A 144179-nucleotide genomic window follows, 5' to 3' on the forward strand; every position below is an offset into this window, starting at 1 on the left:
CTCATATTCCCATTTTTTGGCATATTCCACACTACTAACGTTAGTAGTGTGTATGTGCAAAATTTGGGCGTTATAGCTATTAAAGGGTTAAATCGCGGAAAAAATTGGCGTGGGCTCCCGCACAATTTTCTCCGCCAGAGTAGTAAAGCCAGTGACTGAGGGCAGATATTAATAGCCTGGAGAGGGTCCATGGTTTTTGCCCCCCCCCCCCCAGCTAAAAACATCTGCCCCCAGCCACCCCAGAAAAGGCACATCTGGAAGATGCGCCTATTCTGGCACTTGGCCACTCTTCCCATTCCTGTGTAAGCAGTGGGATTTGGGGTAATGAAGGGTTAATGTCACCTTGCTATTGTAAGGTGACATCAAGCCAGATTAATAATGGAGAGGCGTCAATTATGACACCTATCCCATTATTAATCCAATAGTCTTTTTTTTTTTTTTTTTTTTAACCATTTCAAACATTAAAAAGTCTTTTAATGAAATAAAAACACAGGTTGTTTTAATATTTTATTATTCTGGTAATCCACCTGAAGACCCTCGCTCAGTGACAAAGAAAAAAATAAACCAACAATATCCATACCTTCCGAGGATCTGTCACGTCCCACGATGTAAATCCATCTGAAGGGGTTAATTTTTTTTTACAGCCAGGAGCTCTGCTATAATGTAACTATGCTCCTGACTGTAAAACCCCAGCGAATGAATGGAAACTAGGTCAATGACCTGTAGTTACCTTCATTCGCGGTGAGGCGCCCTCTGCTGGATGTCCGAGCGTGGGGGGAAAAAAAAACAAAACAAAAAAAAAAAAAACAGAAAAGTTCCCAGGCTCGAGTTCATATGAGGACAACCAGCAGAGGGCGCATCACCGCGAATGAAGGCAACTACAGGTCATTGACCTAGTTTCCATTCATTCGCTGGGGTTTTACAGTCAGGAGCATAGCTACATTATAGCAGAGCTCCTGGCTGTAAAAAAAAATTAACCCCTTCAGATGGATTTACATCGTGGGACGTGACAGATCCTCGGAAGGTATGGATATTGTTGGTTTATTATTTTTTCTTTGTCACTGAGCGAGGGTCTTCAGGTGGATTACCAGAATAATAAAATATTAAAACAACCTGTGTTTTTATTTCATTAAAAGACTTTTTAATAATGTGTTTGTTTTTTTTTAACCATTTCAGACTATTGGATTAATAATGGATAGGTGCCATAATTGACGCCTCTCCATTAATAATCTGGCTTAATGTCACTGTACAATAGCAAGGTGACATTAACCCTTCATTACCCCATATCCCACCGCTACACGGGAATGGGAAGAGAGTGGCTAAGTGCCAGAATAGGCGCATCTTCCAGATGTGCCTTTTCTGTGGTGGCTGGGGGCAGATGTTTTTAGCCGGGGGGGGGGGGGCGCAATAACCATGGACCCTCTCCAGGATATTAATATCTGCCCTCAGTCACTGGCTTTACTACTCTGGCGGAGAAAATTGCGCGGGAGCCCATGCCAATTTTTTCCGCCATTTAACCCTTTAATTTAATAGCTAGAACGCCCAAATTTTGCACATACACACTACTGACATTATTAGTGTGGAATATGCAAAAAAAAAAAAAAAAAGAGAATATGAGATGGTTTACTGTATGTATGCCAGGTCTCATATCATGTCGGGTTTTGGAAGGAGATAGCTTTAAAGCCAGTAATTCAATTGCCGGCTTTTGCCATCTAGCGCTATATGTATAATATATATATATATATATATATATATATATATTAATATTTCATACATTTGTCTCACTGATATATATATATATATATATATATATATATATACCTATTCTATGTGTACACATTTATTCTACCTATTCTATTGTAAGCTGTCAGTGTGATTTTCCTGTACACCGCACTGAATTGCCGACTTTTCTCTCTAACACCGCTGCGTATTTCTCGCAAGTCACACTGCTGGTCCGTGTGTAATCCGTATTTTTCTGGCTTCCATAGACTTTCATTGGCGATTTTTTTGCGCAATACGGTGACAAACGCAGCATGCTGCGATTTTTTACGGCCGTAGAAAGCCGTATAATACTGATCAGTAAAATACGGCAGATAGGAACAGGGGCATAGAAAATAATTGGGACGTGTGTAGTGCGTGTTTTACGGACGTATTTTATGCGCTCATACGTCCGTAAAACTCGTTAGTGTGATGCCGGCCTTAGAGTGATTACACATTTTATTGTAACATTTGAATTAGAGCAACGCATTTCAGTTCTCCCCTTAATTATCCTTTCCTACAATCCCTATTGAATTATTTACATCTATCTTTCCTCCCTTTCCCTTGTTATATTTGTTAATATTTAAAAATGTAACATTTTTGAAACACAAATACCAAGGTAAAATAGTGACTGAGTGAACTTGGCCTAATCATATTGTGGCAGCTGCGTATATTCACCTATTGCTCTAACTTCCACATTACATTTCACCGCTCTTCGCTGGTCCTGTCGGGGCATACAGGATCCGGACGTATGCGCTGCACAGTGACCGTGCGCCCGGCCGTTCATTCTTTTCAGGAGTGTATACCTACTGGAGGCAGATGTAGCTATGGCTGTGTGCACGCAGTGCGTTTGTGTGCAGAATTGGACTCTAAACGCTAGGGAACCTTTATACCAGCAAAGTCAGTGGGAATCCCGAAGTGCTGTGCACATGAGCAGTTTTTTTCCTTTCAGGATTTGCTATGCATTTAAATCCGCAGCATGTCAACCCTTTGTGTGTTTTTGACCTATTAAATGCACAGGGAAAATAATGCATGCAAAAAATTTAGTCCTTTTATTTTGCTGCTAAGAGATGCGAAACCTTGTAGAAATTTCTGCATGCAAAATACTAAACTTGTGCACATTCACCAAGTGTCCGCCTCCTGTAGATCAGCCACTTTGTCGACAACTGGAAATAATAAAATAACCACAAACAGGAGGAGAATGGTGCAACATAGAAAAATCAAGTCATTTGTTAATGTGCTAATTTTAGTCTGCCTATTCCCAATGTTATTTCCATGCTAAGCACACCCATTTGTCAGATAAGGTGCAGACAGGAGCTAAAACACAATTATGTTGCAGGTTTTGGAAGATTTTATTGGCATACATACATTGAGAAGTCCCCCCATTTTGCATAGTGCAGTTCCAGGTCAGGATTTCCTATAAAATACCTCCCAAGTGCGTCTCTTTAGGAGGTACAGTCCACTATTTGGATCCCACGGCCAATGTTTGACCTGAAAATTGCAACAACTGTTAGAACTTTAGTAATGCCTCACCTCTGCAGCCACGGATTCAGCACAGATGTCAGTGGCTACTAGTGCCAGGTGTGTGACCTGTGGACCCCATCATATGCCCTTTTACTGGCATTGCTGCACTAATGTAGGAGGCACAGGGTCACTAGTGCACATGGCATCAAGTCACAGGTGGCTGGCATAGGCCTGGCTGCTTGTAAAGATTACCAACATGACACCATTTATAAATGCAACATAGCTAATGTAACCCTATGGACATATTTAGTAAGAGAGGATTTCTAACTTTGCCACAAGTGACATGTTGTGAAAGGAACCTAGTCAAAAAACAAATGTGGGACTGACCACTCTTACATACAAAAAAAAATAGCAGCCCCAGATTGACAATAGGTACTCTAGTTTTTATATCATGAAGTCTGACAGATCAATATCCATACACATTTTAGAATTTATTCTTTTCCAAACATTTAAAGTGAGATTTAGGTTTTTTTTGTTAGTACACACACACACTACACCCACCAGATGCCAGCAATCACTTTGCCAAAGGTGGCACAAATGAGAAATGACCAGACACACACACACTACAACCACCAGATGCCAGCAATCACTTTGGTCATTTCTCATTTGTGCCACCTTTGGCAAAGTGATTGCTGGCATCTGGTGGGTGTGTGTGTGTGTGTGTGTGTGTGTGTGTGTGTGTGTGTGTGTGTGTGTGTGTGTGTGTGTGTGTGTGTGTGTGTGTGTGTGTGTGTGTGTGTGTGTGTGTGTGTGTGTGTGTGTGTGTGGTCATTTCTCATTTGTGCCACCTTTGGCAGACACACACACACACACACACACTACAACCACCAGATGCCAGCAATCACTTTGGTCATTTCTCATTTGTGCCAACTTTGGCAGACACACACACACACACACACTACAACCACCAGATGCCAGCAATCACTTTGCCAAAGGTGGCACAAATGAGAAATGACCAGACACACACATACACACACACTACAACCACCAGATGCCAGCAATCACTTTGCCAAAGGTGGCACAAATGAGAAATGACCAGATACACTGACATTTTACCTAGATTAAGGCTAGTGTCTTAATACAATTGTTTTTATACAATAAATATTTTAAGCATTCTTTGCACACCTGTCTTATTGCATCACAATCCAAAATACAGTAATCCCACAGCTCATTCAAGTAAAATTTAATTTTTTATTCCAATGTTTGTACTTTATAATTGTGGCACCCAGACAGGAGACCGTTAACATGATCCACAAAAGAGTAGATGTCAGTAAAGATTTAAAAAAAAAAAAATCATATATATCATAAGCAATATCACATGACAAAGTAAATACAATAAATATTTGCCAACTTCGAAAACAATGAAAATTGAATTTCCTCTTGTCCACGGCACTGGCACGTGAGAAGGGCAAGAGTTTTGGTCTGCCGGGTAGGAACCACCGTTCACCATAAACCCGCTTAAAGGCTGAAACAAATAGAATCAAATGAAACTTCCATGCCGCCTCAATACAGGTTCCAGCTATTAACCCAATACATGCTCACCATTTTCTCTCAATGAACACTTTGAATGCAAAAACGTTTGAGAATACTTTTGTGGCAAATAACTGTATTGTACAGAAATTCACATTGAGACAAGATACAAATAATTGGATTCCACGAGATGTACGAATTTCATTCTTACAGTAGTCGCTGAGCGTTCAAGTTTGGATAACCGAAGCCACCATACCATTCCCCTAATTCAAAGTTACAAAAAGGGAAAAAAAAACATAAAAAACCCTCACCCATGTCAGTGTACTAAGCCACTGATTTTAACTCCTGCAGAGACAAGCAAATTCCAGCAGGTTTGGTTCTGGTCGCAGTAGTCAAGTAATACCGTACTTCTCTGGCACAGCACTGTCAGCATGTGAGTATGCTGTAAGAAAAGATTTGGCTCCAGGTCTCAATCCTAGTCTCATGGCGGAGCTGCAAGGAACACGTATTGGTTTGCTTGTATACAGATTCCTTTGTCACTGGGCACGTTAGTGAGGTCGGCTGCTGCTGGACTCTGAGGAATGCCTGCTCCGATGGCTGATGTAACCGTTCGTATAACCATTGCTCTGACGCTTTGTTAAGCCACCATTCAAAATATCCTGGATGTGCTGAACAATCAAGTTGATTGCAACTGTAACAAAATAAAAGCAAAATCGTAAAAAAGTAATTAGGGTCTTTATTAAATACAGTTCATATCTATATATTTTATAAACAATTCGGCAAGGCACAGCACGCTACAAGGAGTTTGTTGTTGCCTGGTGGCAAAGGTTCTAACAAGAAGTGTCCAAAGAAAAGACAAGAAACAAAACATTAAACAGAGGGAGGTTCAGAAATTCTTTGCATTTCAGCAGATTCCATGATGCAGGCTGGCATCATCCCCACAGTGGTTTTATCACAGGCCGATCCTTCAAGACCAGGCTCCATTATCACGTCACAAGAATCAATGAGATGGGAAATTATTGAAATCTCATGGTATGTGGGCTGTAAACAGGCCACACTGAAGGACCCGGCCTGTCCATGCTTTACATGGTTGGCCAAATGTGCTAGTACCAGATGTGGCATCCCCCATGTGATAGCTGTTCACCATGCCAGCAGCATCAGTGGACAACTATTAAAAAGGATCATGGATTTAAAAAAAAAAAAGAAAGAAAGTCAGCACCTTTGGAGACATTCTCCCGTCTCTTAACCCCTTTCTGACATCGGACGTACTATCCCGTCGAGGTGGGGTGGGCCCCTATGACCACGGACGGGGGGGAGCGCGGTCAATCGCGGCCGGGTGTCAGCTGCCTATCGCAGCTGACATCCGGCACTATGCGCCAGGAGCGGTCACGGACCGCCCCCGGCACATTAACCCCTGGCACACCGCGATCAAAGATGATCGCGATGTGCCGGCGGTATAGGGAAGCTTCCCGCAGAGAGGGGGCTCCCTGCGGGCTTCCCTGAGCTCCCCACAGCAACGCGAGGTGATCGCGTTGCTGCGAGGGTCTTACCTCCCTCCCTGCTTGCTCAAGGCCCAGATCCAAGATGGCCGCGGATCCAGGTCCTGCAGGGAGGGAGGTGGCTTCACAGAGCCTGCCCAGAGCAAGCACTGTGAAGGCTGCAGCGCTGCATGTCAGATCAGTGATCTGACAGAGTGCTATGCAAACTGTCAGATCATTGATCTGTGATGTCCCCCCCTGGGACAAATTAAAAAAAAAAATATTCCTAAATAATGAAAAAAAAAAAAAATATTCCCATAAATACATTTCTTTATCTAAATAAATACAAACAATAAAAGTACATATATTTAGTATCGCCGCGTCCGTAACGGCCCGACCTATAAAACTGGCCCACTAGTTAACCCCTTCAGTAAACACCGTAAGAAAAAAAAGGCAAAAAACAACGCTGTATTATACCGCCGAACAAAAAGTGGAATAACACGCGATCAAAAGGACAGATATAAATAACCATGGCACCGCTAAAAGCGTCATCTTGTCCCGCAAAAAAACGAGCCGCCATACAGCATCATCAGCAAAAAAATAAAAAAGTTATAGTCCTGAGAATAAAGCGATGCAAAAATAATTATTTTTTCTATAAAATAGTTTTTATCGTATAAAAGCACCAAAACATAAAAAAATGATATAAATGAGGTATCGCTGTAATCGTACTGACCCGAAGAATAAAACTGCTTTATCAATTTTACCAAACGCAGAATGGTATAAACGCCTCCCCCAAAAGAAATTCATGAATAGCTGGTTTTTGGTCATTCTGCCTCACAAAAATCGGAATAAAAAGCGATCAAAAAATGTCACGTGCCCAAAAATGTTACCAATAAAAACGTCAACTCGTCCCGCAAAAAACAAGACCTCACATGACTCTGTGGACCAAAATATGGAAAAATTATAGCTCTCAAAATGTGGCAACGCAAAAAATATTTTTTGCAATAAAAAGCGTCTTTCAGTGTGTGACGGCTGCCAATCATAAAAATCCGCTAAAAAACCCATTATAAGAGTAAATCAAACCCCCTTAGTTAGGGAAAAATTAAAAAAATGTATTTATTTCCATTTTCCCATTAGGGCTAGGGTTAGGGCTAGGGTTACAGTTTGGGTTGGGGCTAAAGTTACAGTTAGGGTTTAGATTACATTTACATTTGGGAATAGGGTTGGGATTAGGGTAAGGGGTGTGTCAGGGTTAGCGGTGTGGTTAGGGTTACCGTTGGAATTAGGGTTTCAGTTATAATTGGGGGGTTTCCACTGTTTAGGCACATCAGGGGCTCTCCAAACGCGACATGGCGTCCGATCTCAATTCCAGCCAATTCTGCGTTGAAAAAGTAAAACAGTGCTTCTTCCCTTCCGAGCTCTCCCATGTGCCCAAACAGGGGTTTACCCCAACATATGGGGTATCAGCGTACTCAGGACAAATAGGACAACAACTGTCGGGGTCCAATTTCTCCTGTTACCCTTGGGAAAATACAAAACTGGGGGCTAAAAAATAATTTTTGTGGGAAAAAAATTTTTGTTTTATTTTTACGGCTCTCCATTATAAACTTCTGTGAAGCCCTTGGTGGGTCAAAGCGCTCACCACACATCTAGATAAGTTCCTTAGGGGGTCTACTTTCCAAAATGCTGTCACTTGTGAGGGGTTTCTACTATTTAGGTACATTAGGGGCTCTGCAAACGCAACATGGCGTCTCATCTCAATTCCTGTCAATTTTGCATTGAAAAGTCAAACGGCGCTCCTTCCTTTCCGAGCTCTCCCATCCGCCCAAACAGTGGTTTACCCCCACATATGGGGTATCAGCGTACTCAGGACAAATTGTACAACTACTTTTGGGGTCCAATTTCTTCTCTTACCCTTGGGAAAATAAAAAGTTGGGGGCGAAAAGATAATTTTTGTGAAAAAATATGATTAATTATTTTTACGGTTCTACATTATAAACTTCTGTGAAGCACTTGGTGGGTCAAAGTGCTCACCACACCTCTAGATAAGTTCCTTAGGGGGTCTACTTTCCAAAATGGTGTCACTTGTGGGGGGTTTCAATGTTTAGGCACATCAGGGGCTCTCCAAACGAAACATGGCGTCCCATCTCAATTCCAGTCAATTTTGCATTGAAAAGTCAAATGGCACTCCTTCGCTTCCGAGCTGTGCCATGCGCCCAAACAGTGGTTTACCCCCACATGTGGGGTATTGGCGTACTCAGGACAAATTGTACAACAATGTTTGGGGTCCATTTTCTCCTGTTACCCTTGGTAAAATAAAACAAATTGGAGCTGAATTAAATTTTTTGTGAAAAAAAGTTAAGGCTACGTTCAGACTAGCGTTGTGCGCCGCTGCGTCGGCGATGCAACGCACGCAAAAACGCGGCAAAACACATGCAAAAACGTTGCGTTTTGCGACGCGTGCATCGTTTTTTGCCGAAAATCGGACGCAAGAAAAATGCAACTTGTTGCGTTTTCTTGGTCCGACGCTTGCGGCAAAAAAGACGCACGCGTCGCAAAACGCAACAAGCAAAAACGCATGCATCCCCCATGTTAAACATAGGGGCGCATGACGCGTGCGTCGCCGCAGCGTCGCCCGACGCTAACCCGACGCACACTAGCACAACGCTAGTGTGAACGTTGCCTAAGTGTTCATTTTTATTTAAATATTCAAAAAATTCCTGTGAAGCACCAGAAGGGTTAATAAACTTCTTGAATATGGTTTTGAGCACCTTGAGGGGTGCAGTTTTTAGAATGGTGTCACACTTGGGTATTTTCTATCATATAGACCCCTCAAAATGACTTCAAATGAGATGTGGTCCCTAAAAAAAATGGTGTTGTAGAAATGAGAAATTGCTGGTCAACTTTTAACCCTTATAACTCCCTAACAAAAAAAAATGTTGGTTCCAAAATTGTGCTGATGTAAAGTAGACATGTGGGAAATGTTACTTATTAAGTATTTTGTGTGACATATCTCTGATTTAATTGCATAAAAATTCAAAGTTGGAAAATTGCGAAATTTTCATAATTTTCGCCAAATTTCCGTTTTTTTCACAAATAAACGCAGGTACTATCAAAGAATTTTTACCATTGTCATGAAGTACAATATGTCACGAGAAAACAATGTCAGATTCACTGGGATCCGTTGAAGGGTTCCAGAGTTATAACCTCATAAAGGGACAGTGGTCAGAATTGTAAAAATTGGCCCGGTCATTAACGTGCAAACCACCCTTGGGGGTAAAGGGGTTAAAGAGGTTATCCAGTGTAAACTGATAAAGTCTGTGTGACTGCAGATATGTGGCTCTTTCAGACTGCACTGCGAGGATCCACAATTTTTTGAGCCGGGACCAGGGGATGTGTATGTGTTATACTCTCAGCCAGTGGGCGCAGCCGCTCTCCATACACTTGTATTGAGCAAGGCCGCACTCACTAGACAGGCTCTGGCCAGGAGCATGCATAACTAGTACATCACCGCCATTCCCAGCTGCTGATGGCTGTGTATTAGGCCGGCGTCACACTCGGAGTATAAAAATACGGTCCGTATTTTACGTCCGTAATACGCAGAAAAGTCACCAAAATAGTGGTCCGTAGCTCCTCCGTAGGCAGGGTGTGTCAGCTTATTTTGCGCATGGCATCCTCCGTATGTAATCCGCATGGCATCCGTACTGCGAGATTATAGATAGATAGATAGATTTATATCATATATATGATATAAAATTTTATTAATATATCATACAGCACTAGATAGCTTAAAAGCCGGTAATTCAATTACCGGCTTTTCCTATCTCCTTCTCAAACCAGACATGATATGAGACATGGTTAACATACAGTAAACCATCTCATATCCCTTTTTTTGCAGATTCCACACTACTAATGTTAGTAAGTGTGTATGTGCAAAATTTGGGCGCTCTAGCTATTAATTTAAAGGGTTAAATCGCGGAGAAAAAAATGGCGTGGGCTCCCGCACAATTTTCTCTGCCAGAATGGTAAAGCCAGTGACTGAGGGCAGATATTAATAGCCTGGAGAGGGTCCATGGTTACTGGCCCCCCCCCTGGCTAAAAACATCTGCCCCCAGCCACCCCAGAAAAGGCACATCTGGAAGATGCGCCTATTCTGGCACTTGGCCACTCTTCCCATTCCCGTGTAGCGGTGGGATATGGGGTAATGAAGGGTTAATGTCACCTTACTATTGTAAGGCGACATTAAGCCAGATTAATAATGGAGGCGTCAATTAGGACACCTATCCATTATTAATCAAATAGTAGGAAATGGGTAATAAAAAAAAACACATTACAAAGTCTTTTAATGAAATAAATACACAGGTTGTTGGAATAGTTTATTATACTGGTAATCCACCTGAAGACCCTCGCTCTGTAAAAAAGGTAAAATAAAAAAAACAACAATATCCCATACCTCGAGCCTGGGAAAATATTCTGAAAAGTTCCCACGCTCGAGTTCATATGAGGACATCCAGCAGAGGGCGCCTGAAGGTACAGTAACTACAGGTCATTGACCTACATTCCATTCATTACTGGGGTTTTACTGGCATGAGCACAGCTGCATTAGCAGAGCTCCTGCTTGTAAAATTAGTTAACCCCTTCAGATGGATTTACATTGTGGGACGTGACAGATCGGAAGGTATGGGATATTGTTGTTTTTTTATTTTACCTTTTTTACAGAGCGAGGGTCTTCAGGTTGATTACCAGTATAATAAACTATTCCAACAACCTGTGTATTTATTTCATTAAAAGACTTTGTAATAATGTGTGTGTTTTTTTTTACTATTTCATACTATTGGATTAATAATGGATAGGTGTCATAATTGACGCCTCTCCATTATTTATCTGGCTTAATGTCACCTTACAATAGCAAGGTGACATTAACCCTTCATTACCCCAAATCCCACCGCTACACGGGAATGGGAAGAGTGGCCAAGTACCAGAATAGGCACATCTTCCAGATGTGCCTTTTCTGGGGTGGCTGGGGCCAGATGTTTTTAGCCAGAGGGGCCAATAACCATGGACCCTCTCCAGGCTATTAATATCTGCCCTCAGTCACTGGCTTTACCATTCTGGCGGAGAAAATTGCAAGGGAGCCCACGCCAATTTTTTCCGCGATTTAAAGCTTTAAATTAATAGCTAGGAGCGCCCAAATTTTGCACATACACACTACTAACATTAGTAGTGTGGAATCTGAAAAAAAAAAAAAAAAAAAAAAGGGATATGAGATAGTTTACTGTATGTAAACCATGTCTCATATCATGTCGGGTTTGGGAAGGAGATGGCAAAAGCCGGCAATTGAATTACCGGCTTTTAAGCCATCTAGCGCTGTATGAAATATTAATCTACTATATAAGTGTCCAAGGGGTACTTCCGTCTGTCCTTCTGTCTGTCTGTCATGGATATTCATTGGTCGCGACCTCTGTCTATCATGGAAATCTAAGTCGCTGATTGGTCGCCGCAAAACAGCCACGACCAATCAGCGACGGGTACAGTCCAGAAGAAAATGGCTGCTCCATTCTCCCCGCAGTCAGTGTCCCCGGCGCTCCGCTCCATACTCCCCTCCAGTCACCGCTAACACAGGGTTAATGTCGGCGGTAACGGACCGCGTTATGCCGCGGGTAACGCATTCCGTTACCGCTGCTATTAACCCTGTGTGTCCCCAACCTTTTACTATTGATGCTGCCTATGCAGCATCAATAGTTTAAAAAAAAAAAAAAAAAAAAAAAAACACACACAAAACCTGCTATACTCACCCTCCGTTGTCCGCTGAGGTGCTCGCGCCTGCCGCCATCTTCCTTTCCCAGGGATGCTTTGCGAAATTTCCCAGAAGACCTAGCGGTCTCGTGAGACCGCTAAGTCATATAGGTAATTTCACAACGCATCCTAGGATCCCAGGAGGCGGAGAGACGGGACGCTGAGGAGCAGCGACAAGAATGGGGAGTATGTTAAACTACAAGGGGCCCTCGGATCGTTAGGTGAGTATTTTTATTTTTTGAATCTGTGACATACGTGGCTGGGCAATATACTACGTGGACATGCATACTCTAGAATACCCGATGCGTGTGTAAAAAAAAAAAAAAAAAAAAAAAAAATTATATATATATATATATATATATATATATATATATATATATATATATACACACACACCTATACACACACACCTATACTATGTATAGACATTTATTTTTTTATTTTAACTAGTCTTTTGTAACCTGTCAGTGTGATTTTACTGTACACCGCACTGAATTGCCGGCTGTTCTATAGAACACAGCTGCGTACTTCTCGCAAGTCACACTGCTGGTCCGTGTGTATTCTGTATTTTTCTCGCCCCCATAGACTTTCATTGGCGTATTTTTTGCGCAATACGGTGACAAACGCAGCATGCTGCGATTTTCTACAGCCGTAGAAGACCGTATAATACAGATCAGTAAAATACAGCTGATAGGAGCAGGGGCATAGAGAATAATTGTACCGTATGCAATCCGTATTTTTAGCACCTCTTACGTCCGTAAGACACGGTAGCGTGACGCCGGCCTTACAGTGAGGCCCTGCCACTAATAGCAGGTGCAGCGGAGCTCCGTCCATCATTGTTAACCCATTACTTGCCAAATTAGCAATTTTTTTTGTAATGACAGATTTTTAATGATTATGTTTCTGATTCATTAGGACCCAAATTTGCAAAAAAATTTCAAGTACAGATTTTTCAGAAAAGGGCGTCCCAATATTCAATTAAAAATGACAGACATGATTTCCTATTTTGAAAACATTCATTTTACAAACAAAAAATTGGACCTAATTATAAAAGTTATAAAATATTAGTTGCTAGAAGCTAAAGATTAGGCGTTCAAAAAAAAGGACATTGGTAGATAATGGGTTAACCTGTTAAATGCCACTCACTCAGTCTCTGAAGCTAGTTTCACACTAGCGTTTTGCTGGTCTGTGGAGGACTGCGGACTTCCTCCGTGAAGCCCCGCCCTCGGCCGCATCTCCACCGCTAGCTCCGCCTACTTCTGCATGCGGCCTGCATACCTATCTTTAACATTAGGTACACAGGTCGTGCGGCTGTATGCGGATGCTTCCGCATGCGTCATTTTGACAATGAGGCGAAAAAAAAAAAAATTGCTACAAGCTGCGTCCTACGCTGGTCGCATTGTCAAAACGACGCATGCGGAAGCATCTGCATATAGTTGCACGACCTGCGTACCTAATGTTAAAGATAGGTACGCAGGCCGCATGCAGAAGTAGGCGGAGCTAGCGGCGGAGGTTCGGCCGAGGGCGGGGCTTCACGGAGGAAGTCCGCAGCCCTCCGCAGATCAGCAAAACGCGAATGTGAAACCGGCCTGACAGCAGCATTTAACTCACTCCAATGCGGGTGAGTATCCTTACTTGCGCCATTTGGTGAGCGCTTGACGTGATTGCAGGGTGCTGATGGGTTGCCATGACAGCTGGGGGTCAGCTGATGACCTCAGTTACTGTCATTTCTGCCTGCGTGCATCAATGCTCTGAAGCATTGCTGCACATAGCACAAGCAATTGGACTATCACATAAAAAAAAAAAGGGTTTGAAATCACCACCCTTTCACCCCCAGTGAAAATAATGATACACATATTTGGTATTGCACAGTGAATCCGATCAGTAAACACCGTGAACAAAAAAATTCAAGAGCCCTAAAAGTAAAGTATTTGGTCGCCACAACTTCACAAACAAAAATAAAAAATGCTGGAACAAGCGATCAAGAAATCACATCTATTCTACACTGTACTACTAAGAACGTCATCTCGTCCTGCCAAAAATCAGCCATCATACAGCTCCACCTCATGAAAAATAAAAGTGAAAATGGTGACAACGCCCACTTTTTTTTTTTTTGCAAACAAGATTTTTTTTTTCTTCACCATTAAAACAAAAAAACTGCACGTTTAACATTGCCGTAACCATATTGAGAAGAATCATCATATTGCATGGTCATTTTTACCACAAAGTGTACACTAAAAACAGAGGGGCTCTGATTCTAGCTCCTCCCACTACATAGAAGGCGACAGCTGCTACTGATTCTATACAGAAGGGGAGGGGCTCTGATCCTAGCCCCTCCCCATTACATAGGTGACAGCTGCTACTGATTCTATAGAGGGGAGGGGCTCTGATTCTAGCTCCTCCCACTACATAGAAGGCGACAGCTGCTACTGATTCTATACAGAAGGGGAGGGGCTCTGATCCTAGCCCCTCCCCATTACATAGGTGACAGCTGCTACTGATTCTATAGAGGGGAAGGGCTCTGATTCTAGCTCCTCCCACTACATAGAAGGCGACAGCTGCTACTGATTCTATACAGAAGGGGAGGGGCTCTGATCCTAGCCCCTCCCCATTACATAGGTGACAGCTGCTACTGATTCTATAGAGGGGAGGGGCTCTGATTCTAGCTCCTCCCTCCCACTACATAGAAGGCGACAGCTGCTACTGATTCTATACAGAGGGGAAGGGCTCTGATTCTAGCTCCTCCCACTACATAGAAGGCGACAGCTGCTACTGATTCTATACAGAGGGGAAGGGCTCTGATTCTAGCTCCTCCCACTACATAGAAGACGACAGCTGCTACTGATTCTATACAGAGGGGAAGGGCTCTGATTCTAGCTCCTCCCACTACATAGAAGGCGACAGCTGCTACTGATTCTATACAGAGGGGAGGAGCTCTGATTCTAGCTCCTCCCTCCCCACTACATAGAAGGCGACAGCTGCTACTGATTCTATACAGAGGGGAAGGGCTCTGATTCTAGCTCCTCCCACTGCATAGAAGGCGACAGCTGCTACTGATTCTATACAGAAGGGGAGGGGCTCTGATCCTAGCCCCTCCCCATTACATAGGTGACAGCTGCTACTGATTCTATAGAGGGGAGGGGCTCTGATTCTAGCTCCTCCCACTACATAGAAGGCGACAGCTGCTACTGATTCTATACAGAAGGGGAGGGGCTCTGATCCTAGCCCCTCCCCATTACATAGGTGACAGCTGCTACTGATTCTATACAGAGGGGAAGGGCTCTGATTCTAGCTCCTCCCACTACATAGAAGACGACAGCTGCTACTGATGCTATACAGAGGGGAGGAGCTCTGATTCTAGCTCCTCCCTCCCCACTACATAGGTGACAGCTGCTCCCGATTCTAGTGGGGAGGGGCTCTGATTCTAGCCCCTCCTCATTACATAGGTGAGTTTCTGATTCTATACAGAGGGGAGGGGCTCTGATTATAGCCCCTCCCCACTACATAGAAGGCGACAGCTGCTGTTAAGATTCATCCTCAATGTAAAATCTGTCTTCATTGACTACAGATTTTACCTTACAATTGAAAGTTTGGAAAATGAATTATCAGTCCAAGAGGGGAAATGAGTAGATCTGAGATATCATACAAAGTTGACTATTTTATTGATTTATGGAATTTCAGTATACATCCAGGAGAACCTTGCATCCTCTCCTGCCATTCACCAGACAGAGGCAGGTGTGGCCTGCAAACCATTTGTTTTAGGGCCCCTTTCCACTTGTGAGAAAAACGGACGAGTGCAATCCGATAAAAAAAAAAAAAAAAAAATCGGATTGCACTCGGACCAATGTTTTTCAATAGGTGACATTCCATTTGCGATTTTTTTTCCCAGCCGAAATCGGACTGAGAAAAATCTGTGTCTGCTGAGAAAAAAAAAAAAAAAAAAAAAAAAAAATCGCAGCATGCTGCGTATTGCTGAGATTCTCGGATGAGACTCGCCAATGCAAGTCAATGGGTGCGAGAAAAAAAACGCACAGCACTCGCACCATGCGAGTGCTGTCCGATTTTTACGCACCCGTGTCCTTAGAAAAGCCGGCAATTCAGCGCAGAGTACAGTAAAATCACACTGACAGGTTAGATGAGAGTAGATATATACACATAGAATAGGTATATAGGTATATATATATATATATATATATATATATATATATATATATATATATATATATATATATATATATATATATATATATATATATATATATATATACACACATACATACATACATACATACATACATACATATATAATGCAGCGCGAGACAGCTTAAAAGCTGGTAATTCAATTACCGGCTTTTGCTTTCTCCTTCACAAACCCGACATGATCTGAAACCTGGTTTACATACAGTAAACCATCTCATATCACCATTTTTTTTGCATATTCCACACTACTAATGTCAGTAGAGTGTATCTGCAAAATTTGGCCGTTCTAGCTCTTAAAATAAAGGGTTAAATGGCGGAAAAAATTGGCGTGGGCTCCCGCGCAATTTTCTCCGCCAGAGTAGTAAAGCCAGTGACTGAGGGCAGATATTAATAGCCTGGAGAGGGTCCACGGTTATTGGCCCCCCCTGGCTAAAAACATCTGCCCCCAGCCACCCCAGAAAAGGCACATCTGGAAGATGCGCCTTTTCTGGGGTGGCTGGGGGCAGATATTTTTAGCCAGGGGGGGGCCAATAACCATGGACCCTCTCCAGGCTATTAATATCTGCCCTCAGTCACTGGCTTTACTACTCTGGCGGAGAAAATTGCGCGGGAGCCCACGCCAATTTTTTCCGCCATTTAACCCTTTATTTTAAGAGCTAGAACGGCCAAATTTTGCAGATACACTCTACTGACATTAGTAGTGTGGAATATGCAAAAAAAAATGGTGATATGAGATGGTTTACTGTATGTAAACCAGGTTTCAGATCATGTCGGGTTTGTGAAGGAGAAAGCAAAAGCCGGTAATTGAATTACCAGCTTTTAAGCTGTCTCGCGCTGCATTATATATATATATATATATATATATATATATGTGTGTGTGTGTGTGTGTGTGTGTGTGTGTGTGTGTGTGTGTGTGTGTGTGTGTGTGTGTGTGTGTGTGTGTGTGTGTGTGTGTGTGTGTGTGTGTGTGTGTGTGTGTGTGTGTGTGTGTGTGTGTGTGTGTGTATATATATATATATATATATGTCTCCCTGACATATATATATATATATGTATATATACCTATTCTATGTGTATATATCTACTCTAATCTAACCTGTCACTGTGATTTTACTGTACTCTGCGCTGAATTACCGGCTTTTCAAAGGAGACCCGTGCGTAAAAAAATCGGACAGCAATACGGATGTCATACGGATGTTGCGATTTAAAATAAAAAAAAAAAAAAAAAAAAAAAAAAAAAAAAATCGCATGACACTCGCATGGCACTCGCAGACGTTACATCAGTTTTTTCGGTCCGTAAATCGGACCGTTTTTTTTCTCACACAAGTGGAAAGGGGCCCTTACCTGTAGGAAAGCATAGCCGACAGCCTACCTATGGCAAAGAAGGTGAACATGCAGTATACGGAGTTGCCACAGGCAGGGGCATGCCTCCTACAGAAGACAGTGTGCACTCTGCCCATCAGCTGATTTATAACCAGGGAACACAAATTTACATCTGCAGGAAAACAAAACGTGATCTCAATAGCTGCATTTAAGGAAAGAAAAAAAAAAAAAAAAAAAAAAAAAAAAAAAAGGGGGGACAACCCCTTTAACACTCCTACATCCCTAATTGACTACTTGGCGGCTTAGATTTAACTCCTGCTACTTACCCAGGTTGTCAGCGCCTCTGGGAATGATCACATCAGCATATTTCTTGGTCTGCAATAAGGCAGAAAGTGATTATTAAAATGCATTAAGAGCCCTCATGCAGCAATTCACTCAAATCTAAATGTTGGCTCTGTGGACGCCCTCTGACCTGTCATCTGGCAGTGTCCGTCTTTAGAATTGCATAAAAGTGCTGTCGACCGCAGTTTTGTGCACTTCTGAAAAAAAGGACACCGCTGAACAGAGGCCAGATGGAGTCCAGAGTAACTCTGCTGCCTCATTATAGTGCATGGATCCATCGAGGATTTCATCTGAATCAGATGGAAACCCCAGAGTAAGTGAACAGTGTAGAGTGCCGGAGAAATGTGATCCCAAACGTTATGTAAAATCTACAAAAAAAAACAAGACCCCACTCAGATCTGTCATCTTTTAACGGAAATATAGGGGGCTTCCATGTTACTGGTAGCACAAAGCCTCTGGAAACGCTAAATGGCTCCTCACCCCCAAAAGAAATTCAGCAAATTCTCAGCTCCCAAATCCAAATGTTCCCTCCCTTCTGAGCCCCAGTGTGCCGAAACAACAACATTTAGCGCCCACATGTTTGGCATTTCTGTAGTGATGACAGCCTGCCTAATTTACAAGTGCGTGTCTCCAGAAGCACGGGCTGGGCAGAACGTACTGGTGACTGCAATGTGCTGGTTACTACAGCGGCAGTTTGCAATTTTCATTCAGCAACATCCACTGCTGCCTGCTTCTGGAATACGCACATGGAGTGAAAATCATCACTACATCTGTAGATAAATTCTCAAAGAGTTACAAGTTCCAAAATGGGGTCACTCGACGGAGGGATTCTGCTCTTCTAGCACTTAGTGGTTCTGTATGAAGTCAACAAACTCCTCTAGGAAAATCTGCGTTCCACGAAACAATAACGCTCTGTCAAATTCTGCACTGTACTATGACGCTACTTCCCTTCGGAGCTTTGCACTGTGCCTCAAAAGTAGTTTACGACCACATATGGGGCATCGGTGAAATCAGGAGAAATTGCACAACAAATTTTGGGGTCCATTTTCTCCTGTAACCCTTGTGAAAATACAAAATTTGGAGCTAAAAAATATTTTTGAAGGAAAAATGATTTTTATTTTCACGGCTCTACGTTATAAACTTCTGTGAAGCACCTGTGGGTTCAAGGTGCTCACCACACATCTAGATAAGTTCCCAAAGGGGGTCTATTTTCCTAAATGGTGTCACTTGTTGGGGTTTCCACTGTTTAGACATCAGGGTTCTCCAAACGCGACATGGTGTCTGCTAATTATTCCAGCAAACTTTACATTCAAAAAGTGAAATGGCGCTCCATCCCTTCCAAGCCCTGCAGTGTGTGCAAGCCGTAGATTTCCCCACATATGGGGTATCGGCATACTCAGTGGACCACACTTTATTGTGCAAGTTCTCCTATCTCCTATTACCCTTGCGAAAGTTAAAAAAAAAAATTAAATAAAATGAGGGCTAAAGGAAAATTTTTGTGAAAGGAAAGTAAATGTTTATTTTTTCCTTCCAGTTTTTAGAATGGTGTCACACTTGGGTATTTTCTGTCATATAATCCCCTCAAAGTCACTTCAAATGTGATGTGGTCGCAAAAAAAAAAAAAAAAAAAAAAAAAAAGTTTTGCAAATTTTGTTGTAAAAATGAGGAATCGCTGGTCCACTTTCAACCCTTATAACTTCCTAACAAAAAAAAAAAAATATATAGGTTTCAAAAATTGTGCTAATGTAAAGTAGACATGTGGGAAATGTATTAACTATTTTGTGCAATATGACTCTGATTTAAGGGCATAAAAAGTAAAAAAGTTTGAAAATTGCTTCTTTTTAAAAGTTTTTGCCTTTTTTTTTCCACAAACAAGTCATAAGAAATTTTACCACCAATTTTCGCCTCAACAAGAAGTAGCACATCAGCAAGACGGCGCTCGTCGAGCGCAGGGATCGGCACACAGCACCCTTCCTTTATCACACTATACCGTGGCAATCAGCAATATTCATTCCAGGTAATACTCATTAAACAGCGTTTTTTCCCCCCCTTTTCTTTTGTTGTGTGCACTTATGGGGTATGTGCACGTGTTGCGGTATTTCCTGCGGATCCGCAGCAAATTTGACGCTGCGGATTCGCAGCAGTTTTCCATGAGTTTACAGTACCATGTAAACCTATGGAAAACCAAATCCGCAGTGCACATGCTGCGGAAAAAACACGCACGGAAACGCAGCGTTGTTTATTCCACAGCACGTCAATTCTTTGTGAGGATTTCGCAGCGGTTACACCTGTTCCATTATAGGAATACGCACAAAAACCGCAGCGCGGATTTCATGCGGAATTACCAAAATCAGTGCGGAAAAATCCACACAAGATTCCTCAACGTGTGCACATACCCATACAATTTTCTAGGGTCTGGCCGCAGTTTGAGTTATTCCGAATACTCAATTATTGAGACCCCTCTCACATTGGGTCCCCTCAAACATTGGAGGATTTAATTTTAGTAAATTCCATTGTTATTAGCAGACTATATTGATGCTATTTTGTTTTGGTCATTTGGTCTTTAGTGCAAAAAACGTTTCATCCTCATGTGGTGACTTGCTGTGCCTTTTCCCTGAACTTATCTTGGAGGTCCCTTCCTTTCCCCTATCTTTTTATAGTATTTGAATTTTATCGTTGTTATGTAATAAAGAACTGATTTTATTTCACCCAATTTTATTCTTCATTCTTTCAATCACTTTGCACGGTCATGATTTTCCCTCATGCAGTTTGTGTATTATTCACCATCATGAAGTACAAGGCGTCATGAGAAAACAGAATCAGTAGGATACAGTGAAGCGTTTCAGGGTTTTGACCTCAAATTGACAGTGATCAGAATTGTAAAAATTGACCTGGTCAGCAAGATGCAAACAGGCTACAGGGTGAAGGGGTTAAGCATTTATGGCAAAACTAGCAACTGTGTCAGGGTTGTGGACAACCTCTTTAATGGTTTTCTGTATTTGATAAGATTATGAGGTTGTACAGTTTAGATCTGGCTTTTTTTTTTCTTTTTTTAAACAAGTTAATAAAGTGGAAAAAAATAAGGATCTAATAAACTAAGTTGCTCTCCCACGGTCAAACCCCTCAATAGTCAGTAGGTGCAGCATCTGTAGAATTAAAGTGCTTGGATCAGGGATAGTTCCAGTCCCAGCAGATGTAGCGCGGATCATTTACATGTCCTGACGTGGGAACTCACGGTCTTCAGAATGTATGAATACTTACTGGTAGACAGAATTCTTCAAAGGCTGGCTTCACAAATTTTATATATTGCGAAAGGACCTGTTCTAAATCCCGGCCTCGTTCATTGATGTCTCTTAGCACTGAAAAAAAGCAAATCACTTAAATCACATACAGTACAGACCAAAAGTTTGGACACCTTCTCATTTAAAGATTTTTCTGTATTTTCATGACAAAATTGTACATTCACACTGAAGGCATCAAAACTATGAATTAACACATGTGGAATTATATACTTATATACTTAACAAAAAAGTGTGAAACAACTGAAATTATGTCTTATATTCTAGGTTCTTCAAAGTAGCCACCTCTTGGCATTCTCTTGATGAGCTTCAAGAGGTAGTCACCGGGAATGGTCTTCCAACAATCTTGAAGGAGTTCACAGAGAGTTTCACACTTTTTTGTTAAGTATATAATTCCATCATAGTTTTGATGCCTTCAGTGTGAATGTACAATTTTCATAGTCCTGAAAATACAAAAAAAAAAAATCTTTAAATGAGAAGGTGTGTCCAAACTTTTGGTCTGTACTGTATGCAGTACAATAAAACAGTTTTTTTGTATTTTCTTTTTTTCCCCTCCAATATGGGTTACTCCCAGGAAGGAACTTGAACATATGGCAGTTCTCCCATGAGACTCCGCCACCGGTAAGATCTGGTAAGCTATGGTGCATGGGAATAACCAAATTGGTCTGGCTGCATGGGGCCAATAGGCTAATGTTGGGTGGGCTACCAACACCCTCAGTTCTCAGTAACACAAGGGTTTGAACATTGTTCACATAGATTAAAATGATCTAGAAGTATTGCTCAGCTTTTATATTGCCCAAGCACCATTGTGTTCTGTATTAATTGCATACTCCATGACTATCCTGGAGATGCACGGGGATAGTGACTAGGATCTAACAAGGAACAAAGATCAGACAAGATATCTATTACACACACACACACACACACACACGTAACAAACAAACAAAAAAAAAAAAACATTCAGTGTGATAGATCCAATGTTCAACCATTTTTTTATCTGAACCCCTCTCCCCCGTGTGTAATCAATTTGCAACCTTATCTTACCAACTGAACAGTAAAAAACAACAGCACTCCGATGATAATGTTATCCATTATTTTTTCCTTGAACCCCTTTAGTTAAATTTGCACATTTGATACATCAAACTTCTTTTTAATTTTTTGGGAGGGATTGTGGGGGAGGACTAATCAGCTATGCCTCCATAAACAATACTGCAACATGAACAGCACCATAGGCTTAGAGTGGGTGTGTGTTCTCCACATGAAAAGTGAAGATATGCCAAGCACAAAGACGTGTAAAAGGCACCTAAAGCCATGTTCACACTGCATTTTAGGCTATGCTCAGTGACAGAGCTCACATTTGAAGGATTTGGAGCGTTGCGCTGCTGGGACCACAGACTTTAATGATGCAGATGGACATCATCATCTGCAGCATTCAGTTTGAAGAGAGCACCAAGAATTGGCCAACTGCGCTTTGGCGCCTGCTGAAAAGGATGTTCGCTAGAGAATACTGTGACTAGCCTGCATCGTTAAAGTCAATGGCGGCAAAAACTTCCCAATCCAGTTTTCCATAGCTTGAGACATGAACCCCAATGGAGCCATTGAATGTAATCGAATACGGAAAGGAAGTTTGTTGAATATCTTATCAGACGCACCTCTTCTTGACAGCCTTGTGTCTGCATCTGTGTCCACGAACAACTTCATCTGGAACATGTCCCTGATGTCTTGCACATAAAATGCCAGAATGCCCTCAAAAAGTATAACGTCCGCTGGATACACAGTGACAGATTCCTCTTTCCTTAGGGAGAAAAGTTAAAGGAAGCAGGGGAGGAAAAAAAAGGGGATTATGCGACAATGCATTATAAGCAATATCCAGGCCAAGGGGTAGGGTGCCTCACATTAAGTTGAAGTCTGTTTTGTGAGTAACTTCATACTCAGCCATATTGGCCATTATGGTCAACCTGGTCAGACATACATATCGTCTATCACAATAGACCAGAAGATATTTTGGGGATTTTATTTATTTATTTATTTTTTTAATATATAAAAAGAAAGAATATTTATATATAGATTACAAATGAACTCCATGTGACAGTCATCGGTTAGCAAAACGGCTATTCCCTTACTACCCGATGAACGTTTATTATGGCTGAAATCGGCCATTTAAATCAAGGTCGTTGGCGTGCATGGGCACCGTTGCCTCAGAACTGCTCTCTTCAGAGCATGTATGTTAGTAGCTCACAGCATCACAACACTCCCTATGAGCAGGTCTAATCCTGCAACGAAAAACTGCAAGAGGCTGCAGTGAGGATAGAGGAGCGGCGACCATGAGGGCTAGCGCACAGATATATCATGTAGTGCCACCTCTGAAAACGTTACTAATGATTTGCTATTAATCAGTGTAACGACTTTTATAGTTTTTGGTACATCGGCTTCAGAGGCTCATCAGTGACACACTGGAATACAATGTATTGCAATGCACTGTGCGTGCCAGCGCTATACTGACAGAATGTATATGGCAGACCTGGAGGCTTCTGTTACACCCCTGCTGGCTTGTCAGCCCATCAATCCTCACTAAGCAGACAGCGCTCTGTAATCCAGACCCTCATCTGTGATGTAGGCACAGCCTCCGTGGCATGGCAGCACAGTAGTACTGGGGAGTGAGCAGCTGGTGGTGGCGTGCTACTCTTTAGCAAGATGGATCCTCTAGACTTAGGGTTTTCTTCCATTTTATTCTTCATTGGCGCTAGATAATTTTCTCCAGCAGTAGGTCACGTCTCACGTGGCCGCCCTGAAGAGGGTAATATTACAGGCTGCACCTGTATGTGGAGGTCGCATTGTATAAGTATGCCATCATGTACTGGGAGGGGGCAGGGGATCCGGATGAGCCTCGCCTTATAATCCTCCTAGCGGTGCACGGGCGCTTGTCAGATCTAACATGATACCCCAAACTCCGGGAGTGGGCTTCTCAGATATTAGCAGACTGCTCAGAGGGCCAGATCTCTGGTCTCCATCACAATATGCAGGTTATATGGCTCAGACATTGCATTTAAAATGTAATTACAGAAGGGCAAGGCCCCCCCCCTCCATCATCTGTGACCATGCTGCTGATGGGAGGATAGGAAGCGGATTGTGTCACACTTCCCTGGCATTTACTACACCCACACATTGCTGGATTCCAAGACTTGTGGGTGGGACACGCTGCAAGATCCAGACAAACTAGCCATGACCCATGATGGAGGAATATTTATGTATAGGGTCATTTCAGAAATTGGTTACTTTAATCATCCGGTCCACCCAATAATGACTGTATAACTTCCCTGCAGCGTACCCCAATCAGTGGTAATCAGCAGTGAACTGCAGACCACCTTCATGATGGGGCATGGGAGGGGGTGTAGATGGCGGTCATAGGGAGGCATTCTAATGGTTAGCACATTCTGCTATAGGTGGAGATCCAAAGCACATAATCTAATGAACGTATATGACAAATGACATTTTAGATTGAGTGAAATCCTGATGATAACGTGTATCGGCATTGCAGTAGTTTATTTCTCTCATATGAAGACATAACAGGGCTATGTTTTGATAAGAATCACACTAATTGTAGAGTAGTGGCAATAACAACAAATATTTTGTCATCCAATCGGGTAGCATAATGTAGGGACGGAGATCTCGATTCCAGCGATGTGTCACTAACTGGGCTGCTTGGTGTAGTTTTGATAAAGTCACAGTTTTAATCAGCAAAAGGTGATCAATAGAGGACTATTAAATGTTCAGCCACATAATCCTCCATATTCATGAGCTGTGTATAACTCTGTCCCCACGACTGATTGGCAGCTTACGGCCTATGCAGTGTACACCAGGGGTGTCAAACTGCATTCCTCGAGGGCCGCAAACCATGTGTGTTTTCAAGATTTCCTTAGTTTTGCACAAGGTGCTGTAATCATTATGTGTGTAGGTGATTAAATTATCACCTGTGCAGTACAAGGAAATCCCTAAAACATGACCTGTTTGCAGGTGTCAGTCAGTGGTGTGTGAGGAGCTATACACACAGCTCAGCATTAGAAAACTGCTAGATCTGCTGCAGACAACAGTTCAATTCTACCAAAACTACAGCAAGCAGCCTAGTGGCACATTGCTGGAATCAGGGGCTATGCCTCTACCAAGCTGCTCTCAGGAGAAAAATCTTGGTGAAAGATTACTTTAAAAGTAATTTTACTGGAATGCACTAATACATATCAATGCAAAATGTAAGTGGTATATTTCAGTGAATCTGTCAAACAAGACAATAATATGCAGAGACATTTACAAAGGTTTCTCTGCATGAGGAGGGCATTTAATGAATGCCATTGCCCCCCACCAATGCATGCCTATTGGTGGTCCCACTATCAAGGAGTCAAAGATACATTTTTCAATATCAAAAACAGTTTTCTCCGCATTGACAACCCACGTTTAGTATGTATTCATATTACACTACAAGCACCTCCGCCGATTACCTGGAGTGGGTAACAAAGTCATACACTGGGATCTGGACCGTCTTTCCCTCCATTAGCTCTTGGAGAGTCTTCAAGATAAGTTCATTGTCAAAGGCATCTGTGGAAAAAAATAATTATAAGGAGGCAAGTGCTACAAGGAAAAGGCCCTGGTTATGGAGAACTACAAGCTCAACTCAAGAGTATATGTATACCACACGCTCAAGTCAAGAGTATATGTATACCACACGCTCAAGTCAAGAGTATATGTATACCACACGCTCAAGTCAAGAGTATATGTATACTCAGTCATTTCTACCTCCCATTCACGCTCTATCAAAACCTTCCGTAACCTCTCTAACCTTATACCCATTCACCCAGCCCCTGCTTCCCCAGTCCCACAAAGGCTTCTTTCACACTAGCGTCAAGCTCGGCCCGTCGCAGTGCGTCGGGCCGAGGTTACCGACGCTAGCGTTGTAAGCGCCACACAACGGGTGCAGCGGATGCATTGTGGAGGTGCAAGGAGGTGGGGGAGGAGTTCCGGCCGCACATGCGCGGTCGGAAAAAGCGGTCCGTCGGCAGCAAAAAACGTTACATGTAGCGTTTTTTGCTCCCGACGGTCCGCCAAAGCACGACGCATCTGTCACACGACGGATGCGACGTGTGGCAATTCGTTGCAATGCGTCGTCAATACAAGTCTATGGGGAAAAAACGCATCCTGCAAGCACTTTTGCAGGATGCGTTTTTTCTGCAAAACGACGCATTGTGACGGATTGCAGTTAACGCTAGTGTGAAAGTAGCCTAACAGGAGCTCTGTGGAACGCTCGCTCTGTCTGCAAGAAGCTTTCCTACATCCATGATCTTTTTGTTACTACCAAACTTTCCTTCCTCGTCATCACCGAAACCTGGCTCACCCCTTCTGACACAGCCTCTCCTGCTGCACTTTCGTATGGTGGCTTCCACCTTTCTCACACACCCCGCCTCAGCAGCAAACATGGCGGAGGAGTGGTTTTTCTCCTGTCAGATACCTGCTCCTTCACCCCAATCCCACTGCCAATCTCTGTTACCCTCCCTTCCTTTGAGGTGCACTCTGTGTGCATCTACTTCTGCTCCAACTGGCTGTCATCTACCGCCCCCAGGGCCAGCCACCACCTTCTTTGACCTCTTCACCACCTGGCTGCTTCATTTCCTTTCTGCGGACATCCCTACCATCATCATGGGCGACTTCAACATCCCTATTGACACTTCCCTCTCAGCTACCACTAAACTTCTATCTCTCACTTCCTCCTTTGGCCTCACTCAATGGTCTTCTACAGCCACCCACAAAGATGGTCACACACTGGACCTCATCTTCACCCGCCTATCTAACCTCTCTAACTCACCTCTTCCTCTCTCTGACCACAACCTTCTCACATTCTCTTCCCTCTCCACTCCATGTCTACGATGACGCTGCCGCTCTATATAATACCACAATAGCTGCAGCTTTGGAATCTCTTGCCCCTCTCACACATACCAAAGCTCGCAAAATCAACAGACAGCCCTGGCACACCAGCCTGACCAAAGAACTGAGGCAAGCTTCCAGGGCTGCTGAGCGCAGATGGAAAAGATCCCACTCCAACGAGCACTTCATCACATTCAAACAGTCCCTCACTACTTTCAAAACCACGCTCGCCACAGAAAAACAAACCTACTTCTCATCTCTCATATCCTCCCTGTCTCACAACCCCAAACAGTTATTCAACACCTTCAATTCTCTCCTCCGCCCCCCAGCACCTCCTCTCTCCCCACTCATCTCAGCTGAAGACTTTGCCTCATTTTTCAAGCAGAAGATTGAGAACATCAGAGACAGTTTTAGTAAACAACCCCCAGAACCCTTCCTCCCAACTACCCAGCCCTCCACCTCCAAAACCAACTTTTCCACTATTACAGAAGATCGACTCTTCACTCTACTCTCAAGATCGCATCTCACCACCTGTGCACTTGACCCGATCCCATCCCACTTCATCCAAAACCTCACCACAGTCTTCATCCCAACTCTAACCCATCTCTTCAACCTATCACTAACAACTGGCGTTTTCCCCTCAAGCTTTAAACATGCCTCAATCACATCTATCCTCAAAAAGCCCCCTCTTGACCCATCCTCTGTATCTAGCCATCACCCTACATCACTTCTGCCCTATGCCTCCAAGCTACTGGAACAACATGTCTACCTTGAACTGTCCTCCCATCTCTCTTCTTGCTCCCTCTTTGACCGCTTACAATCTGGCTTCCGGTCAGACCACTCCACTGAAACTGCCCTTACTATGGTCACCAATGACCTCTTAACCGCCAAGACAAGCGACACTACTCTGTCCTCCTCCTCCTGGACCTGTCGGCTGCCTTTGACACAGTGGACCATTCCCGATTATTAAAGACCCTCTCATCCCTTGGCATCACAGACTTGGCCATATCCTGGATCTCATCATACCTAACAGACTGGACATTCAGCGTCTCCCACTCACACACCACCTCCTCACCTCGCCCCCTATCTGTCGGAGTCCCACAAGGTTCAGTCCTAGGGCCCCTGCTCTTCTCCATTTACACCTTTGGCCTGGGACAGCTCATAGAATCTCATGGCTTTCAGTATCATCTCTATGCTGATGACACACAGATCTACATCTCTGGACCAGATATCACCTCCCTACTAACCAGAATCCCTCAATGTCTATCCGCTATTTCATCCTTCTTCTCCGCTAGATTTCTGAAACTTAACATGGACAAAACAGAATTCATTGTCTTCCCCCACTCCCCATCTCACGTGACCCCCCCAACGAACCTATCCATTACAGTAAATGGCTGCCCACTCTCCCCAGTCCCACAAGCTCGCTGCCTCAGGGTAATCCTTGACACTGATCTCTCCTTCAAACCACATATCCAAGCCATTTCCACTTCCTGCCGACTTCAACTCAAAAATATTTCACGAATCCATACATTCCTCAACCAAGAATCTGCAAAAACCCTAGTCCATGCCCTCATCTCTCACCTTGACTACTGCAACCTCCTGCTCTGTGGCCTCCCCTCAAACACTCTTGCACCCCTCCAATCTATTCTAAACTCTGCTGCCTGACTAATCCACCTGTCCCCCCACTATTCCCCGGCCTCTTCCCTCTGTCAATCCCTTCACTGGCTCCCCATTGCCCAGAGACTCCAGTAAAAAACCCTAACCATGACGTACAAAGCCATCCACAACCTGTCTCCTCCATACATCTGTGACCTCGTCTCCCGATACTTACCTACACGCAACCTCCGATCCTCACAAGATCTCCTTCTCTACTCCTATAACCTGCAGTAACCACCGATTGACCAAACCGCTGCATCACCAGCTCTACCCTCGCCTACTGTATTCTCACCCTTCCATTGTAGATTGTCAGCCTTCGCGGGCAGGGTCCTCTCTCCTCCTGTACCAGTTATGACTTGTATTGTTTAACCTTCGTCAGGCTGCATAATTTTACAACGTTAAAAGGCTGCAGAGGTACAATTGTACCTTCATATATATTTTATTGAAATTTGGCCAATATATTCTGGACCAAAACTGCAGAGATGTCACGAAATTTCAGCCCTCTACGGCTTTTTGAAAAAAAAAAAGTTATTGCAATTTTAAAACGGAATAGTTACAATTGTACCTACTCAGCTGGACGAAGGTTAAGATTATTGTACTTGTTTTTATTATGTATACCCCTCCTTACATGTAAAGCGCCATGGAATAAATGGCGCTAAAACAATAAATAATAATCTACACGCGCAACGCAAGAGTATAAGTATACTACAAGCTCAGTTCAAGAGTATATGTATAACCGCTCTTCCTACAACTATCAGCTGAACGTCAGACTCTAGCATGAAGCAAGTCAAGGAGCACTTCAGAAAAGAAACTTCAGAAGTGCACTGGGTGATGCTAGGAGATGGGTCACTGCCAGGGGAGTCTAGCCCCTCCATGGCAGGTAATGTACATGTCCTGAAACCAATAGGAAGTCTGACTGTAAAAATGTCTCTCTGCCTCATAAATGCTGGGATATATAGATTATATCCCAGCATTTCCAAAATTCATGCTTTACACTGAGGAGGGGGAAACACCCAAAACAAATGACATTATGAGCCAATGATTATGTGGGAAACTAAAATATGGCAGATTTATCCTTTGTACCACCTATATTCGAGGGGTCACATACTAGAACACCCTTGCATAGGACAGCTGCATCCCTTGCGCCAGTATGTCATGGCTGAGAACCAATTTCATTTGATGCATAGTTATACAATTAAATAATTTGCAAGTCTTCTGTGTGTAAATTATATGGGCCTTTTCTTTTTTTTTTTTTTATTATTCTACAACTGGATGGTTTATTGCTCTGGGGGTTAAAAATCCACTTTCTACTAGAGACTGGGGAAATTGGCGCCATGTAATATGCCTCATCACTTAGAGCATGAGAAAACCTGGGTGACAAAGGGAAGACAACGTTAGCATTGAACGGTTTAACATGGATGAAAAAAAAAAAAAAACCCTCCTGACAGTAGATGTTTTCTGCTTACAAGAGACTCGTTTAACAGGAAGCCCGTTCTGGCCTCAAGGAGGGGGAAAAAAAAAAAAAAGAAATGTGCAGCATGGAAGCTTCACTCTGAACGGCAACAAGTCGTTAAGTGTATCTACATAGGATGTGTACAGTGACAGCAGACTGATGTTCTTAAAGGGGTGGTCCAAAACTAACATTCTAATCATGAATGTTTTTTATCTATTTAATATCATCTAATGTCTTTTCTAATATACGTAAAAAGTCCCCATTGTTCAACCACTACTCAGATTTTTTTTTTAACGTACTCCTTTTTGATGAAGTTTCATTTGAGAATCCCCAGTGCATGCTGGGATATTTAAATGAGCAGTCATCAGGGAGCAGAGGCTGAGATCATTGCCAAAACCTCTGCCCACTCCTGGAGATGAAGAGTCATCCGTGATATCCGTCTCGTTTCAGGGACTGGGCTAATCTCCGCTCTACGGAGCATGCTCAGAAGCAGGGCTATGGCGTAGGTAAACCAAACCTTCGACTCAGACTCCTCAGTTTCCCCTAGTCCAACCCACACAGCACTGGTCACTACTGAGCATGTACATAAAGTGCAGCACAGATTCATCTCACCTCCGACCCCACAGCACTGGTCACTACTGAGCATGTGCATAAAGTGCAGCACAGATTCATCTCACCTCCGACCCCACAGCACTGGTCACTACTGAGCATGTACATAAAGTGCAGCACAGATTCATCTCACCTCCGACCCCACAGCACTGGTCACTACTGAGCATGTACATAAAGTGCAGCACAGAGTCATCTCATCTACAACCCCACAGCACTGGTCACTACTGAGCATGTACATAAAGTGCAGCACAGATTCATCTTACCTCCGACCCCACAGCACTGGTCACTACTGAGCATGTACATAAAGTGCAGCACAGATTCATCTCACCTCCGACCCCACAGCACTGGTCACTACTGAGCATGTACATAAAGTGCAGCACAGAGTCATCTCATCTACAACCCCACAGCACTGGTCACTACTGAGCATGTACATAAAGTGCAGCACAGATTCATCTTACCTCCGACCCCACAGCACTGGTCACTACTGAGCATGTACATAAAGTGCAGCACAGATTCATCTCACCTCCGACCCCACAGCACTGGTCACTACTGAGCATGTACATAAAGTGCAGCACAGATTCATCTCACCTCCGACTCATTTCAACTAAAAGTCGAGATCCTTAGTTCGGGAACAGAACAAACATTTCATAACTTTCCCAAATTCTTATGAAAAATATCTTACAGCACATCCTACATTGTACTACTGTACCCAATTTATTATTTTAGGAGTCAGTCCATTTTATACAGACAAACTGCAGCAAAATAGACACCGACGTCACAGCCCTGCTCAGAATTATCTTGTCATTGTGCAATATGCATAGTGACAGTGCGCTCCCTCACTTGGAGGGTCGAGGCTGGTCTCTGCTTCTCTTGCACTCCAGATAATCTCTTTACAAAGTACAACGACAGTGCTCTATTGCCGACTCATCACTCCTCATTAGAACGGGTAAGGGAACGCACTGTCACTGTGTACTACAGAATGTGGCAGTGACAGGCTCCTACTGAGCATATGTGAGAACTGACAACTGATGAATGCTCAGTACAGAAGGGATGATAGTGTCACTGATGACACTTCGTTTCAGGGTGGAGACAGAGGCTGCAGCAGTGACTGCAAGCTCTGTCCCCAGATGATGGCTTGTGCAAGTATCCCAGCATGCAATGGGGGTTCTCATGTGAAGCATCAAACAAAAAGTAGATAAAGTAGTCCGAGGAGTGAGGGAACGACAGGGACTTTTTAGTTAAAAAGTATAATAGAAGAGAGATTAGATTACTACATTAAATAGACATTTAAGATTAAATTAAATTCTAGTTTCAGACCACCCCTTTAAAATCACCAAAACATCCTAACAAAGCAAGTATAGACTCCCCTAGAATATCACAGATCATCTTCAGCTTCCAATACTGAACATAAGGAGCCTTGTAATTTATCTAGAATTTATTTAACACCCACGTGTCAGAGTTTGACAATATGGTCAGGACACAGGAGGTTTTACCTGGGTGATCAAAGTTGAATTGGCCTTTGAGAGCTTTACTCTTCTGCTCCGGCGTCAGTATGCAGTAGAAGCTGTCCTGACTTATCATAACCACCTGCTTCTGGTGATGATCCACCTCATTCTGGCCCAGGAGCTGCACGATCTTGGAACACACAGATGACTGTACAAGAAGAGGAAAAAAAAGACATTACCATGATGTATGAAGTGCTTTACCTTACAGACGACACCTTCACAGAACCTGAAGGACCCTGTTAGGAGTCAATGGGGTCTGTAGGGCGCCATTGGTATAAGCCATCCGGGTCATTCTCTCTAGCACAGTGGCAGTTTTAATTTTTTATGGGCAGGAAAACACTGCAATATAAAGCACAGTTCACATTGTGTTGTACATTTAGCCTGCATGTCAGGCAAGTTTCCCACGAAGCGGCCAGCTGTGTTTATCCATTGGGCACTAGCAGCCTAACGAAGGCCAAAAATCAGAAGTAGCTATACGTAAAGTCACGAGTGCGGGCAGTACACCACGAGACTGAAAATACTAAGAAGAAGTTCCTGAAATGTAGCCTGCACAGTCCTTGAGAAATAGACCAAGTCATTACCGACCAAGCCTGATTTCAGGAACTTCTCTTCAGTGAAAGACACTGTACAACACAAACAGATGAGTTATTAGGAAACGTGCGTTTCATACTCCTGGATGTTACATGGTGCTAAAACTAGGCCCGAGTCATCTCCTGCAGAATATCGGCCATCACTGGAGGAGCTTAGATTTGGTATGGAAACCATTGTGCCCTCTGGGTGGAGAGATCCTCCTGGCAATATATGACGCCAGGCCTATGTGCGGATACGGACATTTAGCATGGAGCCTGTACACTGGAGGGACCACCTGTGCTGCTCCCCCTCTATACACATGAAGACGTCTACCTACATAATTGTCACCTACACACAATTTCCTGTGTGAAGGGAGCTGTGCAGTCTCACACTGAACAGTTGTGGTGGGTTTGCAGTTAGCACAGTAGTACTGGGCTCGCTCCAATAGTTACAGCTCCCACAGCGCCATGGCTGGGGCAGAGGAATTACCCTATAACGAAGCTCCACAACCTCCTAGAAGAGATGTAGTGGCGGCCATATTGGTTATATGGCTATCCTGAACCCATACACATGATTAACTGTTAGGTTTAACTTTGATCCCAGGTGTCAGATCCCCTGGTGTATATTAACCATTCGGCCTACATTTGGGGGTGAAGGTCCTTAAGGTAGGCAAGTCACCCCAGGGATGTCTAGCAGCCGCTCGTTCGCCTCACCCCATGAAGAGCACATGCATGCTTGGCCCACCTAATGTGCATATTTATACAATGGCCAGGAGAACGCCCGTCAGCAGTAAGTGGTCGGCTGACAGCTACCGATGACGTATTACCCAGATATAAAAGAAAAAGAGGGAATAAAGTTCAAGAAGGAGGCTTCCCATGGCTGGTCTGGGTAAGTCTTAGCACTCCAGCAGGCAGCGCTGCAGACGTCTATGGCTCCCATAGCAATGCTCTATACATGGAGCTCACTCAGCTGTAATTCAGCCATGAGATATAGAAGCTAGGCAGGAGCACGCCTCATACCGGGATGGTTACAACATAAACAGCCCAAGAAAAAAAAACTTGTAGAGCTTCTCTGTTGGAATGTCTCCCCCTTACCTGCCTCAGGTGAAATATATTGAGGCCAGCGACTCAGACACAACATCAAAGCCACTGACAGGTGAACAGCATTGATCATCTCCTGGCCCCTAGCCAAGGATGGGATCATTTAGACAGCAACTGAACCGGCACCTCTTCAGGTAGGCGTGGTTAACCCCTTTACCCCCAAGAGTGGTTTGCACCGGGCCAATTTTTACCATTCTGACCAGTGTCCCTTTAGGAGGTTATAACTCTGGAACGCTCAACAGATCCCGGTGATTCTGACATTGTTTTCTCGTGACATATTGTACTTCATGATAGTGGTAAAAATTCTTTGATAGTACCTGCGTTTATTTGTGAAAAAACGGAAATTTGGCGAAAATTATGAAAATTTCGCAGTTTTCCAACTTTGAATTTTTATGCAATTAAATCACAGAGATATGTCACACAAAATACTTAATAAGTAACATATCTCACATGTCTACTTTACATCAGCACAATTTTGGAACCAAAATTTTTTTTTGTTAGGGAGTTAAGGGTTAAAAGTTGACCAGCAATTTCTCATTTCTACAACACCATTTTTTTTTTTTTTTAGGGACCACATCTCATTTGAAGTCATTTTGAGGGGTCTATATGACAGAAAATACCCAAGTGTGACACCATTCTAAAAACTGCACCCCTCATGGTGCTCAAAACCATATTCAAGAAGTTTATTAACCCTTCTGGTGCTTCACAGGAATTTTTGGAATGTTTAAATAAAAATGAACATTTAACTTTTTTTACACAAAAAATTTACTTCAGCTCCAATTTGTTTTATTTTACCAAGGGTAACAGGAGAAAATGGACCTCAAAAGTTGTTGTACAATTTGTCCTGAGTATACCGATACCCCATATGTGGGGGTATACCACTGTTTGGGCGCATGACAGAGCTCGGAAGCGAAGGAGCGCCATTTGACTTTGCAATGCAAAATTGACTGGAATCGAGATGGGACACCATGTTGTGTTTGGAGAGCCCCTGATGTGCCTAAACATTGAAACCCCCCACAAGTGACACCATTTTGGAAAGTAGACCCCCTAAGGAACTTATCTAGAGGTGTGGTGAGCACTTTGACCCACCAAGGGCTTCACAGAAGTTTATAATGCAGAGCCGTAAAAATAAATTTTTTCCCACAAAATTTTTTTTAGCCCCCCGTTTTGTATTTTCCCGAGGGTAAGAGGAGAAATTCGACCCCAAAAGTTGTTGTCCAATTTGTCCTGAGTACACTGATACCCCATATGTGGGGGGTAACCACCGTTTGGGCGCATGGGAGGGCTCGGAAGGGAAGGAGTGCCATTTGGAATGCAGACTTAGATGGAATGGTCTGCAGGCGTCACATTGCGTTTGCAGAACCCCTAATGTACCTAAACAGTAGAAACCCCCCACAAGTGACCCCATATTGGAAACTAGACCCCCCAGGGAACTCATCTAGATGTGTTGTGAGAACTTTGAACCCCCAAGTATTTCACTACAGTTTATAACGCAGAGCCGTGAAAATAAAAAAATCTTTCCCCCCCCACAAAAATTATGTTTTAGCCCCCAGTTTTGTATTTTCCCAAGGGTAACAGGAGAAATTGGACCCCAAAAGTTGTTGTCCTATTTGTCCTGAGTATGCCGATACCCCATTTGTTGGGGTAAACTCCTGTTTGGGCACACGGGAGAGGTCGGAAGGGAAGGAGCACTGTTTTACTTTTTCAACGCAGAATTGGCTGGAATTGAGATCGGACGCCATGTCGTGTTTGGAGAGCCCCTGATGTGCCTAAACAGTGGAAACCCCCCCAATTATAACTGAAACCCTAATCCAAACACACCCCTAACCCTAATTCCAACGGTAACCCTAACCACACCCCTAACCCTGACACACCCCTAATTCTAATCCCAACCCTATTCCCAACTGTACATGTAATCTAAACCCTAACCCTAACTTTAGCCCCAATCCTAACCCTTACCCCAACGGGAAAATGGAAATAAATACATTTTTTTACATTTTTTAATTTTTCCCTAAGGGGGTGATGAAGGGGGGTTTAATTTACTTTTATAGCGAGTTTTTTTTTAGCGGATTTTTATGATTGGCAGCCGTCACACACTGAAAGACGCTTTTTATTGCAAAAAATATTTTTTGCGTTACCACATTGAGAGCTATAATTTTTCCATATTTTGGTCCACAGAGTCATGTGAGGTCTTGTTTTTTGCGGGACGAGTGGACGTTTTTATTAGTAACATTTTTGGGCACGTGACATTTTTTGATCGCTTTTTATTCCGCTTTTTGTGAGGAAGAATGACCAAAAACCAGCTATTCATGAATTTCTTTTGGGGGAGGTGTTTATACCGTTCCGCATTTGGTAAAATTGATAAAGCAGTTTTATTCTTCAGGTCAGTACGATTACAGCGACACCTCATTTATATTTTTTTTTTATGTTTTGGCGCTTTTATACGATAAAAACTATTTTACAGAAAAAAATTATTTTGGCATCGCTTTATTCTGAGGATTATAAGTTTTTTATTTTTTTGGTGATAATGCTGTGTGGCGGCTCGTTTTTTGCGGGACAAGATGACGTTTTCAGCGGTACCATGGTTATTTATGTCTTTTTGATCGCGTGTTATTCCACTTTTTGTTTGGCAGTATGATAAAGCGTTGTTTTTTTGCCTCGTTTTTTTTTTTTTGAAGAAATGTATTTATGGGAATTTTTTTTTTTTTTACACATTTGGAAAATTTTTTTTTTTTTTTACTTTTTTATTTTGTCATGGGGGGGGGGGGGGGGGAGGACATCACAGATCTGACATGCAGCACTGCAGGCTTCACAGTGCCTGCTCTGAGCAGGCTCTGTGAAGCCACCTCCCTCCCTGCAGGACCTGGATGCCATGGCCATATTGGATCCGGGCCTGGAACAGGGAGGGAGGTACGGAGACCCTCGCAGTAACGCGATCACATCGCGTTGCTGCTGGGGTGCTCAGGGAAGCCCGCAGGGAGCCCCCTCCCTGCGCGATGCTTCCCTGCACCGCCGGCACATCGCGATCATCTTTGATCGCGGTGTGCCGGGGGTTAATGTGCCGGGGGCGGTCCGTGACTGCTCCTGGCACATAGTGCCGGATGTCAGCTGTGATAGGCAGCTGACACCCGGCCGCGATCGGCGGCGCTCCCCCCGTGAGCGCTGCCGATCGCATATTACGTACTATCCCGTCGGTGGTCATAGGGGCCCACCCCACCTCGACGGGATAGTACGTCTAATGTCAGAAAGGGGTTAAAGCTGAAAAATGGATGAGCATAACAACAGCCAGCCATTTTTGCCAGATTGTCGGGTCAATGCATCTCAAATAGCCATTCTTGTGACTAGCCCGTCCAGACTAGCTATGAAGGCACAAATTGCTGGGAATGATAGAAAGGTGTCAGAACACGCAAAGCAATATAGGTTGTGAAATATGGGGCCCGACTGCTGTTTATTATCAAAAGGTGCCTACAATGGCCAAGTGAGTATTGAAAAAAACCACAAAACAATGAGGGGGCAAATACTGAAACCATGATGTGTTGGGGGCCGTGAGGACAGGGTTTGGAAACCACTGGCCTATATAGAGTAGATGCCAGGTATGTGTGTCACTTGGAAAAAGATATGGGACCAGGATACACTACAGGAAGAGGGCACCATGTTTTTCTTGGGAAACCTTGGGTCCTCCATTAAAGGGAACCTGCCACCCCCAAAATCGAAGGCAAGCTAAGCCCACCGGCATCAGGGGCTTATCTACAGCATTCTGTAATGCTGTAGAGAAGCCCCCGATGTATCCTGAAAGATGCGAAAAAGAGGTTAGATTATATTCACCCAGGGGCGGTCCAATCTGTTGAGGGCAGAGCAAAGTACTGCAGTGCTGTCATTCCCTCTTTGATAAAGCCTACGCAAAACGTGCGTCTAGGGGGCAGACCGGGGTCCCAGGCTTCAAGTCACGTCTTCATCATGGGTAAGCAACTTTGCTATTAAGGTAACTTTATTCTTTTCTTCTGAGGGCGGTATACTGTCACCAAGGCAGCTCAGGAAATCTATTATGTACCGTGCAGTTTCGTTGTATGGTGACTAATGTCATGGGATTATACGGAATTTTTGTACTTTTCTATAATGTGCAATAAATGTGCTCTGACCTTTCCCGGGCCCTGCACACTGCAGTACTTTGCTCTGCCCTCAACAGGGCAAACAAAGTACGCCTGCGCAGGAGCCGCGACAGGAAGAAAAGAGGACGTCATCCTATGAAGATGGGAGGCCCCGGACCGCGACGCCCATCGGACCGCTGCGGGACCGCCCCTGGGTGAGTATAATCTAACCTCTTTCTCATCTTTCAGGATACATCTGGGGCTTATCTACAGCATTACAGAATGTTGTAGATAAGCCCCTGATGCCGGTGGGCTTAGCTTGCCTTTGATTTTGGGGGTGATGGGTTCCCTTTAATGTAAATGCTACTTCCTACCTAAACATAGTTACAGAGCCACTACTCCCCCCATCCCTCAATTGTTTAGGAATGGGAGCACTCCCACCCACCCCTAAGGACAGTGTTTTTTTTTAGGTTGCTGGGTATACATTCACACCCTGCAGTCTTTCAGTCTCAGAGTAAAGTGTTTACATGAAGCTAATCTTCAAGAACCATCAAATAGTTTCAAATTTAGCACATCACACCCAAGAAGGGAAATTCCATATATCAAGAGCTGCCAAAATGTCAATGTTAGTAAGCCCAGAGTGGAGGAGGCAAGCGAGAGACCCTATACATACTGTCTTGACCTGCACCGCTAGTGTATCGTGTCGCCAGCTGGTCCTTTGCCATCAAAGGACCTAAAGAAGACGTCTGCAGCCAAGCAATGGCCAACCAATGCTGCAGAGTCATGTGATGCTAGAGAGTAGGCAGGTGACACCGTGCAGAGGCTGTGTATGAGGAGAGTACAGGGGGCAGCCGTATATACAGCAGTGCAGTATGCTTCAAAGGGCTTGTTTATGCCATAAAAATCACACTGCTTTTTGGGGGATGGGAGGGAGGTGTGAAAGGGCACAAGAAAAAGTTAAAATAAAAAAAGTGGTGGCATTCAATTTGTAGATTGAACCACCTTGGTCTTCAGGAGAGTAGCGCTCCTGTAAATATTCACAATTCACACCAACGACAGTCTAAACTGTGCGTTCTCCCAAGTAAAGGAGAAGTGCAAGTGGGGCTGAAGCTGACCGAGTCCTGAAAATCTGCCTGGATTCAGAGCAGAGTCGCAAGCGCTAAAGCATACACTCCTTGCCTAGGAAGCCGACCAGCTCTGATCAACTGCCAAGGTGGCAGGTAGTCTAGTCCAGAGGTCCCCAACTCCAGTCCTCAAGGCCCACCAACATGTCATGTTTTCAGGATTTCCTCAGTCTTGCCCAGGTAATAATTGCATCACCTGTGCAATGCAAAGGAAATCCTGAAAACATGACCTCTTGGTGGGCCTTGAGGACTGGAGTTGGGGACCTCTGGTCTAGTCAATGAGCTGTGCACGATACAAATAAAAATCCCTCTGTTCTTCGTGACATATTGGGCTTCATGTTAGTGGTAAATTTAGGTCAATAATTCTTGCGCTTATTTGTGAAAAAAAATGGAAATTTGGCTAAAATTTTGAAAATTTCGCAATTTTCATATTTTGAATTTTTATTCTGTTAAACGAGAGAGTTATGTGACACAAAATGGTTAATAAATAACATTACCCACATGTCTACTCTACATCAGCACACTTTTGGAATTGCTAGGAAGTTATAAGGGCTAAGATTTGACCAGCAATTTCTCATTTTTACAGCACCATTTTTTTTTTTTTTTTAAGGACCACCTCGCATTTGAAGTCAGTTTGAGGGGTCTATATGGCTGAAAATACCCAAAAGTGACACCATTCTAAAAACTGCACCCCTCAAGGTACTCAAAACCACATTCAAGAAGTTTATTATTAACCCTTCAGGTGCTTCACAGCAGCAGAAGCAACATGGAAGGAAAAAAAAAAAATGAACATTTAACTTTTTAGTCACAAAAATTATATTTTGCAACATTTTTTTTTGTTTTCCCAAGGGTAAAAGAAGAAACTGGACCCCAAAAGTTATTGTACAATTTGTCCTGAATATGCCGATACCCCATATGTGGGGGGGGGGGGGGGGGGGGGGGGAACCACTGTTTGGGCGCATGACAGGGCTCAGAAGGGAAGGAGCGCCATTTGACTTTTTCAATGAAATATTGGCTCCAATCTTTAGCAGACACTATGTCATGTTTGGAGAGCCCCTGTGTACCTAAAGATTAGAGCTCCCCCACAAGTGACCCCATTTTGGAAACTAAACCCCCCCGTCCCCCCCCCCCCCCCAAGGAGCGTATCTAGATGCATAGTGAGCACTTTGAACCCCCAGGTGCTTCACAAATCAATCCATAAAAATGAAACAGTACTTAATTTTTTTTGTGAAAAAAATAAAATATATAAAAATTGTAGCCTCAATTTGTTAATCTCCACATGGGCAACGGGATAAAATGGATCCTAAAATGTATTGGGCAATTTCTCCTGAGTACACCGATACCTCACATGTGGGGGTAAACCACTGTTTGGGCACACGGCAGGGCGCGCCATTTGACTTTTTGAATGAAAAATTAGCTCCAATTGTTAGCAGACACCATGTCGCTTTGGAGAGCCCTTGTGTGCCTAAGCATTGGAGCTCCCCCACAAGTGACCCCATTTTGGAAACTAGACCTCCCATGGAACTTATCTAGATGTGCGGTGACCACTTTAAACCCCCAAATGCTTCACAGAAGTTTATAACGCAGAGCCGTGAAAATAAAAAATCATTTTTCTTTCCTCAAAAATTATTTAGCCCGTAATTTTTTATTTTTCACAAGAGTAACAGGAGAAATTGGGACCCCAAAAGTTGTTGTGCAGTTTGTCCTGAGTACGCCGATACCCCATATGTGGGGGGGGAACCATTGTTTGGGCGCACGTCAGGGCTCGGAAGAGAAGTAGTGACGTTTTGGAATGCAGACTTTGATGGAATGGTCTGCGGGCATCATGTTACGTTTGTAGAACCCCTGATGTGCCTAAACAGTAGAAACCCCCACAAGTGACCCCATTTTGTTTTGGAAAGTAGACCTCCCCCAAGGAACTTATCTAGATGTGTGGTGAGCACTGAACCCCCAAGTGCTTCACAGAATTTTATAACGCAAAGCCGTGAAAACAAAAAAATCTTCCCCCCCCCCACAAAAATATTTAGCCCCCATTTTTTTATTTTCCCAAGGGCAACAGGAGAAAATAGACCCCCAAAGTTGTTGTACAATTTTTCCTGAGTACGCTGACACCCCATATGTTTGGGTAAACCACTGTTTGGGTGCACGTCGGGGCTCGGAAGGGAGGGAGCACAATTTGACTTTTTGAACACAAGATTGGCTGGAATCAATGGTGGCGCCATGTTGTGTTTGGAGACCCCTGATGTGCCTAAACAGTGGAAACCCCTCAATTCTAACTCCAACACTAACCCCAACACACCCCTAACCCTAATCCCAACACACCCCTAACCACAAGCCTAATCTTAACCCCATTTCCAACCCTAACCCTAAGGCTATGTGCCCACATTGCGAATTCGTGAGATTTTTCCACACCATTTTTGAAAAATCCGCAGGTAAAAGGCACTGCGTTTCACCTGCAGATTTACCGCGGATTTCCAGTGTTTTTTGTGCGGATTTCACCTGCGGATTCCTATTGAGGAACAGGTGTAAAACGCTGCGGAATCCACACAAAGAATTGACATGCTGCGGAAAATACAACGCAGCGTTTCTGCGCGGTATTTTCCGCACCATGGGCACAGCAGATTTGATTTTCAATAGGTTTACATGGTACTGTAAACCTGATGGAAAACTGCTACGAATCCGCAGCCAAATCTGCACATAGCCTAATTCTAACCCCAACTCTAGCCCTAACCCAAACCCTAGTGGAAAAATAAAAGTAAAATATATTTTCTTTATTTTACTATTGTCCCTACTATGGGGGAGGGATAAAGGGAGGGGTTCATTTACTAAATTTTTTTTGTTTTGATCGCTGTGATAGGTTGTATCACAGCGATCAAAATGTACCTGGAAGGAATCTGCCGGCCGATTCGGCGGGCGTACTGCGCATGCGCCCGCCATTTTGTAAGATGGCGGCGCCCATGGAGAAGACAGACGGACACCGGAGGTCGGTAAGTATGCGGGGTGAGATCTGACTGCGGGGGGGGGGGGGGGGAGCGGACAGGAGGAGCAGACAGGAGGGGAGCACATTACAGGACAGGACGGAGGACTGGGGAGGAGATCGGTGGCGATGGCGGGGGCAGATCAGGGTTTCCAGCCATGGCCAATGATCTTGCAGCATCGGCCATGGCTGGATTGTAATATTTCACCACGTTTCATAGGCGAAATATTACAAATTGCTCCGATTGGCTGTTTCTCTTTCAATAGCCAATCAGAGCGATCGTAGCCACGGGGTGGCGAAGCCACCCCCTGGGCTGAAGTACCACTCCCCCTGTTCCTGTAGGTCGGGTGAAATTACGGTCAACCCTTTCACCCGACCTGCAGGGACGCGATCATTCTGTGACACAGCATATGCGCCACAGGTCGGATTGGCACAGACTTTCATGACGCGTACGCTGTGTCACAGGTCTGGAAGGGGTTAATTCAGCATGCTATGATTTTATAATGTGCAATTACTGCTTTCTTACCACATTTTTCTCCAATATCAGATAGCAACATGTCATTACATGTGGAGCAAAGAGCGCGACACTGGAACTCCGCCATCCCAATTCGCCTTCATTGCAGACTTTAAGCAGAGACCACTTTGTATTCAGCTGTAGTTTTAGGCTATGTGCACACGTTCAGGAATTCACGCAGAAAATTCCTGTGAAAATCCGGACATTTCTGGCAGATTTCCGCATGAAATCCACATGCGGTTTTTTGCGCGGTATTTGCCAGACATTTCCCAATGCATTAGACAGTGGGAAAACCACGAAAAAAAACGCAAAATTAACGAGTAGGTTCATTATTTTTCCGCAATGCGTTTTTCATGCGGAAAAACGCACATCATGTGCACAGAAATTGCGGATTTCATTAAAAATGATAGGATGTTTAATGTATGCAGATTTGCAGTTTTTTTATAGCGCAAAAACGCTAGAAAACCGCAAATAATCTGTAACATGTGCGCATAGCCTTATACTCCGGGATGGAAAGTACAAACAGCAGCTGCACAAATCCTCCTTTTGTCTCCAATTTCCACACAATCAGCTGAGAGCTACAGGTGGATCTTTTCACTTCCACCATCATGACCATGTTCTAATTGCATTGACTGTGACAAATTAGGTCAGACCTGGACAAAGCACGGCCCACATCCAGCCAGCAGACCGAGAGGCAGGGCCGACTATGCAGCCGCCCTCCCCGCGGTGACTAATAATCCAGGAGGGAGCCGTTGGCTACTTCTTCCAGCATTCAGCATGTGCAACTGAGACAGCAGCCGCCATAACGTCACTACACTGTATCTGATGTCCAGAGTGGACTCACGGGGAAACGGGAGCAAGGCAACTGTGCCCCTAGGTGGGGCTCACACTGTATATAGAGGCATGTCACTATACTTTATTCTGCTCAACATTAAACGATTACAATCAGGGTCGGACTGGAGCATCGGGACACAGGGCGATTATCCGATGGGCCTGGCTCCTCAGTGGACCCCCGAGGAGATGTATGAGGCCCGCTAGTTTCAACTGAGTGTGAGTCAGAATTCGCACATTCAGTTGAAATGTAAGAAAGTCTGCACCACAACAGTTAACATGGCCGCCAGCAACCTATCAGAGGTGGGCAGCTGACGTCAGTGCGCTTGTCGCAGGCGGCACATGAAAGGTACCTCAACGGGTGCAGACATCAGCAACCGACCTCTGATAGGTCTGCGGCCATGTTAACACGACATCATCGGATCTGAAGGGAGAAGACGCCAGGAGCGCAGGCAGGAAATAATTTTTTCCCCTTCTGTGGATGCAACATGGGACCGAAGATGGAGGGCGTTATTGACTAAGTTGAGGGACTTAATTAAAACCTACATTATTAGGTTTATGGTCACAAGTGGATGGACACAATTACTAGAGGGGGCATTTAGGGAACATCACTGCTGAAATATAATTTACAGATTACCGTTTTCCAGGGAGATGGATGGGGACAAAAAGGGGATGGGGGGAGCGATACTGTGCAGGGTGGCACTATGTCAACCTTTCTTCTTCATGTGGCAAAGAGTATAAGTGGGGAATAATTGGAGAATGTGTTCTAAAAGCTTTCAGCAATTGTTAATTTATTTTCTGCAGAGACGAGTCCTGGCTGGCTGAAGCCATGGCGGTCTGCGCCAGATGAAGGACTTCAAATAGAAACGTCACTGGTAAGTCAGTGTGTTACCTGTACACTATATGCAGAGCTCCTGTGTATAATGTCATTGGTGAGCACTACTACCTGTACACAGTCACTATATGCAGAGCTCCTCTGTATAATGTCACCGGTGGTAATAGTTCATATTGTGGTTTTTATTCATGATCAGTATTGTAATATTTGGTCACCGTGTTGTAATATGTAGTCCGGTCACGGTGTGGCAGCATTTATCCCTCTATGTGGTATTATTCGGTCACTATGTGGTCTGGTCATGGTGTGGTGGCATTTCTCCCTTATATGTGGTATTATCGGTCTTGGAATAGTGGATTATGATGTGTATGGTGGTCAATTGTTCTCTCTATTAACCCCTTTCCCACCTTGGTCGTATCTATACGTCCCTGGGACCCGAGTCTTATTGACTTGGGATGTATGGATACATCCCGGCGATTTTGTATGGGCCGTGCGCAAGCGATCACCGTCGGGTGCCAGTTGATTCTGACAGCTGACATCTGGCACTCAGTGCAAGGAGCGGTCCCGCACCGCTCCTGGCACTTTAACCCCCTAAATGCTATGATCTAACTCAATTGCAGCATTTTGGGAGCAGGCAGAGGGAAGACAGTACCCTCTGCCCTTGGATCGAAAAGCATGAGACATTGCGGGGTCCCGATTGTTGCCACTGTGTCCCAATGTCGTTATGACGACATCTAGGTCACTTGAGCTAGCAAAGTTGCAATATCATGCTCAGAGCATGATCAGCAACTTTGCCAGTGCAGAGCTGGCAGTTTGCTTAGCATAGGGATGCTGCTGCATTCCCATGCTATACAAGCTATCAGCCTTTAAAAAGTGATAGTTCTATAGTGGGACATAGTTAAGAAAAAAAAAGGTTTTAAAAGAATTGGAAAAAAAAAATCCTAAATATATTGTACCGATAAATAGTTTTATGAAACAATAAAAAAATAAATAAGTACACATTTAGTATCGCCGCGTCCGGAATGTCCCGATCTATAAAACTGTCCCACTAGTTAACCCCCTTTAGTTAACACCATAAAAAAAAAAAAAAAAAAAAAAACAAACAAAAAATGCTTTATAAAATCATACCGCTGAACAAAACACGATAAAAAAAATACAAAGGGTACTGCTGAAAAGGTCATCTTGTCCAGCAAGAGAAAAAAAACAGAACCACCACAAGCCGCCATACAGCATTATCAGCAGAAAAAGAAATGTTATAGCTCTGAGAATAAAGCGATGCAAAAATATTTTCTTCCATAAAATAGTTATAACTGTGGTATCGCTGTAATCCTACTGACCCAAAGAATAAACATGCCTTATCAATTTTATAACATGCAGAAGGACAAAAAAAAAAATTCCGAAGTGCTGGTTTTTGTTCATTCTGCCTCCCAAAAATCAGTATAGAAAGCGATAAAAAAAAAAAAGAAAAAGTTATGTCCTGAAAATGGAACCAATAAGAACGTCAACTCGTCCCGCAAAAAACGAGCCCTCAGAGGACTGTGGGACTAAATATGGAAAAAATTATAGCTCAAAATATGGCAATGCAAAAAAAAAAAAAAAAAAAACACTTTTTTATTCCTACAAAACAAATCCTTCAGATCCAAATTTTTTATTTTTTTTTCCTAATAAGGGTAACAGGAAATTGGACCCAAAAAGTTATTGTGCAATTTGTCCTGAGTACGCTGATACCCCATATGTGTAAACCCGTTTGGGCGCATGGCAGAGCTCAGAAGGGAAGGCGCGCCGTTTCACTTTTCAATGCAAAATTGGCTGAAATTGAGATTGGACGTCATGTTGCGTTTGGAGAGCCCCTGATGTGCCTAAACGATGGACCCCTCCCCCCCCCCCCCCAATTCTAACTCCAACCCTAACCCCAAAACACCCATAACCCTAATCTCAACCGTAACCCTAATGGGAAAATAAAAATATTTTTTTTATTGTATTATTTTTCCCTAACTAAGGGGGGTTTGATTTACTATTTATAGTGGGTTTTTATGATTGGCAGCTGTCACACACTAAAAGACACTTTTTATTCCAAAAAATAGTTTTTGCATCACATTTTGAGAGCTATAATTTTTCCATGTGAGGTCTTGTTGACGTTTTTATTGGTACTATTTTCGGACACATGACTTATGTTATCACTCTATTCCGATTTTTGTGAGGTAGAATGACCAAAAACCAGCAATTCATGAATTTCTTTAGGGGAGGGAGTTTATACCGTTCCACGGGTGGTAAAATTGATAAAGCAGTTTTTTTCTTCGGGTCAGTACGATTACAGCGATACCTCATTTATATCATTTTTTTATATTTTGGCGCTTTTACACACAAAAACTATTTTATCTAAAAAAAAAATTTTTTCTCATCGCTTTATTCTGACAGCTATAACTTTTTTATTTTTCTGCTGATGGAGCTGTATGGCGGCTTGTTTTTTTGCGGGACAAGATGACACTTTCAGCGGTACCATGGTTATTTATTTGTCTTCTTGATCACATGTTATTCACTAAAGGGGTTAACTAGTGGGACAGTTTTATAGGGTGGGTCGTTACGGACACAGGGATACCAAATATGTGTACTTTTATTGTTTAGGTTTTTTTTCACTGAAATATTTGATTGAATAAATATTTTTTTTTATTATTTTTACAATTATTTAAAAAAAGTTTTAATTCATTATTCATTTTACACTTTGTCCCACTATGGGACAATCATTTTGTGCAGGCTGATGGCTTCTATAGCAGAGGTGTCAAACTGCATTCCTCGAGGGCCGCAAACAGGTCATGTTTTCAGGATTTCCTTGAATTGCACAAGGTGCTGGAATCATTCTGTGCAGGTGATTAAATTATCACCTGTGCAATACAAGGAAATCCTGAAAACATGACCTGTTTGCGGCCCTCGAGGAATGCAGTTTGACACCTCTGTTCTATAGCATGCAGATCTGCATGCTATAGAAGCTGTCAGCGCTTCAGCTTCTGTGACCTTAGAGACTTCCTGACTTGCACTGCGCATGATGATATTGGGTCTCCATGGCCGCGGGGTCTCTGATCCAAAGGCAGAGGGGCTGTTAGCCCCTGTGCCGGCTCCGGAACGCTGCGATCATATTTGATCACAGTGTTCCAGGGGATAAAGTGTCGGGAGTGGTCCGTAACCGCTCCTGGCAGTTTGTCACAGCTGACACCTGACCCGATCAGCTGCACATCCCCATGTGCACAGCCGATTGGTAATGACGTGCTATTCTGTCCATGGGGATTAAGTCCCAGGTCACATGGACGGAATAATGTGTCGGATGGCAGAAAGGGTTAACAGCAGACACTGTTAGCAGCGGCTGCCAGGCGATCACGTGTGCCTGCTACTTAAGGAAATGAATATTCACTGTGCTCCACTCCCATAGGTGTGGAAATGCAGCGAATATTCATTCCCTTTAGTAGCAGGTACACATGAACGCCCGGCAGCTGCAGGAATACGGCGGCTGCAGCTAACACTGTGCCTGCCACACAGTTATGGCCAAAAGTGAGAAAAAAAAAAATATATGGAAAATTGGTCATCCATTTCCAACTAAACCCCAAAATAAGTTGGACAAAATTGTTGGCACCCTCAACTTACCGTAATATTTAAACTTAAGAATATATTTTTATCCACAATAGCAGCAGACAGATCCTCTTTACTAAAGCTCATTTATTGGTCTAACTTGCTTATTCCAGATGAACAGACTTCCCAAAGTAATAAACGAAGAACTATATGAAATCATGGAACATGTCTCTCCGCAGATCACTATTCGAGAGTTCCTGAATCGGTGTGCACAGAAACAAGCTGGAAAGAGGGCTCCATGATGCCACCCGTGAAGGATCCAGCACAGGGGTCCCCAACTCCAGGCCTCGAGGGCCGCCAACAGTGCAGGTTTTCAGGATTTCTTTAGTATTGCATCGGTGGTAATGTGATCATCTGCACAGGTGATGATTCCAACCCCTGTGCAATACTAAGGAAATCCTGAAAACCTGCACTGTTGGCGGCCCTCGAGGCCTGGAGTTGGGGACCACTGATCCAGCATGTGAGACTACACAACACACGACTGAAGGAGAGCATAGCCGGCGAGGACAACCAAGCAGTGGTGACAAAGGTCTGAGATCTTCTGATGAACCTCTACTGTACGTGTCACTGCATGGAAACGACAGCTAAACAGTTAAGTCTTGCTTCACTCACATCCTCTGTCTGTGGAGAGGTGGGGGACTGCAGACTTGACCTAATTCCCTAGGCTAAAGTATCAACAGTGTAGTGCCACTACAAGGCCCAATCCAGCCCCACCTAATTCGTCTCAAGTGTCCCTTCTCACAACACAGAAGTGACACCACTACATCAGTCAGGCCTAGTTACCCGGGGGCGAGTCTGAGGATGGGCAGAGATGTTAGGAGAAAAGGCCCCACTGATAACACCATAGTGATACACCATTATTAGATAGGGGTGGGGGGTCTGGAAAGGAGAAGAAAAAAATAAAAAATAAACATCGCTTTTAAAATGTAAGACAGTTAGTGAATACAGCTCACCCCATCCAATACATGTATGTTGGTCAGACAATCCACAGATAAGGCGAGTCAGGCATCAAGCAGCTTTGACCAAAGTGATGAGAAAAGCAAAGCGAATTAAAAAATATATATATTTGTGACTTCATTAAAATAGCAGCAAGGGCATAGAAAGATACTGCCACAATTTACCGCAAGTCTGGCCGAATTATTTACCATGAACAGTCAGCCAGACAATAAACGCAGCATACATCTTTCTATGCCCTTGCTGCCATTTTAATGAAGTCACAATAAAGAATGTTTTGCTTTTAAGGCCGGGGTCACACTAGACCGTAATACGGCCGAGTGCAATGCGGGGGGGGAAAAAAATAAATAAATAAATAATTCGCATTGCACTCGGACCAATGTTATCATATGGGGCAGCTCCCACTAGCAGACTTTGTCGGCCGTTTTCCTTGGTTCGAGACAATCGCAGCATGCTGCGATTGTCTCGGACCGAGGAAAACTCTCGGCTCACTTGCACCCATATAAGCCTATGGGTGCGAGTGAGACAGCGCACACCACTGGGATATCATCTGAGTGATGTGCGCTATAAGCGGACCCCAGCAATGGAGGAGATGGAGAAATTCATTTCTCCGCCTCCTCCGCAGCTGTGCTCTGATCCTCCCTGTGCGAGAGAATCGGAGCACAGACACATGACACTCGGCTCCTGCTCTGCTGCGAGCAGGAGCCGAGTGTCATTAGCATATCGCATCCGATGCAATACGCCAGTGTGACCCCGGCCTAATTCTCTTTCCTGGATTGAAAAAAAAAAAAAAAACTTTTATCATCCCTTCAATCAAACATACCAAGATTGTGTGCACACATTAAGTATTAAGGTACCGTCACACTAAGCGACGCTGCAGCGATACCGACAACAATCCGGATCGCTGCAGCGTCGCTGTTTGGTCGCTGGGGAGCTGTCACACAGACACCTCTCCAGCGACCAACGATGCCGGTAACCAGGGTAAACATCGGGTTACTAAGCGCAGGGCCGCGCTTAGTAACCCGATGTTTACCCTTGTTACCATCGTTAAAGTAAAAAAACAACCACTACATACTTACCTACCGCTGTCTGTCCTCGGCGCTCTGCTTCTCTGGTCTGGCTGTGAGCACAGCGGCCGGAAAGCAGAGCGGTGACGTCACCGCTCTGCTTTCCGGCTGCCCGGCGCTCACAGCCAGACCAGAGAAGCAGAGCGCCGAGGACAGACAGCGGTAGGTAAGTATGTAGTGGTTGTTTTTTTACTTTAACGATGGTAACAAGGGTAAACATCGGGTTACTAAGCGCGGCCCTGCGCTTAGTAACCCGATGTTTACCCTGGTTACCAGCGAAGACACCGCTGAGTCGGTGTCACACACGCCGATTCAGCGATGTCAGCGGGAGTCCAGCGACGAAATAAAGTTCTGGCCTTTCTTCCCCGACCAGCGATATCACAGCAGGGGCCTGATCGATGCTGCGTGTCACACTGGACGATATCGCTAGCGAGGACGGTACCTTTAGGCTGCTTTCACACATCAGGTTTTTTCTTTCAGGCACAATCCGAATCCGTTTTTTTCTTACGCCGGATCCATTTTTTTTCCCATACAGTTGTATTAGTGCTGGATTGTGCCTGAAGGACATGCGTTTCATCCGTTTTGTGCCGGATCCGTCCCTTCAGGCTTTTTTGCCGGACACAAAAAACGTCTCCTGCAACGTTTTTTGTGTCCGGCGAAAAAGCCTGAAGGGACGTTTCCGGCAATAAACGCATGGAACGGATGTGTGAATGGACGTTTCCGGCGACTGAATCCGTTTTTTATACATTGAGCATGCCCAGAAGCTTTGTTTTTGTTTCTGGCATGGGATCTCTCTCACCCATGCGCAGTACAGTCATGGACAAAAATTTTGAGAATGAGACAAATATTAATTTTTCCAAAGTCTACTGCTTCATTTTTTCTAATGGCAATTGGCATATACTCCTGAATGTCAGAGTGATCAGCTTAACAGCAATTACTGTACTTGCAAAGTCAATATTTGCCCAGAAAATGAACTTTAACCCCCAAAACACATTTCAACATCATTGCAGTCCTGCCTTAGGCCGCCGTCACACATGCGAGTTTTACGGACGTAAGAGCGCAGAATCTACGTCCGTAAAACTCGCAAAAAATACGGCACAATTATTCTCTATGCCCCTGCTCCTATTTGCCGTATTTTACTGATCAGTATTATACGGCTTTCTACGGCCGTACAAAATCGCAGCATGCTGCGTTTGTCACCGTACTGCGCAAGAAATACGCCAATGAAAGTCTATGGAAGCGTGAAAAATACGGATTACACACGGACAAGCAGTGTGACTTGCGAGAAATACGCAGCGCTGTTAGAGAGAAAAGCCGGTAATTCAGTGCGGTGTACAGTAAAATCACACTGACAGCTTACAGTAGAATAGGTAGAATAAATGTGTACACATATATATATATATATATATATACCTATTCTATGTCAGTGAGACACATATATGTATATATATTAATATTTATTCCAGCGCTAGACAGCTTGAAAGCCGGTAATTCAATTACCGGCTTTTTCCTTCTCCTTCCTAAAACCCGACATGATTTGAGACATGGTTTACATACAGTAAACCATGTCTTCTCTCCATTTTTTTTGCAGATTCCACACTACTAATGTCAGTAGTGTGTATCTGCAAAATTTGGCCGTTCTAGCTCTTAAAATAAAGGGTTAAATGGCGGAAAAAATTGGCGTGGGCTCCCGCGCAATTTTCTCCGCCAGAGTAGTAAAGCCAGTGACTGAGGGCAGATATTAATAGCCTGGAGAGGGTCCACGGTTATTGGCCCCCCCCTGGCTAAAAATATCTGCCCCCAGCCACCCCAGAAAAGGCACATCTGGAAGATGCGCCTATTCTGGCACTTGGCCACTCTCTTCCCATTCCCGTGTAGCGGTGGGATATGGGGTAATGAAGGGTTAATGCCACCTTGCTATTGTAAGGTGACATTAAGCCTAATTAATAATGGAGAGGCGTCAATTATGACACCTATCCATTATTAATCCAATACTAGTAAAGGGTTAAATAAAACACAAACACATTTTTTAAAATTATTTTAATGAAATAAAAACAATGGTTGTTGCAGTATTTTATTCAACGCCCAATCCAGTCACTGAAGACCCTCGTTCTGTGAGTAAAAAAACATAATAAACCAACAATATACTTACCCTCCGCAGATCTGTAACGTCCAACGATGTAAATCCTTCTGAAGGGGTTAAAACATTTTGCAGCAAGGAGCTGTGCTAATGCAGGCTGCTCCTCGCTGCAAAACCCCAGGGAATGAGGCTAAAAATAGATCAATGATCTATATTTAGCTTCATTTGCGGTGAGGCGCCCTCTGCTGGCTGTTCATAGATCGTGGGAAATTACCTAGAAAGCTCCCTGGCTCCCTGGCTTTCTAGGTAATTTCCCACGATCTATGAACAGCCAGCAGAGGGCGCCTCACCGCAAATGAAGCTAAATATAGATCATTGATCTATTTTTAGCCTCATTCCCTGGGGTTTTGCAGCGAGGAGCAGCCTGCATTAGCACAGCTCCTTGCTGCAAAATGTTTTAACCCCTTCAGAAGGATTTACATCGTTGGACGTTACAGATCTGCGGAGGGTAAGTATATTGTTGGTTTATTATGTTTTTTTACTCACAGAACGAGGGTCTTCAGTGACTGGATTGGGCGTTGAATAAAATACTGCAACAACCATTGTTTTTATTTCATTAAAATAATTTTAAAAAATGTGTTTGTGTTTTATTTAACCCTTTACTAGTATTGGATTAATAATGGATAGGTGTCATAATTGACGCCTCTCCATTATTAATTAGGCTTAATGTCACCTTACAATAGCAAGGTGGCATTAACCCTTCATTACCCCATATCCCACCGCTACACGGGAATGGGAAGAGAGTGGCCAAGTGCCAGAATAGGCGCATCTTCCAGATGTGCCTTTTCTGGGGTGGCTGGGGGCAGATATTTTTAGCCAGGGGGGGGCCAATAACCGTGGACCCTCTCCAGGCTATTAATATCTGCCCTCAGTCACTGGCTTTACTACTCTGGCGGAGAAAATTGCGCGGGAGCCCACGCCAATTTTTTCCGCCATTTAACCCTTTATTTTAAGAGCTAGAACGGCCAAATTTTGCAGATACACACTACTGACATTAGTAGTGTGGAATCTGCAAAAAAAATGGAGAGAAGACATGGTTTACTGTATGTAAACCATGTCTCAAATCATGTCGGGTTTTAGGAAGGAGAAGGAAAAAGCCGGTAATTGAATTACCGGCTTTCAAGCTGTCTAGCGCTGGAATAAATATTAATATATATACATATATGTGTCTCACTGACATATATATATATATATATACCTATTCTATGTGTACACATTTATTCTACCTATTCTACTGTAAGCTGTCAGTGTGATTTTACTGTACACCGCACTGAATTACCGGCTTTTCTCTCTAATATATGTGTCTACTGACATATATATATATATATATATATATATATATATAGACAGTATATATATATTTTCTTTTCTTTTTGGGACACATGGATCACTTCTATAGCGGTATGTTGGTTTTGCTAGCCTGCGAGAAAACCACGCAGTACGGATGCCATACGGATTACATACGGAGGATGCCATGCGCAAAAAACGCTGACACACCCTGCCTACTGAGGAGCTACGGACCACTTTTTTCGGGACTTTTCAGCGTATTACGGCCGTAATATACGGACCGTATTGTTTTACGCTGTGTGTGACGCCGGCCTTAAAAGGAGCAGCTAACATCGTTTTAGTGATTGATCCATTAACACAGGTGTGGGTGTTGATGAGGACAGGGCTGGCGATCAGTCATGATTAAGTAAGAATGACATCACTGGACACTTTAAAAGGAGGCTGGTGCTTAGTATCATTGTTTCTCTTCAGTTAACCATGGTTATCTCTAAAGAAACACGTGCAGCCATGATTGCACTGCACAAAAATGGCCTAACAGGGAAGAGTATCGCAGCTACAAAGATTGCACCTCAGTCAATAATCTATCGCATCATCAAGAACTTCAAGGAGAAAGCTTCCATTGTTGTCAAAAAGGCTTCAGGGCGCCCAAGAAAGACCAGCAAGCACCAGGACCGTATCTTAAAACTGTTTCAGCTGCGGGATCGGACTACCAGCAGTGCCGAGCTTGCTCAGGAATGGCAGCAGGCTGGTGTGAGTGCTTCTGCACGCACTGTGACGCGGAGACTCTTTGAGCAAGGCCTGGTTTCAAGGAGGACAGCAAAGAAGCCACTTCTCTCCAGAAAAAAACATCAGGGACCGACTGATATTCTGCAAAAGGTACAGGGAGTGGACTGCTGAGGACTGGGACAAAGCGCTACCACCAGTCTTGTCTCATGCCAACTGTAAAGCATCCTGAAACCATTCATGTGTGGGGTTGCTTCTCAGCCAAGGGAATCGGCTCACTCAGTCTTGCCTAAAAACACAGCCATGAATAAAGAATGGTACCAGAATGTCCTCCAAGAGCAACTTCTCCCAACCGTCCAAGAGCAGTTTGGCGCCCAACAATGCCTTTTCCAGCATGATGGAGCACCTTGCCTTAAAGCAAAGGTGATAACTAAATGGCTCATGGAACAAAACAGAGATTTTGGGTCCATGGCCTGGAAACTCCCCAGATCTTAATCCCATTGAGAACTTGTGGTCAATCATCAAGAGACGGGTGGACAAACAAAAACCAACAAATTCTGGCAAAATGCAAGCATTGATTATGCAAGAATGGACTGCTATCAGTCAGGATTTGGTCCAGAAGTTGATTGAGAGCATGCCAGGGAGAATTGCAGAGGTCTTGAAGAAGAAGGGTCAACACTGCAAATGTTGACTTGCTGCATTAACTCATTCTAACTGTCAATATAACCTATTGGCACTCATAATATGATTGCAATTATATTTCTGTATGTGATATAAACATCAGACAAACACTAATACAAACCAGAGGGCAGCAGATCATGTGAAAATATAATTTTGGTGTCATTCTCAAAAATTTTGGCCATGACTGTACAGAGAGCCGGATCCAGCTAAAAAACAGATCCAGTGCATCAGTCTCACAATTTACACTGGATCCGTTTTTTTGCAAATTTGCCGGATTTAGCCTGAAACCAAAAACTGGATGTGTGAAAGTAGCCTTAGCTGCAGACATTTCTGCATCTAATCAAAGTGGCATCAAAGTGGGCAAACAGCCCATTTTCAGATTTGAATAAGTAACTGATATTTAAGGGGTTAAATGATGTTGGGCCACTGATCTCACACTAAGAATACGCAGATAGTGAGGCCCTGCATCAAACCCAGGTCCCTCCAGCCTGGCCCAAATGGGTTTTGGGCATCAAAATTGGCATCAAAGTGGGAAAACAGCCCATTTTCACAGATTACAATAAGTAACTGATGTTTTTCAGGAGTTATACTTATTCAAATCTGTGAAAGTCAACTGTCTGCCCACTTTGATGCCAATTCTGATGCCCAGAACCCATTTGGGCCAGGCTGAAGAGACCTGGTTTTAATGTGGGGCGCCCTGTTCTATATGTCTGTGGTGTGATATCAGTGGCCCAAAGTCATTTAACCCTTTCATTAATGCCCTTCAGTGCCCACTTTAATGCCTATTTTTAGTGCCAGTTTTATAATTTTTGTAGCAGTTTTAAGTGTATTAACATCAGGGCACCTCACTGCATTGTATGTTATTATTGTGAGGATTATTTTTTGTTGTTAAACCTATAAAAAATTACTAAATATGAAACTGACAAATAAGAAACCAACTTCACCATCGTTCATAAACGCGTCTCTTAACAGAAAAACTGTAGCATAAACAAACAAAAAATGTGCTTTTTTGTGTGCATTTGACTGCAGACTTGTGAATCCCCTAACTGCACATTGTCAGGATTCTCCGATGCTGAAAGTGGGGGCGGCGGCCATGTGGCTTCCGTCTAGACTGGATCCAGCTTGCTCAATACATTTGCACTGAGGCCGCATCCATCTGGTCGGCACGTGACCACACACACACACACACACACTTGTGACCACAGGTCCCAGTACCAGCAAATCCTCACAGTGCACGTGATGCGAGGATTCGCAGGTCACAGAGCAACTGCAGACTTGTAGCACAAGTCCAGACAACCCCTTTAAAATAAGCTGGAAAAAAAACAAACTGAAAGTTGACATGATGCAGATGTGAAAAAGCCTGTGCACATGTTGCAGACTGGTCACATTCAACTAAATTTTGATGCAATTGAAGACCGACCTGTCCGCCCCAGCCATGATGTGAACGGATCAGAGGGTGAAGCCCAGAAGACCGACCTGTCCGCCCCAGCCATGATATGAAAGAGGATCAGAGGGCGAAGCCCAGAAGACCGACCTGTCCGCCCCAGCCATGATGTGACTACCGTTAATGGCTCCAGACATATCAGATTCCAGTATTTGTAAGAAACCTACCACATGGAGGAAATTGTTTTAACAAAAAAAAAAAAATTATTCACATTGTATCTCTGCCGTGGTTTCTACCACACCTATTTACACCAGGGCTGTAAAGTCAGAGTCAGTGTTCATATTGTGTAGTCCAAGTCTATATAAAATGGACCGACTCCGACATAATTGCCTCATTTTTCAAGCAGAAGATTGAGAACATCAGAGCCAGTTTTAGTCGACAACCCCCAGAGCCCTTCCTCCCAACTACCCAGCCCTCCACCTCCAAAACCAACTTCTCCACTATTACAGAAGATAGACTCTCCACTCTACTCTCAAGATCGCATCTCACCACCTGTGCACTTGACCCGATCCCATCCCACTTCATCCCAACTCTCGCCACAGTCTTCATCCCAACTCTAACCCATCTCTTCAACTTACCACTAACAACTGGTGTTTTCCCCTCAAGCTTTAAACATGCCTCAATCACACCTATCCTCAAAAAGCCCCCTCTTGACCCATCCTCTGTATCTAGCTATCGCCCTATATCACTTCGGCCCTATGCCTCCAAGCTACTGGAACAACACGTCCATCTTGAACTGTCCTCCCATCTCTCTTCCTGCTCCCTTTTCAACCGCGTACAATCAGGCTTCCGGTCACACCATTCCACTGAAACTGCCCTAACTAAGGTCACCAATGACCTATTAACCGCCAAGAGCAAGCGACACTACTCTGTCCTCCTCCTCCTGGACCTGTCCTCTGCCTTTGACACAGTGGACCATTCCCTATTATTACAGACCCTCTCATCCCTTGGCATCACAGACTTGGCCCTATCCTGGATCTCGCCATACCTAACTGACCGAACATTCAGCGTCTCCCATTCACACACCACCTCCTCACCTCGCCCACTATCTGTCGGAGTCCCGCAAGGTTCAGTTCTAGGGCCCCTGCTCTTCTCCATTTACACCTTTGGCCTGGGACAGCTCATAGAATCTCATGGCTTTTCAGTATCATCTCTATGCTGATGACACACAGATCTACATCTCTGGACCAGATATCACCTCCCTACTAACCAGAATCCCTCAATGTCTGTCCACTATTTCATCCTTCTCCACTAGATTTCTGAAACTTAACATGGACAAAACAGAATTCATTGTCTTTCTCCCATCTCACGCGACACCCCCCCCCCCGAACCTATCCATTACAGTAAACGGCTGCACACTCTCCCCAGTCCCACAAGCTCGTGGTCTCGGGGTAATCCTTGACACTGATCTCTCCTTCAAACCACATATCCAATCCTTTTCCACTTCCTGCCGCCTTCAACTCAAAATATTTCACGGATCCGTACATTCCTAAACCAAGAATCTGCCTAAACCCTAGTCCATGCCCTCATCATCTCCCGCCTCGACTACTGCAACCCCCCTGCTCTGTGGCCTCCCCTCGAACACTCTCACGCCCCTCAAATCTAATCTCAGCTGCCCGACTAATCCACCTGTCCCCCCGCTATTCCCTGGCCTCTCCCATGTGTCAATCCCTTCACTGGCTCCCCATTGCCCCGAGATTCCAGTACAAAAGCCTAACCATGACACACAAAGCCATTCACAACCTGTCTCCTCCATACATCTGTGACCTCGTCGCCAGGTACTTACCTACACGCAACCTCCGATCCTCACAAGATCTCCTTCTCTACTCCCCTTCCCACAATCGTATACAAGATTTCTCTCACGCATCACGCCTACTCTGGAACTCTCTACCACAACATATCAGACTCTCACCTACCATCGAAACCATCAAAAAGAACCTGAAGACCTACCTCTTCCAGCAAGCCTACAACCTGCAGTAACCACCGATCGACCAAACCACTGCACGACCAGTTCTACCCTCACCTATTGTATCCTCACTCATCCCTTGTAGATTGTCAGCCTTCGCGGGCAGGGTCCTCACTCCTCCTGTACCAGCTGTGACTTGTATTGTTTAAGATTATTGTACTTGTTTTTATTATGTATACCCCTCCTCACATGTAAAGCACCATGGAATAAATGGCGCTATAACAATAAATAATAAATTGGGTTAAGTAGTACAATGCAGGATGTGATGTAAAGATTTCTATCATAGTTTGGGAAAGATAAGAAACGTCCTATAAATGTCTGCTCTGTTCCTGATGTAAGGATCTCAGCTTTTACTGGAGATGAATCTGTTCTACACTTCATGTACATGCTCAGCAGTGACCAGTAGGCTTGAGCGAAACGGATCGGACAAATTCAAAAGTCGCCGACTTTTGGCAAAGTTGGGTTTCATGAAACCCGACCCTAGTGCGGGATCGGCCATGCGGTCGGTGATCTTCACGCCAAAGTCACGCCATTTTTTCAGCCAATGAAGGAGCGTGGGCAGAGTGATGACATAGGTCTTAGGGGCGTGGACACCTAATCGCCATCTTGTCATTTGTGCGCTGTAGCGATCTGCAATGTGTAACACCAGCTTTTCTGTTCAGGGACGGAGAGGGAGAGAAGAAAAAAAAAAAATAGATTTCCCATTGACTTTGCATTGGGTTTCGTGTTCCGGTCGATCCCCGACTTTTCGTCATAATCGGCCAATTTCACTCGACTCTTGAGATAGTCGGGTTTCGCGAAACCTGACTTGACCCTAAAAAAGTAAGTCGCTCAACCCTAGTGACCAGTGCTGTGGGGTCGGAGGTGAGATGAATCTGTGCTGCACTTTATGCACATGCTCAGTAGTGACCAGTGCTGTGGGGTCGGAGGTGAGATGAATCTGTGCTGCACTTTATGCACATGCTCAGTAGTGACCAGTGCTGTGGGGTCGGAGGTGAGATGAATCTGTGCTGCACTTTATGCACATGATCAGTAGTGACCAGTGCTGTGGGGTCGGAGGTGAGATGAATCTGTGCTGCACTTTATGTAATGATCAATAGCGACCAGTGCTGTGGGGTCGGAGGCGAGATGAATCTGTGCTGCACCTTATGTACATGATCAGTAGTGACCAGTGCTGTGGGGTCGGAGGCGAGATGAATCTGTGCTGCACCTTATGTACATGATCAGTAGTGACCAGTGCTGTGGGGTCGGAGGTGAGATGAATCTGTGCTGCACTTTATGCACATGATAATAATAATAATAATAATTTTATTTATATAGCGCCAACATATTCCGCAGCGCTTTACAAATTATAGAGGGGACTTGTACAGACAATAAACATTACAGCATAACAGAAATACAGTTCAAAACAGATACCAGGAGGAGTGAGGGCCCTGCTCGCAAGCTTACAAACTATGGGAGTATATTGCCCAGCCACGTAGTATATTGCCCAGTGACGTTGTATATTGCCCAGCCACGTAGTATATTGCCCAGTGACGTAGTATATTGCCCAGTGACGTAGTATATCGCACAGCGACATAGTATACAGCAGAGAGCCACGTAGTATATTGCCCAGTCACGTAGTATATTGCCCAGCACAGAGCCACGTAGTATAGAGACTCAGTAGTGACCAGCGCTGTGGGGTCGGAGGTGAGATGAATCTGTGCTGCACTTTATGTACATGCTCAGTAGTGAGATGAATTTGTGCTGCACTTTACGCACATGCTCAGTAGTGACCGGTGCTGTGGGGTCGGAGGTTTGGCTTACTGACTCCAAAGCACTGGTTGCAATATTCCTTTTTTTTTTTTTGGGGGGGGGGAACTGATTCTCATACTGTTGTACGCTTTTTGACAGAGGAAATGATTTTTTAAAGTCATCTTTGCCAGCGTCCCATCCGGTGTGGGCAGATGCTGAGATCAAGGACTGATTATGGACACAAAGATCTGCTAACCACTGTCCTGAGTGGCGCGGTCGGCCAGTAATGGACGCTGACCTCTGACGACCCCGCTTGTAGGGAGACAGACCCTGCAATTTGTGCGGCTTTTAGTTTGCCCACTTGGGTGTTAGATCCACAGATTTCCATCCAATCGGCTCCTCACCACAGACACGGAGCCCCTCACCACAGACACGGAGCCCCTCACCACAGACACGGAGCCCCTCACTGTGCTGCTGCCGTGTTCTCGGTTATCAGCCCCACAGCACCTCCGCCAGGGAGAGAACAGCTCTGGGCAAAGTGTCAGAGTGCGCGGCCAGGATGGAGGGAGCTCAGGGCACCGGCTACCTGCGGGCCCCGTGTGCAGAGCCCGGACCGGCAGCACCGGTGCATCAGACGCTGCTCACACACCGGAAGGAGCATGCGCACACGCAGCAGGACGCGCCGACTGCCGGCCAGGTGTGGAGGCAGCAGCGTCACATCCTGACGTTACCGTGCACCGGATCCTGGCCAGCTGTCCGCCGGTTACTGTGTCTGTAGGGCCACTCCATAGCTGGTGACACTCATGGCTGTGGGGTCGGGGCACACAATGCTCGGGTGTGTGACAGGTGTCGGCCAGCTGTGTATACACCCACATGCCGCCATTATACACAGTGACATGGCTATGCAGAGCTACCAGGCGCCGCTGCCATGTGCGCAGCCGTCACTCCCGCCCGCTGCGCGGCTCCCACTCTCCGCAGAGCCCGGGTGTGCGCTCCGCCACAGGGGGCAGTGTCCGCACCGGCCGTGCTGTCTGCGGCGCGGAGAACACGCGTCCATGTGGCAGCGGAGGCGCCAGTCCCGGCTGCCACCATTCATACTGCTGCTCCATGGCGGCCGCCTGTGTGCCCGGCTGCCCCCCGGTCACTCACTTTGCCGCTGGCTGTGCCCCCGCTGACTCCGATGAGGAAGGGCTGTCCGTTGTGCGGCGTGTGCTCGGGCAGTGCTTGCTCGCTGTCCCCGGCCATGCTTCTTCCTCCCTCCAGTGTCACGGCTCTCCGCTAGGACCGCTGCTCCTCCTCTTCATGATGATGCCCTCAGCTCTTATTTGAGGAGTCGGTGGGGGCTGGATCTAGACGCTGTCACTGTGTCCCCCACACACCGACTGGCTGGCACCGTGCCAGGCGGCGGCCGTCACCTCAGCCTCTCCCTGGCAGATGGGGCGCTGCCAGGATGAGGGTGTAACGTCGGCCGGGCCGGTGACGGCAGTCCCACAATCCACCTGATAAGGACCCTCCATACGGTTTATCCCAGAAACCGTCCCTTATGCACGGCGACCCCAGTGGACAGGACTGTGGACCCCATGAACTGGCCCCGTCTATGCAGCACATGCCCAACCTCCCCTCCATTCATTGTACATGGGACTGCTGGACAATTCGGCCATTTCCCACCGTCCCATAGACAATGAATGGACTGGGGGTTAGGATGTGACCAGCTTCAGGAGCCTTCAGCAGTCGGCCATCCGCTAAACTACAAGTAGGGTGTACATTGTGACCATGGGGATACCCTTCTACCCAGTGGTGCAACATGAAACTCATTGACCCCTATGCGAAGATTTCAAATAATAGCAAAAGTCTTTTCCTATAGGCCAAAGGGACTTTTAGGGCCCCCTAGGCTCCAGGACCCGGGTGCGATTACAACCCCTGCACCTCCTGTAGTTACACCCTGCTTCTACCACTTAATAAAAGTATGTTCACACAGCTTTTTCAGGCAGATGTATCACTCAGAAAACAACTGAGATGGAGCCGCTGTCCTAGAGCCACAGGCCAAGATGCCGGCTCCGATCCAGAAACACATTCTTACAGTGGTCACTTGCTACGAGCCGGCCCAGATGCCGGCCTGACTATAATCCCATGTGAGAGAACCAAGAAATGGCTGATCAGAGGATCCAAATCACGCCTAATCTACCGCCTCTGCAAGAACATAGAGCCGCAAGCTGTAGCCAGTCCCTATCACCCTCAGACTAATAGCCCATGTGCAGCATCTTGTAGCCAGTCCCTATCGCCCTCAGACTAATAGCCCATGTGCAGTATCTTGAAGCCAGTCCCTATCATCCTCAGACTAATAGCCCATGTGCAGTATCTTGTAGCCAGTCCCTATCGCCCTCAGACTAATAGCCCATGTGCAGTATCTTGTAGCCAGTCCCTGTCATCCTCAGACTAATAACCCATGTGCAGTATCTTGTAGCCAGTCCCTATCATCCTCAGACTAATAACCCATGTGCAGTATCTTGTAGCCAGTCCCTATCGCCCTCAGACTAATAGCCCATGTGCAGTATCTTGTAGCCAGTCCCTGTCATCCTCAGACTAATAACCCATGTGCAGTATCTTGTAGCCAGTCCCTATCATCCTCAGACTAATAGCCCATGTGCAGTATCTTGTAGCCAGTCCCTATCATCCTCAGACTAATAACCCATGTGCAGTATCTTGTAGCCAGTCCCTATCATCCTCAGACTAATAGCCCATGTGCAGTATCTTGTAGCCAGTCCCTATCATCCTCAGACTAATAGCCCATGTGCAGTATCTTGTAGCCAGTCCCTATCATCCTCAGACTAATAACCCATGTGCAGTATCTTGTAGCCAGTCCCTATCATCCTCAGACTAATAGCCCATGTGCAGTATCTTGTAGCCAGTCCCTATCATCCTCAGACTAATAACCCATGTGCAGTATCTTGTAGCCAGTCCCTATCGCCCTCAGACTAATAGCCCATGTGCAGTATCTTGTAGCCAGTCCCTATCGCCCTCAGACTAATAGCCCATGTGCAGTATCTTGTAGCCAGTCCCTATCATCCTCAGACTAATAGCCCATGTGCAGTATCTTGTAGCCAGTCCCTATCATCCTCAGACTAATAGCCCATGTGCAGTATCTTGTAGCCAGTCCCTATCATCCTCAGACTAATAACCCATGTGCAGTATCTTGTAGCCAGTCCCTATCATCCTCAGACTAATAGCCCATGTGCAGTATCTTGTAGCCAGTCCCTATCATCCTCAGACTAATAGCCCATGTGCAGTATCTTGTAGCCAGTCCCTATCATCCTCAGACTAATAGCCCATGTGCAGTATCTTGTAGCCAGTCCCTATCATCCTCAGACTAATAGCCCATGTGCAGTATCTTGTAGCCAGTCCCTATCATCCTCAGACTAATAACCCATGTGCAGTATCTTGTAGCCAGTCCCTATCATCCTCAGACTAATAGCCCATGTGCAGTATCTTGTAGCCAGTCCCTATCATCCTCAGACTAATAACCCATGTGCAGTATCTTGTAGCCAGTCCCTATCGCCCTCAGACTAATAGCCCATGTGCAGTATCTTGTAGCCAGTCCCTATCATCCTCAGACTAATAGCCCATGTGCAGTATCTTGTAGCCAGTCCCTATCATCCTCAGACTAATAGCCCATGTGCAGCATCTTGTAGCCAGTCCCTATCATCCTCAGACTAATAGCCCATGTGCAGTATCTTGTAGCCAGTCCCTGTCATCCTCAGACTAATAACCCATGTGCAGTATCTTGTAGCCAGTCCCTATCATCCTCAGACTAATAGCCCATGTGCAGTATCTTGTAGCCAGTCCCTATCACCCTCAGACTAATAGCCCATGTGCAGCATCTTGTAGCCAGTCCCTATCGCCCTCAGACTAATAGCCCATGTGCAGTATCTTGAAGCCAGTCCCTATCGCCCTCAGACTAATAGCCCATGTGCAGTATCTTGTAGCCAGTCCCTGTCATCCTCAGACTAATAGCCCATGTGCAGTATCTTGTAGCCAGTCCCTATCATCCTCAGACTAATAGCCCATGTGCAGTATCTTGTAGCCAGTCCCTATCATCCTCAGACTAATAGCCCATGTGCAGCATCTTGTAGCCAGTCCCTATCATCCTCAGACTAATAGCCCATGTGCAGTATCTTGTAGCCAGTCCCTGTCATCCTCAGACTAATAACCCATGTGCAGTATCTTGTAGCCAGTCCCTATCATCCTCAGACTAATAGCCCATGTGCAGTATCTTGTAGCCAGTCCCTATCATCCTCAGACTAATAGCCCATGTGCAGTATCTTGTAGCCAGTCCCTATCGCCCTCAGACTAATAGCCCATGTGCAGTATCTTGTAGCCAGTCCCTATCATCCTCAGACTAATAGCCCATGTGCAGTATCTTGTAGCCAGTCCCTGTCATCCTCAGACTAATAACCCATGTGCAGTATCTTGTAGCCAGTCCCTATCATCCTCAGACTAATAGCCCATGTGCAGTAACTTGTAGCCAGTCCCTATCACCCTCAGACTAATAGCCCATGTGCAGTATCTTGTAGCCAGTCCCTATCATCCTCAGACTAATAGCCCATGTGCAGTATCTTGTAGCCAGTCCCTATCATCCTCAGACTAATAACCCATGTGCAGTATCTTGTAGCCAGTCCCTATCACCCTCAGACTAATAGCCCATGTGCAGTATCTTGTAGCCAGTCCCTATCATCCTCAGACTAATAGCCCATGTGCAGTATCTTGTAGCCAGTCCCTATCATCCTCAGACTAATAACCAATGTGCAGTATCTTGTAGCCAGTCCCTATCATCCTCAGACTAATAGCCCATGAGCAGTATCTTGTAGCCAGTCCCTATCATCCTCAGACTAATAACCCATGTGCAGTATCTTGTAGCCAGTCCCTATCACCCTCAGACTAATAGCCCATGTGCAGTATCTTGTAGCCAGTCCCTATCATCCTCAGACTAATAACCCATGTGCAGTATCTTGTAGCCAGTCCCTATCACCCTCAGACTAATAGCCCATGTGCAGTATCTTGTAGCCAGTCCCTATCATCCTCAGACTAATAGCCCATGAGCAGTATCTTGTAGCCATTCCCTATCACCCTCAGACTAATAGCCCATGTGCAGTATCTTGTAGCCAGTCCCTATCATCCTCAGACTAATAGCCCATGTGCAGTATCTTGTAGCCAGTCCCTATCGCCCTCAGACTAATAGCCCATGTGCAGTATCTTGTAGCCAGTCCCTATCATCCTCAGACTAATAGCCCATGTGCAGTATCTTGTAGCCAGTCCCCATCATCCTCAGACTAATAGCCCATGTGCAGTATCTTGTAGCCAGTCCCCATCATCCTCAGACTAATAGCCCATGTGCAGTATCTTGTAGCCAGTCCCTATCATCCTCAGACTAATAGCCCATGTGCAGTATCTTGTAGCCAGTCCCTATCATCCTCAGACTAATAGCCCATGTGCAGTATCTTGTAGCCAGTCCCTATCATCCTCAGACTAATAGCCCATGTGCAGTATCTTGTAGCCAGTCCCTATCATCCTCAGACTAATAGCCCATGTGCAGTATCTTGTAGCCAGTCCCTATCGCCCTCAGACTAATAGCCCATGTGCAGTATCTTGTAGCCAGTCCCTATCGCCCTCAGACTAATAGCCCATGTGCAGTATCTTGTAGCCAGTCCCCATCATCCTCAGACTAATAGCCCATGTGCAGTATCTTGTAGCCAGTCCCCATCATCCTCAGACTAATAGTCTATGTGCAGCATCTTGTAGCCAGTCCCTATCGCCCTCAGACTAATAGCCCATGTGCAGTATCTTGTAGCCAGTCCCTATCATCCTCAGACTAATAGCCCATGTGCAGTATCTTGTAGCCAGTCCCTATCATCCTCAGACTAATAGCCCATGTGCAGTATCTTGTAGCCAGTCCCTATCGCCCTCAGACTAATAGCCCATGTGCAGTATCTTGTAGCCATTCCCTATCATCCTCAGACTAATAGCCCATGTGCAGTATCTTGTAGCCAGTCCCTATCGCCCTCAGAATAATAGCCCATGTGCAGTATCTTGTAGCCAGTCCCTATCGCCCTCAGACTAATAGCCCATGTGCAGTATCTTGTAGCCAGTCCCTATCATCCTCAGACTAATAGCCCATGTACAGCATCTTGTAGCCAGTCCCTATCATCCTCAGACTAATAGCCCATGTGCAGCATCTTGTAGCCAGTCCCTATCATCCTCAGACTAATAGCCCATGTGCAGTATCTTGTAGCCAGTCCCTATCATCCTCAGACTAATAGCCCATGTGCAGTATCTTGTAGCCAGTCCCTATCGCCCTCAGACTAATAGCCCATGTGCAGTATCTTGTAGCCAGTCCCTATCATCCTCAGACTAATAGCCCATGTGCAGTATCTTGTAGCCAGTCCCTATCATCCTCAGACTAATAGCCCATGTGCAGTATCTTGTAGCCAGTCCCTATCATCCTCAGACTAATAGCCCATGTGCAGTATCTTGTAGCCAGTCCCTATCATCCTCAGACTAATAGCCCAGACTAATAGCCCATGTGCAGTATCTTGTAGCCAGTCCCTATCATCCTCAGACTAATAGCCCATGTGCAGTATCTTGTAGCCAGTCCCTATCATCCTCAGACTAATAGCCCATGTGCAGTATCTTGTAGCCAGTCCCTATCATCCTCAGACTAATAGCCCATGTGCAGTATCTTGTAGCCAGTCCCTATCATCCTCAGACTAATAGCCCATGTGCAGTATCTTGTAGCCAGTCCCTATCGCCCTCAGACTAATAGCCCATGTGCAGTATCTTGTAGCCAGTCCCTATCATCCTCAGACTAATAGCCCATGTACAGCATCTTGTAGCCAGTCCCTATCATCCTCAGACTAATAGCCCATGTGCAGCATCTTGTAGCCAGTCCCTATCATCCTCAGACTAATAGCCCATGTGCAGCATCTTGTAGCCAGTCCCTATCATCCTCAGACTAATAGCCCATGTGCAGTATCTTGTAGCCAGTCCCTATCATCCTCAGACTAATAGCCCATGTGCAGTATCTTGTAGCCAGTCCCTATCATCCTCAGACTAATAGCCCATGTGCAGTATCTTGTAGCCAGTCCCTATCATCCTCAGACTAATAGCCCATGTGCAGTATCTTGTAGCCAGTCCCTATCATCCTCAGACTAATAGCCCATGTGCAGTATCTTGTAGCCAGTCCCTATCGCCCTCAGACTAATAGCCCATGTGCAGTATCTTGCAGCCAGTCCCTATCATCCTCAGACTAATAGCCCATGTGCAGTATCTTGTAGCCAGTCCCTATCATCCTCAGACTAATAGCCCATGTGCAGTATCTTGTAGCCAGTCCCTATCGCCCTCAGACTAATTGCCCATGTGCAGTATCTTGTAGCCAGTCCCTATCGCCCTCAGACTAATAGCCCATGTGCAGCATCTTGTAGCCAGTCCCTATCATCCTCAGACTAATAGCCCATGTGCAGCATCTTGTAGCCAGTCCCTATCATCCTCAGACTAATAGCCCATGTGCAGCATCTTGTATCCAGTCCCTATCATCCTCAGACTAATAGCCCATGTGCAGTATCTTGTAGCCAGTCCCTATCATCCTCAGACTAATAGCCCATGTGCAGTATCTTGTAGCCAGTCCCTATCGCCCTCAGACTAATAACCCATGTGCAGTGTCTTGTAGCCAGTCCCTATCATCCTCAGACTAATAGCCCATGTGCAGTAACTTGTAGCCAGTCCCCATCATCCTCAGACTAATAGCCCATGTGCAGTTACTTGTAGCCAGTCCCTATCATCCTCAGACTAATAGCCCATGTGCAGTATCTTGTAGCCAGTCCCTATCATCCTCAGACTAATAGCCCATGTGCAGTATCTTGTAGCCAGTCCCTATCGCCCTCAGACTAATAGCCCAAGTGCATTATCTTGTAGCCAGTCCCTATCATCCTCAGACTAATAGTCCATGTGCAGTATCTTGTAGCCAGTCCCTACCGCCCTCAGACTAAATGCCCATGTGCAGTATCTTGTAGCCAGTCCCTATCATCCTCAGACTAATAGCCCATGTGCATTATCTTGTAGCCAGTCCCTACCGCCCTCAGACTAAATGCCCATGTGCAGTATCTTGTAGCCAGTCCCTATCATCCTCAGACTAATAGCCCATGTGCAGCATCTTGTAGCCAGTCCCTATCATCCTCAGACTAATAGCCCATGTGCAGCATCTTGTAGCCAGTCCCTATCATCCTCAGACTAATAGCCCATGTGCAGCATCTTGTATCCAGTCCCTATCATCCTGAGACTAATAGCCCATGTGCAGTATCTTGTAGCCAGTCCCTATCATCCTCAGACTAATAGCCCATGTGCAGTATCTTGTAGCCAGTCCCTATCGCCCTCAGACTAATAACCCATGTGCAGTGTCTTGTAGCCAGTCCCTATCATCCTCAGACTAATAGCCCATGTGCAGTAACTTGTAGCCAGTCCCCATCATCCTCAGACTAATAGCCCATGTGCAGTTACTTGTAGCCAGTCCCTATCATCCTCAGACTAATAGCCCATGTGCAGTATCTTGTAGCCAGTCCCTATCATCCTCAGACTAATAGCCCATGTGCAGTATCTTGTAGCCAGTCCCTATCGCCCTCAGACTAATAGCCCAAGTGCATTATCTTGTAGCCAGTCCCTATCATCCTCAGACTAATAGTCCATGTGCAGTATCTTGTAGCCAGTCCCTACCGCCCTCAGACTAAATGCCCATGTGCAGTATCTTGTAGCCAGTCCCTATCATCCTCAGACTAATAGCCCATGTGCATTATCTTGTAGCCAGTCCCTTTCGCCCTCAGACTAATTGCCCATGTGCAGTATCTTGTAGCCAGTCCTTATCATCCTCAGACTAATAGCCCATGTGCAGTATCTTGTAGCCAGTCCCTATCATCCTCAGACTAATAGCCCATGTGCAGTATCTTGTAGCCAGTCCCTATCATCCTCAGACTAATAGCCCATGTGCAGTATCTTGTCGCCAGTCCCTATCGCCCTCAGACTAATAGCCCATGTGCAGTATCTTGTAGCCAGTCCCTATCATCCTCAGACTAATAGCCCAAGTGCAGTATCTTGTAGCCAGTCCCTATCGCCATCAGACTAATAGCCCATGTGCAGTATCTTGTAGCCAGTCCTTATCATCCTCAGACTAATAGCCCATGTGCAGTATCTTGTAGCCAGTCCCTATCATCCTCAGACTAATAGCCCATGTGCAGTATCTTGTAGCCAGTCCCTATCGCCCTCAGACTAATAGCCCATGTGCAGTATCTTGTAGCCAGTCCCTATCGCCCTCAGACTAATAGCCCATGTGCAGTATCTTGTAACCAGTCCCTTTCGCCCTCACACTAATTGCCCATGTGCAGTATCTTGTAGCCAGTCCCTATCGCCCTCAGACTAATAGCCCATGTGCAGTATCTTGTAGCCAGTCCCTTTCGCCCTCACACTAATAGCCCATGTGCAGTATCTTGTAGCCAGTCCCTTTCGCCCTCACACTAATTGCCCATGTGCAGTATCTTGTAGCCAGTCCCTATTGCCCTCAGACTAATAGCCCATGTGCAGTATCTTGTAGCCAGTCCCTATCGCCCTCAGACTAATTGCCCATGTGCAGTATCTTGTAGCCAGTCCCTATCGCCCTCAGACTAATAACCCATGTGCAGTATCTTGTAGCCAGTCCCTTTCGCCCTCACACTAATTGCCCATGTGCAGTATCTTGTAGCCAGTCCCTATCATCCTCAGACTAATAGCCCATGTGCAGTATCTTGTAGCCAGTCCCTATCGCCCTCAGACTAATAGCCCATGTGCAGTATCTTGTAGCCAGTCCCTATCGCCCTCAGACAAATTGCCCATGTGCAGTATCTTGTAGCCAGTTCCTATCATCCTCAGACTAATAGCCCATGTGCAGTATCTTGTAGCCAGTCCCTATCGCCCTCAGACTAATAGCCCATGTGCAGTATCTTGTAGCCAGTCCCTATCATCCTCAGACTAATAGCCCATGTGCAGTATCTTGTAGCCAGTCCCTATCGCTCTCAGACTAATAGCCCATGTGCAGTATCTTGTAGCCAGTCCCTATCATCCTCAGACTAATAGCCCATGTGCAGTATCTTGTAGCCAGTTCTTTCGCCCTCAGACTAATTGCCCATGTGCAGTATCTTGTAGCCAGTCCCTATCATCCTCAGACTAATAGCCCAAGTGCAGTATCTTGTAGCCAGTCCCTATCGCCATCAGACTAATAGCCCATGTGCAGTATCTTGTAGCCAGTCCCTATCATCCTCAGTCTAATAGCCCAAGTGCAGTATCTTGTAGCCAGTCCCTATCGCCATCAGACTAATAGCCCATGTGCAGTATCTTGTAGCCAGTCCCTATCATCCTCAGACTAATAGCCCATGTGCAGTATCTTGTAGCCAGTCCCTATCGCCCTCAGACTAATAGCCCATGTGCAGTATCTTGTAGCCAGTCCCTATCGCCCTCTGACTAATAGCCCATGTGCAGTATCTTGTAGCCAGTCCCTTTCGCCCTCAGACTAATAGCCCATGTGCAGTATCTTGTAGCCAGTCCCTATCGCCCTCAGACTAATTGCCCATGTGCAGTATCTTGTAGCCAGTCCCTATCGTCCTCAGACTAAAAGCCCATGTGCAGTATCTTGTAGCCAGTCCCTTTCGCCCTCACACTAATTGCCCATGTGCAGTATCTTGTAGCCAGTCTCTATCATCCTCAGACTAATAGCCCATGTGCAGTATCTTGTAGCCAGTCCCTATCGCCCTCAGACTAATAGCCCATGTGCAGTATCTTGTAGCCAGTCCCTATCATCCTCAGACTAATAGCCCATGTGCAGTATCTTGTAGCCAGTCCCTATCATCCTCAGACTAATAGCCCATGTGCAGTATCTTGTAGCCAGTCCCTATCATCCTCAGACTAATAGCCCATGTGCAGTATCTTGTAGCCAGTCCCTATCATCCTCAGACTAATAGCCCATGTGCAGTATCTTGTAGCCAGTCCCTATCGCCCTCAGACTAATAGCCCATGTGCAGTATCTTGTAGCCAGTCCCTATCGCCCTCAGACTAATAGCCCATGTGCAGTATCTTGTAGCCAGTCCCCATCATCCTCAGACTAATAGCCCATGTGCAGTATCTTGTAGCCAGTCCCCATCATCCTCAGACTAATAGTCTATGTGCAGCATCTTGTAGCCAGTCCCTATCGCCCTCAGACTAATAGCCCATGTGCAGTATCTTGTAGCCAGTCCCTATCATCCTCAGACTAATAGCCCATGTGCAGTATCTTGTAGCCAGTCCCTATCATCCTCAGACTAATAGCCCATGTGCAGTATCTTGTAGCCAGTCCCTATCGCCCTCAGACTAATAGCCCATGTGCAGTATCTTGTAGCCATTCCCTATCATCCTCAGACTAATAGCCCATGTGCAGTATCTTGTAGCCAGTCCCTATCGCCCTCAGAATAATAGCCCATGTGCAGTATCTTGTAGCCAGTCCCTATCGCCCTCAGACTAATAGCCCATGTGCAGTATCTTGTAGCCAGTCCCTATCATCCTCAGACTAATAGCCCATGTACAGCATCTTGTAGCCAGTCCCTATCATCCTCAGACTAATAGCCCATGTGCAGCATCTTGTAGCCAGTCCCTATCATCCTCAGACTAATAGCCCATGTGCAGTATCTTGTAGCCAGTCCCTATCATCCTCAGACTAATAGCCCATGTGCAGTATCTTGTAGCCAGTCCCTATCGCCCTCAGACTAATAGCCCATGTGCAGTATCTTGTAGCCAGTCCCTATCATCCTCAGACTAATAGCCCATGTGCAGTATCTTGTAGCCAGTCCCTATCATCCTCAGACTAATAGCCCATGTGCAGTATCTTGTAGCCAGTCCCTATCATCCTCAGACTAATAGCCCATGTGCAGTATCTTGTAGCCAGTCCCTATCATCCTCAGACTAATAGCCCAGACTAATAGCCCATGTGCAGTATCTTGTAGCCAGTCCCTATCATCCTCAGACTAATAGCCCATGTGCAGTATCTTGTAGCCAGTCCCTATCATCCTCAGACTAATAGCCCATGTGCAGTATCTTGTAGCCAGTCCCTATCATCCTCAGACTAATAGCCCATGTGCAGTATCTTGTAGCCAGTCCCTATCATCCTCAGACTAATAGCCCATGTGCAGTATCTTGTAGCCAGTCCCTATCGCCCTCAGACTAATAGCCCATGTGCAGTATCTTGTAGCCAGTCCCTATCATCCTCAGACTAATAGCCCATGTACAGCATCTTGTAGCCAGTCCCTATCATCCTCAGACTAATAGCCCATGTGCAGCATCTTGTAGCCAGTCCCTATCATCCTCAGACTAATAGCCCATGTGCAGCATCTTGTAGCCAGTCCCTATCATCCTCAGACTAATAGCCCATGTGCAGTATCTTGTAGCCAGTCCCTATCATCCTCAGACTAATAGCCCATGTGCAGTATCTTGTAGCCAGTCCCTATCATCCTCAGACTAATAGCCCATGTGCAGTATCTTGTAGCCAGTCCCTATCATCCTCAGACTAATAGCCCATGTGCAGTATCTTGTAGCCAGTCCCTATCATCCTCAGACTAATAGCCCATGTGCAGTATCTTGTAGCCAGTCCCTATCGCCCTCAGACTAATAGCCCATGTGCAGTATCTTGCAGCCAGTCCCTATCATCCTCAGACTAATAGCCCATGTGCAGTATCTTGTAGCCAGTCCCTATCATCCTCAGACTAATAGCCCATGTGCAGTATCTTGTAGCCAGTCCCTATCGCCCTCAGACTAATTGCCCATGTGCAGTATCTTGTAGCCAGTCCCTATCGCCCTCAGACTAATAGCCCATGTGCAGCATCTTGTAGCCAGTCCCTATCATCCTCAGACTAATAGCCCATGTGCAGCATCTTGTAGCCAGTCCCTATCATCCTCAGACTAATAGCCCATGTGCAGCATCTTGTATCCAGTCCCTATCATCCTCAGACTAATAGCCCATGTGCAGTATCTTGTAGCCAGTCCCTATCATCCTCAGACTAATAGCCCATGTGCAGTATCTTGTAGCCAGTCCCTATCGCCCTCAGACTAATAACCCATGTGCAGTGTCTTGTAGCCAGTCCCTATCATCCTCAGACTAATAGCCCATGTGCAGTAACTTGTAGCCAGTCCCCATCATCCTCAGACTAATAGCCCATGTGCAGTTACTTGTAGCCAGTCCCTATCATCCTCAGACTAATAGCCCATGTGCAGTATCTTGTAGCCAGTCCCTATCATCCTCAGACTAATAGCCCATGTGCAGTATCTTGTAGCCAGTCCCTATCGCCCTCAGACTAATAGCCCAAGTGCATTATCTTGTAGCCAGTCCCTATCATCCTCAGACTAATAGTCCATGTGCAGTATCTTGTAGCCAGTCCCTACCGCCCTCAGACTAAATGCCCATGTGCAGTATCTTGTAGCCAGTCCCTATCATCCTCAGACTAATAGCCCATGTGCATTATCTTGTAGCCAGTCCCTACCGCCCTCAGACTAAATGCCCATGTGCAGTATCTTGTAGCCAGTCCCTATCATCCTCAGACTAATAGCCCATGTGCAGCATCTTGTAGCCAGTCCCTATCATCCTCAGACTAATAGCCCATGTGCAGCATCTTGTAGCCAGTCCCTATCATCCTCAGACTAATAGCCCATGTGCAGCATCTTGTATCCAGTCCCTATCATCCTGAGACTAATAGCCCATGTGCAGTATCTTGTAGCCAGTCCCTATCATCCTCAGACTAATAGCCCATGTGCAGTATCTTGTAGCCAGTCCCTATCGCCCTCAGACTAATAACCCATGTGCAGTGTCTTGTAGCCAGTCCCTATCATCCTCAGACTAATAGCCCATGTGCAGTAACTTGTAGCCAGTCCCCATCATCCTCAGACTAATAGCCCATGTGCAGTTACTTGTAGCCAGTCCCTATCATCCTCAGACTAATAGCCCATGTGCAGTATCTTGTAGCCAGTCCCTATCATCCTCAGACTAATAGCCCATGTGCAGTATCTTGTAGCCAGTCCCTATCGCCCTCAGACTAATAGCCCAAGTGCATTATCTTGTAGCCAGTCCCTATCATCCTCAGACTAATAGTCCATGTGCAGTATCTTGTAGCCAGTCCCTACCGCCCTCAGACTAAATGCCCATGTGCAGTATCTTGTAGCCAGTCCCTATCATCCTCAGACTAATAGCCCATGTGCATTATCTTGTAGCCAGTCCCTTTCGCCCTCAGACTAATTGCCCATGTGCAGTATCTTGTAGCCAGTCCTTATCATCCTCAGACTAATAGCCCATGTGCAGTATCTTGTAGCCAGTCCCTATCATCCTCAGACTAATAGCCCATGTGCAGTATCTTGTAGCCAGTCCCTATCATCCTCAGACTAATAGCCCATGTGCAGTATCTTGTCGCCAGTCCCTATCGCCCTCAGACTAATAGCCCATGTGCAGTATCTTGTAGCCAGTCCCTATCATCCTCAGACTAATAGCCCAAGTGCAGTATCTTGTAGCCAGTCCCTATCGCCATCAGACTAATAGCCCATGTGCAGTATCTTGTAGCCAGTCCTTATCATCCTCAGACTAATAGCCCATGTGCAGTATCTTGTAGCCAGTCCCTATCATCCTCAGACTAATAGCCCATGTGCAGTATCTTGTAGCCAGTCCCTATCGCCCTCAGACTAATAGCCCATGTGCAGTATCTTGTAGCCAGTCCCTATCGCCCTCAGACTAATAGCCCATGTGCAGTATCTTGTAACCAGTCCCTTTCGCCCTCACACTAATTGCCCATGTGCAGTATCTTGTAGCCAGTCCCTATCGCCCTCAGACTAATAGCCCATGTGCAGTATCTTGTAGCCAGTCCCTTTCGCCCTCACACTAATAGCCCATGTGCAGTATCTTGTAGCCAGTCCCTTTCGCCCTCACACTAATTGCCCATGTGCAGTATCTTGTAGCCAGTCCCTATTGCCCTCAGACTAATAGCCCATGTGCAGTATCTTGTAGCCAGTCCCTATCGCCCTCAGACTAATTGCCCATGTGCAGTATCTTGTAGCCAGTCCCTATCGCCCTCAGACTAATAACCCATGTGCAGTATCTTGTAGCCAGTCCCTTTCGCCCTCACACTAATTGCCCATGTGCAGTATCTTGTAGCCAGTCCCTATCATCCTCAGACTAATAGCCCATGTGCAGTATCTTGTAGCCAGTCCCTATCGCCCTCAGACTAATAGCCCATGTGCAGTATCTTGTAGCCAGTCCCTATCGCCCTCAGACAAATTGCCCATGTGCAGTATCTTGTAGCCAGTTCCTATCATCCTCAGACTAATAGCCCATGTGCAGTATCTTGTAGCCAGTCCCTATCGCCCTCAGACTAATAGCCCATGTGCAGTATCTTGTAGCCAGTCCCTATCATCCTCAGACTAATAGCCCATGTGCAGTATCTTGTAGCCAGTCCCTATCGCTCTCAGACTAATAGCCCATGTGCAGTATCTTGTAGCCAGTCCCTATCATCCTCAGACTAATAGCCCATGTGCAGTATCTTGTAGCCAGTTCTTTCGCCCTCAGACTAATTGCCCATGTGCAGTATCTTGTAGCCAGTCCCTATCATCCTCAGACTAATAGCCCAAGTGCAGTATCTTGTAGCCAGTCCCTATCGCCATCAGACTAATAGCCCATGTGCAGTATCTTGTAGCCAGTCCCTATCATCCTCAGTCTAATAGCCCAAGTGCAGTATCTTGTAGCCAGTCCCTATCGCCATCAGACTAATAGCCCATGTGCAGTATCTTGTAGCCAGTCCCTATCATCCTCAGACTAATAGCCCATGTGCAGTATCTTGTAGCCAGTCCCTATCGCCCTCAGACTAATAGCCCATGTGCAGTATCTTGTAGCCAGTCCCTATCGCCCTCTGACTAATAGCCCATGTGCAGTATCTTGTAGCCAGTCCCTTTCGCCCTCAGACTAATAGCCCATGTGCAGTATCTTGTAGCCAGTCCCTATCGCCCTCAGACTAATTGCCCATGTGCAGTATCTTGTAGCCAGTCCCTATCGTCCTCAGACTAAAAGCCCATGTGCAGTATCTTGTAGCCAGTCCCTTTCGCCCTCACACTAATTGCCCATGTGCAGTATCTTGTAGCCAGTCTCTATCATCCTCAGACTAATAGCCCATGTGCAGTATCTTGTAGCCAGTCCCTATCGCCCTCAGACTAATAGCCCATGTGCAGTATCTTGTAGCCAGTCCCTATCATCCTCAGACTAATAGCCCATGTGCAGTATCTTGTAGCCAGTCCCTATCATCCTCAGACTAATAGCCCATGTGCAGTATCTTGTAGCCAGTCCCTATCATCCTCAGACTAATAGCCCATGTGCAGTAACTTGTAGCCAGTCCCCATCATCCTCAGACTAATAGCCCATGTGCAGTATCTTGTAGCCATTCCCTATCGCCCTCAGACTAATAGCCCATGTGCAGTATCTTGTAGCCAGTCCCTATCGCCCTCAGACTAATTGCCCATGTGCAGTATCTTGTAGCCAGTTCCTATCATCCTCAGACTAATAGCCCATGTGCAGTATCTTGTAGCCAGTCCCTATCGCCCTCAGACTAATAGCCCATGTGCAGTATCTTGTAGCCAGTCCCTATCATCCTCAGACTAATAGCCCATGTGCAGTATCTTGTAGCCAGTCCCTATCGCTCTCAGACTAATAGCCCATGTGCAGTATCTTGTAGCCAGTCCCTATCATCCTCAGACTAATAGCCCATGTGCAGTATCTTGTAGCCAGTTCTTTCGCCCTCAGACTAATTGCCCATGTGCAGTATCTTGTAGCCAGTCCCTATCATCCTCAGACTAATAACCCATGTGCAGTATCTTGTAGCCAGTCCCTATCGGCCTCAGTCTAATAGCCCAAGTGCAGTATCTTGTAGCCAGTCCCTATCGCCATCAGACTAATAGCCCATGTGCAGTATCTTGTAGCCAGTCCCTATCATCCTCAGACTAATAGCCCATGTGCAGTATCTTGTAGCCAGTCCCTATCGCCCTCAGACTAATAGCCCATGTGCAGTATCTTGTAGCCAGTCCCTATCGCCCTCTGACTAATAGCCCATGTGCAGTATCTTGTAGCCAGTCCCTATCGCCCTCAGACTAATAGCCCATGTGCAGTATCTTGTAGCCAGTCCCTATCGCCCTCAGACTAATTGCCCATGTGCAGTATCTTGTAGCCAGTCCCTATCGTCCTCAGACTAAAAGCCCATGTGCAGTATCTTGTAGCCAGTCCCTTTCGCCCTCACACTAATTGCCCATGTGCAGTATCTTGTAGCCAGTCTCTATCATCCTCAGACTAATAGCCCATGTGCAGTATCTTGTAGCCAGTCCCTATCGCCCTCAGACTAATAGCCCATGTGCAGTATCTTGTAGCCAGTCCCTATCATCCTCAGACTAATAGCCCATGTGCAGTATCTTGTAGCCAGTCTCTATCATCCTCAGACTAATAGCCCATGTGCAGTATCTTGTAGCCAGTCCCTATCATCCTCAGACTAATAGCCCATGTGCAGTAACTTGTAGCCAGTCCCAATCATCCTCAGACTAATAGCCCATGTGCAGTATCTTGTAGCCATTCCCTATCGCCCTCAGACTAATAGCTCATGTGCAGTATCTTGTAGCCAGTCCCTATCGCCCTCAGACTAATAGCCCATGTGCAGTATCTTGTAGCCAGTCCCTATCATCCTCAGACTAATAGCCCATGTGCAGTATCTTGTAGCCAGTCCCTATCATCCTCAGACTAATAGCCCATGTGCAGTATCTTGTCGCCAGTCCCTATCGCCCTCAGACTAATAGCCCATGTGCAGTATCTTGTAGCCAGTCCCTATCATCCTCAGACTAATAGCCCATGTGCAGTATCTTGTAGCCAGTCCCTATCATCCTCAGACTAATAGCCCATGTGCAGTATCTTGTAGCCAGTCCCTGTCATCCTCAGACTAATAGCCCATGTGCAGTATCTTGTCGCCAGTCCCTATCGCCCTCAGACTAATAGCCCATGTGCAGTATCTTGTAGCCAGTCCCTATCGCCCTCAGACTAATAGCCCATGTGCAGTATCTTGTAGCCAGTTCCTATCATCCTCAGACTAATAGCCCATGTGCAGTTTCTTGTAGCCAGTCCCTATCGCCCTCAGACTAATATCCCATGTGCAGTATCTTGTAGCCAGTCCCTGTCATCCTCAGACTAATAGCCCATGTGCAGTATATTTTAGCCAGTCCCTATCATCCTCAGACTAATAGCCCATGTGCAGTATCTTGTAGCCAGTCCCTATCGCCCTCAGACTAATAGCCCATGTGCAGTATCTTGTAGCCAGTCCCTATCGCCCTCAGACTAATAACCCATGTGTAGTATCTTGTAGCCAGTCCCTATCAGCCTCAGACTAATAGCCCATGTGCAGTGTCTTGTAGCCAGTCCCTATCGCCCTCAGACTAATAGCCCATGTGCAGTATCTTGTAGCCAGTCCCTATCATCAGACTAATAGCCCATGTGCAGTATCTTGTAACCAGTCCCTATCGCCCTCAGACTAATAGCCCATGTGCAGTATCTTGTAGCCAGTCCCTATCGCCCTCAGACTAATAACCCATGTGTAGTATCTTGTAGCCAGTCCCTATCGCCCTCAGACTAATAGCCCATGTGCAGTATCTTGAAGCCAGTCCCTATCGCCCTCAGGCAAATAGCCCATGTGCAGTATCTTGTAGCCAGTCTCTATCATCCTCAGACTAATAACCCATGTGCAGTATCTTGTAGCCAGTCCCTATCGCCCTCAGACTAATAGCCCATGTGCAGTATCTTGTAGCCAGTCCCTATCATCCTCAGACTAATAACCCATGTGTAGTATCTTGTAGCCAGTCCGTATCGCCCTCAGACTAATAGCCCATGTGCAGTATCTTGAAGCCAGTCCCTATTGCCCTCAGACTAATAGCCCATGTGCATTCACTTGTAGCCAGTCCCTATCATCCTCAGACTAATAGCCCATGTGCAGTTACTTGTAGCCAGTCCCTATCACCCTCAGACTAATAGCCCATGTGCAGTATCTTGTAGCCAGTGCCTATCGCCCTCAGACTAATAGCCCATGTGCAGTATCTTGTAGCCAGTCCCTATCGCCCTCAGACTAATAGCCCATGTGCAGTATCTTGTAGCCAGTCCCTATCATCCTCAGACTAATAGCCCATGTGCAGTATCTTGTAGCCTGTCCCTATCGCCCTCAGACTAACAGCCCATGTGCAGTATCTTGTAGCCAGTCCCTATCGCCCTCAGACTAATAGCCCATGTGCAGTAACTTGTAGCCAGTCCCTATCATCCTCAGACTAATAGCCCATGTGCAGTATCTTGTAGCCAGTCCCTATCATCCTCAGACTAATAGCCCATGTGCAGTATCTTGTAGCCAGTCCCTATCATCCTCAGACTAATAGCCCATGTGCAGTATCTTGTAGCCAGTCCCTATCGCCCTCAGACTAATAGCCCATGTGCAGTATCTTGTAGCCAGTCCCTATCATCCTCAGACTAATAGCCCATGTGCAGTATCTTGTAGCCAGTTCCTATCGCCCTCAGACTAATAGCCCATGTACAGTATCTTGTAGCCAGTCCCTATCATTATCAGACTAGTAGCCCATGTGCAGTAAGTTGTAGCCAGTCCCTATCGCCCTCAGACTAGTAGCCCATGTGCAGTATCTTGTAGCCTGTCCCTATCATTATCAGACTAATAGCCCATGTGCAGTATCTTGTAGCCAGTAATATTTTAGCCTGTGGTATTATCCAATTATAGATCAGCTTAAATCAGCGAACTGGACTAAAAATTAACCTTTAATATAAATAACGATAAAAACCATATAACCCCAAAAGACAATATACAAAGTGCATAATATACAACAGTAAAAGTTATCCCAGACAGTGGAGCGGATATGCATGCAGGGGTATTCCACCCTTCAATTACTCGTATGCTTGAAATCAGCCGTTTCTGACCACCAATGAACATCAAATCGTATACTATAGTTTGGCTACAAGGGACCGTACACTTATACCGCCCCATTATGAAATCTGCTGTTTCCAACCACCAATGAACATCAATTGGTATACTATAGTTTTGGCTATGAGGGACTGTACACTTCTACCGCCCCCATTATGAAATCAGCCATTTCCAACCAAAAATGAATATCAATTGGTACACTATTATTAGGCTCCAAGGGACTGTACATTTATGTTGCCCCCATTATAGAATCAGCCATTTTCAACCGCCAATGAACATCAATTGGTACACTATAGTTTGGCTCCAAAGGGCTGTACACTTATACTGCCCCTATTAACTCCTTTCCACATGTGTCAGGAATCCCTGACCGCTGCCACCAATTTGTCATGATTCACACCGTGACCGTCACCCCTACGTCACGGGTCGGGGTGACTTTAGGCCAACAGACGGCTATCACATGTGCAGGGGGCCTTATCTTAGTTATCCCTCCACTCCACAACGTGATGAAAAAACACACAAGGCTATTGACCTATTAGGTTACAGCAGGGGCTTATTCTTGGTATCCCTCTGCTTTTCAATATACCACGAACTGCAGGGATTTATGTATATCCCGCTTACAGTTCCACTTAAAACTTGCAGCTCTCTGGCGCCCCCCTTACTCTCAGGTCAGATTAGGTACTGCACCCTGGGTAATTGGTCGCCAGACAGGCTGCCTGCTATGTACTGGCTATTGGGCACGCTGCAGCGACGCAATAAACTACTCCCACTCAGGCAGGAACAATAATTATCAACACCGCAGTCGCTACAACATAACCCAAACGTCTGCACACGGCCGCTGCACACGGCCGCTGCCACCAGCTTCGATTAAACGGGTCCGAAGCTAACCCAACACAGTAGCGTATTTCCCTTCAAGAGACAGGGTACATTTAGAGCATGGAGAATGAACTAATATTAAATATTATATCCCATAAAAATTAGGCAGTGCTTTATCAAAAATATTTTATAAAGATGTTATAAATGAGACAATTGCAAATATGTACAAGGGTAATTATAAAATAAACAGGGATTAAATGAGAAAAGGTAACACTCACATGTTCAAAGCATGGCAGGCAACCATACGTCCCAGCTCATTGGACGTGCGCAGGGCTTTCCAGAATTAGAAGCAAGCAAGCAAGAAAGAAGGAGCTGGGGATCTGGCAGAGATTTAAAAAAACCTGCAGCCTGTGACATCACAGAAAGGATAGCTTATCCAGACCCTCCTCTCTCTGCATTCTGAGTACTGCAACCTTAAATTTATCGACTTTCTATAACTTCGCTACCAAACATGTCATAGTCATAACAAACCCAACATTCATCTCGGATTAACGTGAGCATTCTAATGAGATCAAATATGTCCTATCTGGGATACATATTTACAGAGAAATCCCTACTTCTTTACCAGACGGAGTTAGAAGCCCGTGTATCGAGGGATGGGCAGATCCACCGAGGGAGAATAAGAATATATATTTTCGTGTTCTTACTGTAAACGGTTTGCATAAAATCTTACAAAAACTAAAGAAATTACTTCAATGGATTTCTGGAAACTTCTAGACACTTCTAAACAGTTCTCTGCTAGAGGAAGATTTGAGTCTAGTCGTAAATACCTTTCGGCCATAAAACTCCCCCCAGTACATTGGCAAAGCAGCTCTTGGCTGAGTGAAAGGGAAGGGGGGCTTGTTAGCCCACAGCCTTGAGCAAGAGAAGCTACTTATATGATATTTCATACCATATCGTGACACCTCCCCCTTTTGGTGTGCGCTAGGGAGGCAGAACCCCACGGTATGCCTCCATGGGCACCTCAGTAGGTTCACCCTGGCGGGACAGTCCATCTGCATTCCCATGCTCTTTGCCCGTTTTGTGTTCAATGGTGAAGTCAAACTGCTGAAGGGCAAGGCTCCAGCGTAGCAACCTGCCGTTGGTTCCACACATGGCGTTTAGCCAGCGCAGAGGGTTGTGGTCGGTCACCACAGTGAAGGGGCGACCGTACAAGTAGGGCGGCAAGCGCTGCAGGGCCCAGACTATGGCCAGGCACTCCTTCTCGATGGTGGAGTATGCCACTTCCCTCGGCAAAAGTTTCCGGCTCAGGTATAACACGGGGTGCTCTTGGTCCTCGAGTCAACCTGGCTGAGTACAGCACCAAGGCCAAACTCGCTGGCGTCGGTCTGCACCAAGAACGGTCGACTGCTGTCAACTGCTTTCAACACAGGGGCGTTGCACAGTGCGGTTTTCAACGCCTGGAAGGCCCCCTCACAGCCATCTGTCCAGTTGACAATGTGGGGTAGCTTCTTCCTGGTGAGGTCCGTCAAAGGTTTTGCCAGGCTACTATAGTGCTGTACGAAGCGCCTATAGTACCCTGCAGTGCCCAAGAAGGACATCACCTGTTTCTTGGTCACGGGAGTGGGCCAGTTCACGATCGCGCCCACTTTCTCCGGCTCTGGCTTCAGGGTGTTCCCGCCTACCTGGTGCCCCAGGTAGTGAACCTCCCTCATGCCCATCTGGCACTTTCCCGGCTTGATAGTCAGTCCTGCTTGGTGAATTCGCCTGAGCACCTCCTCGAGATGCTGCAGGTGTTTGTTCCAGGAGGAACTGAAGATGGCAATGTCATCCAAGTACGCCACGGCGTACTTCTCCAGTCCCTGAAGCAGGAGGTTGACCATCCGCTGGAAAGTGGCAGGGGCATTTTTCATGCCGAAGGGCATGACCGTGGACTCGTACAGTCCAAAGGGTGTGATAAAGGCGGACTTCTCCTGCGCCTCGGGGTTCAGGGGAATCTGCCAGTATCCTCGACTCAGATCCATTATTGTTAGGTAATCTGCGCCAGCTAACTTATCCAGCAGCTCCTCGATGCGCGGCATTGGGTGCGCGTCAGAGGCTGTGATGGCGTTGAGCCCCCTGTAGTCCACGCAGAACCGGGTGGTCCGGTCTTTTTTTGGCACGAGAACTACAGGTGATGCCCACGTGCTCTTGGACCGTCGAATCACTCCCAGCTGTAATATCTCATCGATCTCTTGGCGCATAATCTGCTGCACCTGGTCAGAGATTCGATAGGGTGTTCGCCGTAGTGGGGCGTGATTCCCGGTGTCCACCTCGTGGACTGCTAACTGAGTCCTCCCAGGTCGGTTGGAGAACACGACCCGGAAGTGTTCCAGTGTGGTTTGCAACTGCAACCGCTGGGGTTCAGTTAACGAGGCGCTTACCTCCACATCCTCGATGGACCCATTGGCCTTGGCTTGGGCCAGCATGTCCAGGAGGGTGTCTTCCTCACCGTCTTCGGGCAAGCTGCAGACCGGTAGGACGAAAGGTTCACCTTCGTGATGAGCCTTCATCATGTTGACGTGAAAGGCCTTTCGCCTACCCCGAGCGTGGTCAAGCGTGACCACGTAAGTGACCGGGTTGAGCTGTTGGTGGACGACGTACGGGCCCTCCCAGGCTGCCTGAAGTTTATCCGTTGGTACGGGGACCAGCACCCACACCTTTTGACCCACGTGGTAGGTCCGCTCCCGGGCGTTCTGGTCGTACCAGTGCTTCTGGTCAGCCTGAGCCTGCGTCATGTTGTCATGCACCAACTGCGTCAAGGTCTGCATCTTGTCACGGAAGTGCATGACATACTCCACTATGGACACTTCAGAAGGGTTCGGCTCCTCTTCCCAGGATTCTCTTACCAACCCAAGGGGTCCCCGGACTCGCCTGCCGTACAGGAGCTCGAAGGGGGAGAACCCCGTTGAGGCCTGCGGAACCTCTCGGTAAGCGAAAAGCAGGTGTGGGAGGTACCACTCCCAGTCGCGCCCTTGAGTCTCAACCAGCATGTGTAGCATCTGTTTGAGGGTACCATTGAAGCGTTCACACAAGCCATTGGTCTGTGGGTGATACGCACTCGATACCAGGTGCTTCACCTGCATTCTCTTACAGAGAGCCTCCATTAGGCGAGACATAAATTGGGTCCCTTGATCAGTAAGCATTTCCCTGGGAAATCCTACACATGAAAAGATGGCCAACAGGGCATCTGCCCTAGTTGACGACAGAGCTACTGCCTCTGGGTACCAGGTAGCATAGTCTACCACAGTAAGGATGTATTGCTTTCCAGAGCTGCTGGGGACGGCCAGCGGGCCTACAATGTCCACCGCGATCCTCTAGAAAGGCTCCTCTATCTCTGGCAAAGGGATCAGGGGAGCCTTAAGAGCAGGCCCCGCCTTCCCCACTCTTTGACAGGTGATACAGGAGCGGCAGTAGTTTGACACATCTGTCCCCATCTTAGGCCAATAGAAGTGTTGAGACAGCCGGGCCTTAGTTTTGCTGATCCCCAAGTGTCCAGCTAGCGGGATCTCATGGGCAATCCGCAACAACTCACCCCGGAATTGCTGCAGGACGACCAGCTGTCTTTCCCTCAACCACTCCTTTTGTGATTCTCCGGGTACTGTCTCCCGGTATAACCTTCCTCGTTCCCAGAACACCCTCTCTTTATCAGTCTCGGAGGTGGGCGTCTCGGCGAGTTGCCTCAAACTCTCTAGGCTCGCATCTGTGTGCAGAACGGCCTGAAACTCCTGGCTAGGGGAAGCCAAAAGCGACGTCAGGGTCCCTTCCCCACAGGAACCCTCTTGGACCTGCTCTGAGTCCACCTCTGGTTCAGTCACAGTGATGACTGAGGAGGGTCCGGAAGGCTGACAGTTATCTGCGTTCCGGGCACTCTGACTGCGGGTGACAGCAGCTACGTAGGCTGTCTCCCCGGGGGTTTCTACAGACCCATCAGCCGGCGCTGCTATGGGCTCTACCTCCCCATCCACCCCCAACACTCCAGGGGCAGTGCTACTTATGGGCCAGTTACCTTCCTCGGTGGCACTGGTCACTTTAATGGCGTCACCTTCCTCACAGTTCCCATGCATCTCCCCATTTCCTGTAGCACAGACACTTGCCCCTGTTAGGGGTTCCTCAGCCATCTCACTCCGAAGAGCGACGTGGCTGGGCACGCCTGTACCTATGGACACATTAACCTTCACAGAAAAATCATTATCAGGTTCAGCTGGCACAGGTACAACATTTTCACCATCAATCCTAGGAAAAAAATGGTAATTAGATGCATCATTACAAGATAAAGCATGGTCAGGTAACACATGCGATTTCCCATCATCATCATCATCATCATCAGGGTTAACGTTACCCTTATTAGTAGATTGGGGAGGGATGTCAGGAACGTAGTATGCAACCATTCTCCCCAAATCAGTCCCCAACAAAACATCAGTGGGCAAATTATCAGACAGCCCCACTTCCTTCACCCCGCTCCCGGCACCCCAATCAATAAAAACCCGGGCCATCGGTAAGGGACAGCTGATGCCCCCAATCCCAGTGACAGTTAGGGTTTTCCCCGGAATGATTTCTTCAGGGGCCGCCAGTTCGGGTCGGATGAGGGTTCATTCAGCCCCGGTGTCCTTGAGGCCTGTAGCAACATGGCCTCCCACAGTGACATGCTGTACGTTGTCACACACCCTCCCAACCACACCACCCACCAAAAGAACTGCTGCATTAGGCCCTGGGGCCTTGGCTGGGGGGTTCTTCTGCTTGGTTGGGCAGGAGGGGCTGAGATGACCAGCCTGATTGCAGGTGTAACACTTGCGAGGTTCGGTGGTAGGTCTGGTGCTGTTGGCCACGGGGCCAGGACTGTTGTGAATTCTGTGATCAAGCTCCCTCCTGTGGTCACGAGTGGTACTGCGGCTTCTGAGTTTCCTTCCTCAGGTGATGAGGTTAAGTCGTTAGGTGCTGCTCTATTTAACTCCACCTAGTGCCTTGATCCTGGCCTCCAGTCAATGTTCTAGTATTGGTCTTGCTTCCTCCTGGATCGTTCCTGTGGCCTGTCTGCTCAGCATAAGCTAAGTTCTGCTTGTGTCCTTTTGTTGCTATATTTTCTGTCCAGCTTGCTTTTTTGGTTCTGCTTGCTTGCTGGAAGCTCTGAGACGCAGAGGGAACACCTCCGTACCGTTAGTCGGTGCGGAGGGTCTTTTTGCCCCTCTGCGTGGTTGTTTGTAGGTTTTTGTGTTGACCGCAAAGCTATCTTTCCTATCCTCGGTTTATTCAGTAAGTCGGGCCTCACTTTGCTAAATCTATTTCATCTCTGTGTTTGTATTTTCATCTTAACTCACAGTCATTATATGTGGGGGGCTGCCTTTTCCTTTGGGAAATTTCTCTGAGGCAAGGTAGACTTATTTTTCTATCTTCAGGACTAGCTAGTTTCTCAGGCTGTGTCGAGTTGCATAGGGAGCGTTAGGCGCAATCCACAGCTACCTCTAGTGTGGTTTGATAGGTTTAGGGATTGCGGTCAGCAGAGTTTCCACGTCTCAGAGCTCGTCCTATGTTTTGTGGTTTTTGTCAGGTCACTTGTGTGCTCTGAACTTCAAGGTCCATTGTGGTTCTGAATTACCTATTCATAACAGTACTGGAGGCCCAAAGTACTATGCTTCTCAATAGAGGGAAAAAAGAAGTTCTGAGACCATTTTTTTTTCTTTGCACTGTGTTTTGCCTTTTTTTTCCCCTAGACATTTGTGTGGTTCAGGACACAGGGGTGGTGATGGACATTAAAGGTCTGTCTTCATGTGTGGATCTTCTCACAGCAAGAGTACAAAATATTCAAGACTTTGTGGCTCAGAATTCTATGTTAGAACCAAGAATTCCTATTCCTGATTTGTTTTCTGGAGATAGAGCTAAATTTCTGAGTTTCAAAAATAATTGCAAGCTGTTTCTGGCGTTGAAACCTCGCTCCTCTGGTGACCCAGTTCAACAAGTTAAGATTATTATTTCTTTATTATGTGGCGACCCTCAAGACTGGGCATTTTCCCTTGCGCCAGGAGATCCTGCATTATGTAATATTGATGCGTTTTTTCTGGCACTCGGATTACTGTACGATGAACCTAATTCAGTGGATCAGGCAGAGAAAAATTTGCTGGCTCTGTGTCAGGGTCAGGATGAGATAGAGATTTATTGTCAGAAGTTTAGAAAGTGGTCTGTGCTCACTCAATGGAATGAATGTGCTTTGGCAGCAATCTTCAGAAAGGGTCTCTCTGAAGCCCTTCAGGATATCATGGTGGGATTTCCTATGCCTGCTGGTCTGAATGAGTCTATGTCTTTGGCCATTCAGATCGGTCGACGCTTGCGTGGGCGTAAATCTGTGCACCATTTGGCGGTATTATCTGAGCATAAACCTGAGCCTATGCAGTGCGATAGGACTTTGACCAGAGTTGAAAGGCAAGAACACAGACGTCAGAATGGGCTGTGCTTCTACTGTGGTGATTCCACTCATGCTATCTCCGATTGTCTTAAGCGCACTAAGCGGTTCGCTAAGTCTGCCACCATTGGTACGGTACAGTCAAAATTTCTTTTGTCCGTTACTTTGATCTGCTCTTTGTCTTCCTATTCTGTCATGGCATTTGTGGATTCAGGCGCTGCCCTGAATTTGATGGACTTGGAGTTTGCTAGGCGCTGTGGGTTTGTCTTGGAGCCCTTGCAGTGTCTTATTCCATTGAGAGAAATTGATGATACGCCTTTGGCCAAGAATAAGCCTCAGTATTGGACCCAGCTGACCATGTGCATGGCTCCTGCGCACCAGGAGGATATTCGCTTTCTGGTGTTGCAAAATCTGCATGATGTGGTCGTGTTGGGGTTGCCATGGCTACAAGTCCATAACCCAGTATTAGATTGGAAATCAATGTCTGTGTCCAGCTGGGGTTGTCAGGGGGTACATGGTGTTCCATTTCTGTCTATCTCATCATCCACCCCTTCTGAGGTCCCAGAGTTCTTGTCTGATTACCGGGATGTATTCGATGAGCCCAAGTCCAATGCCCTACCTCCGCATAGGGATTGTGATTGTGCTATCGAGTTGATTCCTGGTAGTAAGTTTCCTAAGGGTCGACTGTTTAATTTATCTGTACCTGAGCACGCCGCTATGCGGAGTTACGTAAAAGAATCCTTGGAGAAGGGTCATATTCGGCCGTCGTCGTCGCCATTGGGAGCAGGGTTCTTTTTTGTGGCCAAGAAGGATGGTTCGCTGAGACCTTGTATTGATTACCGCCTTCTAAATAAAATCACGGTCAAATTTCAGTACCCCTTGCCGCTGCTATCTGATTTGTTTGCTCGGATTAAGGGGGCTAGTTGGTTCACCAAGATAGATCTTCGTGGTGCATATAATCTTGTGCGTATTAAACGGGGCGATGAATGGAAAACTGCATTTAATACGCCCGAGGGCCATTTTGAGTACCTAGTTATGCCATTCGGACTTGCCAATGCTCCATCAGTATTTCAGTCCTTTATGCATGACATCTTCCGAGAGTACCTGGATAAATTCCTGATTGTATACTTGGATGATATTTTGGTCTTCTCGGATGATTGGGAGTCTCATGTGAAGCAGGTCAGAATTGTGTTCCAGGTCCTGCGTGCTAATTCTTTGTTTGTGAAGGGATCAAAGTGTCTCTTTGGTGTTCAGAAGGTTTCATTTTTGGGGTTCATTTTTTCCCCTTCTACCATCGAGATGGACCCTGTTAAGGTCCAGGCCATTTATGATTGGACTCAGCCGACATCTCTGAAGAGTCTGCAAAAGTTCCTTGGCTTTGCTAATTTTTATCGTCGCTTCATCTGTAATTTTTCTAGTATTGCTAAACCATTGACCGATTTGACCAAGAAGGGTGCTGATGTGGTCAATTGGTCTTCTGCTGCTGTGGAAGCTTTTCAGGAGTTGAAGCGTCGTTTTTCTTCTGCCCCTGTGTTGTGTCAACCAGATGTTTCGCTTCCGTTCCAGGTTGAGGTTGATGCTTCTGAAATTGGAGCGGGGGCTGTTTTGTCACAAAGAGGTGCTGATTGCTCGGTGATGAAGCCATGCGCCTTCTTTTCCAGGAAGTTTTTGCCTGCTGAGCGAAATTATGATTTTGGCAATCGAGAGTTGCTGGCCATGAAGTGGGCATTTGAGGAGTGGCGTCATTGGCTTGAAGGAGCTAAGCATCGCGTGGTGGTCTTGACTGATCACAAGAACTTGACTTATCTCGAGTCTGCCAAACGGTTGAATCCTAGACAGGCTCGTTGGTCGCTGTTTTTCTCCCGTTTTGACTTTGTGGTTTCTTACCTTCCGGGCTCTAAAAATGTGAAGGCGGATGCCCTGTCTAGGAGTTTTGTGCCCGACTCTCCGGGTTTGCCTGAGCCGGCGGGTATTCTCAAAGAGGGAGTAATTGTGTCTGCCATCTCCCCTGATTTGCGGCGGGTGCTGCAAAAATTTCAGGCTAATAAACCTGATCGTTGCCCAGCAGAGAAACTGTTTGTCCCTGATAGGTGGACGAATAAAGTTATCTCTGAGGTTCATTGTTCGGTGTTGGCTGGTCATCCTGGAAGCTTTGGTACCAGAGATTTGGTGGCTAGATCCTTTTGGTGGCCATCTCTGTCGCGGGAAGTGCGTTCTTTTGTGCAGTCCTGTGGGATTTGTGCTCGGGCTAAGCCCTGCTGTTCTCGTGCCAGTGGGTTGCTTTTGCCCTTGCCGATCCCGAAGAGGCCTTGGACACATATCTCTATGGATTTTATTTCGGATCTCCCCGTCTCTCAAAAAATGTCGGTCATTTGGGTAGTTTGTGATCGCTTCTCTAAGATGATCCATTTGGTACCCTTGTCTAAATTACCTTCCTCCTCTGATTTGGTGCCATTGTTCTTCCAGCATGTGGTTCGTTTACATGGCATTCCAGAGAACATCGTTTCTGACAGAGGTTCCCAGTTTGTTTCGAGGTTTTGGCGAGCCTTTTGTGCTAGGATGGGCATTGATTTGTCTTTTTCCTCGGCTTTCCATCCTCAGACAAATGGCCAGACTGAACGAACCAATCAGACCTTGGAAACATATCTGAGATGTTTTGTTTCTGCTGATCAGGATGATTGGGTATCCTTTTTGCCGTTAGCTGAGTTCGCTCTTAATAATCGGGCCAGCTCGGCTACCTTGGTTTCACCGTTTTTCTGCAATTCTGGGTTCCATCCTCGTTTCTCTTCAGGGCAGGTTGAGTCTTCGGACTGTCCTGGTGTGGATACTGTGGTGGACAGGTTGCAGAGGATTTGGACTCATGTAGTGGACAATTTGACCTTGTCCCAGGAGAAGGCTCAACGTTTCGCTAATCGCAGACGCTGTGTGGGTCCCCGACGTCGTGTTGGGGATTTGGTTTGGTTGTCATCTCGTTATATTCCTATGAAGGTTTCCTCTCCTAAGTTTAAGCCTCGTTTCATTGGCCCGTATAGGATTTCTGAGGTTCTTAATCCTGTGTCTTTTCGTTTGACCATTCCAGATTCTTTTATCATCCATAACGTATTCCATAGGTCATTGTTGCGGAGATACGTGGCGCCTGTGGTTCCATCTGTTGATCCTCCTGCCCCGATTTTGGTGGAGGGGGAGTTGGAGTATATAGTGGAGAAGATTTTGGATTCTCGTGTTTCGAGACGGAAACTCCAGTATCTGGTTAAGTGGAAGGGTTATGGTCAGGAAGATAATTCCTGGGTCTTTGCCTCTGATGTCCATGCTGCCGATCTTGTTCGTGCCTTTCATATGGCTCATCCTGGTCGGCCTGGGGGCTCTGGTGAGGGTTCGGTGACCCCTCCTCAAGGGGGGGTACTGTTGTGAATTCTGTGATCAAGCTCCCTCCTGTGGTCACGAGTGGTACTGCGGCTTCTGAGTTTCCTTCCTCAGGTGATGAGGTTAAGTCGTTAGGTGCTGCTCTATTTAACTCCACCTAGTGCCTTGATCCTGGCCTCCAGTCAATGTTCTAGTATTGGTCTTGCTTCCTCCTGGATCGTTCCTGTGGCCTGTCTGCTCAGCATAAGCTAAGTTCTGCTTGTGTCCTTTTGTTGCTATATTTTCTGTCCAGCTTGTTTTTTTGGTTCTGCTTGCTTGCTGGAAGCTCTGAGACGCAGAGGGAGCACCTCCGTACCGTTAGTCGGTGCGTAGGGTCTTTTTGCCCCTCTGCGTGGTTGTTTGTAGGTTTTTGTGTTGACCGCAAAGCTATCTTTCCTATCCTCGGTCTATTCAGTAAGTCGGGCCTCACTTTGCTAAATCTATTTCATCTCTGTGTTTGTATTTTCATCTTAACTCACAGTCATTATATGTGGGGGGCTGCCTTTTCCTTTGGGGAATTTCTCTGAGGCAAGGTACGCTTATTTTTCTATCTTCAGGACTAACTAGTTTCTCAGGCTGTGCCGAGTTGCATAGGGAGCGTTAGGCGCAATCCACGGCTACCTCTAGTGTGGTTTGATAGGTTTAGGGATTGCGGTCAGCAGAGTTTCCACGTCTCAGAGCTCGTCCTATGTTTTGTGGTTTTTGTCAGGTCACTTGTGTGCTCTGAACTTCAAGGTCCATTGTGTTTCTGAATTACCTATTCATAACACAGGACCTCTGGTGTGTTGGCTGGCAGGCTTACCCCCTCTCCAGCTGGTGGTGACTGGCTTCCGCACTTCCAATCTACGGTTGGCCTCATAGGCATCGGCAATCTGCGCTGCTTTCATCACGTCTTTGGGTTCTCTGTCCATCACGAACTGTCGCACCTCTGCTGGGCAAAGATGAAAGAACTGGTCTTTGATCATCAGGTCTCGCAGCTGTGCAAAGGTGGTCACTGACAGTCCATGGGTCCACTGGTCAAAGTGGGTCCCCAGTCCATGCACCACATCACTGTAACTGTTGTGTGGGCCACGTTGGAGGGTCCGGAACTTTCTACGGTACACCTCGGGTGTAAGCTGGTACTTTGCTATCAGGGCCTGCTTGATGGCCTCATAGTCACCATCTTGTTCTTGAGGGAGGGCAGCAAACGCCTCCAGAGCTTTGCCTCTCAGCCCTGGTGTCAGGTATCGTGCCCATTCATCTGTAGGCAGCCGGTACTGTCTGCAGGCTTTCTCAAAGGCCCGCAGAAACGTGTCCAAGTCCCCGTCCTTCTCCATAACAGGAAAGTGATTGGGCCGGGGCTTAGGTATCTGAGCGCTGCTGGGCTCACGTCTCTGGGCGGTGGAGGGCATCCCCCCCTGCCGGAGCATCTCCAGTTCATGTGCTCGCTGGGCTAGGCGCTCGGCTCTCTCAGCCTCCCGCTCGGCTCGCTGGGCCTGGGCCTCTCGCTCGGCTCGCTCCTGGTATTGCTGAATCAGCTGCCGACGTCCCTCATGGTCGTCAGTGGGGAATTCTTTCAAGGCCGCCTGCAGGTGGGGGTCCAATTCGCCCAGATTGCTAACAGGGCCAGCATTCAGTGGTTGGAACTCTGCTGCAGCACCTCTGCTCGTGCTGGCTTCTGCGGCCTCTGAGCTCTGAGAGCGGTCTAGAGCGGCTTCCCATTGCACCAGATCTGCGACCAGTTGGGCTTTGTTTTTTCTTGCAAAGTCAATGTGCTGTGACTTGCATAAGGCAATAAGGGTGTCTCTGGTATGCTGCTCATAAAATGGTTCTCCCAGCACAACCATGGTTGCCAAATAAAAGATAGGACAGAAAAACGAAGAGAAAGGGAGGGGATAATTACCAGTACGCAATTGTCTCAAGACTAAAAAACACTGAGTTCCTTCTCCAAACTTATTTGCGCAGAGTCCTCGCAAGAACTTTCTGCAAGTTTTTAGTGAGGGGAATGATTGCTCAAACCAAATCACTAATGCTATAATATCTCCCACCGCCTTGACACCAATTTGTCAGGAATCGCTGACCGCCGCCACCAATTTATCACGAATCACACCGTGACCGTCACCCCTACGTCACGGGTCGGGGTGACTTTAGGCCAACAGACGGCTATCACATGTGCAGGGGGGCTTATCTTAGTTATCCCTCCACTCCACAACGTGATGAAAAAACACACAAGGCTATTGACCTCTTAGGTTACAGCAGGGGCTTATTCTAGGTATCCCACTGCTTTTCAATATACCACGAACTGCAGGGATTTATGTATATCCCGCTTACAGTTCCACTTAAAACTTGCAGCTCTCTGGCTCCCCCCTTACTCTCAGGTCAGATTAGGTACTGCACCCTGGGTAATTGGTCGCCAGACAGGCTGCCTGCTATGTACTGGCTATTGGGCACGCTGCAGCGACGCGATAAACTACTCCCACTCAGGCAGGAACAATAATTATCAACACCGCAGTCGCTACAACATAACCCAAACGTCTGCACACGGCCGCTGCCACCAGCTTCGATTAAACGGGTCCAAAGCTAACCCAACACAGTAGCGTATTTCCCTTCAAGAGACAGGGTACGTTTAGAGCATGGAGAATGAACAAATATTAAATATTATATCCCATAAAAATTAGGCAGTGCTTTATCAAAAATATTTTATAAAGATGTTATAAATGAGACAATTGCAAATATATGCAAGGTAATTATAAAATAAACAGGGATTAAATGAGAAAAGGTAACTGTTGTGAATTCTGTGGCAGAGCTCCGTCCTGTGGTCACGAGTGGTACTGCGGCTTCTGAGTTTCCTTCCTCAGGTGATGTGGTGAAGTCGTTAGGTGCTGCTCTATTTAACTCCACCTAGTGCTTTGCTCCAGGCCTCCAGTCAATGTTCTAGTATTGGTCTTGCTTCCTCCTGGATCGTTCCTGTGGCCGTCTGCTCTGCATAAGCTAAGTTTTGCTTGTGTTATTTTTGTTTTGCTATTTTTTCTGTCCAGCTTGCTTAATTGGTTTTTCTTGCTTGCTGGAAGCTCTGGGACGCAGAGGGAGCACCTCCGTACCGTTAGTCGGTGCAGAGGGTCTTTTTGCCCCTCTGCGTGGTTGTTTGTAGGGTTTTGTGTTGACCGCTAAGTTATCTTTCCTATCTTCGGTCTGTTCAGTAAGTTGGGCCTCACTTTGCTAAATCTATTTCATCTCTGCGTTTGTATTTTCATCTCTACTCACAGTCATTATATGTGGGGGGCTGCCTTTTCCTTTGGGGTATTTCTCTGAGGCAAGGTAGGCTTGTTTTTCTATCTTAGGCCTAGCTAGTTTCTCAGGCTGTGCCGAGTTGCATAGGGAGCGTTAGGCGCAATCCACGGCTGCCTCTAGTGTGGTTGGATAGGATTAGGGATTGCGGTCAGCAGAGTTCCCACGTCTCAGAGCTCGTCCTATGTCTTTTGGTTATTGTCAGGTCACTTTGTGTGCTCTGAACTTCAAGGTCCATTGTGGTTCTGAATTACCTAATCATAACAGGTAACACTCACATGTTCAAAGCATGACAGGCAACCATACGTCCCAGCTCATTGGACGTGCGCAGGGCTTTCCAGAAGAAGAAGCAAGCAAGCAAGAAAGAAGGAGCTGGGGATCTGGCAGAGATTTAAAAAACCTGCAGCCTGTGACATCACAGAAAGGCTGGCTTATCCAGACCCTCCTCTCTCTGCATTCTGAGTACTGCAACCTTAAATTTATCGACTTTCTATAACTTCGCTACCAAACATGTCATAGTCATAACAAACCCAACATTCATCTCGGATTAACGTGAGCATTCTAATGAGATCAAATATGTCCTATCTGGGATACATATTTACAGAGAAATCCCTACTTCTTTACCAGACGGAGTTAGAAGCCCGTGTATCGAGGGATGGGCAGATCCACCGAGGGAGAATAAGAATATATATTTTCGTGTTCTTACCATAAACGGTTTGCATAAAATCTTACAAAAACTAAAGAAAGAACTTCCATGGATTTCTGGAAACTTCTAGACACTTCTAAACAGTTCTCTGCTAGAGGAAGATTTGAGTCTAGTCGTAAATACCTTTCGGCCATAAAACTCCCCCCAGTACATTGGCAAAGCAGCTCTTGGCTGAGTGAAAGGGAAGGGGGGCTTGTTAGCCCACAGCCTTGAGCAAGAGAAGCTACTTATATGATATTTCATACCATATCGTGACAACATGTCACAAATGTTACAGCTTAAAGTAGACCAATCATACAAATTGTAACGTCTACATAAGTTTAGCCCTATGCCTTTTATCCCATCACTTATTTATTTTTATTTTATTTTAGCATGTCATAAGGGCATAAAAAGTCAAGCGTATGTTAGTACTCCTGGGTCAAGCCAGTTTTCTCACTGCGCTTAAGACCTCATTACCCGCCTCCTCCACAGGCTTTTTATGGGATTCACTAACACCATGTATGGCAAATCAGATGGATCTCACCGATCTGGATGTTGTTTTAACATAGACGTCCTCCATCCCAGAATAAGTGGTGGATCCTCTCCCCTCCTGTCCGACGCGTTTCGTTGTCCTCATCAGGGGATAAGCTTGGGGCTGGTATAGTCATGCCATATGTGAGACTCCGTAAATGCGTGTATAACCTTTAGCGCTGCACGCTCCTAAATAAATACCTTGTGTTCAATTATGCACATGTTTCTAGCCAAGCCACGGCGTTGTTTCCGACTTCCAGGCCGCTCAAACTGACCGGAAATGTACCCTGGAACGCAAGCGCCTGTAACTCATTCTGCGCCTGTGCTCAAGGACATACAAACTGCGCACGCGCAAACCCCATCCCTTGCTTACCGTATCTCATGTGTTGGCATCAGGGATTCATACAGGGCACGGCCCAGTACTTTGGGCGAGAAAAACTTGTACCTATACTTCCTGCGCCGGTTATACCATGAAAGCAAGTACATTCATGCACCACATACACGTATGTACAGGTTAACCTCGATAGGTTTCACCTTTTTTGGACGTACCGTAAATTATTAGAGACCTAAACAAGAAGAGAAAAAAGACGGGACCTTTAAAAATGAAGAAAATGCACCTCCATAACACAAATTTAGCCACTACCTACCCATCTATATCATTTGAATATACAGTACATATAAGAGATGACGAGACCGAGGAACCAGAAGGAGACCCTAATCACTCTTTAAATTACTCAATTGAGTGCGGACAAAAATGGGTCAGGAGACTGGACGCGTGGAAAATATGAAAAAAGGGAAGAAGGAAAATTAGGGATAGAGTGGGAGATCAAGCCTAATAGATTCCTAGGGTGCCCTATACTTTCTTACCCCTACCTAACGCGGAGGTTGGCACCCTAGTACCTGCGCAGTGGCGCCCCCACTCATCGGCGGCTATCCCTCTCTATTATCCCTATTAAACCCTACCTTATAGAAAAGAAGAAAAGGATAGTTGGTCATTAAGACCTTTGGGGTCAACAGTTTGCAACCAAAAAATACACATGCATTCTTTTTGGAGGATTCTCTGATCCCAGTCACCCCCTCTTACCGGGGGATCTATTCTGTCAATGCCCAGGAACATAATTTTCTTCGTGTTACCCTGATGGTATTTATTCATATGGATAGCTATAGAGGTGTCTCTTTTATTGATAATATCTTGGATATGTTCCCTAATCCTCTTACAAAACACTCTCTTAGTTTTCCCCACATATTCTAGGCCGCCAGTCTCCTGGCCCAAATAAATGACAGCACGCCTCTGTTCGCACAGCCTCTGAAGCATGTGCAGTGTGGAGTTCCACCTTGTTGCAACGTCGATTATTAGGCGGTGCTGGGGAAGATTCAGCGATCGCTGATGGTTCAGCATACGGCTGGAGTGTACGGGCGACCGGCGGATGTGCGAGCACCTTCAGGAGCAGGGCTGATAACCCCGGATAACTTTCAGGAAGCACTGCACCACCAGGTTCAATGTGTGAGCCAGGCAAGGTATGTGTTTCAGTTCTGAAAGGGCTATGGCAGCCATAAAATTCCTTCCGTTATCACTGACTACCTTGCCTGCCTCAAGATGTACACTGTCCAGCCATGACTGAGTTTCTTGCTGCAAGTACTCGGCCAGTACTTCTGCGGTGTGTCTGTTGTCACCCAAATGCTTAATTTGTAGCAAAGCCTGCTGACGCTTACCATTAGCTGTTCCATAATGGGACACCTCCTGTGCAACACTGGCAGCTGCGGATGGAGTGGTCGTGCGACTGTGCTCTGTGGAAGAGCTTTCACTTCTGGAGGAGGAGGAGGGGTGGCAAACGCCTATAGCAAACTTTCCTAGACCGTGGGCTAGGCAGAACTGTCCCACTATGGCTGTCCCCTGTGGACCCTGCATCCACCACATTAACCCAGTGCGCCGTGATGGACACGTAACGTCCCTGGCCATGCCTACTGGTCCATGCATCTGTTGTGAGGTGCACCTTTCTACTGACTGATTGCCTCAGTGCATGGACAATGCGGTCTTTGACATGCTGGTTGAGGGATGGGATGGCTTTTCTAGCAAAGAAGTGCCGACTGGGTAGGTCATAGCGTGGTACTGCATAGGCCATCAGGGCTTTGAAAGCTTCGCTTTCAACCAACCGGTAGGGCATCATCTCTAAGGAGATTAGTCTAGCAATGTGGGCGTTCAAACCCTGTGTACGCAGATGACAGGATGAGTACTTTCTTTTCCTAACGAGAGTCTCTTGTAGGGTGAGCTGGACTGGAGAGCTGCATATGGTGGAACTAGCGGGGGTGGTGGTGGACATAGCAGATTGAGAGAGGGTTGGTGATGGTATTCTTGATGTTGGCCTACCTACAGTGTTTCCTACCTAGAACCTTGTGATTCCCTGACTGCTTTGGCCTTGCGACGATACCTCCACATTTGCTGCTGGTGGTGTCATAACCGGTGGGCTTACTGTGAGGGAAGCAATGTAGCGTTGCTGACTACCTTCATTCTGAGCTGCTGCACCAACGGTACTGGACGTTTGGTAGTTAGTCCAGGCTTGCAAGTGCATGCTGGTTAAATGTCTACGCATGCACGTTGTATTTAAATTTAGGAGATTCTTCCCTCTGCTAAAGGTCTTTGAGCACTTCTTACAGATAACTTTGCACTGATCATTCGGATCTTGGTTAAAAAATTCCCACACTGCACTCTTCCTACCATGGATTACCTTTTCAGGCATTGCTCGCTGTGCTACTTTCACCGGATGGTCACGCTGTCCTAAAACTGTTTTTGGTTTTGACAAACATTTTTGGCCAGATACGGGCCTGCCAGATGAAAGCAGTTGCGATATAGATGGCTGCTGCGGATCATAATCCTCCGCTTCTGAGCTACTGGCAACGGCACCCTCTTCCCCAATGGCTGCAAATCTGGGTCAACAACTGGGTCATCTATCACCTCCTCTTCAATGTCATGTGCACCTTCCTCTGTGTCACCGTGTAAGGTGCTATAGCGTTCATGACAGGGCACCATAGTCTCATCAGGGTCAGATTCTGGCTCAGTACACTGCGAGGGCAATGTAGTCATCTGAGTCAATGGAACAGCATAATAATCTAGCTGTGGCTGTGCATCTGTGCACTCCATGTCCGATTCATCTTGTAATGGGCTTTTAACAATTTCCCTCTCTAACCCAGGCACAGTATGTGTAAAGAGCTCCATGGAGTAAACTGTAGTGTCGCCTGTCGCATCATTCATTTGGGTGAAGGACACAAGGAAGCAACTTGTTCCTGACTGGTAGCATCCACTGACGACTCGCTGCTTTTAGATTTCGAACCTTCTGAAGAGGAGGCGAAACAGCTAGAGGCTGAGTCAGCAAGGAAAGCCAAAACTTTTCCTGCTGCTCCGGATTTAAAAGCTGTTTTCCTACTCCCAGATAAGGGAGCCTTCGAGGCCTTGTGTAGCCAGACGATGACACTGGCTCAACACCTCGAGCCTTTGGTGCTATTTTGCTTTTCCCACTACCACCAGATGCTGCACCACCACCACCACAATCAGTACCAGCTGGCAACGACCGCCCATGGCCTCTTCCACCAGACTTCCTCATTTTTGGAAAAATCTAACCAAAATAACAACCATTATATGGTACTGTGAAACAAGGTAGAAGGTGTATATAAACTTGTGGAGAATTTAAATCTCCCTTTTTTTGGGGGGAGACTGCAACAACATTCAGGCGTAGTGTATTACACTACACAATGTAAGTGGCAGAACGTGGCTGGAAGATGTACGACAAACTAACAGAACTGTGAAGTAGATCCACTTAGTGCCAATTTAAATCCCCCTTTTTTGGGGGGGAGACTGCAACAAAACTCAGGCCCAGTGTATTACATTACACAATGTCAGTGGCAGAACGTGGCTGGAAGATATACGACAAACTAACAGAACTGATGTAGATCCACTTAGTGCCAATTTAAATCCCCCTTTTTTGGGGGGGAGACTGCAACAAAACTCAGGCCCAGTGTATTACACTACACAATGTAAGTGGCAGAACGTGGCTGGAAGATACAGTATATCAAAAAATACAAGGGCTGTAGTAAAATTTCAATCTCCCTACAATGATCTCAGGACAAGTATGGCAGCAATAAAAAGGACTGCTGCACACAAAAGTGTGGACAAAATAAACAAGAGAACTGTGCAGAAAGGAACAACAGGATTTTTGCTTTTAAAAAGGCAGTTGGTTTGCACAGCGGCGTGCAAACAGCAATGCAGCTATGAGGGAGCCTTATAGGGCAGCCCAATGAGCTACAGAGCTGATGCACAAAAATATAAACTCCACTGTCCCTGCAAAGAAAAGGTGGTGTTGGACAGTGGAAATCGCTACAGCACAAGCAGTTTCGGGGTTAATCTTCCCTCCCTAACTATATCCCTTCTTCTGATGCAGCTGCAGCAACCTCTCCCTAGGCTAAGATCGGCAAAGGTAAGATGACGGTCGGCGTGCACGCCCCTTTATAGCCCCTGTGACGCCGCAGAAAGCAAGCCAATCACTGTCATGCCCTTCTCTAAGATGGTGGGGACCGAGACCCATGTCATCACGCTGCCCACACTGCGTCCTCCTTCATTGGATGAGAAATGGCGCTGAAAACATCATATGAAACGCGACTTTGGCGCGCTGATCGCCGACCTCATGGCCGATCCCACACTAGGATCGGGTCGGGTTTCACGAAACCCGACTTTTCCGAAAGTTGGCGATTTTTCAATTTGTCCGATCCGTTTCGCTCAACCCTAGCCACCATCCTTGGGTGACTCTGCCGCCATTTTTCAGCCCAGAGTCCTCATGGAGACCGTCGCACAACACAATGGTCTCCCTCCCTCTTTGATGCCAATCGATGTCACTGTCACTATTGACAGCGGCATCAGAGGTGTTAAACACCCGCGATCGGTGCTAGCACCGATCGTGAGCGTTGCTGCAGGGTGTCAGCTCTCATATAGATTATGGCGCCTCTCGGAGTGAGTCTGTGCGATCATCATGCCGTATATTTACGGCGGTTTGTAGGAATGCAGCTCCTGTAGCGCTGTACATATATCAGCTGCATGTTGGGAAGAGGTTTATAAGAAGCATTATATTTGCAGAGAAGAACCTATCTGTGAATCAAATTTACCATGACAATTTTTTTCCATCAGTGAAAATACCCTGATGAAACACTGATGGTAAACACTGATATATGGACTGAGCATTGATGAAACTTGGAAGCAAAACACTGATGAACAACAGTCCTTGTTTTTACTTACAGAAGAATTATTGATGTCTGAATAATATCGTAATGCATGGGTTCCGTCATGATTCAACAAGGTCCCAAATAGGGAGGGGAACTTCAAACAAAGTATAACAACCAACCCATAAACATATACATATGAGGGAACTAAAGAGATCCACCAATTAAGATAAAATATTTACATTTTATTACAATTAATTATAAAAACATAAGGTATAAAAAAGCACATTATATAGATAGCAATAATACCGTAGGGGACGCTGGGCATGCAAAGAAGGGCACAAAAACGTCTGGCGAGCACATGGAGGGTTGTGCAACCTTCCAAAGAAATGCCACCCCACACCATTTCTGACCTACTGCCAAACCGGTCATGCTGAAGGATGATGCAGGCAGCAGATCACTCTCCACGGCGTTTCCAGACTGTCACGTCTGTCACATGTGCTCAGTGTGAACCTGCTTTCATCTGTCCCAGGCCAGGGGTGTCAGTGGCGAATTTGCCAATCCTGGTATTCTGTGGCAAATGCCAAGCATCCTGCACGGTGTTAGGCTGTGAGCACAAACCCCATCTGTGGACGTCGGGCACTCAGACCATCCTCATGTAGTCGGTTTTGAACCATTTGTGCAGACACATGCACATTTGTGGCCTGCTGGAGGTCATTTTGCAGGGCTCTGGCAGTGCTCCTCCTGTTCCTCCTTGGTCAAAGGCTGCGGTAACAGTCCTGCTGCTGGGTTGTTGCCCTCCTACGGCCCCCTCCACGTCTCCTGGTGTACTGGCCTGTCTCCTGGTAGCACCTCCAGCCTCTGGATATTACACTGATAGAAACAGCAAACCTTCTTGCCACAGCTCGCATTGATGTGCCATCCTGGATGAGCTACACTACTTGAGCCACTTGTGTGGGTTGTAGAGTCGGTTTCATGCTACCACAAGTGTGAAAGCACAACCAACATTCAAAAGTGAACAAAGCATCAGCCAGAAAGCATTGGTACTGAGATGTGGTCTGTGGTCCCCACCTGCAGAACCACTTCTTTATTGAATGTGTCCTGATAATTGCCAATAATTTCCATCTGTTGTCTATTCCATATGTACAACAGCATGTGAAATTGATTGTCAAACAGTGTTGCTTCCTAAGTGGACAGTTTGATTTCACAGAACTTTGATTCTTTGATTTACTTGGAGTTATATTCTGTTGTTTAAGTGCTCCCTTTATTTTTTGAGCAGTGTGTATATATATATATATATATATATATATATATATATATACACATATATATATATATATATATATATATATATAGTACAGACCAAAAGTTTAGACACACCTTCTCATTTAAAGATTTTTCTGTATTTTCATGACTATGAAAATTGTACATTCACACTGAAGGCATCAAAACTATGAATTAACACATGTGGAATTATATACTTAACAAAAAAAGTGTGAAACAACTGAAATTATTTGTTATATTCTAGGTTCTCCAAAGTAGCCACCTTTTGCTTTCATGACTGCTTTGCACACTCTTGGCATTCTCTTGATGAGCTTCAGGAGGTAGTCATCGTGAATGGTCTTCCAACAATCTTGAAGGATTTCCCAGAGATGCTTAGCACTTGTTGGCCCTTTTGCCTTTACTCTGCAGTCCAGCTCACCCCAAACCATCTCGATTGGGTTTAGGTCTGGTGACTGTGGAGGCCAGGTCATCTGGCGTAGCACCCCATCACTCTCCTTCTTGGTCAAATAGCCCTTACACAGCCATGGAGGTGTGTTTAGGGTCATTGTCCTATTGAAAAATAAATGATGGTCCAACTAAATGGGAATGGCCGGCCGGGAGTGACAAATCAGTGAAGGCAGGGCCAGCTCCAGGTTTTTGAGGGCCCTGGGTGAAAGAGTCTAACACCCCACATAATATATAGTACAGCCACGTAGTATATAGCACAGCCACGTAGTATATAACACAGCTACGTAGTATATAACACAATCCACAGCCACGTAGTATATAACACAGCTACGTAGTATATAACACAATCACGTAGTATATAGCACAGCCACGTAGTATATTGCACAACCACGTAGTATTTTGCAGAGCTATGTAGTATACAGCACAGCCCACGTAGAATATAGCACAGCTCACATAGTATATAACAGCCCATGCAGTATATAACACAGCCCACGTAGTATATAGCACAGCCTACGCAGTATATAACACAGCCCACGTAGTATATAGCTCAGCCACATAGTATATAACACAGCTACGTAGTATATAGCACAGCCACGTAGTATATAGCACAGCCACGTAGTATATAGCACAGCAATGTAGTATATAGCACAGCTTACGTAGTATATAACACAGCGACATAGTCTATAACACAGCCCACGCAGTATATAACACAGGCCACGCAATATATAACACAGCCCACGTAGTATTTTACACAGTCCACATAGCATATAGCAATGTGAGCAACATATCCCTGTTAAAAAAACCAATTAAAGTAAAAAATAATTATATACTCACCTTCTGGGGTCCCCGTATCCAGCCCTGGAGTTTAGCGATGCTCCTCGCGACGCTCCATTCCCAGTAATGCCTTGCTGCAATAACACGTGATGATGTAGCGGTCTCGCCGCTACGTCATCATCTCGCGAGACCGCTACGTGATCTCGAGTCATTGCCGCAATGCATTCTTGGGACCGGAGCGTCGCAAGGAGTGGGAAAGGCTGCAGCGGACGCCGGAAGGTGAGAATATAATGTTTATTTTTTTTATTATTTTTAACATTATATGTTTTTACTATTTGCAGTCAAATGCAAACACGCAGCTCCTCTCCGGTGGAGCCGGAATTCTAATGGCTATACGCCAGCCCTGAATCCACTCACATGAAACTCCTCGCCGGAGGTGTCAGCATTCTAGGGGCTTATTTCAGCCGGGTCCCTGACTGCATACAAACACGACCACACTGGCGCTGAGCTCATACATAAATTGACACTAGCGCATGGCCATGCGGTCATGCGAACCTTTTATAGCTGCAACATGTACAGGACCTTCCAAGAAGGACCAATGGAAGGCTGCCACAGAACTTGATCAGGTACAGGGCCTTCCTGGAGGACCAATGGAAGTCGCTGCAGTACCTGAGCATGTGACCCTAGACCTCCACTGAGAGATCTTACCCTGGGCATGCTCAGTGTGTGCAAAGCAGGACTTAGTCCCAGAAAAGCCTGCTCACCGCAGACCAGTGCAGGGTACAATAGCAGAGCCTGGAGAGGCAGCAGTAACCCTTTGCACAGTATCAGATCCAATGAGACGCTGGGACCGACGTCTCCGCTGAGCAGGCTCCACTGCGGCCGATGCAGAATGGGAGACTGCAGCAGACACGGCTCGAGATTCCCCCTGTGCAGCGGCAGGAACTCGACTCCTAACATCAATAGTAAAAAGTGAAGCGGTGTTTAAATCCCACCCCAATAGCGTTGAATGGTCACGGCCAGCCGGGCACGACCAATCAGCAACCAGGATTTCCGCGACAGACAGACAGACGGAAGTTACAGACAAACAGACAGAAGTACCCCTTAGACAATTATATATATAGATATATATTGTATATGAGGAGGATAATGGAAGGATTCAATTAATCAAAAGATCAATGCAGGTAGCTAGCTTCCTTCCTTATAAACTAACCTCAATGCCCAAATTGTTATTCAATGATGGTAAGAAGGCAACATAGATTGAATTATAATATCATAACAAGATAAATATCAAAACTGCATATATATATTGGTGAATGCGGCAATGGACACTAAATAATCCTATTTGTCAGAACTCCTGTAGACGTAACAATGCATGAATGGTGGCTACCTGATTGGTGTTGCCGCAAGATCAGTGCTCTGGTGAGGGGACGCCTGGGCACCTACCCTAAAAGGTGAAAGCACAGTGTAAAATAGCAAAAAGTCGATAATCTACCGTATATGGAAAAAGTGTGCAACAAGGTTTTCCATTTTTTCTAAAATAGGTCAGGTAAGTCAAGTAAGTAATGACAGGTAAAATGCACATTGCTTACCTCTGATCCTTTGTTACACATACATAAGAGTGGCAGTAGTAGAGGGTGAGCAAACGATCCCTTTAAAGCATAACCTGTCATTATGATAAGATATCAATATTAAATAGTGTATAGGTAGACAGACAGTATATGTACAGGAGTCTTATTTGTATATCAGGATGCAGGGAGGGGTCCCAGACACCTGTAGTCATGGAGGATGTGCTGTGTACATAGTCATGGTAATGGAGTCTCCATACTGCTGAAGAAATAGTGGTGTGATGGGGTATCAGGTATAGGTCCCATGAGATGTGCCCTTAGTGGTCTTGGATATATATGGCAGTACACAAAGGATATAATAAAGCAGATTGTGGATAAGTGTGGCAGCATAAAAATCCCCTCAGGTGTCAATTATTAGGGTGCCGTCACACTAGCAGTATTTGGTCAGTATTTTACATCAGTATTTAATAATTGACACCTGAGGGGATTTTTATGCTCCTGTACATATGCTGTCTGTCTACTTATACACTATGTAATATTGATATCTTTTAATGACAGGTTATGCTTTAAAGGGATCGTTTGCTGACCCTCTACTACTGCCACTCTTATGTATGTGTAACAAAGGATCAGAGGTAAGCAATGTGCATTTTACCTGTCATTACTTACTTGACTTACCTGACCTACCTTATTGCTAAATATCTGCTTTTGTTGCTCCCGATCGCAAGTCCTTCATCACCCCTGGTTGCCTTTTTTAGTTTTGTTTTGTTATTTTTTAAAAAATTCTTCCTTTTTTGGTGTTTGTTAATTCCTTGGTTATTGTTACTGTTGTTTTTATTTTTTCTTGTGGTTCAGTTAAAAATGTCTATAATGTTGCTATATGACAAACAGCTATTTATACTTTCTCTTTGCTTTCCTAGTAACCCCATGAATAAGACCCGGGAGGGTTGAAACGTTGGGTTTCTATCTACAAATATCGATGTGAACCAAAGCACCTGACCACCACAGGATAAGAAGTCACCAGAGAGTACCACAACGCTGGGATCAATAATATGCCTTTATTAAATATATTGGCAATTCATACATAAAAAATATATTTAAAAAGTGAAGAAAAATACATATATAAAAAGATAAATAAACAAAAACAAAAAACGCAGGAACAATATTGTATGGTACCCAGAGATTCCTAAATGAAATAATATAGTTAGCTCCCCACAGATGGTAGTAATGCCTTTACTCGCTGTGTTACAAGGAAAGTGAAAAAATGTAAAAAATATAATAAGAAAGGTCTATAATAGACCCAAAAAAATGTATGGAATTTGATTATGTGTAACCCATATATGATATTAAATTTCTAGTGAAAAAAACTAGTGAAACCAGACACAGCAAAAAAAAATGTGTTTACTTCAAATATTATCGTTAAAAAAATGTTTTTGTAAAAACAGTGCAAAACCTAATAAAAGGATATAAATGTCAATAGACAACAATGGTGCTATCAAAATAATGCAAATAGAATATATAAAAAATATAGCAGCAAAGAGTAGAAGAGTTATAGCAGCGTACTACATACAAAGTGTCCAAGTGCAAGTAACCAAATTCATAAAGTGATAACAGCACAGCGAGGTAGATGGGGGTTATATTAGCTCACTGCATATACAGTGGGGCAAAAAAGTATTTAGTCAGTCAGCAATAGTGCAAGTTCCACCACTTAAAAAGATGAGAGGCGTCTGTAATTTACATCATAGGTAGACCTCAACTATGGGAGACAAACTGAGAAAAAAAATCCAGAAAATCACATTGTCTGTTTTTTTAACATTTTATTTTCATATTATGGTGGAAAATAAGTATTTGGTCAGAAACAAAATTTCATCTCAATACTTTGTAATATATCCTTTGTTGGCAATGGCAGAGGTCAAACGTTTTCTGTAAGTCTTCACAAGGTTGCCACACACTGTTGTTGGTATGTTGGCCCATTCCTCCATGCAGATCTCCTCTAGAGCAGTGATGTTTTTGGCTTTTCGCTTGGCAACACGGACTTTCAACTCCCTCCAAAGGTTTTCTATAGGGTTGAGATCTGGAGACTGGCTAGGCCACTCCAGGACCTTGAAACGCTTCTTACGAAGCCACTCCTTCGTTGCCCTGGTGGTGTGCTTTGGATCATTGTCATGTTGAAAGACCCAGCCACGTTTCATCTTCAATGCCCTTGCTGATGGAAGGATGGGGTGGGATTTTGCGTGGACCCCCAGATGGAGGGAGATTATCAGTGGTCTTGTATGTCTTCCATTTTCTAATTATTCCTCCCACTGTTTGATTTCTTCACTCTAAGCTGGTTGGCTATTGCAGATTCAGTCTTCCCAGCCTGATGCAGGGCTACAATTTTGTTTCTGGAAAATGGAAGACATACAAGACCACTGATAATCTCCCTCCATCTGGGGGTCCACGCAAAATCCCACCCCAGAATGATCACAAGAACGGTGAGCAAAAATCCCAGAACCACGCGGGGGGACCTAGTGAATGAACTGCAGAGAGCTGGGACCAATGTAACAAGGGATACCATAAGTAACACACTACGCCACCATGGACTCAGATCCTGCAGTGCCAGACGTGTCCCACTGCTTAAGCCAGTACATGTCCGGGGCCGTCTGAAGTTTGCTAGAGAGCATTTGGATGATCCAGAGGAGTTTTGGGAGAATGTCCTATGGTCTGATGAAACCAAACTGGAACTGTTTGGTAGAAACACAACTTGTCGTGTTTGGAGGAAAAAGAATACTGAGTTGCATCCATCAAACACCATACCTACTGTAAAGCATGGTGGTGGAAACATCATGCTTTGGGGCTGTTTCTCTGCAAAGGGGCCAGGACGACTGATCCGGGTACATGAAAGAATGAATGGGGCCATGTATCGTGAGATTTTGAGTGCAAACCTCCTTCCATCAGCAAGGGCATTGAAGATGAAACGTGGCTGGGTCTTTCAACATGACAATGATCCAAAGCACACCACCAGGGCAACGAAGGAGTGGCTTCGTAAGAAGCGTTTCAAGGTCCTGGAGTGGCCTAGCCAGTCTCCAGATCTCAACCCTATAGAAAACCTTTGGAGGGAGTTGAAAGTCCGTGTTGCCAAGCGAAAAGCCAAAAACATCACTGCTCTAGAGGAGATCTGCATGGAGGAATGGGCCAACATACCAACAACAGTGTGTGGCAACCTTGTGAAGACTTACAGAAAACGTTTGACCTCTGCCATTGCCAACAAAGGATATATTACAAAGTATTGAGATGAAATTTTGTTTCTGACCAAATACTTATTTTCCACCATAATATGAAAATAAAATGTTAAAAAAACAGACAATGTGATTTTCTGGATTTTTTTTCTCAGTTTGTCTCCCATAGTTGAGGTCTACCTATGATGTAAATTACAGACGCCTCTCATATTTTTAAGTGGTGGAACTTGCACTATTGCTGACTGACTAAATACTTTTTTGCCCCACTGTATATGTGCCCAATTGCAATAGTCAATCGTGGGTTAATAACCATGCAGTATATCAGCTCACTGCATACACAGGTGCCCAAGTGCAATAGTCAATAACTGATCAGTGACTCAGCGGGCAAATCATTACCGCAGATAAGCTTTCCATAACTACCTGCAGGGGAAGACTGGGTCCAGGACCTGCGTGCGCCCGACGCGCGCTTCGGATATCTTTCCTTCGTCAGGGGAATATCGATGTGGCAGCTTTTTTTGTTCTTCTAAATAAACTTGGCATATACCTTTTTGCATCATACCAGTATTGAGTGTGCGGTAATTTTCTCCTTATAAAAATCAATCATTTTCAGGAAGGAAATGAGTATTATCTGACAGAATTGCAGGGGTGTCAATAGTTTTGGCCATGACTGTACAGCGTTACTTATGCATCAAGCAATAACTTGAAAAAATATGACTTTCTCACATGCCATGACATGAGACATTGAAAGAAATGTGCAGAACATTAACAATCTGAATACCGTAGTCGTTTAGGGAGGACGTACTGGGCCGCAGGCCTTTCAAGGGAGGACGACATGACAGGGGTTGAGGGGGATTACAGTGAGTGAACAAACGAAGGGGGGGGGCTAGTTTATGAAGGGGTAAAGGATTTGAATTATAGGATCAGGATTGGGCTGTGGGAAAGTAGGGAGTGGAAAGGGGGTGGAGCTATGGGGCTGGTATAAAGGGCATCCCATCTTAGTGGGGCAACCATTTTAGGTCCCCTCATATCAGCGAACTCCTGTCACAGGGTATTTCAGTCATGGAAATTGAGGAAATACTGCAAAACCTGACGGAGGCTGCCAGTACTAGAGGTGCAGGTTGGCTGCAGGCATCTTTACAAGGCCTGCTGTCGGATGGAGGAACCGGGCCTCCTCAACCCCAGAACGAAGGGCGCCGGCCTCGGAAATCTAGACCTCCGGAGCGCCTTAGCCCTGAGGTTACCCCCCGGGCCCGGCACCGTATAAGGAGCCCCTCTAGGAACCCTCCGGCGGAGGTCGCGTGCCGCAGGCCCAGGGCACGTGGTCAGGGAGCTGGGAGGAATCCTCCATTTTGGCGGGGCCTGCATCGTGGGGAGGCGTCGGCCTCCCCCTACAAGGTCGGAAGGGGAGCCTGGGACAGGTGCGGCTGATGCCCAGCCAGGAACGGGCACGGCTCGGCGGCGGAGTGTGGTGCGCAGGACAAGACGAGGGCCTGCGCAGCAGGCGCCTTCAGCTTCTGTACGGAGGCAAGGATCCGCCCACTCACTGGATCAGTTGGGCGCAGAGGAACAAGGTATCGGTGCGGCGGGAGCCCTGTCTTCCCGGGCACCCGCTCGGCAGAACAGGGAAGATCGGCGAGCAGCAGTAGCACAGGCCCCTGAACGCAGGGCGGTTGGCGATGGGTGCCGTTATAGCTCCGCCCACCCGCTGGCCGCTGCTGCTGGGTGCAGTAATCGCAGTGACCAGCATGATGCTGCGGCGCTGCTATCAATTAGGGGAGGTAGTGCTGGGGAAGGATCTTCCAGGGCCTCCCAGACATTAGATGCCATGGCCAGTGAAGGATTAGGAGGGGGGTGGATGTTAGCTCGGATCAGCCGATTACACATCCTAGGGTGCCCTTACTTCCTGGATCAATCGTAGGCCATCAGTCGGCACAGGACAGCACAATGGATTATGGTGGCACAGCGGTTTCACAAGACTGGCTGTATAGCGCATCTGGAGTCGGGAGTCCACATCTTCATGGAGGATTGCATGCAGACTGGCCACTTCTGGATCCTGGATCGGCGGCTGCTGGGAACACAGCACCTAGGCAGCTAGGTGAGAGAGGCACTCTTACTCCACTATTACCGTCACTAGCCTCTGGCGTTAATGTGGGCATAGAGGATTTGTTATGGGAGGGGCTAGTTTGGGTATGGGCATCATATTTCAGGGGCTAAAGGATTTGGTTAGACTGTGGGATTTGAGGGGTAGTCAGGGTGAATCGTCAGCACTGTCTGCCTGGATGGGTAATGTAAGGGACTGGGGAGGGATGAATCCAGGCGGGGTGGTGGGACCATTTAGGTCAGTACAAAGTACAATAACGGGGGCTCCACTGGTCACTGGGGATGTAGCAGCAGAGAGTAGCGAGAAAACGGGCCAGGGATCTTCGGCGTTAGATGGCGGGGAAAAAGAGAAGGACGATTCTGTACGGTTAGTTGATGCAGCGAAAGGGGAAGTGTACGTTTGCTTTGAGGGGCCTTTGGGGGCTCATTTAAAACTGGAAAAAAATTGGAAGGGGGAATTTGTGGAGATATTTTCATTACTCCCGCTGGAACGCTTTAATTTAGATAGGACTTGTAGGGATGATTCTAAAAAAGAGAACGAGGATAGGAGGAGGTTTAGGTTGATTCCTCGTAATTTTTCTAATTGGCTACAAGCATTTGCTATTCTAGCCAGTGTCATTGGGGAAAAGTCACCGGAGACTTGTGCCCCTTTGTTTTGTTATATGGATATAATTGGTGAGGCATATAGAGTTTATGGGGGTCAGGGTTGGCTCCGATATGATGAACAATTCCGTCAGCGGAAGGCCGTTCGTCCGAACATCCGCTGGGACCATAAAGACACTTCCTTATGGATGAGAGTAACGGCTCCAGGTAGATCAGGCCAGGGATCTCAGTCATTTCTTGGGGGCTCAGGACAGTCAGTTCACTCGGTGGCGATGCAAAAGGGGCTGTGTTTCTCCTTTAACGAAGGGGCTTGCAGGCTCAGGGCAAAATGTAAATTTAAACACGAATACTCGGCTTGCGGAGGCAATCGTGGGGCATCGAGATGTTTCAGGGGTGGAAGACAAAAAGGGTTAGATGGGTTTGAAAAAAGGAGTGACGCCAGTGCATCTGGCAGAGATGGAGCAGTTTCTAAATAGGTATCCAGACAAGAATGCAGCATCTGTATTACGGAATGGTTTTAGGGACGGGTTTACAATTCCTTTTGTGGATGTTAAGGTGCGACTATCAACCAAAAATTTAAAATCAGCCTATGAATTTCCGGAAGTGGTTACGGAGAAATTGAAAAAGGAGGTGTCGTTAGGTAGAATGGCTGGTCTATTTCGTTCGATCTCCATTTAGAATTTGCGGTTATCACCTTTATGGGTAGTTCCAAAGAAGGAGGCTAACAAATTTAGGTTGATTCACCACCTTTCATTTCCAAAGGGTTTGTCAGTTAATGATGGAATTGACCCTCAATTGTGTTCGGTTTTATATACATCCTTTGATACGGCTATGAGCTGGATTAGACTGTGTGGGCAGGGGGCCTGGTTGGCAAAAACTGACATTGAGGCTGCATTTCGATTGTTACCAGTTAATCCGGGTAGCTTGCATTTGTTGGGGTGTTTTTGGGACGAGGGGTTTTACGTGGATTGCTGCTTGCAGATTGGGTGTTCACTGTCATGTGCATATTTCAAAATGTTCAGCACATTTTTGGAATGGACAGTAAAAGATGTATCGGGGCTTCGGTCTTGTATTCATTACCTTGATGATTTCTTGTTTGTGGGTCCTACGATGTCTGCAGATTGTTCGGTTTTACTTCACACAATGGAAGGGGTTGCAAAGAGGTTTGGAGTTCCGTTGGCAGCAGAAAAAAACGTGGGTCCTGTAACGTCATTTAGCTTTCTAGGTATTGAAATAGATACAGTCGCGATGGAGTGTAGGCTAACAGAAGAGAAATTGGTGGACATGAGAACGGTAGTAAGGCGGGTGATTGGTTGTTTAAAGAAGGTAACGTTGCATGAGGTTCAATCATTGTTAGGGAAGCTTAATTTCGCATGTCGAATCATGCCGATGGGCAGAGCGTTTTGTCGTAGGCTGTCGTTGGCTACGGCAGGTATTCAAGTGCCATCACATTTCATAAGACTTCAGAAAGCGGTGAAAGATCATCTGAGAGTGTGGGCACTTTTCCTGGAATCATATATTGGGCGGTCGCTGTGGATTGAGCCAGTGGTGCTAGCCGAGTCCTTGGGCATTTTGGTGGGTCCATCTGACGAGCGAGGATTTAGCTTATTTTTCAGGAACAGTTGGTTGGTGTGCCACTGGCCGCAAGTGTGGGTTGAGAAGGGCCTAGCGTCTAATCAGGTGTTGTGTGTTGTGTTTCCTATTGCTGTGGCGCTATCATTGTGAGGAATGAATGTTCAGAATAAAAAGATTTGTTTTGGTTCTGCATCAGAAGGGGCTGTGAACGCCGTGAATTCTCTAACATCTGCTGATCCGGCGCTGCTGAAAGTGTTGCAGCACTTGGTATGGATTGGCTTACAGTGTAATTTGTGGGTCACGGCGGAATCCCGGCCTAATTTCAATTACCCTATCCTTGATGCTATTTCTCATTCACAGTGGGATCGTGCTCGGGAGTTGGTGCCTCAAGTGGAACCAACAGGATTGGTGTGCACAGAGAACTTATGGAATCTTCCGTTGGGGCAGTAAGAGGTCTGATATCCCGGTCCCTGCATCCGGGACATGGTCGCATTAAATTAAAGCGTGGAATATATGTGAGGACTGCAAAGCTAAATTGGGTACAGGTTTGGAGGATGAGAGCAAGTTGCTGTTGTTGATAGGGCATAATTGGGAATCAGGATGGTCGGTCCCAAAAGTTAATACTTTCTTATCAGGTTTAGCTTTTGGTTTCAAGTTTAGAGGTCTACAAGATTTGACCAAATCGTTTTTGGTTCTTCAGGTGGTTAAGGGGTGGCGAAAAGGTTGGAGGGTCAGTGACGGTAGGCAGCTTGTTTCTTACGAAATTCTATTAATTTTAGCGGAGCAATTGTCAGTGGTTTGTTCTACTCCATCGGAGGCAACTCTGTTCAAACTGGCGTTTTCTTTGGCATTTTTTGGCGCATTCCATTTGGGCGAATTAGTTAGCCCCTCTAGATATCAAAAAGGGGGATTGCTAAGACAAGATGTAGACATGTATGGGGACAGGTTGGAGATATTTTTACGGTATTCAAAAACGGATACGGAGGGAAAGGGTTGTAAGGTTGTTCTTTTCAAAGTAACTGGTTCCCCTTTATGTCCGGTACATTGTTTTGAACAATTCTCGGGGGGTTCATTTTTTAATAATGATCCGTTGTTAATACACGAGGATGGTTCCTTTTTATCTCGGTATCAGTTTATAACGATATTTAAGCACTGTTTCGCACATGGGGGCATTTCAACAAAGAATTTTAGTGGGCACTCATTCCGTATTGGGGCGGCTACCGAGGCAGCCAGGCGAGGTTTGGGCGATGAATTAGGGCAGAAGAATGGTCGTTAGGAATCCTTGAGATTCCGTTCGTTCATTCGCCCGTCTCTGATCTAAAAGTAGTGTTGAGCATTCCGATACCGCAAGTATCGGGTATCGGCCGATATTTGCGGTATCAGAATTCCGATACCGAGTTCCGATACTTACCGCATATCGGATACCGGAATCGGAAGTGCCCAGAATTCAAACTGCACGAATTCAGCCAATGAGGAATGATTACAAGTGTGGGCACATCCTGTTCAGCATGGTGGGCATGTAACTACTGGCAAGGCTGTGATTGGCTGCTGAAATGATGTCATGATGCACTATAAAAAACGCTGCCGCCATTTTGCGCTCACTCTGCTGTGAATTCAGTTAGGCATAGGATGCTGTGTTGTGACTGAGGGCCAGTTGAGATAGCGATTTGCTTCATTGTGCTTTTCCCAGGCTAATTTAGCAACCGCTGTGTGTTCACCTTGCTTTTGCCTTGCAGTGCTGTTTTCACAGTGATCTGCAAGGTCTGTGTGTGTGTGTGTGTGTGTGTGTGTGAGTGCAGCCCACTCTGTAGTCTGTGTGCAGCCATAGCCGGCTGTATTCAGCTCAGGGTGGTTCACTGCCTCATACTGTTCTATCCATTGTCCTTTTTTGCAAATAGTGCAGCCTGCTGCACATTTTTTCAAATAATTCCTGTTAGTGGCTTTCCACCCGTATCCAGCCAAATAGTGGAAAAACACTACATAGGATAACGTAGAGGAGGTTTTTTGGGACTTACAGCACCATTTACGGCTGTCTGCACGGTCTCCGTGTGAGTGCAGCTCGCCCTGTAGTCTGTGTGCAGCCACAGCCGGTTGTATCCAGCTCAAGGTGCGTCACTGCCTCATACCGTAAAATACATTGTCCTTTTTTGCAAATAGTGCAGCCTGCTGCACATTTTTTCAAATAATTCCTATTAGTGGCTTTCCACCCGTATCCAGCCAAATAGTGGAAAAACACTACATAGGATAACGTAGAGGAGGTTTTTTGGGCCTTGCAGCGCTGTTTACGGCTGTCTGCACGGTCTCCGTGTGAGTGCAGCTCGCCCTGTAGTCTGGGTGCAGCCACAGCCGGTTATATCCAGCTCGGGGTGCGTCACTGCCTCATACCGTAAAATACATTGTCCTTTTTTGCAAATAGTGCAGCCTGCTGCACATTTTTTCAAATAATTCCTATTAGTGGCTTTCCACCCATATCCAGCCAAATTGTGGAAAAACACTACACAGGATAATGTAGAGGAGATTTTTTGGGCTTTGCAGCGCCGTTTACGGCTGTCTGCACGGTCTCCGTGTGAGTGCAGCTCGCCCTGTAGTCTGTGTGCAGCCACAGCCGGTTATATCCAGCTCGGGGTGCGTCACTTCCTCATACCGTAAAATACATTGTCCTTTTTTGCAAATAGTGCAGCCTGCTGCACATTTTTTCAAATAATTCCTATTAGTGGTTTTCCACCCGTATCCAGCCAAATTGTGGAAAAACACTACATAGGATAACGTAGAGGAGGTTTTTTGGGCCTTGCAGCGCCGTTTACGGCTGTCTGCACGGTCTCCGTGTAAGTGCAGCTCGCCCTGTAGTCAGTTCTGTAAAAAAAAAAAAATAAAGTTCACCAAACACACCACTTTACAGTTGTGTAGGCCACATTAGCTTATATTAAAGTCTAGTCCACACTTTAGAAAATTAGTGTTTCTTATACCTGTTAGGAGCTGTTCAGGAATAAGCACACTAAGCCCTTAGTACTTTTCTGCTTATCTTTATCAGTCAACCAAGATGAAACAGGCAGGGAGTAAGGCACGTAGGTGTGGGCGCGGAGCAGGGAGAGGACGTGGGGATTCTGTGCCTGCTGCGGGCACCGGTGACTCACCATCACCCAGTTTCAGCAGGGAACAGTCCTTCATGCGCAGCTTTGTAGGAGAGCGCCGTACACCGCTGCTGCGTGAAGATCAAATTGAAGCCGTTGTCGGATGGATGGCAGCTAACGCATCGACTTCAATTAGCGCCACATCCTCTCAAGCACAGAGCACTGGAGAGCACCCATCTGTCTCTTCACCACCTGCCACATTGCCCAGGCAGTCAGAGAGCTCAGGACAGGAGCCGTCTCTACTTCTGTTCTCTGAATCTCTTGGCTTGGAAACAGAGGGCCAGCCAAGCAGCATTGGATAAATGGAAGAAGAGGCAGTGTGCAGTGATGCCCAACAGCATTGTCTCTCTGACTCTGAAGAGGCGGGTGGGCCAGTGCCTCCGGTCACCACACCGCAGTACGCATCATATGATGAGACTCAGGTGCCGCTTTCTGGTGCGTACTGTGCTGCCGAGACTACCCAGGAGGAGCAGTTGGTGGCAGAGGGTAGTGTAGATGATGAGGTCCTTGACCCATGGTGGCGTGAGGAACAGGAAGGTGGTGGGAGCAGCTCTGAGGAAGAGATTCCCCAAACGTGTTATGGCTGGCAATCAGGCAACACAGCGTGCAGTAATCAGCGCACATACAGAGATCTGGCAATAACCAAAAACAATAGGACGAGCTCTGAGACGTGGAATCTCTGTAGACTGCAGTACCTGATCTATCCTCACACAACTATAAGCAGCAGTGGATTGCGCCTATCACTACCTATGCAACTCGGCACTGCCTGAGGAGCTGACTAGCCTGAAGATAGAAATACAAGCCTGACTTACCTCAGAGAAATACCCCAAAGGAATAGGCAGCCCCCCACATATAATGACTGTTAGCAAGATGAAAAGACAAACGTAGGAATGAAATAGATTCAGCAAAGTGAGGCCCGATATTCTAGACAGAGCGAGGATAGCAAAGAGAACTATGCAGTCTACAAAAAACCCTAAAACGAAAACCACGCAAAGGGGCAAAAAGACCCACCGTGCCGAACTAACAGCACGGCGGTGCACCCCTTTGCTTCTCAGAGCTTCCAGCAAAAGTTAATAGCAAGCTGGACAGAAAAAACAGAAAACAAACTAGAAGCACTTATCTAGCAGAGCAGCAGGCCCAAAGAAAGATGCAGTAGCTCAGATCCAACACTGGAACATTGACAAGGAGCAAGGAAGACAGACTCAGGTGGAGCTAAATAGCAAGGCAGCCAACGAGCTCACCAAAACACCTGAGGGAGGAAGCCCAGAGACTGCAATACCACTTGTGACCACAGAAGTGAACTCAGCCACAGAATTCACAACAGTACCCCCCCCTTGAGGAGGGGTCACCGAACCCTCACCAGAACCCCCAGGCCGACCAGGATGAGCCACATGAAAGGCACGAACAAGATCTGGGGCATGGACATCAGAGGCAAACACCCAGGAATTATCTTCCTGAGCATAACCCTTCCATTTGACCAGATACTGGAGTTTCCGTCTAGAGACACGAGAATCCAAAATCTTCTCCACAATATACTCCAATTCCCCCTCCACCAAAACAGGGGCAGGAGGCTCCACAGATGGAACCATAGGTGCCACGTATCTCCTCAACAACGACCTATGGAATACATTATGTATGGAAAAGGAGTCTGGGAGGGTCAGACGAAAAGACACCGGATTGAGAATCTCAGAAATCCTATACGGACCAATAAAACGAGGTTTAAATTTAGGAGAGGAAACCTTCATAGGAATATGACGAGAAGATAACCAAACCAGATCCCCAACACGAAGTCGGGGTCCCACACGGCGTCTGCGATTAGCGAAAAGCTGAGCCTTCTCCTGGGACAAGGTCAAATTGTCCACTACCTGAGTCCAGATCTGCTGCAACCTGTCCACCACAGAATCCACACCAGGACAGTCCGAAGACTCAACCTGTCCTGAAGAGAAACGAGGATGGAACCCAGAATTGCAGAAAAATGGAGAGACCAAGGTAGCCGAGCTGGCCCGATTATTAAGGGCGAACTCAGCCAACGGCAAAAATGACACCCAATCATCCTGGTCAGCGGAAACAAAACATCTCAGATATGTTTCCAAGGTCTGATTGGTTCGTTCGGTCTGGCCATTAGTCTGAGGATGGAAGGCCAAGGAGAAAGATAGGTCAATGCCCATCCTACCACAAAAGGCTCGCCAGAACCTCGAGACAAACTGGGAACCTCTGTCAGAAACAATATTCTCAGGAATGCCATGTAAACGAACCACATGCTGGAAGAACAAAGGCACCAAATCAGAGGAGGAAGGCAATTTAACCAAGGGCACCAGATGGACCATTTTAGAAAAGCGATCACAGACCACCCAAATGACCGACATTTTTTGAGAAACGGGAAGGTCAGAAATGAAATCCATCGAAATATGTGTCCAAGGCCTCTTCGGGACCGGCAAGGGCAAAAGCAACCCACTGGCACGTGAACAGCAGGGCTTAGCCCTAGCACAAATTCCACAGGACTGCACAAAAGCACGCACATCCCGTGACAGAGATGGCCACCAGAAGGATCTAGCAACCAACTCCCTGGTACCAAAGATTCCTGGATGACCGGCCAGCACCGAACAATGAAGTTCAGAGATAACTTTACTAGTCCACCTATCAGGGACGAACAGTTTCTCGGCCGGACAACGATCAGGTTTATTAGCCCGAAATTTCTGCAACACTCTCCGCAAATCAGGGGAGATGGCAGACACAATGACTCCTTCCTTGAGGATACTCGCCGGCTCAGATAACCCCGGAGAGTCGGGCACAAAACTCCTAGACAGAGCATCCGCCTTCACATTTTTAGAGCCCAGAAGGTATGAAATCACAAAATCAAAACGTGCAAGAATAACGACCAACGGGCCTGTCTAGGATTCAAGCGCTTGGCAGACTCAAGATAAGTAAGGTTCTTATGATCAGTCAATACCACCACGCGATGCTTAGGACCCTCAAGCCAATGACGCCACTCCTCGAATGCCCACTTCATGGCCAGCAACTCTCGGTTGCCCACATCATAATTACGCTCAGCAGCAGAAAATTTCCTGGAAAAGAAAGCACATGGTTTGAACACTGAGCAACCAGAACCTCTCTGTGACAAAACCGCCCCTGCACCAATCTCAGAAGCATCAACCTCGACCTGGAACGGAAGAGAAACATCAGGTTGACACAACACAGGGGCACAGCAAAAACGACGCTTCAACTCCTGAAAAGCTTCCACGGCAGCAGAAGACCAATTAACCAAATCAGCACCCTTCTTGGTCAAATCGGTCAATGGTCTGGCAATGCTAGAAAAATTACAGATGAAGCGACGATAAAAATTAGCAAAGCCCAGGAATTTCTGCAGACTTTTTAGAGATGTCGGCTGAGTCCAATCCTGGATGGCCTGAACCTTAACCGGATCCATCTCGATAGTAGAAGGGGAAAAGATGAACCCCAAAAATGAAACTTTCTGCACACCGAAGAGACACTTTGATCCCTTCACGAACAAGGAATTAGCACGCAGTACCTGGAAAACCATTCTGACTTGCTTCACATGAGACTCCCAATCATCTGAGAAGATCAAAATGTCATCCAAGTAAACAATCAAGAATTTATCCAGATACTCACGGAAAATGTCATGCATAAAAGACTGAAAAACAGATGGAGCATTGGCAAGTCCGAACGGCATCACCAGATACTCAAAATGACCCTCGGGCGTATTAAATGCCGTTTTCCATTCATCTCCCTGCCTGATTCTCACCAGATTATACGCACCACGAAGATCAATCTTAGTAAACCAACTAGCCCCCTTAATCCGAGCAAACAAGTCAGAAATCAATGGCAAGGGATACTGAAACTTAACAGTGATCTTATTAAGAAGGCGGTAATCAATACACGGTCTTAGCGAACCATCCTTCTTGGCTACAAAAAAGAACCCTGCTCCCAATGGTGACGACGATGGGCGAATATGTCCCTTCTCCAGGGACTCCTTCACATAACTGCGCATAGCGGTGTGTTCAGGTACGGACAAATTAAATAAACGACCCTTAGGGAATTTACTACCAGGAATCAAATCGATAGCACAATCACAATTCCTATGCGGAGGTAGGGCATCAGACTTGGACTCTTCAAATACATCCTGAAAGTCCGACAAGAACTCTGGGACCTCAGAAGGGGTGGATGATGAGATAGACAGAAATGGAACATCACCATGTACCCCCTGACAACCCCAGCTGGACACAGACATTGATTTCCAATCTAATACTGGGTTATGGACTTGTAGCCATGGCAACCCCAACACGACCACATCATGCAGATTATGCAACACCAGAAAGCGAATATCCTCCTGGTGCGCAGGAGCCATGCACATGGTCAGCTGGGTCAAATACTGAGGCTTATTCTTGGCCAAAGGCGTAGCATCAATTCCTCTCAATGGAATAGGACACTGCAAGGGCTCCTTGTACTGTTATGGCTGGCAATCAGGCAACACAGCGTGCAGTAATCAGCGCACATACAGAGATCTGGCAATAACCAAAAACAATAGGACGAGCTCTGAGACGTGGAATCTCTGTAGACTGCAGTACCTGATCTATCCTCACACAGCTATAAGCAGCAGTGGATTGCGCCTATCACTACCTATGCAACTCGGCACTGCCTGAGGAGCTGACTAGCCTGAAGATAGAAATACAAGCCTGACTTACCTCAGAGAAATACCCCAAAGGAATAGGCAGCCCCCCACATATAATGACTGTTAGCAAGATGAAAAGACAAACGTAGGAATGAAATAGATTCAGCAAAGTGAGGCCCGATATTCTAGACAGAGCGAGGATAGCAAAGAGAACTATGCAGTCTACAAAAAACCCTAAAACGAAAACCACGCAAAGGGGCAAAAAGACCCACCGTGCCGAACTAACAGCACGGCGGTGCACCCCTTTGCTTCTCAGAGCTTCCAGCAAAAGTTAATAGCAAGCTGGACAGAAAAAACAGAAAACAAACTAGAAGCACTTATCTAGCAGAGCAGCAGGCCCAAAGAAAGATGCAGTAGCTCAGATCCAACACTGGAACATTGACAAGGAGCAAGGAAGACAGACTCAGGTGGAGCTAAATAGCAAGGCAGCCAACGAGCTCACCAAAACACCTGAGGGAGGAAGCCCAGAGACTGCAATACCACTTGTGACCACAGAAGTGAACTCAGCCACAGAATTCACAACACAAACGGGCCAAAGAGGGAGAGGGAGGGGGAAGGCTGCGGAGCCTGTAGCCTCCACTTCGGCACCCGTTAGGAGCATGTCTCTTCCAAAAGCCAAAAAGGGCGCTGCCAGGACTTGCAGTGCCTGGTCCTTTTTTGACACAGTTGCAAATGACATTTGCTTTGTCAAATGCAAGGTGTGTCATCAGAAAATCAAAAGAGGGAGAAATGTCAGCAGCCTCAATACCTCAAATATGTGGAAACATGTGCGGACCAGGCACGCGGTGGAGTTACAAAAACACACTGACAACCTAGGCCAACCAACAGCGGCAGCTACCACCTCTTCAGCTCGTGTTGCCTCTTCCTCCAGCTCACACACAGCTGGTTCGGCTTCCTCCCAGGATCGCCATGGAAGAACCTCTGGCACTGTTGTCCAGAGACCCACTGTAATTCCACCCACAGCACCACGTTCCCAGTCATCCTCACACTTCCAGCCCAGTCTACAGCCATCGGTAGTACAGGCATGGGAGAAAAGGCGGCCATTCTCAGCAAACCACCCACGAGCACAGGCTCTGAATGCAGGCATTGCCAAACTTCTATCACTAGAAATGCTGTCATTCAGGCTGGTGGAGACTGACAGCTTCCGTGACTTGATGGCATTGGCAGTCCCACAGTACAATGTGCCCAGCCGCTTTTATTTCAGCAGGCAAGCTGTCCCTGCCCTGCACAAGCATGTGGAGGGACACATAAAACACGCGCTACTGAACGCCGTCAGTAGCAAGGTCCACCTCACCACCGATGCGTGGACCAGTCACCATGGACAGGGGCGATACCTTTCTGTCACTGCCCATTGGGTTAATGTTGTTGAGCCGGGTACAGATCATGCGAGTGGCGCAGGACGTGTCCTGCCCACTCCAAGGATTGCAGGAATCCAGTCTGTACGCATTGACTCCTCCTCATACACAAGTTCCTCAGAATCATCGCTGCAGGAGCCGTCACAGTCCACCTCCACATGGACCCGTGAACGTTTACCTGTTACGACCGACATGAGCACAGCCGTGGCCAAACGTCAACAGGCCGTCTTGAAATTAATTTCTTTGGGGAATCGAAGCCACACAGCGCAGGAGCTCTGGAATGCCATCAAGCAGGAGAGCGATGTGTGGTTTGTGCCAGCGAATCTCCAGCCAGGCATGGTAGTGTGTGACAATGGCCAAAACCTGGTGGCAGCTCTGGACCTCGGCAACCTCACTCACATCCCATGTCTAGCACATGTGCTCAACTTGGTCGTGCAGAGTTTTTTGAGGGACTATCCGGATCTTGATGCACTGCTGCACAAGGTCCACCTATAGTGTGCTCACTTGCTGCGTTCTAGCACAGCAAGATCGTGCATTGCAGCTCTGCAGCGCCGATTCCGCCTTCCGGAACATCGCATCATATGTGACCTACCCACCAGGTGGAATTCCACGTTACATATGTTGGAGCGGTTGTGTGAGCAGCAGCAAGCAGTAATGGAGTACCAGCTGCATCAGGCGCAAAGAAGTCGCACTCCACACCGTTCAGACTTCACAACCACAGAGTGGGCCACTATGAAGGACATCTGCCAGGTTTTGCGTCCCTTCGATTATTCCACGCGGATGGCGAGTGCAGATGATGCACTAGTCAGCATGACTGTCCCCCTTATCTGCCTGCTTCAACAAACACTGCAAGCGCTAAGAGATGATGTTGTGGAAGAGGTGGAGGATGAGGATTCACCATTTCCATCAGCTTCTGGACAGTCAGCGCCACGTGGTTCCTCACAAACGCATAGGCAGGGGACATTTTGTGAGGAGGATGAGGAAGAGTCAAAGGAGGAGGAAGACATCCGTCCAGAGGAGGGAGTTATACAATTGTCCAGTAGTCAGTGTGTACAGCGAGGGTGGGGTGATGAAGAGCGGGCAGAGATCACGCCTCTTGCAGTGGACAGCGTTTCTTGGCCAGTTGGCAGTCTGCAGCACATGGTTGATTACATGCTGCAGTGCCTGAGAAACGACCGCCGCATTGCCCACATTCTCAACATGGCTGATTATTGGGTGTACACCCTCCTCGATCCTTGCTACCGGGACAACGTAGAAAACCTCATCACAACGTTGATCTGGGAGCGTAAAATGCGGTAGTACCAAGACACACTGGTGAATTCCATCATCTTCTCCAGTCCAACTGAGAGCAGTGCTGCTAGTGCTTTACAAAGCAGCTCAGTGCGTCGAGGCAGTGGAGGAGGCTCTGCACAAAGAGGGAGCAGAAGCAGTGCCTCTGCCCAAGGCAAGACCAGTATGGCCCAACTGTGGCACAGTTTTGTGTGCCCACCCCAAATGTCTACACCATCACCGGCGGCTCCAGTCAGCAGGAGGCAACGGTTCCGTCAGATGGTGACAGACTACATGTCTTGCCCTCTTACTGTACTCCCAGACGGCTCTTCCCCTTTTAAGTTTTGGGTCTCTAAGCTGGACACATAGCCAGAGCTAAGCCAGTATGCATTGGAGGTGCTGGCTTGCCCTGCGGCTAGTGTATTATCGGAACGTGTCTTTAGTGCTGCAGGTGGTGTACTAACAGACCGTCGCATGCGTCTATCCTCCGATAACGTTGACCGGCTTACTTTTCTGAAAATGAACCAGGCCTGGATCTCGCAGGAATTTGCCACTCCTCTTCCTGATTAAATAATTGGGTGCCATCCAGGTCTCCTGATGTGTTCATCTTTCTACCACCTGAACTGTAATTCCTGGGCTCCAACACCGCCAGTTAAGGCTCAGAAGTGCAGGCTGCACAGTCAAAACATATGACCCAGTGTTATTGGGTTTCAGTAACGTCAGCTGATCCCCAGCTGTGTAGTCGGCAATGTGTCCTGCGACCGCCACGCTGACACAACAAATGAAATTTAAGGGAACCTGTCCCCCCTCCCCAGGCGTTTGTTACTGAAAGAGCCACCTTGTGCAGCAGTAATGCTGCACAAGGAAAAGGTAGCTCTTTTAGTTTAGCTCCTTGCACACGCAGAACTTAATACTTATAAAATGTGTCCACTGATACCGTAAAACCATCCCGGAGGTGGGACTTTCCTTTGTAATGTGACGCAGCACAGCCGTCATTCCTACCCCCTTGGTGCCGTGCGCCGCCTCCTCAGCATTGTTTGAAGCTGTCCCAGAGCCTGCGCTGTTCTGTTATCCCTTGGCCATGCACACTTAGCGCTGCCCGTCTTCTGACATCATTTGGTGTCAGGCTGGCTGCGCCTGTGCGGCCGCGCTGCCCGTGATCCCGCCTCGCAGTGTCTTCTGATTTAATCACACTGCGGGCCTGGGATCCATGGGCATGCGCAGTGCATATCTTCACCTCAGGCTCTCACTCATCTCCCTCCGCCTTCTTGAGACTGTGCGCCGTCAGCTGATCGCTAATAGCATGCCACGGCAGTGACGCCGCACAGTCTGAAGAAGCCGGAAGGAGGGGAGTGAGAGGTGAGGATATGCACTGCGCATGCCCATGGATCCCAGGCCCACAGTGGGATTACATTAGACGACACTGCGAGGTGGGATCTTGGGCAGCGTGGCCACATGCTGGAAGAACAATGGCACCAAATCAGAGGAGGAAGGCAATTTAGACAAGGGTACCAAATGGACCATCTTAGAGAAGCGATCACAAACCACCCAGATGACCGACATCTTTTGAGAGACGGGGAGATCCAAAATAAAATCCATAGAGATATGTGTCCAGGGCCTCTTCGGGACCGGCAAGGGCAAAAGCAACCCACTGGCACGAGAACAGCAGGGCTTAGCCCAAGCACAAATCCCACAGGACTGCACAAACGAACGTACATCCTGCGACAGAGACGGCCACTAAAAGGATCTAGCCACCAAATCTCTGGTACCAAAGATTCCAGGATGACCAGCCAACACCGAACAATGAACCTCAGAGATAACTCTACTCGTACATTTATCAGGGACAAACAGTTTCTCCGCTGGGCAATGGTCAGGTTTATTAACCTGAAATTTTTGCAGCACCCGCCGCAAATCAGGGGAGATGGCAGACAAAATTACCCCCTCTTTGAGAATACCCGCCTGCTCAGGCAAACCCGGAGAGTCGGGCACAAAACTCCTAGACAGGGCATCCGCCTTCACATTCTTAGAGCCCGGAAGGTACGAAACCACAAAGTCAAAACGGGAGAAATACAGCGACCAACAAGCCTGTCTAGGATTCAACCATTTGGCAGACTCGAGATAAGTCAAGTTCTTGTGATCAGTCAAGACCACCACGCGATGCTTGGCTCCTTCAAGCCAATGACGCCACTCCTCGAATACCCACTTCATGGCCAGCAACTCTCGATTGCCAACATCATAATTACGCTCAGCAGGCGAAAACTTCCTGGAAAAGAAGGCACATGGTTTCATCACCGAGCCATCAGAACTTCTTTGCGACAAAACAGCCCCTGCTCCAATCTCAGAAGCATCAACCTCGACCTGGAACGGGAGCGAAACATCTGGCTGGCACAACACAGGGGCAGAAGAAAAACGACGCTTCAACTCCTGAAAAGCTTCCACAGCAGCAGAAGACCAATTGACCACATCAGCACCCTTCTTGGTTAAATCAGTCAACGGTTTAGCAATACTAGAAAAATTATTGATGAAGCGACGATAAAAATTAGCAAAGCCCAGGAACTTTTGCAGACTCTTCAGAGATGTCGGCTGAGTCCAATCATAAATGGCCTGAGCTTTAACAGGGTCCATCTCGATAGTAGAAGGGGAAAAAATGAAACCCAAAAACGAAACCTTCTGAACACCAAAGAGACACTTTGACCCCTTCACAAACAAAGAATTCGCACGCAGGACCTGGAACACCATTCTAACCTGCTTCACGTGAGATTCCCAATCATCCGAGAAGACCAAAATATCATCCAAGTATACAATCAGGAATTTATCCAGGTACTCTCGGAAGATGTCATGCATAAAGGACTGAAATACTGATGGAGCATTGGAAAGCCCGAATGGCATAACCAGGTACTCAAAATGGCCCTTGGGCGTATTAAATGCTGTTTTCCATTCATCGCCCTGTTTAATACGCACAAGATTATACGCACCATGAAGATCTATCTTGGTGAACCAACTAGCCCCCTTATTTTATTTAGAAGGCGGTAATCAATACAAGGTCTCAACGAACCATCCTTCTTGGCCACAAAAAAGAACCCTGCTCCCAATGGCGACGACGACGGGCGAATATGACCCTTCTCCAAGGATTCCTTTACGTAACTCCGCATAGCGGCGTGCTCAGGCACAGACAAATTAAACAGTCGACCTTTAGGAAATTTACTACCAGGAATCAAATCGATAGCACAATCGCAATCCCTATGCGGAGGTAGGGCATTGGACTTGGGCTCATCAAATACATTCCGGTAATCTGACAAGAACTCTGGGACCTCAGAAGGGGTGGATGATGAAATAGACAGAAATGGAACATCACCATGTACCCCCTGACAACCCCAGCTGGACACAGACATAGATTTCCAATCCAATACTGGGTTATGGACTTGTAGCCATGGCAACCCCAACACGACCACATCATGCAGATTATGCAACACCAAAAAGCGAATATCCTCCTGATGCGCAGGAGCCGTGCACATGGTCAGTTGGGTCCAGTACTGAGGCTTATTCTTGGCCAAAGGCGTAGCATCAATTCCTCTCAATGGAATAGGATACTGCAAGGGCTCCAAGAAAAACCCACAGCGCCTAGCATACTCCAAGTCCATCAAATTCAGGGCAGCGCCTGAATCCACAAATGCCATGACAGAATAGGATGACAAAGAGCAGATCAAAGTAACGGACAAAAGAAATTTCGACTGTACCGTACCAATGGTGGCAGACCTAGCGAACCGCTTAGAGCCCATTCCGACGTCTGTGTTCTTGCCGTTCAGCTCTGGTCAAAGTCCTATCACATTGCATAGGCTCAGGTCCATGCTCAGATAATACCGCCAAATGGTGCACAGTTTTACGCTCACGCAAGCGTCGATCGATCTGAATGGCCAAAGACATAGACTCATTCAGACCAGCAGGCATAGGAAATCCCACCATGACATCCTTAAGGGCTTCAGAGAGACCCTTTCTGAAAATTGCTGCCAGCGCACATTCATTCCATTGAGTGAGCACAGACCACTTCCTAAACTTCTGACAATATATCTCTACCTCATCCTGACCCTGACACAGAGCCAGCAAATTTTTCTCTGCCTGATCCACTGAATTAGGTTCATCATACAGCAATCCGAGCGCCAGAAAAAACGCATCAATATCACATAATGCAGGATCTCCTGGCGCAAGGGAAAATGCCCAGTCTTGAGGGTCGCCACGTAATAAAGAAATAATGATCTTAACTTGTTGAACTGGGTCACCAGAGGAGCGGGGTTTCAAAGCCAGAAATAGTTTACAATTATTTTTAAAACTCAGAAACTTAGCTCTATCTCCAGAAAACAAATCAGGAATAGGAATTCTAGGCTCTAACATAGAATTCTGAACCACAAGGTCTTGAATATTTTGTACTCTTGCAGTGAGATGATCCACACAAGAAGACAGGCCTTTAATGTCCATCACTACACCTGTGTCCTGAACCACCCAAATGTCTAGGGGAAAAGAAAGACAAAACACAGGGCAGAGAAAAAAAAATGGTCCCACCTCACAGTGTCGTCTAATGTAATCCCACTGCGTGCCTGGGATCCATGGGCATGCGCAGTGCATATCCTCGCCTCTCACTCCCCTCCTTCCGGCCTCTTCAGACTGTGCGGCATCAGCTGATCCCTAATAGCATGCCACGGCCGTGACGCCGCACAGTCTGAAGAAGCCGGAAGGAGGGGAGTGAGAGGCGAGGATATGCACTGCGCATGCCCATGGATCCCAGGCTCGCAGTGGAATTACATTAGACGACACTGCGAGGTGGTATCTCGGGCAGCGTGGCCGCACAGGCGCAGCCAGCCTGACACCAAATGATGTCAGAAGACGGGCAGCGCTAAGTGTGCATGGCCAAGGGATAACATAACAGCGCAGGCTCCGGGACAGATTCAAACAACGCTGAGGAGGCGGCGCACGGCACCAAGGGGGTAGGAATCATGGCTGTGCTGCGTCACATTACAAAGGAAAGTCCCACCTCCGGAGCGGTTTTACGGTGTGAGGGGACACATTTCATAAGTGTCTAGTTCAGCGTTTGCAAGGAGCATAATTAAAAGAGCCACCTTTTCCTTTTGCAGCATTAGTGCTGTACAAGATGGCTCTTTCAGCAACAAACGCCTGGGGGGGGGGGTTAAAGGTTCCCTTTCAACTTGCTCCAGTGCAGGCTTCGGCCTACACCCAGCTCCTCCTGCTGTCCCTGGGCTCTAACACAGCCGGTTGGTGCCCGGAAGTGCTAGCTGCACAGAGAAAAACACCTGCCAATGTGTCAGCGGGGTTCAGCAACGCCAGCTGTTCCCCTGCTGTGTAGCCGGCATCGTGTCCTGCAAACGCCACGCAGACACAAAGCTGCCGCCAGTGCAGGCTTCGGCCTACACTCTGCTCCTCTCCTCCTCCTGCTGACCCTGGGCTCTAACAACGCCAGTTGGTGCCCGGAAGTGCTGACTGCACAGAGAAAAACACCCACCAATGTGTCAGTGGGGTTCAGCAACGCCAGCTGTTCCCCTACTGTGTAGCCGGTAAAGTGTCCTGCAAACGCCACGAAGACACAACAGACCTAATACTGCCTCCAGTGCGGGCTTCGGCCTACACTCTGCTCCCTCTGCTCCTCCTGCTGACCCTGGGCTTTAACACTGCCAGTTGGTGACCGGAAGTGCTAGCTGCACAGAGAAAAACACCAGCCAATGTGTCAGTGGGGTTCAGCAATGCCAGCTGTTCCCCTGCTGTGTAGCCGGCATCGTGTCCTGCAAACGCCACACAGACACAACAACTGAAATTAAAGGGAACCTGTCCCCCCCCAGGCGTTTGTATGTATAACAGCCACCTTGTACAGCAGTAATGCTGCATTTGTACAAGGTGGCTCATTAAGTTATTCTCCTTGCACACGTCGAACTCAACACGTAAAAAATGTGTCCCCTGAGACCATTAAACCGTCCCTGAGGTGTGACTTTCCTTTTTAATGACACGCAGCAACCCCCTTGGTAGCGCTGCCCGTCTTCTGACATCATTGGTTGGCTGGCTGCGCCTCTGTGTCCGCCCTGCCCGACACAATGCCCCTTGGTGTCTTATTTATTTTGACTGCGAGGGTGTGATTGATGGGCATGAGCAGTGCATATCTTCGCCTGGCTGTCACTCATCTCATTCCGCCTTCTTCAGACTGTGCGGCTTCATGGCCGTGGCATGCGATAAGGGATCAGCTGACGCCGCCCAGTCTGAAGCAGGTGTAAGGACATGAGTGAGAGGCGAACATATTTACTGCGCAAGGCCATGAATCCCAGCCCCGCAGTGTGAATTAATGAAAAGACACTGCAGGGCTGGGATTCATGGGCATCGCTAACCGCACCGGCCGACATGAAATGAGGTCAGAAGACGGGCAGCGCTAACAGCGCATGGCCAAGGGATAACACAACAGCGCAGACTCCTGTCCAGCAAATAACGACGCTCAGGAGGCTGCGCCCAGCACCAAGGTGGTATTTTTGACAGCTGTGCTGCGTCTCATTAGGAAGGAAAGTCATGCCTCCAAGACAGTTTGAACGGATAAGGGGCTACATTTTTGACGTGTTTGATTCAGCGTGTGCAAGGAGCAAAATTTAAAGAGCAAACTTTTACTTGTGCAGCATTACCGCTGCACAAGGTGTGGCACTTCTAGTTTGTAACACCTGAGAGGGGGTTAAAGGTTACCTTTGAAATTGGGCTCTAACACCGCCAATTGGTGCCCGGAAGTGCTGGCTGCACAGGGAAAAACACCCGCCAATGTGTCAGTGGGGTTCAGCAACGCCAGCTGTTCCCCTGCTGTGTAGCCGGCAACGTGTCCTGCAAACGCCACGCAGACACAACAGACCTAAAGCTGCCGCCAGGGCAGGCTTCGGCCTACACTCTGCTCCTCTCCTCCTCCTGCTGACCCTGGGCTTTAACACCGCCAGTTGGTGCCTGGAAGTGCTGGCTGCACAGAGCAAAACACCCGCCAATGTGTCAGTGGGGTTCAGCAACGCCAGTTGTTCCCCTGCTGTGTAGCCGGCAACGTGTCCTGCAAACGCCACGCAGACACAACAGACCTAAAGCTGCCGCCAGTGCAGGCTTCGGCCTACACTCTGCTCCTCTCCTCCTCCTGCTGACCTTGGGCTCTAACACCTCCAGTTGGTGCCTGGAAGTGCTGGCTGCACAGAGAAAACACCCGCCAATGTGTTTCAGTGGGGTTCAGCAACGCCAGCTGTTCCCCTGCTGTGTAGCCGGCAACATGTCCTGCAAACACCACGCAGACACAACAGACCTAAAACTGCCTCCAGTGCAGGCTTCGGACCACACTCTGCTCCCCCTGCTGACCCTTTGCTCCAACACCGCTAGTTGGGGCTCTAGGAAGACAAGCTTGAATAGGTCCCCATCCTGGTTCCAGTACCGTCAGCTGGTTCCGGGTAGAACCTTTGGCTTAGGTGCCTCCTTCTGGGTATCCAAGTTCCACCAACGTCAGGTGGTCCTTGGTAGTGCTTTCAGGCACGGGTACCTCCTGCTTAGTAACCGGGTTCCAGTAACGTCAGCTGGTCCTCGGTAGTTCCATTGGCTCTTGGACCTTCGGCTACCCATCCGAGTTCCAGTACTGTCAGCTGGTTCTCGGCAGTGTCTTTTGCTCTTGTACCTTCTGCTCCCCATCCTCATTCCAGTGCTGTCAGCTGGTTCCGGGCAGAGCCTTTGGCTTAGGTGCCTCCTTCTGGGTATCCGAGTTCCACCAACGTCAGGTGGTCCTTGGTAGTGCTTTCAGGAACGGGTACCTCCTGCTTAGTAACCGGGTTCCAGTAACGTCAGCTGGTCTTCGGTAGTTCCATTGGCTCTTGGACCTTCGGCTACCCATCCGGGTTCCGGTACTGTCAGCTGGTTCTCGGGAGTGTCTTTTGCTCTTGTACCTTCTGCTCCCCATCCTCGTTCCAGTACCGTCAGCTGGTTCTGGGCAGAGCCTTTGGCTTAGGTGCCTCCTTCTGGGTATCCGAGTTCCACCAACGTCAGGTGGTCCTTGGTAGTGCTTTCAGGCACGGGTACCTCCTGCTTAGTAACCGGGTTCCAGTAACGTCAGCTGGTCCTCGGTAGTTCCATTGGCTCTTGGACCTTCGGCTACCCATCCGAGTTCCAGTACTGTCAGCTGGTTCTCGGCAGTGTCTTTTGCTCTTGTACCTTCTGCTACATTTCCAAGCTGAAGATCCTAAAGACGACGACCCAGAAGACCACCCCTAAGATGACGACGACACCAGAGACGACAATTACTGAGATGACGACGACCCTGGAGACGATGACCCTGAACACCACCCCGATGACGACGACGACCCCGGAGACGACGACCCTGGAGACGACGACATGGAAGACTGAGAAGCAGAAGAACAAGAGGCTGCAGAACAAAGAGCAGAAGGACATTAAGCATAACACTAAACATCAGAGCAAAATATATTATCTAAATTATAAGCAGAAGAAGACTAAGCAGTGTATGGGGGTGAGTCTGTTTCTCCTCGTGGTGCCCCTGGATAAAGCCTGCTGCTGCAGGCCAAACTGAACGCGGACAAATGTAACTGTTTTGTGACAGGCAGAACGGAAGGTGTAATCTTCAAACTTTTATAGATAACAACTACAGGAATGCCTGTCACAAATAAGAATATGACGAAGAAGTAGAATATGAAGAAGAATAATAGTTGAATAAAAAGAATATGAAGAATGTAACAAAAAAATAATAGGTAGAAGATGAAGAAGAAGATGAATAAGGTGAAGAAGTTGATGTCAAAGATGCTGCTGCTGAGGATGATGAAGAAGAAAGTGTGGGAGAAGTAAAAAAGAAGGTGAAGGGGGGAAGTAGTGAAACATCAATATCTGACAAAATAAAAAAAATCTTAACATAGTCAATATCTTTCTAACTCCGAACGTCTTAAAAAAATTTAAATTCATGCTATTCTATTTGATTGGGCTAAACCTCTATACCTTTAATGTCTCCGCCACCTCCCCCAATACATCCTACATTATTCTTAGTTGGTTTCCTTCATGTACAATGAACCTACAAGGAAAGAAAGGGTTTATTTTAATTCCGATATTTTCGTCCCATTGACTTGCATTGGTATCGGGTATCGGTGAGATCCGATATTTTGCCGATATTGGCCGATCCATTCCTATACCGATACTTTCCGATATCGGAAGGTATCGCTCAACACTATTTAAAAGGTGTTGTTGGGTTGTTGAGGGGCAGTAATTTTTCATTTGTTACGATGGTGGTGTTTTTTTGTCTTTCTTTTTCAGTGCCGAGGCCATTGCTTACATGGATTATGGGTAATTCTTTCATTTTTTGGGCAGCGCTGAGGGCAGACGTTCGTCCGGAAGGGAGACAACTGGGTTTGCGGAAGTCTGCGACAGTCTTGAGGTGGATCAAAAAACGAGGGATGTCATGGAATCAACTGTTGCCTGAGTTTCACAGGTTTAGCCATTTGGATCGGGCGCTGGACTTATTGGTGATCCATTTAGGGGGCAACGACTTAGGAAAACATCCATGTAGGGAACTGATCAATGATATTAAGTTTGACTTATTGAGGCTATGGTCTATGTTCCCACGACTGTTTTTGATCTGGTCTGATATTGTCCCCAGAAAAGTATGGTATGGGGCGAGATCCATACAAGGTTTGAACAGGGCCAGGATAAAGGTAAATAGAGCAGTTTCCTGCTTTATGGTCAGGAATGGGGCTATTGTTGTTCAACATGTTGATTTGGAAGCGGGAAAAGGCGAGTTCTGGAGGAAGGACGGTATTCACTTGAATGCAATTGGTTTGGATTTATGGTGCTTGGCGATTCAAGAGGGCATTGAGAAAGGATTGTTGGTATGGCGGGACATAAATGTTTGAGGGGTCAGAACATTTATGCTGGTGGCGGGGGAGGAGGTCCTCGAAGTTCGTGGTGCTAATAAAAGGCGGCTCGGAGGGGGGCAATTTAAAGGTCCTGGACTCCCCCTGGTGTGGTTTAAAATGGAACGGAATATAGTGGTCACTCATTATTCGGTGGGGTCGTGGTACTTTGGTTGGGTTGGTCAGGTAGATTTCAAGAGGTTGGTTCATAAGGGTAACTCACAGGCATCACGAATACCAGATGTCAAGGGAGGACGTACTGGGCCGCAGGCCTTTCAAGGGAGGACGACATGACAGGGGTTGAGGGGGACTACAGTGAGTGAACAAACAAAGGGGGGGCTAGTTTATGAAGGGGTAAAGGATTTGAATTATAGGATCAGGATTGGGCTGTGGGAAAGTAGGGAGGGGAAAGGGGGTGGAGCTACGGGGCAGGTATAAAGGGCATCACCCATCTTAGTGGGGCAACCATTTTAGGTCCCCTCATATCAGCAAAGAGAACTCCCACCCACCCTCCCTTAATTTAAGGATTTTAGTAAATTAATAGTGCAGAGTATTTTTGACCTCTCTGTGCTCTTTTGTGTCTTCAAGTTTCTTGGTGGTGTGTGAACAGGTTCCTACAGACTTGTTCATTGTGCAAGTAGCCCATGTGTTTCTGCTTCTGTAATTGTTCTCTTGGTTCTAGAAGACTAGGGAGTCCACCACTCCTTATGGGTCATTTGCATCAAAGCGGTTCCATCCAGCATGTCCACATGAAAATTCCCTCTCTGAACCCTGCTTATACAGGTACTATACAGATGATCAGGTTTTTAAATACATCAGATAGGGATTATATACATTAGGTAGGACTGCTCTATATGGGTATACCTTGACGATTGGTGGTGGAGCAGCTTCGTATACATTTTTTTGCAAAAATACCCTGTTTTTTCCGTCTTTGACTAGCACTTACTTATTACTGTGATTTTTTTTTTACAACAGAGTATTTTTGACCTCACTGTGCTCTTTTGTGTCTTCAAGTTTCTTGGTGGTGTGTGAACAGGTTCCTACAGACTTGTTCATTGTGCAAGTAGCCTATGTGTTTCTGCTTCTGTAAATTAATAGTGCGTATTATAAGATGTGGTAGGGTCTTCGCGTAAAGTTTTTTAAGATTTTAGTTGTGTTTTTAAATGGATTTCTGAGTTTGTCGCTGCAGCAGGGCGGGGGGGGGGGGAGGAGGTCCTCGAAGTTGGTGGTGCTAATAAAGGGCGGCTCGGAGGGGGGGTAATTTAAAGGTCCTGGACTCCCCCTGGTGTGGTTTAAAATGGAACGGAATATAGTGGTCACGCGGATGAGATGATTGGGTCCGTGGGTATTTTGGAGGATATTGGCGAGTCTTTTAGTGTCTTTGAGCTGGTGCTTAGCTGCTAGAGGCAAGACGCGACCTGGAGGCCAAGTTTATGGACATTGACCTGAGTTGGTTACATATTGGGGCTTCGAGGACCACCCTCCCCGGGGACAATGTTAAACAAATAAACTGTTATGTTAAATGTCTAATAAAGGCTGCTGTGGCCAAATAAAGGTATGATGAGTCGTTATTCGGTGGGGTCGGGGTACTTTGGTTGGGTTGGTCAGGTAGATTTCAAGAGGTTGGTTCATAAGGGTAACTCACAGGCATCACAAATACCAGATGTCATGGTATTTGTAGATTCTGTTCTAAGACCCAGATTGAAAACGACTTGTTGCCTGCCACTGACATTGTGCCTGATCAGAATCACTAACTCTGTGCATGCTGCCTGCTTGGCCTGAGGCTACATTCACATATCTGTGGAACACGTCCTAGGCTAAGTTCACACGAGCGTAGGTAAAAATCATCCAATTTCATACAGGAAAAACAGCCACTTATTTACCTGAAAACTTATGGCATGACATCCATTTTTACTCATCTGCTGTTAAAGAATTGCAATGTATCTGTAAATATCGAATGCTATATGTACAATTGACCCATATTGAATCCTCTTTTTGTGCACCAATACACTTGGAATTTAATATTGATGATAATTAGGATGAAAATCAACATTTTGTTTCTGTGAATGAAATTCAGAACATTTTTATATGATTGTGTGAACATAGCCCTTCAGTGAAAAGAATGATCAGGTTCAGGCGAAAACTTGGGAAAGTCGTGTGCGCTAATTGTTACTGTCTCCGTGTGCAGCACCGTGTACTTATCTACAAAGAGGACGAGTGCAGGAACTGTCTGTCATTTACATGCACTAACAGCAAGGAATGTCTTTGCATGTATAAGGCTGCCGTCACACTAGCAGTATTTGGTCAGTATTTTACATCAGTACTTGTAAGCCAAAACCAGGAGTGGATGATAAATGCAGAAGTGGTGCATATGTTTCTATTATACTTTTCCTCTGATTGTTCCACTCCTGGTTTTGGCTTACAAATACTGATGTAAAATACTGACCAAATACTGCTAGTGTGACGGCAGCCTTAGTCTGCTCTATAAATCACATCAAGGTAGTACATGCTGCTGTGTTTTCCACGCGGGTTGCTGATGGAAAATTATACTATACAGATGGGTGCTGAACAAGTAAAAGAGGGCACTATACTACACTGACCAATGTAATTTAATAGGGCTGTTCAGGTGACAGTTTGCACTATTCTCTCCTGCATATATGATGAGAGTCACCTATACAAGAACATGTAAAAAAGGACAAATTTTCATCTGTAATGTCATCAGTATGCAATCCATATGGCATCTATTTTATACATCAGCAGCTATTAAAATGTACAAGACCATTTATAGTTTCTTATGTTAAAGAACTTTAATGTAGCAGTAAAAGTCAAAAGCTGTATGGTTGATTCATATGGGATCTGATTTTGTCTTGTTCACTCAGACTTGAATAGGTGAATCTTATCCAAAGTACTGAGAATACTAAGGCCTTCTGCAATGTTTTTTTCAATTTATCCATGAAAAAAAAAAACCCCAGACATCTAAACTCTAAACAGCCCAATTGAATAACATTGGTCCTTTTGTGTCAATTTTTTCACGGACAGTACTCAGACCAAAAATATGGTAGAGTGAATGTTGACCCCCACTGGTGTATGAATATAGCCTTAGGCCTGTTTCTTGTTTCTGTTACTTGAAATGTGTTGACTAACCACAGGTCTCTGGATCCGAACTTATGGTCTAATATGTGTCTATGAGGCCTCATTCAGATGTCCGTGTTACACGTACGTGTTGTCCCCGTTTTTTGCAGATACAGTACAACACATATCCATTATAGTGTATGGTGCTATGTGCATGCCCTTGGTTTTGCTCAGACCTTGTGTCCACGCAAAATTCATGGAAACATGAGTTTTTTTCTAGCAACATGGATGACAATGGCAAATACAAGTCTATGGGTCTGTGAAAAATACGCACAGCACATGCATGACATCTGTGGTAAAAATGGACATAAAGATGACACACTGATTGTAAAAAAGGACACAGTTAGGACTGGTCAGAAATATACTTCAGAATATCCCTTCTAATAGCCCACTAATAATGATGGGAAATGAGTTGTGTAGTCTTCCTCTGACCAGGCAACTTAGAAGAATGCCCCCATTGTAGAGCTTGCTTCCTATCTAATTGCATTACCAAAGTCTTCTGGGGACAAATCTGGGACAAGTTCACCGGAGACACAGTCACCATCTTGGAGGGTTCAATAATTTGCAGGGGTTATTCCTCTTGGTCAGGAAGCATAAAAGTCCTAGAGAGGGCATCTGCCTGGATGTTCTTGTGAGCTGGGTGAAAATGTAGGCTAAAATCAAAGCGGGCAAAGAACAGCGACCACCTAGCTTGATGCAGATTTAGCCTTTAGGTAAGCCAAGTTCTTGTGGTTGGTGTACATGACGACCAGATGGACTGCTCTTTTGAGTAAGTAATGCCACTGCTATAGGACCATATAGATCACCAACAACTCTCGGTCGCCAATTGAGTAGTTTAGTTCAGTAGCTGAGAAAGTCTTGGAAAAGAAAACGCAAGTTACCATATGACTGGAGGAAGACTTCTGTGTGAGAACTGCCCCTGCTCAAGAGTATGAAGCATCCAATTCCAGGAAGAATTGTTTGCTTACCTCGGGTCTGTGAAGCACAGGAGCAGAAGAGAAGGCCTGTTTTAGGGAAAGAAATGCCTGTTCAGCCTCCAGATTCCAGATTTTAGGATTAGCACCCTTTTGAATCATTGCAGAAATAAAAGCTGTCTGGGAAAAGAAATGAGGAATAAACTGGTGGTAATAATGGGTAAATCCTAGGAACCGCTGAATAACTTTAATGTCATCATGATGTGGCCAATTGAGAATGGAAGACACTTTCTCTCGATTCATTTTCAGCCCTGTATGAGAGATGATATATCCTAGGAAAGGCAGACAAATCTCAAAAACACATTTCTCATACTTAGTATATGAGCGATTTTCTCTTAGTCTTTCCACGACTAGACGAACATTCCTCTTATGAGAAGGCAGGTGTGGAGAGAAGACCAGTATATTGTTCAGGTACACCACTATGCAGGAATAATGGAGATCTCTGAAGACATTATTCATTAACTTTTGGAAAACATCAGGGGCGTTATTAAGCTCAAACTTCATAACATGGTATTGTGACCGTCTCAGGTGTTGAAAGCAGTCTTCCACTCATTCCCTTGGCGTATGTGGATCATATTATAAGCTCCTCTAATATCCAACTTGGTGAAGATCTTGGTACCTCTTAAGCGATCAAACAATCCGTGATCAGGGGCAGAGGATACTTGCTTTTGATCTTGATCTGGTTGAGACCACTATAATCAATACACAGTCGAAAAGAACTATCCTTCTTCTTAATAAAAAGAAGCCAGCTATAGTCGGAGACTAAGACTTCTGGATTAATCCCTTAGCCAGATTATCCTTTACATATTCAGACATGGATAACTAGGGTCTCTGTTTGCGACAAAGGATAGATGCAGCCTCGAGGAGGTGAGGATCCCAGGAGCAGGTCAACTGGACAATCATATGGCCTATGTGGAGGTAACATCTCTGCTTCTTACTTACCGAACACATCCGCATCAGACCAATAAGCAAATGGCAGACCCAGGAAATTAGATAGTTTCACCAGCAACCACACAGGATGTACTGGAACAAGACTCTTTTCATGACAAGACTGTCTCCATCATAGCACCTCACCTAGCATGGGTTCTAGAACACCTAGCCAGGAGAAGAGTGTGAAACATCCCAGGAAGTACAAAGAAGGCAATTTTCACAGTGTGTAGCATTGCGATTTGGAGCTCTACTACCTCGGTGACAAATGGACAGTTTCGCATAGGCCCCTTCCAACAGATGACACCGACAATGGATTCTTAAGGTCAAATTTCCATCCACACTGGAATCTAGATATGCTGTTTCAATGAACTGTGAACCCCCACAAGATATTTATATGGTCAGAATCAATGGTGAAGGGGAATCACTTTCATCCAAGGATGCTTCTCTTACCAACCCTAAGCATTGGAGTTTCCCAACCTTTTGAGACACAAACAGATCATATGTTCCATGCTACCACAATACAGATAGGGATAATTGTGGTAAATGTCTGCGCTGCTGAATCACTAGAATTCCAGCATTATTAATACATGGGACTTTATTATTCTATGTGTTTCAGAGTTCAAGACTCCTTCATCAGGAAACACCACAGGAACAATTATCCCTATCTGTATCTAACGGCTGGTCCTACCTGGACTCGTGGATCTGCTGCAGCGAATCCTTGCAATGCTTCAACTCAGCTACATCTGGTGAGTGCAACCTCCCAGAATGTCTCCACTGGTGCCTTGTTATTTCAGTCTACTTCAGAAGACAGACTAGACTGCTAAACTGGACTGCATATTGGCCTACAGTCAGACCTCCCTGACAGCCTGAGGAGGGATGATGCTGCAGAAGTGACCCGACCCAGTTAGTCGAAGACCTTGTGGAATGCCTCTAGGAAGGCCTGCAGATCACAGGATCTCTTCTATTCCATAGAGAATTGAGCCATGCCAGGGCCTCTTCTCCAAGGTGAAACATCAAAAATGCAACTTTAGCCCAATCTGAGGGGAACTGGTGACCCAGCAGTTCATAATGCAAGGTGCACTGATTAATAAACCTGTAGCACTGCTTGAGGTCCCTGTTGAAATGTGGTAATGCAGACAGAAGAGGAGCAGATCCATATGCATGAATTGCAGGCTGAGTAGTCACTGCTGAGGCTGCTTCAACTTGGACTGGAGTGGCTGAATTCATGGCGTCCAAATGAGTATTAACTGTCCACAGGTAGGACAGGATCTAATCCTGCTTATCCTACAGATCACATTGCCGGGACATCTCTTGGAATGACTATCTAAACAGAGAGGTCTTGGGATCAGGGGCGTACAAGGCCCCAGCAAACTGTCATGCTTTTAGATCGTGAAGCCAATGCGCCACGAATCGGGGAGAGCCCGGAGGGGCATTGCTAAGGAAACATCTGAGTTTTCACTAGAGCCCCAGATGGTGGGGTTAGACTTGAGCCCAAGTGCATGCCAGGTGCTACTCCAGGACAGATCCCGGCAATGCAGCAGCTGACCCCAAGGGTCAAGACAGTAGAACGATCCAACGTGGGACTGGATGCAAAGGTTATAAATGTAGGTGCTTGTTCAGACAGGATGGATACTGGAACTGCAATTGGCAGCATGAGATTCAGGCTCCGATATCGTTGGAGCTGTTTCAGGGTTCAGGTACCGCTGGAGCGGTCTTGGGTTCAGGTACCACCAGAGCCGTTTCGAGTTCAGGTACAGCCAGCGTGGTTTTGGGTTCAGGTACCGCTGGAGTGGTTTCAGGTTCAGATACCTCTGGACGATTTCGCATTCAGATTCCCACCAGAGCTGTTTTTCCCAGCTATTGGATGGGGACACATTAGGAGTGTGTGCGCTGTCTCTTTATGACAGGAAGCACACGCATGCCCTAAGCAATCTGCCAGGGAACCCATATGTGCGTAGCCCCCTGGGACACGGAAGGCGAAGTAGGAGACACAGCAGGGCGGCCTGGGTGAAGAGTACGTCGGCATCCCTGCAGTGTGGGAGAAGCAGAAGCATGCAGGGATGCCAGTGTTAGTGGCTTGGTAGAGTTAGAACTGCATGCAGCTGCTTGGAAACCAAGCTATAAAGCAACTTATCTGTACTAATCACTCATTGATCCTGCTGTGTATCCTGCTCTTAGTACCTGAATTGTGGTGTTTCCGAAGTGCTTCCATTATTCAATAATACAACTCAAAGTTGATTGTGAAATATTTAGGAGAGAAGAAATTTCATGAACTTTCTGGTTGCAAGAGCAGAATCCCATTATATTACTCAAATTCAGGCAGATGTTTAGAAAAAGCCATTTTGTCATAAATGTTAGTAAAGGCAGAATGCATAAGCACGTGGACTTTGTAGGGTGGCTTAGCCATAACATACATGGAAACAGTCCAGTTCAGTGCATATCCTTCTCAGAAAATACACCATATCAGTCTGGAGGCTAAGTCTCTTTAAGGCTTCTCCTTCAGTCTTTTTTGTGCCTGTAATGACGCAACTTCTCTCAGTTGAGCTGGCTAAGCCTCCAGTACTACCCGTACTGGAGCTGGAGTCGTAGTGATGAGTCCCACTACCAAATCAAACTCATCACTAGCATGAATAAAACTGCTCTTCACAAAAGCAGCTGCACCAACCAGTTCTATCCGGCCTTTAATATCTCGCCCAGTTTTACTTTCTGTGAAAGGGTTGTACACTCCGTCCAGTATCCTGCCAGTCATCTGCCTACAATATATGTATATACAGTATTTCGCAGATTATACACCGAACCATAAGCATCAAAATAGGCAAATAGGCGGGCACCATCCACTAACAATACTAAATGATATGGTTCTAATATATATCCTGGGGATCACCTAATGCATGTCAGGAAACACGAACCATAAAACATGAAGAAAAAGTACATGCATATAACAGGGATCACCCAGACCGATAAGAGTGTCAAAAAAGCTTTATTATAGAACAACAAGGAGCACACATAAAAACAATTAAAAATCCTCAAAGGATAATACACATGAATGCAGATCCATAGATGAAGGGTAAAGTACCCAAAAGAAGGGGTAATCCTGAGCTGGAAGTGACAAATGTAACAATTTCACAGATTACAGCGACAAAGCATACATAAATGCCAATAAATACTACTGAATTCCGAGTCACAGCATGAAGGCTGAGTAGATGCTGTCACTCCTAAGCCTGTGTGTGTGGACACTGAAACATCTTCAATGGCTTAAGTAGAGTGACAGACAATACGGGGAGTCCCCCAGACACATGTCCTGGCTGTGAGCACCCAGGGATAAGTTTGGGTGAGGCGATAAACAATACTTAAACCTGGCTCAAATACATTCAGAGAGTCGCCCCAGTCAGAAGTCCAGCCTCTAGGATACCCGGACCCATGCGTTCCGACACTCGTGGTGTCTTTCTCAAGGCAAATGTGACACTCTTATCGGTTTGGGTGATCCCTGTTATATGCATGTACTTTTTCGTCATGTTTTCTACACCGAACCATAAGACGCACCCCAAATTTTGAGAAGGATAATAAGAAACTTTTTTTAATGTGTCAAATGGAGGTCTGTCTTATAATCCAAACTTAACGTACCAGGAGGGGGCCGGTGGACTTGGCTCACAGGAGGCAGGGCCTACAGTGACAGGAGCGGGGTGATGCTGTGTGTCCTTGGGCTGGGAGAAGAGGGCGTCACAGCGATGGGCTTCATGAAAATGTTGGCAGTGGAGGCAAAAGTCTTTTCCTCTCCTATGTATAGCACTCACGCTCTGTTCACATTGCTAAACAGCCAGATCCATTCAGTCCCACCATCCAACACACGAGACGCTTTCACAAATCACTTAACCAACTGCTCACTCTTTCTATCCTCCTCCTCCTAGTCGCAGGAGGCATCTCTCCCAACTCCGGCCCCCCATGTTATAGCAAGTCAAACTTCCCAACTGCTACACTATGAAACCCCTCTAAACTTATTAATATTCCTTGCATGCCTTCTGTCTCTTTCAATTGTGCCCTTTGGAATTCTCACTCAGTGTGTAATAAACTCCTCTTCGTCCATGATTTCTTCCTCTCTAATTCTCTTAACCTCTTGGATCCAGCAGTCAGACACCACCGCTGCTGCTGCTCTTTCATATGGTGGACTACACTTTTCTCATACCCCAAGATCGGACAACAGAGCAGGCGGAGGCATTGGACTGCTTCTTTCACCCAAATGTACCTTTCAGGTTATACCCCAAGTACCCTCACTTGTCTTCCCTTCTTTTGAGGTCCATGCGGTCAAACTCTACATCCCCTTCTCCATGCGAGTGGCGGTGGTGTAGCGTCCTCCCGGCCCCTCTCATCAGTTCCTGGATCACTTTGCCACCTGGCTTCCACATTTTCTTTCCTGTGACATCCCCACCCTCATCATGGGTGATTTCAACATCCCCATTGCTTTTCCCCTCTCCCCATCTGCTTCTCACCTTTTATCTCTAACCTCCTCACAGCATACTAACTCTCCAACTCATGAAGATGGAAACTCCCTCGACTTGGTCTTCTCTCGGCTTTGCTCAGTGGATGATTTCACAAACTCCCCTCTCCCACTCGCTAACCACAACCTTCTTTCATTCTCTATCAAGAACTGCCATCCCACTCAGGTCACCCCCACTTTCCACACTTATAGAAACATACAGGCCATTAACACCCAGAAACTTATGAAGAACGTGCAGTCATCATTGTCCCATATCTCCTCCATCTCATGTCCTGATTCTGCACTGAAGCATTACAATGAAACCCTGCAGAGTGCCCTGGATGAAATATCACCTCCTATACATAGAACAACTCGGCACAGATGACGACAACCGTGGCACACACTGCAAACACGTTTCCTGCTCCAGGTGCGCTAAACGTCTGTGGAGAAAATCTAATCTACCCGAAGATTTAATCCACTATAAGTTTATGCTTAAAACATACAACTGTGCCCTTCACCTCTCCAAACAAACCTATTTCAACACCCTCATCACCTCACTGTCCAATAACCCTAAACGTCTCTTTGACAAGTTTCATTTCCTACTCAACCCAAGAGTGCAGGCCCCAACCACGGATCTCCGTGCTGACGATCTGGCCAATTACTTTAAAGAAAAAATTGACCATATCTGACAGAAAATTATCTCCCAATCTGCTCATATCATGCACTGTCCTCCATCCCCTACTACATCTCACTCACTCTCTGACTTTGAACAGTCACAGAAGAAGAATTAATCAGGCTCCTTGCATCTTCTCGCCTGACCACTTGCACCGGTGACCCCATTCCGTCATATCTCCTCCAGTCCATTTCCCCGGCTGTCACCTCTCACCTAACACAAAAATATTCAACCTCTCTCTCTCTTCCGGTATCTTACCCTCCTCATTTAAGCAGGCCATCATACATCCATTACACCATCCCTTGACCAAAACTGTGCCACTAACTATAGACCTGTCTCTAATCTTCCCTTCATCTTTAAACTCCTCGAATGCATGGTCCACTCGCGTCTTACCCGCTATCTCTCAGATAACTTTCTTCTCGACCCTCTTCAATCTTGTTTCCGCTCTTTACACTCTACTGAAAATGCCCTCACTAAAGTCTCTAATGATCTACTAACAGCAAATTTAATGGTCACTACGCCATGCTAATTCTCTTGGATCTCTCCGCAGCATTCGACACTGTGGATCATCAGCTCCTCCTCATTATGCTACACTCCATTGGCCTCAAGAACACCGTTCCCTCCTGGTTCTCCTCCTATCTCTCTGACCGATCCTTCACTGTATCCTTTGCTGGCTCCTCCTCCTCTCATCTTCCCCTTACTGTTGGGGTTCCTTAAGGATCAGTCCTAGGCCCCCTCCTCTTTTCTTTGTATACTGCCCCTATTGGGCAAACAGTAGATTTGGGTTCCAGTACCATCTCTATGCTGATGACACCCAATTATACCAGTAAGTGTCTTACCGCTGTCTCTAACATCATGTCCTCCCTCTATCTGAAAAAGAACCTGTCAAAAACTGAACTCCTTGTGTTTCCTCCCTCTACTAATGTGCCTGGGCCTGACATTGCCATTTCCGTGTGTGGTTCCAACATTACTCCCCAGCAACATGCCCACTGTCTTGGGGTCATACTTGATTCCGAGATTTCATTCACCCCCCACATCCGATCACTGGCTTGCTCTTGTTATCTGCACCTCAAAAACATTTCTAGAATTTGACCTTTTCTTACTTTCGACTCTGCAAAAACTCTTACTGTTTCTCGTATTTATTCTTGTCTGGACTATTGTAACTCTCTACTAATTGGCCTCCCTCTTACCAAACTCTCCCCTCTCCAATCTGTCCTCATTGCTGCAGCCAGGATCATATTCCTCACCAACCGTTATACCGATGCCTCTACCTTGTGCCAGTCATTACACTAGTTACCCATCCACTCCAGAATCCAGTACAAATTTATTACCCTCATACACAAAGCACTGCATGGCTCAGCATCTCCTCCCTGGTCTCACCCTACCACCCTACTCGTGCTCTCCATTCTGCTAATGACTTGAGGTTAACATCATCAATAATCAGAACCTCCCACTCCCGTCTCCAAGACTCTTCACGTGCTGCACCAATTCTTTGGACTGTACTACCCAGGTTAATACGATTAATCCCCAATCCCCACAGTTTTAAGCATGCCCTAAAAATGCATTTGTTTATACTGGCCTACCGCCTAAACACATTAACCTATCCCTGTGTGGCCCATTCACAAAAAAAACAAAAAACTTAAACCATAATCAGGTTCCTCGCATCATGTTCTCATACGCTATTTTGCGTTTA

At 46.2% G+C, this 144179-nt stretch overlaps 1 protein-coding gene across 1 annotated transcript; it reads right to left on the reverse strand.

Annotated features, from left to right (window-relative positions):
• Nucleotides 1–4453: 4453 nt before the first annotated feature.
• UCK2 (uridine-cytidine kinase 2) lies at nt 4454–61588 on the reverse strand. Its single transcript, XM_069737220.1, has 7 exons — nt 61126–61588; nt 32312–32471; nt 25684–25780; nt 22843–22985; nt 21153–21250; nt 17876–17924; nt 4454–5443 (listed from the first exon to the last, which is right to left on the reverse strand). The coding sequence occupies exons 1-7, from the start codon at nt 61219–61221 to the stop codon at nt 5301–5303; spliced, it is 786 nt and encodes a 261-aa protein (XP_069593321.1). The 5' UTR covers nt 61222–61588; the 3' UTR covers nt 4454–5300.
• Between the last annotated feature and the right edge of the window lie 82591 nt (nt 61589–144179).

The sequence above is a fragment of the Ranitomeya imitator genome, chromosome 8, assembly GCF_032444005.1.
Source record: "Ranitomeya imitator isolate aRanImi1 chromosome 8, aRanImi1.pri, whole genome shotgun sequence".
Taxonomy (NCBI): Eukaryota; Metazoa; Chordata; class Amphibia; order Anura; family Dendrobatidae; genus Ranitomeya; species Ranitomeya imitator.

Bases quoted from the DNA above. Each gene is read 5' to 3' on its own strand.
- UCK2 (XM_069737220.1), bottom strand. From the start codon at position 61,221: ATGGCCGGGGACAGCGAGCAAGCACTGCCCGAGCACACGCCGCACAAC. The intron at 25,781-32,311 runs GTAAAACCTCCT...TTTTTTCCACAG, and splicing joins ATTCAACTTTGATCACCCAG to ATGCCTTTGACAATGAACTT. The intron at 22,986-25,683 runs GTAATCGGCGGA...TTTCTCCCTAAG, and splicing joins GACTTTGTTACCCACTCCAG to GAAAGAGGAATCTGTCACTG.